The sequence below is a fragment of the Aptenodytes patagonicus genome, chromosome 9, assembly GCF_965638725.1.
Source record: "Aptenodytes patagonicus chromosome 9, bAptPat1.pri.cur, whole genome shotgun sequence".
In the NCBI taxonomy this organism is placed as follows: Eukaryota; Metazoa; Chordata; class Aves; order Sphenisciformes; family Spheniscidae; genus Aptenodytes; species Aptenodytes patagonicus.
The window spans coordinates 10,968,323-11,090,218 of record NC_134957.1 but is presented as its reverse complement, the minus strand read 5'-3'; the positions used below and the strand labels follow the sequence as shown (position 1 = coordinate 11,090,218).

The 121,896-nt window shown below is 56.8% G+C and overlaps 2 protein-coding genes across 6 annotated transcripts; one reads left to right on the top strand and one right to left on the bottom strand.

Moving 5' to 3' along the window:
* Window positions 1–401: 401 nt before the first annotated feature.
* STARD8 (StAR related lipid transfer domain containing 8) lies at window positions 402–68,510 on the top strand. 5 transcript variants are annotated; one of them, XM_076347106.1, is made up of 15 exons: window positions 402–461; window positions 5,945–5,978; window positions 53,288–53,359; window positions 55,974–56,055; window positions 58,547–58,610; window positions 59,530–60,884; window positions 62,106–62,279; window positions 62,773–62,932; window positions 63,274–63,472; window positions 63,634–63,844; window positions 64,102–64,216; window positions 64,574–64,789; window positions 65,210–65,427; window positions 65,630–65,806; window positions 66,478–68,510. In XM_076347106.1, the coding sequence occupies exons 1-15, from the start codon at window positions 417–419 to the stop codon at window positions 66,593–66,595; spliced, it is 3,240 nt and encodes a 1,079-aa protein (XP_076203221.1). In that variant the 5' UTR covers window positions 402–416; the 3' UTR covers window positions 66,596–68,510. The 5 variants fall into 5 exon arrangements, with proteins under 5 accessions (XP_076203221.1, XP_076203224.1, XP_076203220.1 ...); XM_076347109.1 differs by lacking the exons at window positions 402–461; window positions 5,945–5,978 and adding an exon at window positions 20,706–20,886; XM_076347105.1 differs by lacking the exons at window positions 402–461; window positions 5,945–5,978 and adding an exon at window positions 38,324–38,548.
* A 154-nt stretch (window positions 68,511–68,664) lies between these two features.
* On the bottom strand, window positions 68,665–88,687 carry LOC143164691 (relaxin receptor 1-like). Its single transcript, XM_076347610.1, has 18 exons — window positions 88,598–88,687; window positions 82,302–82,448; window positions 81,425–81,514; window positions 81,208–81,313; window positions 80,537–80,608; window positions 79,572–79,643; window positions 79,081–79,152; window positions 77,790–77,861; window positions 75,850–75,924; window positions 75,515–75,586; window positions 73,185–73,256; window positions 72,923–72,994; window positions 72,517–72,588; window positions 72,337–72,408; window positions 70,676–70,905; window positions 69,872–70,282; window positions 69,201–69,416; window positions 68,665–68,852 (listed from the first exon to the last, which is right to left on the bottom strand). Exons 1-18 carry the CDS (start codon window positions 88,644–88,646, stop codon window positions 68,665–68,667), a joined length of 2,160 nt encoding a protein of 719 aa, XP_076203725.1. The 5' UTR covers window positions 88,647–88,687.
* Window positions 88,688–121,896: the final 33,209 nt, after the last annotated feature.

The following is a 121,896-nucleotide window of genomic DNA, read 5'->3' as shown; positions in this document are numbered from 1 at the left end:
ATGTGCCTTTGACAGCCAAACTCCCATTTCTTTTGCTCTGGGGGTGTTTCTCTTCCCTCGCTCCTTCCCACTGCCTGGGAAGGAGAACGCTGCTCGGTGCATTTGAGGCAGGAAGGAAAGCCTGGAGCTGTTTAAAACTCGCAATCTTCAGGGAATTTCAATCGCTGTCCAAGCCTGTTCGCAACCAACTGAATAACGGTGCAGGGTTTGAATCGCTGGCCCGCCTCCGCAGGCAGCGCTGCCTCCTCCCTCCCTCCCTCCCTGCCTGTGTCGAGCTCCTGCCCGCACTGGGGCTCTGCCCAGCTCTGCGTGCCGCAGGCAGCAGCCATGGGGGTGCCAGGGTGGGCTCTCCCTGGGGCTGGGGGCAGCGCCGCGGTCTAGGGGGGCTCTGCGCCTGCCCCTCTGCCCGGCCCATCATGCCATTGCTGGATTTTTTCTGGGCTTGCTTCAAAAGAGCCAAGGTAAGGAACTGCCTAATGGTGTCCGTCTTTCGACACCCTCCTAATTTCAGGAGAAGCTGCCGGAAGGGGCAGTGGGGGAGGCGTCTCTAGTCGGGCTGGGGTTTGCGCATGGTGCCTGACGTCTGCTCCGGAGGGATGTCGTGCCCGTGCCCCGCGTGCACGTGAAAGGTTAATTTTGGATGGGCCGCATGCGGCTGCGTTGGTCGGTGTGCCCTGGGCTCACCCGCTACCCATCAGCGATGGTACCCGCGTCTCAGAGCCAGCAGCCCCGAGGGCAGGCAGGGTGCTGCGCCTGGCCGAACGCGGGCAGCGTGTGTGTGTGGATGCAGCACCGGTGGTTATAATGCAGTCGTTGATGGGCTCTGTGTGTGTGTGTGCTGCCAGCCCCCCGACGTGGTCTGCACACGCCAAGCCGGGTCCTGCCGTGCATGGCTCAGGTGGTGCAGCTGGGCTGGGGGCACCCCTGCAAACTGGGGCTCGCCTGGAGGCTCCGGTCACTCCCGGCACGGCAGCGGGACCACGTCTGGCTTCGCTGACCTGGAGGGATGGGGCGGCTGTGAGCGGGATGACAAAGGAACAGTGAGACCGGAGGCCCTGAGTTTTTAATTTCCTGCAGCAGTGGTTCTCATGGCATCTGGTATTTTTCATTCGGGTTTAATTCCTCATCTGCCGCCTTAATAATGTACAACTCTCTCTGACTGCCCCTGTTTGTTGTGTTGGATTTTTTGTATCACAGCCTGTGCAGTGTGGTGGTAGGTGTGCTGGGTAGACTTTGGAGGTACTGTGAGTATGGATTTCAGGAGCTTCAGACTGGAAAAAGCACTAAAATCCCTTTCCAACCGGTGCTGTACACCGGGCTGTGTCAAGCGAGTGGATCTGCTGTGGTGAAATGAATATGGAATGCATGCTGTTCCCCTGGGGTTTCAATGCAAAGCTTAAAATAGTTGAGGCTAAAAATGACATTTGTGAAATTCATTAATAATATTAGTAGCTGTCTTGTCCCTGCTGTCTCCAGAGAGCTTAGCAAGTCCTTGTTAACCCTCCTCGTCCCTGTGAGCTGCGTGTTGTCATTGCCATCGTGCTCACGGCGACAGGGAGACAGGGACCGGGTCCTGCATCCCCCCTTGCAGAGCTACAGCTCCCAGAGGGCTCCAGCCTGGCCCGCGCTGGGCTCCCCGGTGCCCGCGGACTTCAGCGAAGTCGAAAGCAACCAGCAGACCGCTGGTAACCTCGTGCCTGAGGAAGGGTCCGGTTGCCCAGCTGGCGTGGGTGGCGGGGAGGAGGCGGCAAGCTGCTGGGAGCCGTGAGATGGCTCCTGCCCTCGCTGTCCCCGGGCCCCCCTGGCTGCAGCTGCTCCTCTGGCTGCGGCCCCGGGCAGCGCATGGGTCTTATCCCCACCCTAGACATGTTCCCAGCCCCCCCCCCGCCCCCGAGGATACTTCCCCATCTGAACCCTCCAGTTCTACTAATTAAGCTGGTATTTTTATCTGCTTCTTGCTTAGAAAATGCTTTTGTAGTATGCCTGGAGCCGTGTAGGGACTGAGCATGGGCAAAAGTCATTCATGGGTCTGGGAGTAAATTTGTCCTTTGGTTCTGGGGCTCTTCCTCCCCACTGTCACCCCTGGGCACTGAAGTGTCATGTCCAGGCACCCGTGCAGGGGCCTGTGAATAGGGAAGCTCCAGGCAATGGGAGGCTCCAGAAGATATTTGCCATGAGATAGCTGAGCTTTACGCTCAGAAGGGACGGGCTCTGACCAAGGAGAACAAGTCCTGGAGAACAGGGGTGAGAGTCCCTTGGCTCACCACCTCCAACTACCTGCTGTGGGGAAAAAGAAAATCTGTTTCAGTAGTTGTAAGCGAAGTGGTGCTTCCCTCGGAGCAGTGGCCCAGCGGTGAAGGACAGGGGACTCTGCCTGGATGGGAGCTTCCCCGATGCTCCGAGGCGAGGGGCAAAATGATGTTTCTGCATTTTGTGCTTCCTCATTAGCTCAGCTCATGAGGTTCTTGTTGAGTTTGGCATCGCAAAACCCCAGGGCGGTGATAAGGGTCTCCCTGCTAGATACTACAGGTGCCTTGCTCCTAAGTTCAGGAGTGTTGTGCTCTTTGCATAGTTTCCTTTGCTGGTTTTAAGCTTTCCGTTGCTCTGCTTGCAGCGACACAAGGTAACCTGGTGGACACTTCGTTTCTCTTCTTCCATCGGCATACTGCCGTTCCCATATTTCCACTTCAATTCCACAGTAGCCACCCCCGCACCAGCAAACGAGACCTGGCTGATCCCCACCTGGGTCCCACAAGTGCTGGACAAGTCCTTGTGGAGTGTGAGGCTTTGGGAGAGGGGCAGCCGGGGAGCAGCTCTGCCTGGACGGAGCTGAGAGCCGCTCCCAGGGCCGAGCGGCTGGGTGGGCTTTGGGGCCAGCCAGGCCCTTCGGGAAGCCGAAGGGACAGAGGACACCGCCCTCCTGATTTCCCTCGGCGAGTACTGATGGCCTTGCGTGGGGCTGAGGCTTCTGCTTCGGTCTGGTTTCCCGTTTTCCTCCCCGTGCCGGTGCTCGCTATGACCAGTGGAGGAATTTCTTGAAGGGGGAGAAATGTGCAGGGCTCTGTCCATGGGATTAACGCCTTCCAGGTTAAATGAGGTAGAGCTGTGGCTGGTGGAAGATTTCATGGGGAAAAAGAAGGTGTTAGTGCCCAGACACAATGGCAGAGGAGAGGAGGCTCCTTAAAGCTGCCTTAGCACAGGGACCAGCTTTCCCTGCCCTTGCTATGGCCTGGGAGAGCAGCCCTACCTCATCGCACGCCAGACCTTGCCCCACTCCGTGGGTATCAACTGCATGTGCCGGCTGCAAGGCTGATGTTTGCAGAGCTTGTGATAACAGACAGGATGGAGCGATCATCTCCCTGTCCAAACATTTTCGGCTCTGATGCTCTCCAGTTGCCCGCACACTGCCAGAGCGGGGCTCGGGCGTCTGCACAGGCTCTCCTGGGGGAGCACAGAGCTGAGCATGCAGCTCTCGGGCAGGCGCTGCTGCGAGAAGCCCGGCAGTGGGGAGATGGTTAAGCCCATCTCCCCCCGGGTCATCCCCAGCCCCGCTGCCCCGGCAGGAAGAGGGCTCCCGGGTGGCCCGTGGGAAAGGCCGGCTCAGCAGCACGCTGCATTCCTGCAGCGATCCCCGCCGCCCTGCCAGCATCTCTGGCCCCGCTCGGCAGGGCTGCGGCTGTGCTGGAGGGGGCTCACCTCTGCCCAGAGAGGGGCCTGGGGAGGGTCCTAGGCTCTGCGCTCGCCTCGGGACCTGGGCAGCGCCGGGACACTCCTGCTCCTCCACCTCCGTGCAAATCGCTGCCGTCTGCCATGTGCTGGCAAGGCTCTGCCATCTGTAAATCCCATTTCCCTTGGCTTTGTCCCCAGAAGTCCAGCCCCAGGTGAGGGGCAGCCCCTGTGTGTGCTGCTGGTGGCCCCTTCCCCACCCTGGGTGCTGTGCCCGTGGAGAGGTTCGGGGAGCAAGAGCCCTGCCTGCTTTCAGCTTTTCTTTGTTTTTATTTCCTTTCTTTATTGTTGGCTTTCCGTGCTTGCAGACACCATTGTACGCTCTGCTCCCAGACCTGCTTAACGCGATTAAAACCTGGACATCTCCACTGCCATCCGTGCAGCCGCACAGGTACCGAGGGACGTGTTCGGGGGGGACCCCAGCCCAGTGCTTCCTCCGCTGGAGCAAGCGTCTGCCGCACCGAGGCTCCCCCAGTGCCGTCCAGAGCCAGATGCAGCTCCAGCGCAGGCCGGCGTGGCACTGGTTGGAGGGCACATCTGTGCCGGTTTGGGGTCGACCCTGTGCCTTGTCCATCTTGGTGACCTATCAGTGCACAACACTCTTTTCCTTCCTTGTGGGAACCGGAGGGCACGTAGAGATAGGGTGCAAAGCCAGTGAGAATAGATGCAGGGGGGAGGAGAAACTCCACGAGCTCTCGGTTAGGGCTTTGCTGGGCTGCAAGTCCCTGTGTTGAAATTCCCATGCGGAGGCTCAAAGGGAAAAGGGCTCCTTCAGTAATTCGCTCCGAGGCAGGGTCCGAGTGTCCTGGGATCTCTCTTCCTTCTGCTCCAGCTGTTTCTCATGCCGTTAGCAGAGCCCTTCTTCAGAGGAGCTGCTGCAGCCTCCCCCCCCCGGCTGATGGTCCCTTCCCCCTTCGTTCTGCTGCTGGAGAAATCACCCAAAGCAGCCGTTCCTAAAGCAGATGCTCCCCGAGCCCTGGGGATGAGACTGGATTCTTCTGAAATTTGTCTTGGAAAAGCAGTTATGCTTCGTGCACTGTGACGATGCTTTTCACCCAAAGCCCTTGGGATATTGTGGAACCCGGGTCTCGGTGTGTCCTGCGAGGTGGGAGGGGGCTGCCCGGGAGGGGAAGAGGGCGGTGGGGTCTGGCTGCAATGGCTGGGAGTGGTTTCTCCGGCTGCTGTCCCACCGCAGGTGCTCTCCCCAGGGGTTTCTCCGGTGGAAAGGCACCGGAGCCGCCAGCTCTGCCGCAGGCGGAGCAGCAGCTGTGAGGAGCTGAGGGATGCTCGGGTGAGGGACCTGAGCTGGAGAGAGGACTGTGGGACACAGCTAAGGACAGCCAAGGGGACTGGCCTGCAGGGAGCGCGCCCTTTGGCTCTGCCCGCTCCAGCCACTGGGTGTCAAACCCAGGGCGAGGAGGAGGAGGAGGAGCGGGAGGTGACCCATGGGTTTCCTGTGGCAGAGCCCCATGCGGGGGCTGCGGGACCGGGCCTGGGTGTGATGCGCAGTGCACGGTGCGTGGTGTGCAGGCGGCTCATGGGCATCACCTGCGGCACGTGGCGCAGATCTGACGGCCCTTGCCTGCCTACCTGTTCCCTCTCTGGCAATTTTGCAGTGTCCTTTCCAAGCTGCCAGGCATAAAGGTCCATCTCCAGCCCTCCCTCTCTCCCCGGCTCCCTCGCCTGCCCCAGGGATGCAGAGCCCCTGGCCCCGGCTGCTGCTGCTCCTCCGATGGCTTCCAGGAGGCAGGGAGCCGTGGTGATGGGCGTGCGCTGGGCACGTCCTTTGCTAGAGCTCTGCTTGTCCTCAGAGCCAGAGCAGGCACTGCTGGTCCCAGCTCCTCTCCAGGGAGCAGGGAAGGGAGGTGGTCCCTGGCCCATGGCCCCACGTCTCTCCTGGGGCTGCCTCTGTCCTGCGCCCGCTCTCCTCCTGCCTGCTGCCGCATCCTGGCTGCGCTCGCATTTTGTGTGTGTTTGTTGCCCTCTATAGCGAAAGCCAGACAAGGGAACCCTGCAGCACCTCCCGCGGGACCCTGCAGTTGCCTGCCCCCTCCCCGCCCCCACTTCCCAAACTCCAGCGGCACCCAGGCGTGGACCTTCAGCGGCTGAAGGGGCTGGAGTGGGGACCGAGCCCGAATGTGAGCAGTAGGAGACCGTGAATGTGAAAATCAAAATAGATAACAAAATGATTTCTGTTCTTTTTTCTTTCTTTTCACAGTGTTTCACATTGCTAGAAGATAAAAAAGATGCAGGTAAGCTGCGACAATGTTTTTCGGGGCAGGAATGCCCTCGCTGCGGGGTGGGCAGGGGTTACAAGAAGAAGAGGACCGTCCTCTTGCTGGGCTTCTGGTTTCTTCTGCCAGCAGTATGAGTTTTTCCCCAAACTGTTACTTTTCAAAGGGGCAGCAAGGGCAGCCAGTGTGAGGTAGTGCCAGCCAGGGCACCCGCCGAGCCCCAGCGGTGCAGGAGGGACCCCCAAGACGTGCCCAGCCCCTCCTTCACCACATCCCTTTCCCCACCCTGGCTGCAAACGAGGCTTGGCGGTACATTGCACTAATCACCAGTTAGCGGTGTGAAATCCCGGCCGCTGTGTGTGCGGAGGAGTCCCGCAGAGAGGAGCGGGCCCCCTCACCGGCATGCGTGCGCTGCCGTAGCTGTGCCGACACGGTGAGCCATTCAACCAGCCCGGCAGCAGCTCTGCTCCTTTCTGGTTCCTTTTCAATTCCTCTCTTCCTTGTGGTGAATGATGTTATGCTCTGCAGATAAGCTCATTAGGAGCTCCAGAGCCTTGAAACTGCCATGCCGTAGGAAGGAGGGTCTCCCCCGGCTTGGAGCCCCCTCCGCTTTGTGTGATTGAGATGTCTCACCAGCGACAGCCGGGCAGGAGGGAATCGCGTTGCAGCTCCTGGCTGATCCGTGGTTGTTGTCTGCATGTCCATGGGCTGCTTCTGCCCTAACCGTCCCTCTGCAAAGGCGGGGGGAGAGGCTGGGGGTCAGGGCCACCCTGCCGCGGGGGGCTCGTGGGTGCTGGGGAGGCCGGAGGCTGGTGGTGATCTACAGGAGGAGGAGGAGGCATGCGCCTGCGGGGCTGGGGACCAGGGATGGGGACAGGGCTTGTAGGCTCCCGGACAGGGCACAGCCAGCTCGTTTTAAGAACACTGCAGGGCCCCGCTGCCAAACGTGTCTGAAACGGCACTGACGGTCCCGGCTGCTGCTCTGCCGGGTGTGAAGAAACGCTCTGGATTTCGCTTTGCCCTTGTGTTCAACCCCAGACAAACAGCCCCATGGGCAAGCATGGCCCTGCTTGTGGGCAAGATGGGTAGGGGTCCTGCACTTTATAGTCTCACCAGTTGGTCTAATGGAGGCTCTTTGCTCAGCAGTGGCTCAGAAGTAAACCTGGCCTGGTCCTACAGTCAGCTTATGGTCACTAGCTCTCAGCAGCTCAGGAAGCGGAGGGACCCGGGAGCGCTCCTCTGCCCTGTGTGGGCTCCTCTGCCCACAGGTCCCGCAGATGATGGCTCTTGAAGAGGAGCGGTGCTGCCCGCGCTGCCGGCCGGAGCCTCCGGCGCTGTGAAACGGGAAATGCCGTCTTGCAGGGAGCCCGCGGGATGTGCCCGGTGATTTCCGAGCAGTTCCCTTAACTGGAGGGCAATGACCCGGCCTCTTGTTTTTCATGCACGTAAGGGTTAGGTGAGCTCTGAGCCTGTTCGGCACAAGAGCCCAGGAGCACAGGAGAGCTCTGGGCAACAAAAGGTGCTTTGTGAACGGAGCTCCAGAAGTAATCCTGGGTGGTCTCTCTTGCCCTTTCACGGGAGAGATTAACAACATGAATATCAAGAGCTTGTTAAAGAGCCCTGTGCAAGGGAAGGGGCAGGGAAGACTCCTACAGATCGCATCCATGGCTAGGATTTTGGGGGGAAGTATGTTTATAGGTTTTTTTTTTCCCCTTGGTTAAAACTGCCTGTAAAATCCAAGTCTCTCCTGCTAAAGGCTCAGCTACATTCACAACACTGCCAGCCCGCACCTTCCTGGCCACACGTCCACGACCCAGCCTGATGAGCTCTGCGCTGCTGGAGGGATGCTCGGCCGCCACAGCGCCACGCTTGCGTAGGGGTCTGAGGGCAGGGGGAGCAGGAGCCCTCGCGTACGTGAGCAGCTGCGCGGTTTTACACCTGTGATTCGATGCATCGGCTGGAGCCGTAGCAGGCTACTCAGCATCGCTGCAATCTGCAGCAGCACGGTGCCCAGGGGAGTGTGGTTGAAACTCTCCCTTTCATGTGAATTACGCTGGACTTGGAGCAAGCCCGCAGGCAGTTCGTACCCTCTGCTGGGGTTTTTAAAGATCTGAGAAGAGGCTGGTGCATTTGCTTGCTGTTCTCTTAGCTGATCATCCCTAGAAGATGCTCTGACAAATGGGGGTCACTTAAGGAAACATTCGGATAGTGGTCTCGGGAGACACCATTCCCTTCCCTGATGATTTTTTTAATCTCTTTGGGGTGGGTACCAAGAGGACCTCAGCTCTCGAGACAACGGTATGAGGCAGGGTTGAGTTGGTTCTGCGTTTATCCCGGTAACTGTTTGGAACGTGCCTCTCCTGGCTCTTCCATCGCTTCCTGGAGCCTGCGCCTGATTCCCCCCGCAGCACCACTCCTCTCCCACCACTCCCGGCAAACTCCCTGAGCCGCTTCCCGAGGCGCAGCCAGACCCATTCCCAGCTCCCAGGCCCCGTCCCTGCCTGCGAGCAGCCGGGAGCTGGGGCCGTGCTGCCACGGCCCCTTCCCTGAACGTCAGCTGTATGAAGTCGCTGCTGCTTCCCACTGTCGTTAAAACAGCTGGGTACGCCGTGCTCACCTCCCGCAGCAGTAACAGTGGAAAACAACTTGGATTTCATCTGCTTGCTTAGAGGTAACGTTTCAGCAGGAGCACGCGGGGACTCGGTCTCCTCCCAGCAGCGGCTGCCAGCCCGGGGGGGCATTGCCGGCGCCTGTGCCAGCAGCGAGCACCAAGGAAGCCGCTGAACAGTCATCGCTGGTAACCCGCCTCCACGGGCAGGGTCACAGCCTGTCTCTCAGACAATTTAATTGAAGGAAAAAACCCCAGAACTTCGATTTTTGAGACAAACCAGCCAAAACTGTGCAGTGTGCTACTCGGAGGGAGAGCCCTCTCCCCCGACCCTGTGGCGAGCCCTCCCTTCCCGTGGCATGAGTGGGTAGCCCTGCGTCCCCACCGTCCCACCCACCGCCCTGCCCAGCGGCAGGACCCCACCTCGCATTGCCACGGGGGGTCCCCTTCTGCGGGCACCCCCGGGCTGTGTGGGATGCAGTGCCCGCCGCGCGGCCCCGAGCCGTCCCGCTGGACCAGTCCCAGCCGGGGCCGGGTTTCCATGGATTTCCTAACCCTCCGCTTCCTCTCTGACATTCACTTCCCATGTATTGTTCTGGACAAAGCAGAAAGGAAAGGCTCGCGCACCAGCCGTGCACGCGAAACCTGCATCCTCTGAATAGATTCCTGCCGATAGCAGCATCAGGCCTCTCCAAAAGTAGGATCGGGAGCATGCTCTGCAAATGTTATTAAGCAGTGGCCTCCTCTAACTGCCGAGGGACGGGGACTGAGCTCATGGCTTCTTTCCGTGCAGCCAGGCGATGATGATATTATAGTATTTCAAAAGTGGGCTTCTGCGACTGGACATGGTGAAATAATAGCGAAAAGAAGCACGAGGGACTCTGCTGAACTTTTGCCCCTGCGTGAAATAATAAGGTTGTATTTACCCAGCATCTGGATCTCTGAAAATAACTCGCTAAATTTAGCTGTTGTTGATATGTTGTCACAGCTGAGTTGTTCTCTCTTTACATGAAAATGTCCTGCGCTGGTTCTGTTGGTTTGTAGCCCGAGCGCAAGCCCTTCGTTCCTCTCCTGGCGTGTGCTCGCATGTTTGGTGCCCTGTTTTGGGGGGGAGAAGAGGGGGATGGGGATCTGGTTTTCTGTCGTTGCTTGAATAGGCTGAAAGAGAGAGAGACCGGGGGGCTGGCAGGGTGGCTGCCGCGAGGGTGGCTGCTGCGAGGGTGTGCAGCCGTGCCGGGACAGGCAGGCGTGCAGGGACCAGCACCGCTGCCCTCGACACCGGGGCCGCACTCTGTCTGCAGTATCCATGCAAGGGAGGAGACGGGTGGCTTGAAGGCACAGGGTGGGATGCTGGATGTGGCTGCAGGGACCTGTTTCTGGGGACTTCTGAAACTCCCTGAGAAATTGCTGCCTGTTACATGGTGGAAAATGTGGGCACGGGTCTGGATCCCGAGCGAAGAGGTAGGAAGTAGAAAAGCTGAACTGAATGTGATTATTAGCGGTTTTGGTGTGACATGTGATGAAAGGGAGCCTGCGTTGCTCTTTCCTCTTCCCTGCCCTCCCACGGGGTCAGTCTCGGGCTCGGCTGGTGAATCATGCTGACACGCCGACCTCGGTCCCAAAGTAACTTCAGGTCCCTCCTTGGAGCTGCGCAGCCCCTGGGAGCCTGGGCGGGCGGCAGCCCCCGTCCCAGAGCCCCGCTGGTGCTGGCCTGGGAGCAGCAGCACCCGACCCACGCTCGGACGGGCTCTGCCACTTTTGGTTATTTTTCATGAAGGAAGAGGATTGTTCCTCAAATATTTTCATTTTCCTTCTGTTACAGGCTCCGTGGCCTTACTCCTGGGCACTCTCCTATCACTGGGAATTGTTCCCCTGCCTGGCTAGTGTAAAATGCTTTGTGATTAGCTCTAAGTAGTAAAAAGTTTAAAAAAAAGTAAAAAGGTAACGCCTAAACAAGAATTTATATACTAAAAATCACCCTGCCAGGGCAGCTTCACAGCAAACGGTTTATGCTTCTTTCCATCAGATGTTTTCTCGGGAGCTGGGGACGGCATCTCCTCAGGCTTGAGACACAATCTCCAGCGTTTCCTTTTCAGCCTTCTCAGTGAACCCTTGAGGTTATTTTTGAACCGCTGAGCTTTTTGATATGTATTTATCCATATTGGTTTAATTTCCCCTAGAAGGTAGGCTGGTGCTAAAGCCTCTGGGCAGAGCCAAGGCTGCAAGCTCTGACGTTTCCTGCCTGTCCCCCCGGGTCACTGGCTGGGGATATTTACGGCTAGGTGCCTTCTCCGCTGTTTCAATAAAACAGCTTTCTCGGTGCTGTGCTAGGCACTGCCCGTCCCCGTCGGTGCCTCCGTAACACCCAGCCGCTTTCCGGGAGCCGCTGCTTCGTGCTGCTGCTTCTCCGCAGCCCCTGCAGTCCCACGGAGAACTGGAAAGGCAGCTCCCATATAAACCCATGGAGCCATGCACATAATTACATCCTTTGTTAATTAACAGGAACCGCCATGGCAGTGGTATGGGCATGCAAAGGACTCGTGTTAACACCTTGACCTACAGAAATTTTAAACACTTTTGGTTTGTTCTCGTGTCACCTTTTTGCTCTTTCGGCAAAACCACAGAGGCTGCTGGATCGCCCCCCCCCCCCTTTTCCACCCCCCTTCCCCCCAAGAGGGACGGGCGGGCTGCTGAGCGCTCGCGCCGCCGTGACTGGCTCCTGAGAAACAAGCCGAAAACGTGAAATGAGAAAAAATACTTTAAAAGAAAATCAAAACCAACTTGGCCACACTTCAGTTTTTCCAATAAATGGCCATGGGGAAACTATTTGTCAGAGGCAAGAGGCCCCTCCAGCCCACGAAATGAAGCCATTTCTTGTCTTGTTCCCCTTCTGCCTATAAAAATTTCTGTAACTCTGAAACCCAGCGACTCCTGCAGTAACTGATTCCCATCCCCCAGCTCATCTCCTCTGTCCTTCTGGGGCTTTAATTTCAGGGTCTGGAAGTTTTTCTGTTTCCTGTAGCTAACAAAATGCAGATTCCCTGCTCTGAACAGCAGGATCCTATCACGAATTGGGTGATTTTCTTTGAAGGCCAGAAAGGAAGAGCCTTGGTTAGAGAGAGGGTTTTTCCTTGTGTCGGCTGGGCTGCGGGGCGCTTGGGAAGCGCGGAGAACGAGCTGGGAAAAGGCCCCTTTGGCCACCTTGTGCCCAGTATGTCGCCAAGTTTTTCCCATGGCAGCAAGGAGCGGTTGAGACAGACTGGAAAGAAACTGCAGGCAAGAAAGAACATTTATATCTGCATTCTCTGGGTAGTTTGCATGAGACCAAAAGGATCAAGAGGGAGGTTTCGAGTGTGGTTACTTCCTTGAAATTAAAATGAGAAAATACATTGAAAACTGACAGAAAGGTTTGGCTGTATAATGTTTTTTCTCTGGTAAGAGCTTTGACGTGTAAGCTGCATTAAAAATGCAAAGAAAGGTAATGTTTCCTGTGGCTGAAATAACCCGTCTGTACTCCTGGAGAGAACTTTGCTGTAAATGGAGGAGGCTCCGGGCTGTGCAAGCAAACACAGCCTTTATGGGCGCTTTGTAATACTCATGTGGTTCTCTTTTCAAAGCGTGAGAGGTCAGATGGGGAAAAAAAAAGGTGTGAGGTGTTTGCAGGCCAGTCTGATCATGTCAATTCCTTCTCCTCTTAATGAAGAGACTCTGAATCCTGCCTGAAATGTCCGAAGCGCTTTGAATACCAGCTCACCCTCCGGAGCAGAGGCGGGGAGCGAGGGCGTTCCCAGGTGCGCTGATGCTGTGTTGGACCAGGCCGTTGATGACTCAGTTTTAGGTGGATGCAAGATGAAATGCGGAACACGTGAATCATCATCACATTGACCTTGACACCTGGCACCGGTGCCAGGCGGCCTTTGGCGGCGGATGCCCGATGGCGGCGGGCGCTGGGCTGGTTCACAAGCGGCGCGTTCTGGCGATGGCAGCCCCCGCCGCGCTCCCTCCCGGCAAAGGGGCTGCGCGCAGGGGATGCTGCGGGAGGCGGTCCCCGGGGCGGCAGGGGGAGCGGGGCCGCCGGGCAGGACCGGGAGGCGCGGAGAGAGCAGGAGCCTTCCCCTGGGGCGAGCGGCTTCCTCTGCCAGAGAAACTGCTTGTGAGTCTCCGTCGGGGGCGGGCGGGGGGGGGGATAAGCGGAAAGGGAGCGGGCGTTCCCCCCGCCCGCCGGCCCGGGAGCGGCGGTGTGCGGCCCCGGCCCGGGGCATCCCGGCCGCCGGCGGGGGAGGAGCCGTCGCCGCTCGACCTTTCCGCCGCGGAGCGCAGCGATGGGCAGCCGCCGGGCCGGGGTCGGGGCCGGGGCCGGGTCGCCGCCGCGCCGGGGCTCCGGGCGGTCCCTGGGGCTGCGGCTCCGCCGCGTCGCGGCTCCCTCCGGGTGGGGACGGCGCGGGAGAGCAGGTGAGCGGCGGGGCCGGGCCGGGGCCGCTCTGCCCCCCGCCGCCGGCTCTGCCCCGGCTCGGTGGGCGAGGGCGGGCGGCGGGAGCCCCGCGCCGCCCTGGCAGAGCTCCGGGGCGGCCGGGAGCCGGGGCTTCCCTAGGGCAAACAGCCTCCGCGCCGCTGCAGCTCCCCCGGCTCCCCTTCCTCCTCTTCCTCGCTCCGCATCTCAGCCTGTGAGAAGCGGCGGGAGAGACCAGCCTCGCTGCCTGCTTGGGGAGGGGGGTGTCAGCCCGGCCCGGTCCGGGGGGCGCGGGGGGCCTGAGGAAATAGCGGTGGATGCAGATGGCGGTGGGAAGGGCAGGGGGCGCGGAGACGGGGCTGCCGGTGGAAGGTGGGCTTCACGGGAGTCAGCGCGGGTGGGGTGCGAAAGGCAGAGTGGGCTGAGAGGGGCCTGGGGTTTTGCTTTCTTTTCGATCTAAAATTGTGCGAACTGGGTGATGTTCTGGCCCAGCGTCTCTGCTGCCCGCTGTGTCTGAGCGGGCTGATAAGGGTGTTCCTGCTATGGCAGGAGGGACAGGTCGTGTCTGCTGATGTCCCCGAGGAAAACTGCAGTGCTGGTGAGGTTTAATGTGTTTATAATGGCTGGTAGGGATGTTTGTGTAAGGTAGAGCCTTGAGCCTTGTCACTTGAATATCGCAGGTACTAACCCTGCTCTGTTTGCCAGCTCTGTGCTAGGGACCGGTTTTCAGTGTGTTCAGGGTGTCTGAACACCCTTGAGCGGGGATGTCTCAATGCTGCTGCAGCCCACGGTCTCTCTCTTTGCTACTGAAAACACTGGGGGAGAGTGAAGATGCGGGGGGCTTCACTCCGAGCCCATCTCCTGGTGGGTGAGGACCTGGGGGTCCCAAAGCCAAGTGGTGTCTGTCCTGAGCCGACTGGTAAAGCAGACCACCCGCCCGAGGGGCCGGCCACCAGAAAAAAAGAACCCCACGCTTTTCATCAAAAAAAAAAAGGCATTATTTTGTATTTGATAGTGTTTTAATGATGCTTGTATCAGCCTCTCTTATTAAGACTGTTAAAATGCTTAAGGAATTTTTCTTCGTTTGGAACTCTGGTGCTAAAACTGGTTTGATGTGGCTTTTAAAGATGCCTGCGATAACTGTGTGTGGATAACAATCTTGAAAGCGATTTATTTTAGCTTGTGTGAAAGAGGAACTGCTGTGGCTCGGTTTCTCAGTCAGCTGCGATGCTCTGTGAAGAACTACATCTTGTACCTGCCCCAAGACTTGTGTTGGAGACTCGTTCCTCCTGCTGTTAAACGATCCCTTTGGGAATGGCCCAAAACGTGCCAGGTGGACACAGGTTATTGCTCAGGGATGGGGACGTCAAGTCAGTTTGTCATAGGTGAGGGGAAAATGGAGTTTTCTTAAGAGCTCCCACTGCCAGACCCCCTGCCGGTGACATTGCCCACCTTGGTGCTGGCATGCTGAGGTGAGTTGTAGCCAGGCCCAACGGGGCAGGGGACACAGGGGGCAGGAGGTTGTTTTGGGATGATCTGCACAAGAAGCTGGGAGCACAGCCGCAAATTCTCTCTGAGGGTCTCCCAGAGCGTCCGTAGTTGCTCCCAGGAGCCAGCCATGCCAGTAAGATTTCCAAGAGATTAATCAGCGTCTTGTCTCTTTTCACTTGTCTTGGTAAACCCTTTATGTGCTTCCTGAGGCTGGATCAGAATGGAAAACCACTTTTTTAGACTTGCAAACCACCACCATTATCTCTGGAACAACAAACCATTCTGGTTTGTTGCATACCCCTGTAGCAGACCTGCAGTAGTTAGCATAGCTTGTGACCCCCTGATGGCAAACACAGTGCCATCTCCTCTGCCAGGCTGCTCTTCTATCTGCCTGCTATGGCAAGGTCCATGTGTGGATTGGGGGGACCTGGTTCTTCACCATCCCCTTGGTGGTACTGTTTGCATGGAGGGAGGACCAGCAGCAGTAACCCCCCCTCGATGTAACAGGAGGAGGCTCTGGCATGGGTGGGCGAAGGAGAAACAGTTGGGGTAATTGAGCTGGTTGCTGCTTCTCATTGCTCGCCAACGTGTTTACCTTCCACGAGCTGGAGGCCTTTTGCTCTGGTTCAGCAGTGGCCACATAATCCAGATTCCTCAGATAAATTCCTGCTGTTTCTCTGGGATCCGTGGCTGCTGTTTTAGTTGCCTAGAGCTCTGGGCCAGACACAGGACCCTTGTTGCACAAAATCAGCTCCCATGAATGATGCTGTTGTGCGTATGTCTCCGAGTTTCTCTTTTCCTCCCTCTTGCCCTCCTCCATTGGAAGCTGGGGAATTCAGTATCGGTGAAATCCTGCCTGCCGTACTCGTGCAGCTGGCAACACCGGCTCCATCTGCCATTTTGTGTGTGCCAGTTAACTTCTTTCCCCTGATTTTCCTCTCATAAACAAGGATATTGAAGCCGTCCTCCTCTTCTCAGCCGGAGCCAGCTTGCTCGTTTCATGCTGGTGCTGACCCTGTGCCGAGACCGGTGCTGGAGCATCCCCGCGGCCCCAGAAGCCGTCCAGCGAGCGGCCAGGGCTGGCTCTTGGGGTGTGTCTCCCCTTCCTCCTTCTTGGCCTCCCGCGGTTGAGTCTGACCTCCTCGCAGGGGGGATGCAGTGGGGGTGAGCTGGGGTCAAGGTAGATGGGGCAAAGGCGGTTTCTGGGTTATCTGAAGTGGGCAGGAGGGGAGAGGCAGGCAGCTCCTCTCCCGCTTGCCGTTATTAGGGCCTTGAGTGGGATGCCGATGCCAGATAGGGTTTATGGCCGTCCTTCTTTATGAATAACGCCCCGGTACCCCGCACAGATCCGCGTGCTCTGCAGGGGCACAAACGCTCTCGCGCTGCCGTGGCGAGATGCCCAGCAGGGCTCGCGGGTGGGTTTGCCGCTTGCAGGTGTGTCGGGGATGCTCTGCTGGGCCTGGGGCTCCTTGTGGGGGTTTTACTGGGGACCTGGAGGTCTGAAGGGCTGCGGTGGCAGCGGCGTGGGTGGCTGCTTTTATAGCTGGGGATTGAGAAAAGCAAACAAGCGTTCTGCATTGGGTGGCCGGACAGAGAAATAAATCGGGCACCCCAAGGTGGGAGAGGGGGGCAAGTGCAGGCTGGGCCCAGCTCTGACATGGGGCTAGACCCAGATCGAGCTGGTTCACGTGAAAATGTCGCCGGCTTCTCCTGTTCTCCATCTGCGGCAGGGGAAAATTATGAAACATAACACTTGCGTTAGCAGAGCAAGAGTCCCCTGAGTATATGCTTGTGAATAAATTTACCCCACGACACCCACTTCTGGTGTGTTCGTTTCTGTGGTTGGTTTTTATTTATACGCCTGAAAGAAAAAGTTAACTTTGTTTTTCCCCCTGTTTGTTTTGGTTGTTGGAAAAAGAGAAGCAGATAATGACCATCTCGGGGCCGCTCAGGATGTGTTCACTGTGGGTGCGTGGGTTTTCCTTTCACGGTGGGTGTTCAGCTGGAGCAAAGATGCTTTTCCCATGGATTCGTATTATTTTTTTTTTTTTTCCTTCTTTAAGTCGTTTGCTTGTTTTGACTTTTCCGGGTTGTTTTCATTTGGCGTGGGGTGTTGCGTGCCGTGGCCAGCAGAGGGCGCCCTTTCCTGCTCTGCTGCCGTGGGGGGGGGTGTCACGCGTGGAGGATGCGCTGCCGGTGGCCGGGGCGGTGCGGAGGCTTTGAATGCTGCGGTGAAAATTGCTGCTTGCCGGGAACGCACCTGCCTGCTGCTCCCCCCCCGCGGGGCTAATCCCTCTCAGGGTTTGCAGGTCTGATGTGAGCCGATCAGATGCTGTAGCAGAGTCGAGAGGGGCTCTGAGCGCCTCTGCCTTTGCCAGCTCCTATCAGCTGTTCCTGGGTTTCCTGCTGGGGCCTGGGGAAGCTCCCCCCGGGGGTGGAAGCATCCCCTTGCCCCCCCCCCAGCTGGGCAGGATAAGCCACGTGCGTCCGTGTGCCCTTCACATCTGGAGGTGCTGTGTCCTCGCAGTGCTGAGAAGTGTTTAATCAGGGGATATGCGGATCCAGCCCAATGTCAAATAATTGGTCTTTTTCAGCATCAGTATTGTTTGAGCTTCCCAGCCCCGGCAGAGTTGTTCAGTGTGTGTCTCAGTGTAATCTGTCCCACAAAATGAGCCTTCACCTGTAGCTACGGTGTGGCCCGGCCAACTTTCCCGCTGGACCTCACCCAGAGCAGGGAAGGGCTTTTAGTGCTGGCAGGTGAGGGGGCAGCATGGGCAGCAGAAGCCAGGCTGCAGCACGGGCAGTGCGAACGGCTCACCTGAAAATGCCTTGACCTCAGGTCTGGGGCTTGGGCTGGGCTGTGTGTGTATGCTGCTCTTTACAAGTAGGGTCAGGATTCAACCCAGCTTTCCCTGGGTGTGTGCTGCTGAGGCAGCTCCGCTCGCTCAGCCCTGTCCGCCTGCCGAGCTCGGGGTGTGTTGGGGCGCACACAGCTCTTCTCAGGTCCCATTTACAGTCCCCTGTAAGGACCTGGCCAAGGTTATTCCTTCGAGCCCATTACTGGAGCTTTCCCGGGTTTAGGTCCGTGTCCTGAGCAGCTGGGTGGCACCCACGCTCCCTGCTGGGAGGAGGAGGCAGCTCCCCAACCTGTTCACTCTTTCTGATGTTTTTTCCTAGTATTCAGCCAGCCCAACAGGGCCTTTGCTGGATTTTTTCCTATCCCTTCTCAGTGACGCCCTTTGGACCACCCTAAACGGCCCCTCTCCCCTTGCTGGTGGTGGTTATCTGGGGGCTGGGCAGGACACCTCCAGCCCCCCGGGGCGTGCTCTGGCTGGCAGCCCCAGTTCCTCCCTGCCCTGCCCGGGAGGGCAGCGTGCTCCAGGCTGTTCCATCTCTAGTCTCTCTGCTTGGCAGGTCCTCCGCAGGCGAGCCGGCCGCAGGCAGCGTTAACCCCTTTGCTGGGCAGCCGGTGTGAGCACCCGCGTGTGCACCCGCGCACACTGGGTGCCTTGTGCAGGCAGCGGAGCAGCCCGAAGGCGAGCCCGTGGGCACTCCGCCATTCCTCTGCAATACACTGGGAACTATTAATATCGCCGGGCGTGAATGAGGCCCATTCATGGGGCGGCGCGGGGGGAGTGTGCAGTATGCGCGATTTCTGTTCCTCCCAGCATACACCCCGGCAGCGTGGCCTCGGCTTTCCCGGTGCAAGCTGGGCAAGCACGTGCCCGCGGGGTCCGTGTGGGACCGGCTGCTTTGGTCCTGCCCTCTTTGCCGCCTGTTTATAGCTCAGTGTCTCCAGGAGATTTCCTGCCTCTCTGCCCCCACACCCTCCCCGTTCCCGCTTTGCGTGAGGAAATGAGTGGAAAATGCTTGAAATCCTCCTCTGAACCAAATGCTTTTTCCACTGGCCATCACCGTGCCGCTGGGGCCGCCTGGGCACTGGTGCCCGGCTCTGACCCACCGTGGTGCCAGGCGAGAGGTGAGCCCCAGGCAAGCCTGTGGCAGCATAAAGTGTTGCGAGCTCTCCCCTTACCCGGCCATGCTCCCCGTGCTGGGAACAGTGCCGTGTCTTTCTGCCTCTGCCCCTTTCCCGCTTATGTGGCCAGAGTGAAATATCCATCCTGGCCATCCCCTGGGGTGCTGGCTCGGCAGTCAGCACCCCGAGGCTTTGCAGCCATCGTCTGTTTCTAGAGGCTTTGCTCCCCCTCCATCCCTTTCCGTCACCCTCCCCAGGAGCTGGGGAGCAGCGCTTTGTGGATGTTGGTACTTCTGGGGGTCAAGGCTCGGCTGGGTTCCTGATACCCTGACCCCTCGTCTGCCTGCGGCTCTGTAGCAGGGCGCTCGCAGCCTCCATCAATCCTTGTTTTAGTGACCTTCCACTGATCTCCACCAGTGCAGATCAACAGCCGCTCCCTTCGCTGTGGCTGACCGCGGGGGTGGCACCGGCTGCTTGCCCTCCAGCAGCAGGAGCCCTCATTCCCCCCCCCCCCCAGTCTCTGGCTGGCAAGAGGCTCCCTCGCACAAAGCTGTATGAAGACTTTCAAGTCAACAACAGCCTCATTGAGAGGCCTGTTGCTGAGAGCCCTTCCCTCCAGAGGCGAGGGCTGTGGTGTCCAGGCGGCTCGTTGAGGGGCTGCAGCAGGGGAGCAGAGGCAGTCGGGAGGTTGGTGGGAGGAGGGTCAGGAGCTTGGGGCTGGAGAAGGAAGGAAGGAAGGAGATGTGCATCAAAAGCCTCTCAGACTATGAAAACAATGGAAAAACCCTGCTTTTTTTTCCCCTGATCCTCACATGTTAGGGTGCCTGGGCAACCCTTCCCCCCCCCCCCCTCAGTAATTTAAAGAGAAAAGCAGGTTTGTGGCATCCCTACAACGTGCCTGGTCTCTTCTGCTTTTCTGGCCATCCCCACGCCAAATCATATCACCACCTGTCTCGCCTTGCCTTGCATCTGTGCTGTGTTCACCGCCAAGCCTGTTGCCCAGTGTCCCATCGTCTCTGTCTCACACTCTGCCTCCTCTCTGCTTCTCCTTCTCCTTCCATGCTCAGGCTGGTGCTTCCTGACCTCCAGCCCTTTTGCCTCCCCTTTCCCACAAACAAATTCCTCCTTCAAGTCCACCTTAAACACTGTTTTTTCCTCTTAGCCCCTCTATTCCAGACCCTATCCCCCATTTTCTTCTTCACCCTCTTGCAAATAGTCTGTGGCTGGTCCCATCATGCATGACATGGGTCTGGGATCCAGAAGCCAGGTCGTGAGATGTGTGTGTGCTGTGGGAAGGATCTTCCTCACCCTGTGCTGTCAGAGGAGGAACTACCAAGCAAGAAAAGCCCCTGCAGCGTGAGGGGGATTTTTGGGAAACTAGTCCCGCAGGAGCAGCCCCTCTGCTCCTCTTGGCGCCTTGCTGTGGCTCGCACCCCTGCTTTTGCCACCTGCTTGGTTTGAGGGTCAGGGAGAGCTAGGGACAGCCGGGCGTCTGTCCAGAAACTGTCCTGGGGCTCATCTTTGGGAGGGAACAGCCTGAGGGACCCTCACGGCTGCTCAGCCCGGCGGGGAGGTTGCAGCTGTTTGGTGTCCCTGTCCTGGGGCCGCCAGCCCCCAGCCTGTGGTCCGGCGTGCTCGCAGTGAAGCTGAGGCCAGGACAGCCCCTGCAGTTGCTGCTGCCGGTCTGGAAGCGGAGGGAGGGAGATGGCTGAACGTGGCGGGGGGGGGCCCACCGGGGGGCTGGGGGCAGTGCGAAGGGGCAGTGCAGGACATGGACGGGGTCTGGAATCGTGCTGGGTTTCACACGTGTCGTGGCAGCCCCTTCCCCAGGCTGCAGCCGATGTGGCTCCACGGTTTGGCTTGCCCGCGCATGCATGGCGCAGCCTCGGGACCTTCAGCCTCGCAGCCCGGAGCTGGGGGACCAGCACTTCGGTTCCTCTCGGCTCTGGAGCACTGGTGGATGCTGCTAGCCGGGTTGTCCCTCGCGGGGTGCGGGTCCGCCTGTCGGTTCTGCGGGGCCGGGGGCAGCGGGCGGCGGTGCCGGAGCTGGGTGCCGGCACGGACGGGGGCTGCCGGGCGGGACCGGGGCGCAGCTCCGCAGGGGCGGGCGCGGCGGGGCGGGCGGCGGGAGGATCCCGGGGGCAGCGGCCGGCGCTGGGCGGGCGGAGCCGGCGGGGCCCCGGGCCGCAGCCCCGCACCTGCCGCGGCCGCGCTCACACCGACAACAGCCGGAGCCGCGGCTGGCACCAGCCCGAGCCCGCCCGCTGCCCGCGGCGGCGCCGGGACCGAGGGGTCTTCCCCCCCCCCAATCCTCCTCCTCCTCCTCTTCCTCCGCTCGCCGGGACTTGGCAGTTCCCCCCCAGGGAGCGCGGTTTTGACAGAGGCGCGGCACAGCCTGAAGGTAAATCAGAAACCTGCGGGTCCTCTGGGCGCCTGCGGGGGTGTGTGCGGGGGTGTGTAGGGGGGGGGGGTGAGGGGAGAAGACAGGGCGGATTTCGGAAGATAGTGTCCGGCAATCTGCTACGCGTGGCTCTGGAGGATGCTGCTCAGGCCGCGCTGCCTGGTGGAGCTGCTTCCAGCAGCAGCAAAATGCTGTCAGGTGGGTTATCTGTGTTCGGCAGCAGGTATCTGTGTGTGCAGATAGACACGGTGCCGGTGCGAGGTGGCTGTTGTTATAGCTGTGGAGGAGGAGAAGCTCGGAGCTGGTACATGTTTCCTGACATACTTGAGCTGTTACTGGGTCCCTGTCATTCCCGGTCTGAGTCACCGCAGCGCGTGGGGTGAGAGGCTGCAGGCTGTGCTTCCATTGGAGTCGGTGGGTTCGGCGTGTGAGGCTGCCTGACTCCCTCTGTGGCCGACCCGTCTGCTGCCAGCAGACCCGTCGCTAAACTGACGGAGGGATGCAAATGGGCTGGCTGTGGGTTTTGGACTGCTCAGAATCTCTCGGGGCTCCTCTTCACCCCTCCTCTAGCTGGGATTACTGACAAATTGGTGGCTGGAAAAGCACAGATTTGCTGTCTGATCCAGAGAGCCAGTGAGTTCATGGAAAAACTGTGCTGACGTCACGAGGCTTCGGATCAGGCCCTTGTGCTATAGCGGGGGGAGGCTGGACTCCACGTTCTGGCTTTCGGCACCATGGGCACGTGTTTCCAGTCCATCGTCTCTTTTGGAGACCTTTGTCTTTGGTAGAAACGGATGGGTTTGCCGTGCGTGCGTAGTTTGTCACGTTGTGAACTAGCAGTAATCTGTCAGAGCACGCTGCCAAGGTGAGAGGCTGTTTTTTCAGGGGTTGTTTGATCGTGGCTAACTTAAACACCAGCTCTTTGTGCGTTTGGTTTTGTGGTTTGTGTTTTAGAACGGTTCCTTGGTGCAGAGGAGCCTTGTCTTTTAAAGAGCCTCGTACAGTCCCAGGATGTCAGAGCACGTACTGTGATGTTATTGGCAGAATTCTGTGTTCTTTTGCATGTGCATACTTCAATTCTTATCAATGAATGTGCTTTTTTTTGTTTACATTTTAACTGAAACACAGTTAAGAGAGGTAGCAGTGCTGCTGGAGCAGGCGCAGCAGCCCCTCGCTGCTCTCTGCACACGTGTGCCAGCGGGGTTTGCTCCTCGCAGTGAGCCGGGCAGGGAGCACGGCTCAGCTCAAACCCCGTCAGCCTCTCTCCCTTCTTGTAGGGAAAAAATCAGCTCTGACCCTTATGCCAAAAGCTCGTCAGTAATTTCCTTGTGCGACAAAACATCAAGTCCCAGTGCAGAGCAGATATCAAACCTGGCTTCTGAGGAGGTGCTCACATTCACTTCATGTACTTGCGCTTCCTCTGAGAAATACTTTTCTAATAAAAGACTGACTGAATAAATCCAGTCGTGCTTCTGTTAAGCGTTGCTTGTCTGCATTGCCTCAAATGTCCAAACCTGAGCGTATGTGTGGGACAGGCTGCCAGCAATTTAGTTTTGTAACAGAACAAAATATGGTTATGCCTTAGGGCACCTCAGTACTTCCCCTTTGTTTCTGTACTAATTTCAAAAAGATTTGAAGGTTCTCAAAGTCCATTGGAGTAGAGTAGGGGAAAGAAAGGTTGCCCTTTCCCTGAGGGCATAGCAGAGGTTGCTGCGTGAGGTTGCTGCATGACTTTGCAGTGAAGGAACAAGCTGACAAGGGGGCCGGCATCGAGCCCTGCAGGCGCTGCGGGTGGTGCTGAGGGCAGGTTGCCTGGCCCCTCTGTGCCGCAGCGGAGCCTGGCAGCAGCGGCGGGGAGGCAGGAGGGGAGCTGCTGAAAGCCAGGTGCTGCCCCAGCTTCGCTCTCCTGGGGAACAGGGTAAATCGTCCCCCAGTAGAGAGGAGAACCGAGTCTTCTTCCTTACACTGTTCGTTCCTTGAGGAGCCCGAGACAGTCTGCCTGTTGCAGGGGTTTGCAGACTTGAATTCGCACTTCGCATGGTTTTGGAAGGGCTTTTGCATTCAGATGTATGTGGGAGTTTAATCCTCCAAATATAGGCAGCGTGCCGGCAGCGAGGCTGCGGAGGCAGGAAATGCCTCCCGGCGCAGTCGCTGCGTCCCCGGCTGCGTGGGACGCAGCCCTGCTCCAGGGCTTATCTCGCCGGCCCAGCGGTGCATCAGATAACATGGGCATCTCCTTCCAGCTCCGCCAGCCTGATAACAGAGACGTTCCATCCCTCTGCCCACCAGATTTGGTAAAACGTATTGCCAGAGCCCAGGGATGAAAGCTGAGCTGGTTTTGTGGGTGTGAAAGGCTTTCAGGGGCAGCATGTGGGCTGCAAAGGCTGGGATGCCGTTGCTCTTGCCAGGACTCCTGTCCCACGCCATGCCTGTGTTGGTTCTGCGGCAGCAGCGGCGCTCTGAGGTGAGAGGAGCCACCTGGAGTAGCAACACCCCAAACCGTGGGTGCTGTCAGTATTGCCCGGGGCGAGCTGAGGTGGGAGCTGAGGCACGTGTGGCGGAGGGGATGTCTGCATGGAATTCGGGTCTTCTCGTTTCTCAACTTCCCTTCATCCGCATGCTCTTCCAGCCCCGCCAGGAAGCGTGAAGGAGTGTTCGGTTGGATTTAGTGATGAAAGAAGGGCCGTGCTGGAAAGCAGCTGGAGCCTCCCCGAGGCCAGTGACCAGGGCTGGCGTGGAGGAGCTGTTCGTTAACCTTTGTGCCGAGCTCCCGCACACTCCGGAGAGGACCGGCAGCGGCGGCGGCAGCGCGCGGCCACATTCCAGCAAGGCCGGGGGTCTCCCTCCTGGTTAATGATTGAGCCACAATAACCCTTCTTGTGCGAGCCTTTCTGAAAGTCACCTCTGGATAATTATATTAACTTTTCCAGGCTGCTGGGGCTGGGCGCAGAAATTTAAAGAGACAGGGTCTTTTCCTACATTTCCGACAAGAAATTCGTTTTAGGTGCAGGAAGCGATGGCTTGCTGGTTTTCATTGTCTTGCTTTGCTTTCTGATTGATTTGGCACGTTATTTGCGCGGTTCTGCACTAGGGACTGTTGGAGGTGCAGAACCGTGCTGGCCTCACGCTGCCCCGCTCCGTGCTCGTCCCTCCTCCGCCCGGTGCTCCCCAGGGGTGACCCTGGATGCCAACCCTGGGCCCGTGGGACGTGGCTCCCGCTGGGTCCCAGGGTGTCCAGCCCCTGTCTCTGGTTGCTCAGCTGTGACGCCCGCGGGCGGGTGTCTCACCAGCCCGCTGCTCTTCCCTCCGCTGCTCAGTTAATAATCGACAGGGTCCCCGTGCCACGTGGGCACGCTTGCCCAGCACGCAGCAGCAGAGCTGTTTGTCGGGCCAGTTGAAGGATCCCTTATCAGAAAAGGGCAGTCGTCACCCGGTGCCAGTTACAGGCAGAGTAAATGTTAATGGCTGGCGCTGGGAACAAGCGCAGCAGCTTGGGGGACCTTCCCCAGGGTGCTCAGCCGTTTCGTATCCCACTGCACGGAGGCACGTTGCCAGCTTGAGTTCCTTGCGCTGTCCCATGTCCCGTCCCCTTCTGTGGCTTCCCCAGTGTCCATCTCACAGGTGCCACTGAGATGTCCTGATCTGTGTCACGGATTGCTGCTACTGGTCAGGGGGAGCTCGGGGCTACCAAAACCAGCTGGCCAGGCAGGGCCAGGCTGAGGTTTGGTGTCACACCTCGTGTACATGAGATGCAGCCACTGAGGTGCAAGCTGGTCCCTAGCAGAGTCTCCTTTGATCTGGGTCTGGCAGTCGTGTGGGGTTTGGTAGCTAAGCCAGCAGGAAAATGCTCGCTGCTGCAAACTGCGATTGCTGTGCTCGGTGCAGGGAAGGCAGCGGGAGCTTGGGGCAGTCACTGGGATGGATGTAATGTCAACCTCGGGTCCGCTGACCTGTGTGTGGGGCGAGAGCAGGAGTGGAGGTGGCAGCTGGAGGCCAAGCCCCGCAGCAGCAGAATGGGGGGGACCTGCTCAGCCTCGTCCAATATCGGCTCTGCCCCTGCCGAGCTGCTTGCCTTGGGGGGACCCAGGCAGAGATGCGCAGTGTCACAGCCTGGGGTGCTGCAGGAGGGGATGAGCCTTCAGTGGGGTGTGCTCCTGCTCTGCCATTTCTTTGCCCCCCATCTGTCCGATGTGACGAGAGCGCTCAGGCCGACGGGGTGGTCGGGATAACTCCCGGGAAGGCAGCGCAATCCCGGGGTGAACATCTGGATTTCCGTGGACCCTGCGGCCAAGGCTTGGGCCTCCTGTTGCTTAATTGGGAGCAGGAGCTCGGTGGCTCCTCCCGGGATGGCATGCCGCTGAACCCAAGGGGCCCAGCGCGCCGGAGCCCGGGTGTGCCTGGGGATTTCCTGCCCTTTATCTGGGAGTGAAAAGCATCTGACTGCAACATGTGCACGCGGGGCCTGCGGAGAGCCTGCGCCTTCTGGGCCGGCCACAGGCTCGCTGCGCCCTTCGGGAGCAGGCTTTGATGCCTGTGTTCAAAGCTCGCCGGGGCACAAGTGATTAACACCACTATTTAAGGAAAGTGGCTGCGCTCGCGGGAGCGTGTGCTGGGCTCCACGCTGCCAGCGCTGCCCGCGCAGGCGTGTGCGGGTGGCAGCGGGAGAGGGTGCTTCTGACCCGCAAATGTGTCACTGCTCAACTACAATTTATTTGCAAAGGTACATGATGGGGTTTCTATTCTCCCTCTCTTCCCGCCCCGCCCCATGAATTTTACAAGAATGTTTTTGCTGCTGTCAAAGGCACAAGTTCAGTTTCTGAACGCCCTTTTGTCTGGTGCAGCACAGAGGAGTCACGCTCTCTCCCCGTTCCTTCTAGGAATGGCAACAAAATGCTTCTGCTGCACTCCTCGCCGGGTGCTCCAGCCGCTGTGCTGCTGCGTGTTTTGGGGGGACGAGGTGAAACCGACAGCCCCACAGCAGGCTGCCAGCTGGAAACCGGGGCAGTAAATCTGCAGGCATGGAGGGATCCGTTCCTGAGCTGCGAGCCTCCCATGCGACGGCATGCTGTGCAGGGGCGAAGCAGAGGGGCTGGGGGACTTGTCCCCCTTCCTCCTGCCCCTCCTGCCTCCCCACCAGGGACCTGTGTCTGCAGGGTGGGGTGGCTGGCAGCCACCTGGGGGAGGTGGCTCAGGGAGAGCGGCCAAGAAAGAGCATTTAAAGAAAAAAGGAATTAAAAAAAAAAAAAAGGACTGAAGAGGATGAGGCTTTGCTGCAAGCACTGGGCTAAAGGCTGGGCTTGGGGGCAGTGGGTCAGGCTGGGGAGGGAGGTGGAGCGGTTCCTGGGGCTGCAGGCGGAGGTTTGCTCAGGGGGGGCTAGCGAGGGGCGGCTGGGGGTCGATTCCCTGTGCCGCTCCCAGCGAAACTGGAAATGACCATGGGCAGTGGCAGGCAGAGGTGTCACGAGGCCGCGGGACAGTGACGCTCAGCGGTGACTCAGAGCGCGCTTGACCTTGTTTCATCAGTGTTATTGGGCAAGAGCAGGACGTCTGGGCAGTCAGGGCTGGCGTTTCAGCTTTGTTTTCCCGGGCAGAGAATTGCCCCATGGCTGCTGTACGCCTTCCTGAGCAAACCTCCCGCGGAGGCTGTCCCCTGGTGAGAGCCACTGGCGTGAGCCTCCTGGCCACGGGCATGCACAGGCCTTAATGGCTGGGGCTGGACACGAACTGTGTCTGTGTGATTTCTCCTGGGATGAAGTCCTGGGAGCTATGGTGGTGTCTCAGGAGCAGCAAGAATTTAGGAAGCAGTGGTTCTCCCACCGTTAAAAATAATGGGCTTCTAAAAAAAAAAAACCAAACAACAGTTTGAAGGACTTAAGCGTGCCTGAGGTTGTACATGAGAAGACGGGTCGTCAGCACCTGCCATGTGCTGGGGTGCCCATTGCCCTGCACGGGTCCCCTCGTCCCCCTCCCATTCCCCTCCAGCCCAGGGAGCCTTCCCCTGCCGATGGGAGACTGAGCGTTGGCCGATGGGCCATGGCAAAGCCAGCGTGTCCCTAGCAGCAGTTTATCTCCTCCTTTTTGTTTCATTCAGCATCCTTGCGCCCATCTCCAAATCTTTTTATCTTCCATTACAAATGTTTCTGATTCTGATCTTTTGTTGCTAATTTGGAGCAGGGAACATTTCTTGCCGGACAGTTATATGGCCTCATTAGTTTCTGTGGTGCATAAATCTTCTCTGCCTACAGGCCAGCTCGGCAGCGGCTGTCTGGTAGTTGCAGAGGAAGGTACTAGTGCGTCTGCTGTTTGTCTTCCCAGGGCCTCATCCTGTCAGGAGGACGGATGAGTGCTGTGCTGTGGCCATCCTGTAACGTGGCTGGTAGTGTGGCAAGCGGGCTGCAGAAATTAAGCTGAAATCCACATAAATGATTTACAAGTGCTGCTGTAGGACATCGCAGCGTTTCCTCCCCAGCTGCTTGCACTGTCTGGCGGGAGTTACTGTCCCGTGGCAGAGGCACCTGAGCACGGCACGGAGTCCACGGCTGGCAAGGGTGCCTGCTGTTGAGATGCTGGAGCTGCTCAGCCGAGGTGCAGGGTGTACCCTGCCAGCCTGGCAGCACGGGTACTGGGATTCCGGGGACGTGGGGCCAAGCGGGTGGGGATGGGGTGGCAGCACCAGCATCCCAAATCCCCTTGGCCGCCTGCTTGGGCAGCAGTCGGGACTCTCAGCCGACACCACAGCTCCCCATCCCCGAAGGCTGGGGGAGGTGAAACCCCAGTTACCCTGTTGCTGCTGGCAGCAGTGACAAGCGCACGCAGCGGTTTTGCTGTGAAGACTGTTTGAGTTTAGAGGTGCTTTTATTGTCCCAGTAAAATGTATACCAGGCGCAGTGCAGCAGTGGGGGTGCTCGGGGCTCCCCCAGTTCAGCCGGCCGGGGCTGTGCTTTCAGCACATGCCTCTATGCACTTCACATTGCTGCAGACTGCAGCTGCTGGCGACATCCATCCTCAAAAACTGCCAACGTCATCCGGACAGGATGTCTGCTGGATCTGCTGGATGATTTGCTTTTCCTTAACACCTTCCATGTGGGCATCTCCAGAGGCTTTAGATACCAAAATGCTTACTTGATCACTGGATTTCCTTGTACAGCTTGTCTCAGCAGAGCCAGAGGAACAACCCTGCTTTCTTGGAGGACGCAGAAGCGTCCTTCTCCTACAGAGCTCTCCAAAGCACTTGTTACTGCTCTCCAGGATAACTGCCAGCTCGTGCAGGCTCTCCTCCTGCAGGCATCAGGGCTGTTCATGCTGGATACCTCAATACATGAGGCAAAAAATCACAGACTGAGCAGAAATTGTCTCTCTTCTCGGGAGGCAGGCGTGATCTCCTGCTGAACCCTTGACTTGTGCTCCGGACAGACACTTGTTTTCCAGCCAAGTGGAAGCTGACCCCGCTGCTTTCCTTTCCCACGCCCAGGGCCTGCACACACCTCTGCAGCACGACTTTTCCAGTGCTGCTGCTGTTCAAAAAAAAAAAAAAGGGCAACAAGTATTTTAGGCATTTTGCAGCAGCAGCTGAATTGTATCAAACTACTTTGTGCATCTGAGACTTAAAGCCCTGAGTATACATTTTTTAAGGGGCACGTTTAGGGAGGCGTTGCGGTCCGGTGACAAGGGAAGCGCTTTTGTGAATGCAGGGAGCTGGGCTGTGCTCTTGGCTTTGCTCCTGACTCTGCTTCAGGAGAGGCTTTGCCTCAGCTTTCTCCTCTGTAGAAGAGAGATAACAGAGTTGCCTTCTCTCTAGATTGTGACCTGTGAATGCATGGGGACACTACCGAATCCTGCCACCAAGTTTTATTTGTTGGTCCTGCCCCATTACCGTTCCTCTCCGTCAGCCCTGGCAGTGCCCGTGCCCACGGCAGTGCCCACGCCACCGCGTTGGTCAGAGGGCTCTCCTGGGATGCCAGATGCTCCGTCTGCCACGGCACTGCCTCGGGTCCCCAGGAGGGACCGGCGAGGGTCAGCTCTCCTCTCCCCGTGCTGGGCTGTTTGCTTTGGAGCCTCCTTGACCAACTGTTTTGGGACAGCTGCCTCTCTCTGTCCTGGATTTCCTGGATTTCTTCTCTTTTTTCTTTCTTGTATTTTGTGTAGGGATGTTGGTATGAAAACAGCGTTTGTAATTCCTAAGCCTCCATATGGCGCTTTGCTCCTCAGCCCAGCTGGAGCAGATGCAGTGCTGTGCCTGCACAGGGCAGGAGCTGCTGGTTTTGGGGGCTGGTATTGCCGGGGGTTTGTGGGCTGGCCCGGGACACGCCGCTTTGCCTTTCTCATTGCTGCTTTCCAATGGCGGTTTCCATGCGGGAACCCCGTCCCTGCCCTCTGCGGGAAGCTCGGGAACCACATTTGTAGCTGCAGAACGGCACAGCACACCTCCTTAGGGAGCCTTGTAGGTGACCTGTGACTAACGCACCCCACGGGAGGGCTCTTGGAGAAGGGGTCGGGGTGGGGAGGGGGAGGCGCAGGTGCAGCCCCCGTCCCCGGCCTCCCCAGCTGCGTGGGGCAATGCAGGACTGTGAGTAATGCAAACAACTGTGCGAGTTCCTCTTCTGCCCGGTGGCTTTGGGAATGGAGCCTGCCCAGGCTATGAGCCTGTTTTGAGGGTCCAGTGCTTTCCTTATCAGAAAGAGAGTTTGCATTTGGATTACGGATTTTGGACCATTTTTGCTGAAGACCTGTTGATGGTGCAAGGACACAGGGACCTCTGGCAAGGAGGCTCCTCTTGCATCGCCAGTCTGAGCACAGACACCTCGAAACAGCCTGAGGGCCTGAGGCATGTGGGTGACTGAGATTGCAGCAGGGACTGAAAGGGTTAAACCTGCTTTGCAGTGTGATTTTAAAAAAAAAAAAAAAAAAAAAGCCATTTCCTTCATGTCCAGAGACAGTTTATTTTCTGGGCATTCTTCGGGACTCAGGGAGGTGCCTTTTCTTTAAGGCATTTCCTGTAAGCAAGTTTATATTTGGACTGGGGAGGGTGGGGAGAGGCGGTGGGTGCTGGGGAGGGGTCCGGTGTCCCGAGCCGAGTGACCTCAGCTTTTGGCTCCTTGTCCTAAATTGTTGGAGGTGGCAGCCGCAGGAGCAGCGGCTGCGGGACTGGCCAGCTGTCGGAGCGGGGGGGGGAGCGGGGTCCTGCACGTCCCGGCCCCCGGCAGCGCTGCCGCCTGCGGTGGGGCTGAGCTGGCGTGCGTGGGGCGTCAGGGACCCGAAACACCCCTTTGCACAGATGGGTCGGAGCAAACAGGACGGCGTGAAGCTGTCGGTGGAGCAGCCAGCCCTGATTTACATTAAAGCCTCAGTGTTTAAAAATAGGAACAAAATCCCATTACCAAGCCCTGCCTTTGCAATCCCCCTGCCTTGTTCTCGTGGCTGGTTTGCCCCCTCATCATGTTTCGAAGCATGGGCCAGCACCGGGGGGGGGCCATGCAGAGCAGGTGGCTGAGCGGGTGCACTGTGGTCCTCTGCAAAATGGAGTTACCGTGCAGGGGGATTATCTGCTCCAGGCTGTCCTCGCGGGTGCCGTGCCGTGCCGCACTGGCCGCTGTGGTGCAGCTGAACCACGGGGTGATCTACCCAGCGTGGGCTGGCTGCTCCCCTGCACCTCGTGGGGTGACGGAGAGTGAGGGCTGTTTATTCCTTCATCTGCACAAACCATCAGAGAGGAACTGCGTGCTCTGGAAAACGAAGCTGTCCCTAGCCAGGGAGCATGATTTGGGGTAGCGATTCGAGTCCAGCTTGCTGCTCGGGCAGTAGCTCTGTTGGGAATTCCCGTTGTGCAGGGTCAGAGAGCAGCGCCTTGGGCTTGGAGCTGAGGAGCTGTTGTGTTTGTCTTCCCTCTCATTGCTTCTCCCTGCTAAGCAGTGACCTGCTAAGGCACCGTTAAGTCCTTCACTAATATCTGTAGGGTTTTTAGGTTAGCATTAGGAATTTATGAAGCAGGCTGGTTTATCTTCACCATAATTCACCACTGCTAACACCAGAAGATAGCTGTCTGTCTTTGCCCGAGAAGTGGTCAATGCCAAGAAAATGTGACCTGTCATCCCCTTCCACCCTTTAAGACCATCCCTTCCATCACCTTTAAGATGGTGAAGATAAGTCCTGCCGGACCCCAAATTCTGAGGCTCATTGTTGACTACCTCTAATTCTGTTCCCTCCCCCAAGATGGCTTTGATTTCCATTAAAAGCAAAAAAATCAAGCAGACAAGCACAGTAATACAGAAGATCATCAAAATTTACTGTGCTCTTGATGTCTGTAGTGCAGAGTTAGCTCTTTTCCCATTGATATTTGATCAGACCTTTATTCTTACTCTTGTGCAAGGTCCTTGGAGCCTGCACCAGAGCCCTGCTGCCCTGGGGTGAGACGCAGCAGGCTGGGCTCACCTCTGTGAGTTCAAGTAATTCTCCCATTGTTCCCCATGCCAAGTTTCTTCTCCCCCATTTTGTTTTCTTTTTATTACTGTGATTTCCTAACATCGGAAGAGGCGAGTTATGAAACTGGAGTTATCCAAACATGTCTTGTTTGAAGATAGCGTTTCATCCAGCAGATGCAGCTTCCTGCTCTGTAAATGGTTTCCATTGTTTCGTGTTGGCTCCTGGCCCCGTGTCTGCTGGGGCCACTGGTAGCGTCGCTCAGCTCTGGCAACCCGAGGAGCGGTGGTCCCAGCCACGAAACGCTGCTGGCCATGAGGCAGCATGAAAAGGCTGAACTGGGAGCACTGGTATTCTGTAGATATCCTCAGAAAACATTTGGGAGGCTCACTGGAGGCTGCCTCTTTGCAGGGGTTAACAAGGCAGGGTGCCTGCTGTGAGGCTGCTGCTGGGGTGCTGGCTTGGCTGGCCACTGCTCCAGCAAGGGATGCTCAGATTTTCCAGTACGTGTCCACTCTTCCAACAAGACTTTGTCTGGAGGGGCCAGTTGGTGCCACTTCTGCTTGAACACACCCCAAGCCGAAATGCTCCAGATATCCACCTTGCTGATACTTGCTCGTGGGACCCCGTATGTTTGAATGGGATTCAGACCGTGGGGCCCGTGACCAGATGCCCGCTGTTGAAATGGAGATGAGACACAGTGCAGAGAGCAGTTACAAAATACGGCACTGGTATCGGCACTGCTCTTTCAAATTTCGGTTGCAAACTGGGATCTTCTTGTGCTGGGCCATGTACAAAGATAGCTGCTGGTCTAATGGTTGATAACCAGATTGCAGAAGAGGAAGGAACCAGGGGAAGAGAGGGTAAATAAAATAAAGTGGTGCTGGTCGGTGCGATGGGTATTATTCCCAGCACAAAAGAAGCTGCATAATTTTTAAATCTTTCGTAGATACTGCAGAGGGAGAGGGTTTGGAGGGGCATCCTCGGGTGCCTGCCGGCAGCTGCTGCTGAGGGACAGTCCTCCGGCTGGGGCTGCGGTGTATTGGATGGAGACCCCCGGCCAGGGCAGCCACGGGCGTTCCTTGCACTGGTGCGGGATACTTCTGCCAAACGTGACATGGAAAGCATTGGAAAGAATTGAATTGATTTTGTTTAAGGATGTTTTGTTATCACTGGGAATCAGAGACCTGTGGTTGTGTTTGCTGGAAAGCCAGCGAGCCCTCTGTCCGAGTTACCTGCCATAAAGGAGCAGGAGTAAGAAAAGCCTTCAGCAGTGCGTGCTGCACTGTGTTTGCTCAGCGTGTCCCGGTCATCCAGCAGAACTCCTTCATCTGGGGCAGCATGAGTAATGCCAAAACCTTCCCTGTGTCAGAGTCAAAAGGATTTGGCTTTGGCCGTGTTTGTGCCCTGGCCTCCTTTCCCCTTGGGTTTTGCATCTGTTAAATTTCTCTGGCTAAAAAACCTGCAGATGGCTCCCAGTCAGATTTGTAGCTGTGCAAGCTACAAAAAGACACCAAAACTCCCTTCGGTAACTAGAAAAATGCCAGCTGACTGTTAGCTCTGGTTTTAAACTTTTGATCCAAAAAGCAAAAAAGCATGCATTGATTTTCTCATAGGATGGTTAAATAGGAAATGTGTCTGAAGAAAACAGTGATCTGCTTCTTGAATAGGTGCTACAAATAAAACAAATGTGTTTATTGGTGAAACAGGAGGCTGGTCTTACTTCTTGTTACTGTCTGCTAAGACGGGTGGTGGGTGGAATCTGTGTTTTGATGGTGAAAAGCTGGAAATTCCACTTTGCAGCACAGATGCGGGTGCTGGGGGAGAGGGGGCAGCCTTGCCCCCTCCTCCCTGCTGGTATGGCCACAATGTTTGCTGTCCTCCGAGACCCCCATTGTGAAAACAAACCTGCACTGTTGGGTTTATTAATTCTCTAAAGCACGCTTTTAGTTCTGCTTTTCAGAGAATAATAGAATCATTAAGGTTGGAAAAGACCTCTAAGATCGAGTCCAACCGTCGACCCAACACCACCATGCCCACTAAACCATGTCCCTAAGCGCCTCATCTACACGTCTTTTAAATACTTCCAGGGATGGGGACTCAACCACTTCCCTGGGCAGCCTGTTCCAATGTTTAACCACTCCTTCAGTAAAGAAATTTTTCCTCATGTCCAATCTAAACCTCCCCTGGTGCAACTTGAGGCCATTTCCTCTCGTCCTATCGCTTGTTACTTGGGAGAAGAGACCGACCCCACCTCGCTACAACCTCCTTTCAGGTGGTTGTAGAGAATAGAATCATAGAAAGAAGATGCGAGATGTGGTCCCCAGAGCGAGGACACCTGCCATGAGAGGCACGTGCCTTTTCATCCTTCCCTTTTTAGAGTCCCTGGTTGTGGGGTGGCACGGTGGTGTGCATGCCAGGTGGCTGAGGTGTCTCCCCAGACTGTCTGGTTTCTCTGTGGGCTGCCGGGGCCCTGGGAGCTCCGCACGGCAGAGTCCCGGGAGAGCTTTTGAGGAGGAAGAGCTGCAGGTCCTGGTCTGGTGCTCCTCCCTGGCTGTCTGCTCTTGGCCACAGGTGGGAGTGAATCCTGGCCTGCATGGTCCTCTGTTCTTCTGCTGCTCTCCCCTGGGTGCCTCACCACCATGAGTGACAGGGAGATGAAGCTGGGTAGTGCTGGGGGGGGTCGGGGTCCTCTTGCAGCTGAAGGGCTTGGGTGAGGACGTGTTCATGCCTGGTTGGAAAGCACGCTCCTGCTCTGGCACGCGGGCTGAAAGAGGTGGGTGAGGTGCCCACATCATTCCCAGTCCTGTCCTCCCCGGTTGGTCCCCAGACACTGGGAGAGGTCCCTGTGGTGGTGGCAGGACGTGTAGCATGTGATTGAAGAAGTGGTCAAGAAAGAGGAAAGTCAGAGCTTGCTGGTAAGCCGAAGCTTTTGTGCCTCACGTGCCATTCCCTGTGCACACGGATGCTGTTAGCCGTGGCCTTGGACTTGCAAGAAAGTGGTACATAGCCAGCAACTCGAGCCGGCTGCGAGTGGCTGAAGGGTTCTGGGCAGCAGGGAGGTGGAGGCAGGCTGGGACTTGGCTGAAGGCAAATTTTCGGTGGATCGCCCTTCTCTGTCGGTAGAGCCTGTTCTGAGAGGAGCTGGGTGTGCCCAGACCTCTTCCTCCAGCGCTGGGCTGCGCAGGAAGCTGTGGCGGGGGTCACGCTGTCCCTGGGGCTGGGGCACAGCCGTCCTCCTGCTGCTGCAGCCCGCGCCGGCGGTGCCTGCCTCTCCCGCTCTTGTTCTCCACAGCTTTCCCACCTGCTTAAGCAGCAGTGATTTTTTTTTTAATTTCCCTCCCCCCCATGAATGGAGCATGTTTTTGTGAATGTTCTTAACGGGATGTGAAGCCGCAGATGTTTGCTCATTAATTAAGTTTTGCAAAACTGCTGCCGGAAGCAGCGCCAAGCACTTGGCAGAGCTCCGTGGTTTGACGTTTTTCCTTCCTGCCCCCTTCTCCGCTAAGCAAACCTTGAGCGAGCCCTTCACTCTGCGATGGCAGCCCCTACCTCTGCCCCTTCTCCCCTCCTCTGTCCGCGCCGTGCTTTGGGCTGGCACCTCTCGTTTTGAGGTGGTGGGCTGAGGTCCCCCAGGCAGGGTCCTGTGAAAGAAGCCCATGTCTCGCGCCTCTATTTCCTTGGCCACAGCCGTCAGAGAAGGCAGAGGATAATGAGGTCAGAAGTCTCAACGATTAGTATTTGGTAAGGTTCACTGACGTTTTATCTTTTGTCTCCATAGAGAGGAGGAAAACATGGTGAATTAAGAACATCTGTCTTGTCAGGGCCAGCCCTCCCCGACTGCCCGGCCCTGGGTTGGGATGGGGTCCTGCCTCATGGGACCTGAAGCCTCTGTCATCCCAATCTCCTTACTGCAAATGAACACAGATCTCGGGTGTCCTTGGGCTTCTCTCTGGCTGCGCTGGCAGAGCCGGTCACCTGCCCAGCTGCTTCACCTGGGGAAGTTACCTGCTCTCTGGTGGTACGTACCACGCCTCGAACAGGAGCTGTGCTTGTAAATGGCTCCTGGCAGCATGGAGATAGCACGGATAAATATAACTCGACATTGCGTAAGTCTGTGTTTTGCGGATTATTGAGGCACTCGCCTTTCTTGGCCAGGCTCCTAAGCCCATCAGCGTATCGAATGATGCACTAGCGGCTTTGACAGTGCTTTCCCCGTTTTCTAACGCGAGCTGCTCCCCTTCGCCCATCTCCAGCTTTGCCTGGGCACAGTGGCGGGCAGGGCTTTGCTGGCTGCGGGCAGGAGGAACCACGGGCTGCCAGCGAGCTCCTGCCTGCGCAGCCGCTGCAGCCACTGCCCTGCCCGGCCGGGGCGCTGGGTCCGTACCACGGACCTACCGTGGTGCAGAGCTGCCGGCAGCTGGTGCGGGATGTCCTGCCTGCTGCGGGGCGGCTGCGAACACCTCCTAATTACTGCCTTGTTATCTCTCTGGCCCAGCCGGTTGGCATGTGTAATCTATCCAGTAATGGCTCCTTGTCCAGAGGGGAAAACAGTAACGGCAGGCAGAGCTTGGAAAGAGGGAGAGCAAGTAAGGGAAAATGAGCACAGCTAACTTCAGCTTGACCTGTCTGATGATGCTGGTGGAGTAAATCAGCAGTTAAGGTTGTGTCAGAGGGCGGGAGACCATGCGCTGGTCCTACCCTCTTGCTTTGGGATGGCATCCTCTGGCAGGGTGGGCCGGTGGCTGCACTGAGACCTGGGGCAACCCCACCTTTCAGCAGGGCTGTTTTGATGGACAGCCTGAACCAGTATTTGGTATGCCTTAGACCTTCTTCAGGGCAAAAAAAGTGAGGGGGGAAAAGTTGTAGGCTGTGTGGAGGAAAATGGAAGGACAGAAAGGGGTTGTGCTGAGCTCCAGCCCGCTCCGTCTCGGCAGGCGCAGCAGAGGGGAATGGTGTGTGCCGCTTCCCAGGAGTGCAGGCGGGGACTGCCGAGGAAGCCCCGTCCACCCACACCAAGCGGTCCTGTGTGTCTCTCTCCAGTGCCAGCCCGCAGGTCCCGGCGTGGGGATGGGCACAGGTGAGTTTTGGAGTGGAAGTGGGATGAGATGCCGCATCCCACGCCTCTCTCTGGGAACGCTCTAGAAAGCTGGGGAGAGCAAAGATCAGCTCCTCCGGTCCAGCTTGGTGACCTTAGCCAGGAGGCACCTCGTGACCCTCTGCAGTTCTGCAGGCGGGTTGTTGGCAGGTAGGAACGAAACGCTCGGTGAGCAGCCGGCAGGCAAGAGCAGCGAGTCCTTCAGTGCAGCGGTCATGGGTCGGTATCACCATGTGCATGTGTGCGTCTGCGCGTGTGAGCCTGCGTGCCGGGCAGGGTGTGGGAGCGTGCCCGTCCGTGTGCACGCGGCCGTAGCTCACTCAGCCGAGCATCAGGCGAGCAGCCGTGCATCCAGGCACTGCAACTTGCATTTTTTTCGGACAAAAGCAAGGTACAGGCTGTCTCAGATGGGGCTGGATAGCGAGCGGCCGCAGCGGTTGGTGCTGCTCACCTCCTGAAGATGCCGAGGCTGACCAGGACTGCAGGCGTGCCGGGCCAGCCCTTCACAGAGGGACGGGAACAGAGGCTTTCACAGCCTGCCATTTCAAAGCAGCTCAGCACTTGATTTTCTAACCACTTGTGAATGCCAAGTGTTAATTAAGGGCTTTGAGTCCCTTCAGAAAACATGCATGTGTGAGTCAAAAATTAGCGACTCACAAAAATAGACATGGGTGAGTTTTAGAAGGATGTGAGCTGATTGATTTACCACAAATGACGTTAGCCTGCAGCTCTAAGGTAGAAGTTTTCTGAGGCAAAGGTTTCCTCAGAAACGTCAACGGGAGAATTGCCGCGTGCTAATGAGACTGAGAAGTAGCGCTTGCTTGAGAAGGTATAAACATTTTAAAGCATTGTTCTGAAAGATGCAAAGATGACTGCTGGGGAAGTTTACACATGTAAAATACTGCCGTGCAAAGCAAAGTATGGGACTGAGGCGGCCCTGGGGAGCTCCGAGGGTGGGCAGCCCCTCTGAGGTGCGGGGAGGGGGGATGATGCTGCTGAGGTCCCTCACCCTGCAACACACGGTCATACGGGCTTCGAGCCCTGCAGAGGGCTCTTTCTGGCTGGTTTCCCACAAGCCAAGGAGACCTGGGCCGTGACAGCCTTTGCTTTGGTCCTCCTGCCCCAAAACGATGGGGAGAGCAGGGCTTCCCCGCCGTGTGTGGCCACTGCAGCAGACGTTTTGTTGGAGAGTTTCCTCCATGTGTGATCGCAGGTGGATATTCCAGTATGACTGTCTTTAGGACAAAGTTTTCCTAGTATAACCCCTGGAAAACATCGGACACGGTCTGGAGCCTTCATCAGCCCTGTGCATAAGCCCGTCATCAGGAGGGGAATTTGTCTGCCATTAGCAGCAGGCTCCTCCTCACTGTGTCCGGCTGCGAGCACAAGCGAGACCATTGTGCTGTCGGGGCAATACTCAGCCGGGCAAGAAAACCCCGAGTAGGTCTTGCTGTGACAAATCTTCTTTTACTTACACAGGGGCTTTCACATGGAAGGGAAGCTGGAAAAAAACATGCCTGTTCCTGCCAAAAGGCGCTGCTTTGCCAGTAACTGGCCTCTGTTTTCTAGTGCTGCTACTGCAAACGGTTGGTGCGTTGAATTAGGGCTTCCTGCTGCCTTCTAACCCATGGGCTTCTCCTTGGCCTGACCCCGGGGAGGTCTTCCTCTGCTTCTGACCTTGCTGTCTGCAGCCACAGCACCGACTCCGATGCGTTCGGCGTCATAACTTCCCTTGAGCTGGAATAGCTGTGCAAGGGGGTGTGAGCTCATGTGCCTGTAAATCCCTTGGAAGGCCGGGAAGTACTTGGTTAATTAACAAAAACTGAAGGAGAGAGTCATTTTAACCATCTCTGAGAAGCGTTTTCTATTGCTTACAGCAACAGTCTGGGATTCAGGACTATCCTTTGGCTACAGACCAGTCCAGTTCACTCCCTGCATCCTCAGATCCTCCCTCTGCCGTAACGTGAACAGGCTCTTCGTCCGTGTCCCACAAAGCTTTGTTTTCTTCAGCTCCTCAGAAAATGCCATGTTATACATAAAGGGCCACGTTTTAGATGGTGTCTGGGTTGTGGTATGTCTGTGGACTGGCCAGCAGAGGTGGCTGTGCTGGCTTCTCTGGTGGGAGACAGACGGATGGGACCAAGCCAGGTAAGCCAACTCTGCCATTCCCATGGTTCGTCTTCCATCGGGATTCAGCGTCTTGACTGTCAGGCCAGCATATGAGTCTATAACATCGCTTGAGGCCAGTTTTTGCATCCTGTTTTGTAATATTCCCTGACATTCCCCACATTCCTGGCAAGGAGATTTCTGTATTTTTTTGAAATGTTCCTTTGTCTCTTTGCAAAACTGTGACATCCTTTAAAACTACTTCTCAAAAAGTCCGTTGGCCTGCTCTCTCCAGCAGCTCCTGTTAGCTTCATAAAGAAAAGGAAGCCTTGAGCTTCGACTCCAGCCCCAACACTGTCTCCTTCCAGTGGGGAGAGGGGAAAAAAAAAAAAAAAGAGTGAGTCGTGGACTCCTGTTTGGCTCAGGTGACCTCCATAAACCTCAGGTCTGTGCTATCTGGTTCCACCCTTGTCCTAAGGCTTCACTCTGACCTCCATGTTCTTGTGATGATTATGGGCTCATTAGCTGTGCTTTCATTGCCGCTGCAGCCTGTCTGGACAGCGCGGTCTGGAGGGTCCTGGGTTTGGAGGAGAACTTTGGAGAAGGCAGAAGCCACCGCAGTGGTCCTTGGGTTGGTGTCTGCCTCTAGTGCTGGCCTCTTCTGTCTTACCTACCAGGGTGTAAGGAAGCAAGCTGAGGGGTGGGTGGGATGGTTTACAATGCTGTATCCCTTGATAGGGGATGAGAGACCTATCGTGTTTCCCACCAGCAATCAGAAACAAGGCAAGAAAGAAATAACCTGGTGTTGAAGCCCACGGTGTGACCTAGTGGAGAGTTTGACTTGAATCAATACAGTTTGTTGTCGGCTGCATCAGGATATATCTGGTAAACACGTCAGCCCTCCTTCGGTCACCCTACGGCCAGAATTCAGAGAGACCAGGAGAAGACCAACTGGAGAAGAAGTGTGAACTAACAAGCCAACCCGCAGGTCCCCATGCCAGGTATTCTCCCTGTGCTGGGGCCCTTCCCTCGCTTCTCCGGGCAGCAGCTCCCCAGGACATGCAGGGAGCCCCTTGGATGGGCTGTGCCAGCTCCCCCTTTCTCCCATGGGTGAGGGGCACAGTGGCACTGGGACCTTCTCTGTGCCCCAGAAGGAGCTGTTGGTTCAGGGACCCTCTCAGCCTCCTCTCCTGCGCAGCATTTCAGTTTGTTCCAGATGAGGGGATGCCTGTCTGCCTCTCCCATCACTTTGGAGCCGGCAAAGGCTCTCTCCTCCCTTCTCTCCCACCTACAGATGTTGGCTGACTGGAGACCTGGGAGGCAGCTGCTGCTCTTTTGCTGCAGCTGGAAATTACCGTCTGGTTTCCTTCTGTGGCGCCACAGTAGCATTAATGACAGGAAGGTCCGGCCAGGGATAGTGGTGGAAGAGGCTTTTCCTGAGGAGAACTGGACCAAAATCCCCTTGTCGAGGGGGAGGGCGTTGCAGCGGGCAGGATGTGTGCGTGGCACCCGTGGGTGCCTCCCCGCACACCTCGCCCCGGCTGGGACCCTGTCCCACTGCCGGCGTGAGTGTGGGTGGCGTGTGTCCCTGCAGAGAGCCAACCTTGGTCAGCACCGTCCTGCATCTCCAGTGTGCACCTGCAGTGTCAGCTGGGTTTGGTGTCTTTGCTGTCATGCGTGCACAGAAAGGCCTTTTTCATGCTAAAATATGGTTACTAGTTGTTATCTGTTGGCTAAGTCCACTGCTGGCTTGTTTTTAGCAATAATCTCTTTGCAAGGGAAGTGCTTGCTTTCAGCCCCAAGAGGATCAAGACCTCTCGGTTCAGGGATTTCATTAACCTGCTATGTCAAAAGAGCTTTGTGGGATCCCTGAGCAGCTTTAGTGGAGTGTGTGCTGTGAGCTGGACCGGGCAGCAGCCAAGGCACCCTCTGTTAAAGCACGCTGAAGGGCAGCAGCACGGCCGTCTCTGAGGCCTGGTACTTCCCTGCATCGCTGGGACGTGAGATCACATTTGGAAGCAGCTTTTGACTCCTCCCGTGTTGGTGGAAATTTTGCACATGGCCGCTGGTAACTTGGATGGCCACTGAGATGCCTCCCCATCTGCGAGGCGATCGCTGTTGTCAGCTGGACACCCTTGCTGTCACGTGTGCAGGTGTTTTCATCCCGCTCCTTTCCAAGGTTTGCTCACAGATGTATTTACCAGCCTGCTCCTCTCAACTGTCTCCTCCTGCACTTTGGACCTAGGATCTCCCCTGCCAGGTCCTGCTCAACCAAGGGGATCTCACAGCTCATTCTGTAAACTATTTATGCCAAAAGCACTGACTTGAGGAAGTGCAGTTGCAGAGAATGTGCTTTTCATTACGGAGGCTAATCCCATGTCAACCAGAGCTTCTCACTTGGACCGTGCTGTTTCCTTCAGCTTCAGTCTGCCTGAAAAGGTTAGGCAAGTCCTGCCTGCACGGAGGGAAGGAGCACTCCCAGGGCAAGGCGAAGCACCGATGGGTTGAACGCAGACCATGAATCTGTAGAAAATTAGGCAATTAAGTCCATGTATCTTGGATAGCAGGTGCTCTTGGTCTTGTCCCTGAACCATCTTTTTCCAGAGCTTTTAGTCCTCTTTGGTATCTTGAGGGACTGGGAAATTTTTGATGGATCGGTCTTTTGCTTTCAGTTTTCCCAGCCCTCCCATCTCCTGCACACGGCAAAGGCTGCATTCGCAGGCGCTGCCCTGCCTGGCTGCGAGCGGCTGGCAGCTCCCGCGATTTGCAAACAGCCGACCAAGAGAAGCCACTCAGCTGAGGTTTAAGGTCAGTAGTTTGACTAACCAACGTCTGTTGGGATGGGAAAGGGGGTTTTGGTGGTCTCCATCGCTCTCCTCCCTCCCGGCTTACTGCAGGGCAGTACCGCACGCTCCCGGTCGGTCCCACTGCCAGAGCCTGGTGCTCGCAAAATGTAGCCCTGTGGGAAGTTTCATGCTTGAGCATCTCCGTACCTAATTTTTCCAGTTGCAATTGAAAGCTGCGACCCACCTGGCTGGAACAGGCATCCCGTGCCCGGCCGGCCGCGGCCAGGACAGGCCACCTCGGTGTCCCTGCTCCGGGGCGCCTCGTCCCCCCTCGCTGCAGGGGACGGCAACGCCCCCGGCTGCAGGAACGGCTTCGCTGGGGGAAGTGAGCCTGTCCCGCCGCTCGGGCAGGGCTTACGGAGAGCTGGAAACAGTTAAGCAGCGTGCCTGCGTGCATGTGTGCTCTTGCTCTGGCTTTCTCGCGCGCTCCCCGCCTGCTCCCACCCCCGCTGTTTGAACAGTTCAGCCCTTGCACGGCCGGGGATGTCCTGTTTGCTTCTAACAAGAAATTAGATGGCTGGGTCAATGAGGGCAGATTTTATTAGCTCGGTACAGTCGGCCTGCATGGAAAAATCGGAGATCTCCAGCTGACTGCCTGCGGGAAGGTCTTTGGCTGGGAGTCCTCTCGCCTCCAGTGGATGGTGCTGGGGTGGCTGAGGTGGGGGATCAAGGAGGCCAGTGGTCATGCTGATATTTTTTTCTGCATTTAATCCACGGTTTCCAATGAACAAAGCCAGGATTAACAGCTTCTGCCATGGTGAGTCTGGTCGTGTCCCAGCTTTGTATTTGTGTTAGGAGGTTTCAGCCAGCAAACACGTTTTCGGGGGGAGATAGGAAAGTCTGTAAAATGACCTTTTTTCTTGTCGGAGATTTCTTGAAAACAGTGCTCCTCCTTTGCAGCGAGCCAATTTGCTTTGGCTTTTATGCAGCAGGGTGAGGGAAGGGTTAGGAGGTATAATTTGTTTTGTTGTTAAGCTTTTTTTTTTTTCTTCTTTTCTTGAAAAACAGACCAGATTTTCCTTAACCTTTTTTTTTTTTTTCCTTGAAATGATCTGTAGCTTCTGCCCAGACAGGAGCGTGCCCCCTTGGAGAGGGGCTGCAGTTAGTTGTGTTGTGAGCCCTGCACCCCTGATGAAATAGGGCACTAGTACTGAGGGTGCGGCTGTGCGTGATAGGAAGGAGAGGGGAAATGAATGCGACAAAGTACAGGCTGGTTTCAGTCACATTGTGTGTGGCTTTTCTTTCAACCCCTCTGCTCCCCGCTTAAGATGCAGTAGGCATAATAGATCTGCAGCCTTTTTAATATTTGGGCTTATTTCTCACAGAGTCAGCCAAGCTGGTGAAAGCGCAGTGGCTGCGCGGCATGCCAGCTCCTCCTAACCTTCGGTTGTTTCCTGAGCCCGAGCCAAAATGCCTTTCCGTGAGCCTGACCCCCGCCTCCTGCCAGGCAGCGAGAGTGGCCGGGGCGGCAGCCGGTGTTGGCCGGGAGCCCCGGGAGCGCGGCAGTGCCGGTGCCAGCCATGCCGCGGGATGTGGCATCGCCTGCCGACGCTGATTTACTTAAAAGCAGTTTTAAGCGGGAGGAAAGGAGGGCATGGGGAGGGGGGGAGAGGGCTTCAGGGCTGCGAAGAGCAAGCTGCGGGGTGGGGAGGGAAATGCCCACCCAGCAGCCGCTGGCAGCTGCACTGTGAGCAGTGCCCGAGCCATGGTGGTGGGCGCTGGGCACAGCCGAAGGGGCTGTGGCTTCTTACTGAGCCCTTAACGCTCCAGATGGGAGAGACCCCATGGGCAGGGTGAAAGTCCTGCCCCAGTGTACGCAGACCTGCGTTCGCATGAGAAATGTTACTTGGCTCCCTTTTGAAACTTGGGTTTTGGGTTTTTTTTGGTTTTACACCTTGATTTGTAGTTTCCTCCGGAAGGACTGCAGGGAGATGTCCCTGTCGGGGAGGAGACTGCCGTGCAGACCAGGAGGGCCATTCTGTGAATGAACCTCAAGCGTGCCGTTTGCAGGCTGAGGGGTGGTACTGTGGTCCTCTGCACATGCAGGGCTTCGTGGTGTTAAAAACCTGAATTTTGCAGAGATCTTTCTGACGTGGGATGGGATTTTCACAAGTTCAATGATTAGCATGCGCAGGCGTCTGTGCAGAAGTGCCGAGCGCCTTTGCTCACACAGCTCCCCGCGGACCAGCTGCAGCAGCAGATCCAGGGACCAGTTGATAGACAGAGTCTGACTAAAGCAAACGCCGGTGGGCTGCTGGTCGAGGGCACGCTGCAGGCAGGAGGGGAGATGACTTTGGAGTCAGGCTTTGGAGTCTGCAATAGGGGATTGGTGAGGCAGAAAAAGGAGGCAGATTATTGCACAGAGCTGGAGAAATATTTGGTTCTGGCTTATTCTTGTATTCCAGCCTTTAAAAAGGGAAGAAAAGAGCCCTAAAGCAACCCTTTGTGCCTCTGCCGGGAAATTGGTGCCCATTTCTTCCTGCGAGGATGCATTTCTGTACCGGGGCTGTGGCAGTGCCTGGCCATTGGCTCGGGTGGCCACCGGACTGGCTGTGACAGCTCTGGCTCTGGGCTCACCATCCCCAGGGGCTCGCAGAACCCCCACCGAAGGCCAGAGGAGCCTTTGCATTCCTCAGCTGGGAACTGGATGGGTTTATAATTCTGTACAACATGGAAGAACCTGCAGAAAGACCACGAGGGAATGCTGCTCTGTGGAGTTCCTCTGGTAGCACACACTGGTGTTTCTTCTAAATAAATGCATAAAAGTAGGGGGAAATTCCCTCATGAATTAAACAAGTAATTATTCTTCAATGCCTGGATTTAAAAGTAGAAGGAGCCAAGGACAGCTCCTAAGCAGGTAGTGCAGGAGAGAAACTGCAGCAGGTTGCATTGATTGGAGATGCAAATGTGCATCAGCTGCAGATGCTGTGTTAAGGAGTTGAGAGCGCTCTGCAAAGGCTAGAGCTGCTGCTGATTCTGGCTTTTTAGCAAAACTATTGTCATTTTCCTTTGTCTTGACCTTCCTTGGCCTTCAGTGATGGCTAGTGTTGGGTCTCGCACTGCACGCAGTGTAAGCGCTGTGGAGAAAGCAGCAGCGGGATGCAGGTCTCTGGACTTTAACCTCAGAGCGTGCTGGAGGCGGGAGTAGGCTATGGGTGCGTCGTTTTGTTGGTGCTGGGTCCAACGCTCTTCCAAGCAGCGGAAAAATGGACTCTTGTTGTTGTCAATGTAAAAAGAACTGCATGACGCGATCCCTCCTCGTCGGGGAGGTGCGGTCTCGGCCAGTACCTGCAGCGTCCAACGAATGCCGTGCCCCGGCGCTACCAAAGCGGTCAGGTGGGGAGCTCCGGCACCGCTGGCTGCCCTCGGAGGGACGGCGTCCGTTAGTCCAAACAAAGTGCGTGTGAGACCCGTGGGATGATCAACAGGAAAATGACAGTGCAGTTTTAGAAAGGGTGGGATGTAGGATGGGCAAGATGGATTAATTTTCTTCAGCATCTGAGTAGCTGTTTTCATCTTGCTTCTCTTCTGGGTTTCCAATAACAGCAATGAGAGCACTCAGCCATCACAGCCACTTCAACAGTAGAAATGCATATATGTATGACAACATATATTCAATAAATTAATGGTTGGATCATTAGGAAGCTTAAATAGGAGGAGGCACAACTCTGCTCTCTTATTGGCGTAGTGCACAGGCTGCTGCAAAAAATGCTTACGTGCTTAGGTACCTTTTGAAAAGAAACCACAATATCTGATACAACCTTCAGTCTTTGGGAAGGCTGTGCAAGCAGCACCAGGCTCTTTGTGAGCACAGTAATTGCATTTGGACAGGGCAGGCTGCCCTTTTCCCTGTGGGCAGTTGCTCGCTGGCTACAGGCACAGGGCTGTTGGAGCACGAGTGTGTGGAAGGGGGAACGCAGGTGGACCTGCGGAGCTCCACCTTTTCATTCCAGCCAGCGGGGTGCCATCTTTTTCTTTCAGCTGTTCGGGGTTGTGCTGGGGCATCTCGGAGTTCTTTGCTCGGTAAAGGGTAGTGACCTGCAGACGGATCCTGCTGCTGCAGTGTGGTCACTCTTACTAGCATCACTTGTTCCTGCTGGGTGCTTCATCCACGCCAGCACCTTCTTTCTAACTCCTGTTTTCACTGGAAAGCTTCTCCCTGTCCCATGCACGCAGCCGTGCATTCGTAGAGATACCGGCAGCTCAGCAGAGTGAATACCAGCCTGAAACCCAGGAAGGGAGTAACATAACTGGTGCCAAAGAGAAGGCAGTAACCTTTCACCCCAAGTCTAGATCCGGGCAGAGGCAAGCTGTCGGCTGTGCCGACGCTGACGGACCTTCTCGGGGTGGTGCACGGGGTGGGCTGGAGCCGGAGGCTGGCTCTCCCCTGAGCTTGCTTTGCCGTTGCCTTCTTCAGACATGGAAACCGAGGTTCCTGCTGGGCTCCCTCCTCCCGCACGAGGGGGGCTTGCTGCTGCGCTCCCCGGGGTGCAGGAGGGGACGGGTTCCTGCCCTGTCTGTTGTTCCTCTGGGGTGAGAGCAGCTGCAAAACTGCAGGTGGGGGAGGCAAGGAGGACGGATCAGGGTCTTCACCTTCCTGGCCCTTTGTTTCTGTTCCTATCGGTGCCCTTTCCATCCCCTTGTTCCCATCAGACATCTGCTCTGCAGCTGCATCGCTCAAACACAGGACGTTTAACCCCTGAGCTACCGCAGCGCTTATGCTCCCAGGGGCAGTCTGAAGCAGAGGGCCAGGAGGAGGTGTCCTGAGGTGGCCAAAGGTGCTACAAGACTCTGAGGAGTGGAGATGCCTGTGGGGAGCAGGCATCTATAATGTCCTGTGGGACACCCCGTAGGGAATGCCTCACCGGGCTTACACGCAGATCTGCCTTTGTCCAGTCTGTCGTGCTGTGTGTGACCTAAAACCACGGAGAGGAGCAGCCACCAGCTCCAGGGGACTGGCCGCATCCTCCTTCCTCTGGCTTGCTTAGCAAGAGGCAGGAGCAGCGCTGCCTTGCAAAGGAAAGCCGTCAGGGAGGTGCCGGCTGGTCCTCGGCTCAGTCTGTCTCTGCCACCCCACCGTGTCCTGCAGCCACGTCCAGCGGACGGCGTGTCCAGCAGCCCAGCTGGTTTCTTTCCTCCAGCAGCTGGTGCACCTCATGCCTCTTGAGCATGGATGTTGGCTGTTCAACCGTTGCGTCTAAAATAACACCCCAAGAAAGGAAGAGACGCTCTGCTGCTGCTGCAGATGAACATTGGCTTCTCTGGAGGTGAACGTTAGGCTTTGTTGTCCCAGAGGAGTGAATGTTGAAAGGGGAGAAGAAGTTTTCTCCCCTTCTTAAAGTAAAGAAGGTAACAAACGTGTTTGCGTTTTGCAAAGGTAGGATGGAGCCTCATTCGTTTGGGGCTGATGTGGCTGCTTCAGTGCTGTCTTGCCATCTTTATCAAAGACAGCAAAGGCTGCAAACGTGAATTGAAATTGCTCAGAGTGATGTTTCTGGAAGTGGTGGTGTTCCCTGTGCAGATCAGATGCAGCTCCTGTCTCAGGTGCCAGCCTGCAAGGGGAGAAGCTGCTTTTTGGCTGGGCGTGGTGCAGAGCCGAGCTCTGGCATTGCCCTGGACTTCCTCATGGCTGTGGTCTTACAGTTGCGTTTCTGCAGTGCAAACCACAAGGTTATACTCGCTTTGGGTACAAAGAGCCATGTTTTGACTTCCTTTAGAACAGAAGAAAACAGACTCGAGACTACTGTTAGGCTCGTTGGCAGGAGAGGAAACCAAAGCTGTCACATCCAGTTGATAACCGTGGTTACGTGCAGCCCTGGAGCTGAGCCGAGATGCGAGCGGGGCAGAGATAAGGCGGGGGGGAGCGCTCCCCGGGGTGGCTGCTGCAGTGCTGCCTGGAGCAGGCTCCGTGCACACCCCGCATGGAGCCGCCTCTGCCCCGGGCTGGGGAGCACCCAGAGCGGAGCCTCTTTTGTTACCTGGAAACTTTGCTTGGACAGTAGAGCAGCAATTTGTCCGGCGGCCGAGGTCCCTTCCTTCCTCTCCGCTGCCCTAACTGAGGAGTCGCTGCCCAGCTGGGGTTTCCAGCCTTGCTGCCAGCCGGGGCACAGGGTGCTGGGCAGGACGTTCCGTGAGCATCTGCCGAAGCCTGGTACTGCCCAGGGGCGATGGGGAAGGAAGGGAGGGCACCTGGCCAGCGGCTGGAGGGCAGCTGGGAGCGGAGGAGCTTGGGGTGATGTCTGAGGGTGGTGCACGAGGTGATCCAGAAGCCCAGTGGCTTCAGTCTCCCTGCCCCATGGGCGGCCAGAGGGCTTCTTGCCCAGGTTGTACCGGCCAGTGCGCGGGTACCGACACCCACGCAGACACTGGCCAGCAATTTCTGTGCTACCTCTAGGATCGTTTTTACTCCCAGATTTCCCTCGTGTTCATCTGCACCACGCAGCGGCTGTCTGGGACATGAACGGGGCGGCGGTGGGCTCCGGTACCAGCCGGGGCTGGCAGTGCCACCGCAGTGCCATCACCCCCCTGCTTGGTGCTGTCCCCAGGGGAGCGATGCCCTTGGGAGCAGACAGGACATTTTGGGGCTGGAGGTGGTGGAGGCATTTGAACAATTCCTTGTTGGCGACGTAGCAAGGAGCAGTTCCCAAAAATTGTGAGACCTATTTACTGCATGAAGGTTAATTATGGAAACCCGCTGCATCTGGGAGAGCATCCAACTGCGTTTCTCATTCCTATCTGTGTGCCCTGTCCGTGCTGGCGGCTTTGAAATCTCTGCGGTTTGCTGGCTGGTGCTGGGAGCTGGCCAGGCTGGGAAACAGATAACGGTTATTTATTGGTGCTGAGTGCCAGACTGCGTGTGGACGGGGGATGCCTGTGGCTGTGTAAAACTCAGCGTGCCTCTCCTGCTCCGAAAGCCCAGGTCGGCGTGGGCAGCGAGCCCCGGCTGCGAGTCCAGCGCCGTGAGCGCAGCCCCGGCACAGCGTGGGAGGCAGCGCGGGGGCTTCCTCTGGGCGCCTCTTCTAAGCATGCTGGAAGGGGAGAGGAGAGGTGCCTTCAGTCAGCACGGAGGGGTCCAGAGTTGGCCCTCGAATGGGTTTGAGCGATGCTCGGTTCAGAGAGGCGACACTGATTTCTGTGGCCACAGCGCTGGGCGTCGCAGCCAGAGTTAATTCATCTTTAACTTCACGTATACTGGCAATGCCCCAGCACCGGTACCTTCAGCAGCAGTAGGATACGCGTTTCCCATGGGAAACTGTTGTTTCAGCTCCTCACTTTCTCAAGCAGTGAAGGCACAAACCCCTGCTTTGGGAGATGTGTCAGGATTTTCTGTCATTTCTGTAAAAAGTAGGCAAATACTTCTGTTTACAGACTGGGAAGGGAAGCTGAGCTCCCTTCTGCATAGTCACTGTTGTAGGCAAGTTTATTTTAAGGCAGGATGGAAAGAAAACACACCAAAAAGAAAAGAGAGTTCCCCGCGCTAGCGCTGGAGCGTGACAGCCGGAGGCTCAGAGCTCCCGCCCGCATCTGCCGGGCAGCTGGTTTCACGGCTTTCCATTAGGTAACGTATGGGCAATTTTATGATGTGGGTTTCTTTTCACACAGTAATTGGCTGTGTGGGACTTTTTGTGGGGAATTTGGAAACTTGCTGTGAGAAGCTAGGATCATGGGGTGTGACTTCTCGTTTTTTATTTTTGATTTTTAAAGCGAAAGTGCAGAGCCGGGGTTCTGGGAAGTGGCTTTCCTGCCCGTAATTACATTGGCCTCCGGTGTTCCAGCTCGCTCGTGTTAGAGCTTTTATTGCATCTCCCGGGCTTTTCCCCATCCATGCCTGTGCCAGGTCAGGGGTGGGGTAGCTGTAGCACCAAAAGCACTCGAGGGAGAGGTGTCAGGCTCCAAACACCATGGACCCGGCGCGGGTCTCGGTGCTCCCCCGCCGGTGGGTTACATCCAGGGAAATGCCACGGTGCAGTGACTGTGCAGGAAGGTGATTAGGGGAATTTTGTCCTTTTTTTCCCACTTTCATGTTGGTTTTCATCCTTTTCTTTTACTTTCAGTAGCAAAATGAGACTCTTCTCTTTCTCTGTTTTTGCTTTCCGCCCCTCGCCCCGGCGTGCTGGGAGGGTCCTGGTTCCCAGTCTGTTTGGGCAGACGCGGGCCAGCAGTGCCCTCCGTCGCCAGGTCACTTTGCAGCAGCCAGCGCCAGCCTTGCGCAGCCGAGCTGGTGGAGCTGCCCCCACCGGACCCCGGTGGCACGTGGGCCGCGGCGTGTGCCCCTTGTTGGGTACAAGAGATGGGGGGAGCGGCTGTGGATGCCTTTTCCTTGGGAAACACCATCCAGGCTCAGCAGCTGCTGGAAAAGGGCAGAGGCTTTGCCTGAAGGGGATTCTCTGGTGGCTCGTAAGGGTTGTGCACTGTCAGGAGCTTTTTCCAGCAAGTGCGTTGGTGCTGGTTCCCTCCCCCCCGCCACCGGGACATCCAGGCGTTTACCGAGGGCTCATTTCACACAGAGAACTTCCTCTGAAGCGGGAGCTGTAATGGGGCCTCTCATCTACCTGTCCAGCTGCTTTCATGAAACTGGTTAGCAGCTTTGTACATGTGTGTCTTCGCTCCTCTGTCAGATGTGGGTGAAGGTGGCCAGCAGGTTGGTGGTGGTACTGACAGCCGGGGTAATGCAGACATGTGGACAGAGAAGGCTTGCGCAAGTCGTCTTAGGAAACCCAGCAGGAATTACCAGGAACCCACCAGCCCCTCTTCCCCTGCTGCAGCCATCTGTGCAAGCCCGGGTGGAAGCGCTGCCATCTTGTTGTGTCCCGTTTTCATCTGCTCCTTGTTCCTCGGTTAGGACCCACAAAAGGCTGGCACGCGCGACTCGCGCCGTCGCAGACCAGCTCTGTGGCAGTGGGTGCCCCGGGCGTGGGGGGGCGTTTGGGCTCCTCCAAGGTTGGGTTCGGTGTGTGGTGGGAAGGCGGCTTTGTGGGATTTATCCTCTCGTTTCGTAGGGAAGCGTGGGCTCTCTGCGTGTTTATGTGCCTGTCTGCCGGTGTCGGCGTGCCTGCTCCTCCTGCAATACAATTCGAATGGGATCATTTCCGTCACATTTAAACTACAGATCGCAAAGATATTAAGTTAGTACAAGCTCATGAAAATAATTTGCTGGCCAGAGAAGGCAATGAGACTCTCTTCCCGGCTCTGCTGAGGGGTGGGTGTAGTGTGTGATGAGCCTTTATTAGACATCAGAGAATCCGCACATCTGGAGACACAGCCCTGTTGGAAATCCATCTCCATTGCTGCTGCTCGTGGCTTCCCTGCCCAGCTTGAGGCAGCGGAGGGTCTCCAGGCAGCGTCCCCCGGGGGCTCGGGCTGGATTTCCAGCAGAGGCTGCAGACAGGCGCTTGTGCTGCCGGCTGGTGCGGGGTTTGGGTCCCCCGTCACCTTGCCCTGGCAGCGAAGCTCTCGGGGAGGTTGCGGGGAGGGCTGGGGACATGGCTTGCAATGGTTGACCCTGTGCACAGTGTCTGCTGTGGCCCTGGTGCTGCCGCCGCAGCCGTGCCCCCCGCGGGTGGTTCACCCCCCGCTTGTGTGCTCGGCAGGAGTGTTTGCCTGCCCGTCCTTTCCTGCACTTCCCTGGGAAAGCACGTCTGTGGGAAGGGCGGGCGGGAGGAGGAAGCTGGCCGCCGGCTCCGTCTGGGACAGGGACACTTGGAAACCTTTTCTGTGCCAGTGCTTCGATGTAGGGAGGGCTCCCGCCTGGGATGGGCAGAGCCCCCCTGCCCTTGGTGGGCTTGCTCCCGCTACGTGGGGCTCCGGGGGGGGATGCAGGACTCGCCGCAGTGGGCAAAGCCTGGGACCCGGCTCCAAAACGGGGCGAGGAGAGATATGCACCCTCTCACCCCCCCCCGCCAGCCCCTGAGCCGGGAGGAGGCGACGGAGGGGAAGGAAATGTCGTGCTTTGACTCCTCGTTTCCACCGGGGCGATGGGCGGCTGAGCTCAGTCCTGCGCGGGAGCATCCTGCTGCAGACTGCAGCCCTGGCCTCCGGCTGCTCCCCAGCCCTGCGGCACGGCCGCAGCCACGCTGGGTGCCACACGGCTCCTGCATGTCCTCTGACCGCCTGGCCGGCTGAGCGGTGCCGATCGGCACTCCGGCCATGCTCTTCTACCAGTTCAGCCCCTCCGCCATCAGGGGTAAGCTCGGCATGCGGCTCTGCTTCTGGCTGCCCTTCCTTCTGCTGTCCTCTCTGGGGGGGACGCCAGACCCATCCCTCCCTGGGGGCAGTGGGCAGAGGGGGGGTCAAGACATCACGGGGCAGTAGCGGGTTGGGAGATTGGTGTTTCTGTTCTTGGCTGGGGGTACCTGAGCTGCAGCCTCTGGCTGTGATGGCCCCATGGCCAGCGACTCCGTTGTAGTGAAGGAGGAGCAGAGCAGAGCAGGAGGGGGGTCTGGCAGGTCCATTGGCCGGGGGGCTGTGGGAAGTGCCCATCCTTGGACCCTACCTGCCCTGCGGATTCGGGAGGGATCTGCTCTCCGGAGCTGTCATGACCAAAGACCATTCACATGGACCAGGAGTCTTGGTGCCCTCCCAGCTGGACAGTCACAGCTGCAGGGCGCCTTCCCCTGCGGAGGTGCTGGGGTATGCGGGAGGGATGCGGTGCTCCACGGGGACCGGGCTGACCTGGTCGGGCTCCAGGGTTGAGGTCTCTGCTGGGGTTACTGGGTTTGAGCCCTGTCGAGGGCAGGAGGGGTCAGCCACGGACTTTGGCTGGGTTCACGGCACGGCTAAGGACAGCTGCACAGTTTGGACCGGGATGCAGATGCTTATTCCAAACCTTCTTCCCAAAACTTCTGAAGTATTTGGGTCCAGGGTTTTGGCTTGGTCCTGTCCTTAACTGAACTGCTTGTTTAGGGCTATTTTTTTTCCCCCCTGCTGTAGCTTTGTAATTGTAAATGCAGCCAGAGCTCTCGGCTGAGGCTGTTGGTGGATGGTGATGAAATTGGGGTGTTTCACTGCAATCCGCTCTGGGTGGATCCGGCCTCAGTCCAGTCTGTGCTGGGTGGTGCCTCCGAGAGGGACAGGCAAGACCCTGAAACTGCCATCCCATTTTCTATGCTTGAGGTCAAATGTTTGTTACCATCAGAAGTATAAATCTCTGTAGACCGATGGACTGCCGACACCAGGCAGCAGCTTGCTTTGGCTGCGTGAGCTTTGGGCTGTTTTCCCTCAAGTTCTGTAGATTTGAGAAATTTGCCAAAAAATAGTGCTGGCCGTTGGATGGGCTCATCCAGGTGATAGCTGAACCACGTGTGAGGGATGGGAACCGGCCAGGCAGGGGGTGTAGAAAACCATCAGGGTTTTGGTGCCTGCCAGGATGAACGCCAGCTTGAAAGAAGAGGTGGGGTGGTCTGGGGTGGTGGGAAGGACAAGGGAGAAGGAAAGGTTTCTTTGGCAGGCTTTTCTGGAGGATGTTTGCAAAAGACTCATGAAGTGACTGGCCCTAAACTTTGATGAGCTCTGAACTAATCGTTAAAAATAAAGATCTTCCTCTCTTGCCTGGCAAAGTACTGTATTTGGTTTGGTGGGTTCAGAAACGAAATGTTTCATTGGGAGGTTAAAATTGTGTCATGTGGCCCTATCACTCCTGTGTTACCTCCTCCTCTTTGCCTTGTGCTAGTGGAGAGGCTAAAGCTGAGCAGTTTCTGCTCCTTTAGGCAGAGACCCCCCTCCACACATGGGCATCGCTGCCCACCAGCGCATCCCCAGGCTCCCCGGTTCCCGTTTTTGCAGTCGATCATTTCCTTCGCTTTGTGCACATGAAACACAGGCTCGGGCACTGCTGGAGCACTCCCGCAGCGGGAGCTGGGGGGGAAGACGCTGCCGCTGCGGGGAGCATGGCTGCTGCCGGCCGGGATGCTCAGGCTGGTTCTTTGCTTTCTTTCAGAAATCGAAGCCAAGAAAGCTTGTGACTGGCTGCGAGCGGCGGGATTCCCTCAGTATGCCCAGCTTTACGAAGGTGAGAGCTGCCTCCTGCTGATCCCAGTCCCTGCCCTGTACCTGGTCTCATATCCTGTGTCTCAACCAAATGCCAATGGTGGCTGCAAGGAGAGCTCACAAAGTGCTGGGGAGAGGGGAGGACGGAGAGGACTGTTTACTAATTATATGATCATGTGTTAAAACTTCAAGCCTTTGGACTTGGCCGTGGCCTGGAGAGCCAGCCATGCTGTTAACTTTTCTGCGTTCCTGAACTTTTCCCCTTCAGGCAGGGCTGTGAGGAGTCCCCGGGGCGGCTGCTCAGGCCAAGGGCAGGCAGGCTTTGGAGAGCCATCGGCTCTTCAGTAGTTCAGTGAGTGTTTGCAGTGGGTGGGAGCGCAGAGGCAGCCAATGTAGGTAATGCGGAGAGCGAGCGTTTCCTCCCTCCCTCCCTGCTGACGCATCCTGCAGGATCCTGCCCTGCCCCGATATGCTATTTGGCAGCAAGGTCTGCACTTTCCAAGTACGCAGCAAGCTGTGCCCGGAGCAGACCGGGTCCCCGTGCCACGCAGCTCCCAGGGCGCAGGGGATGGGCAGACCCCCCCAACAGACCCGCTCCCACCTCCTCTGCCACGTGCACCCACGGGCAGTTTGCAGGGTGACTCTGGTGGTGGGTCTCGCCTCCGGCTCAGCTGTGTTTACTTCAAACCCATGGCGGGACCGCTGGTCCCTGCCGGGGGGGGTCAGTGCTGAGGAGCGGTGGCTGCAGCCGGCCCCGGCTGGCCGGGACAATAGCGGGAAGCCTGGTCTCCGGCGGGCTGCAGTGATGGCTATTGTTCGGCCGGGCACTTCCACCGCCCCCCGCAACACGTGCACAGGAGCCACGCTCTTGCCCCTGGGTGATGGCTTTACAGGCTGCCTGTTTGCCTCTGGTTTCTATTTTAGGGGGCAGGCTCCTAGCACGGCCACGTGCAAGGACTGGCCGGATTCCTGCAGGTGAGACCCAGCCCCAGGTGTCAGCCCCAAATAGTGCTTACAGCCCGGGGCGGCGAGGAGCGGCTGCTGGGTGCTGGAGTCTATGAATAAACTAACCCTTTTTCCAGCCGCTCTGAGCAAAACTTTCCACATCCTCTGAGTGTTTCATTCTGTTTTTCTCCCCAGCTGGCAGGGCTCAGCATCCCCTTGGTAATTGCACTCGATAGCTTCATTAACAGCCGGGCTTAGACACTTGTGGTTAATGGTCCAGATCCTACGTAGCTGGTCCCAGCAGAGCTGTCTCTGAGTGCACAGAGATGTGCAGGGAACTGGATGGAGGCCCTTGGGCACCTCGCCACCCTCACCTAACTTACCTGGAAAGAGCACTGCCCAAAGACCCTGGGCATGTGCTGCCGCTGGGTGGTCCTCCAGCTACTGCCCTGAGGCCAGCGAGCCTGTGGAGACCTGACCCATGGCTTTTGAGGCGTGTGGGGGGATTGAATGATATGCTAGATCTACCATACCACCATAGCGGTATGGCTTTCTTGCCCCTGGGCAACCTCTTAGCAGCTCCCAGTTCTCCCCAGGGGAGCTGAAAGGCTTTCTTGACCCTGGGGGATCAGTGGGAGAAGGGAGTTGTTGATGAGAGATGAATCATGGGTAATGTGTTGCCTTATGGGGCACCAAGATGTCTCTTGGGCAGTGTTAGGGAGGTGGCCACTCTCCAAAAACCACTATGAGATGCTGAGGGGAGAAGCCGAGGGGGTCCCTATCCCCCCTGCAGTACGCCCAGCCGGCACCCCCGAGGAGGGGCAGCCCGGGCTCCAGATGTGCTCAGCTGGGAGCAGAGCTGCGCAGGGTACCTGCGTGGGTGTGTGAAAGCACTGCCAAGGGCTGGTGTTTATTTCTGAATCAGCTCATCTCGCCGAGTGCTAAAGCCAGGCTAGCACCCCAGCCCAGCAGGAGCCTTTCCCATGGGCTTTAACTGTCCTGGGCTTGCCAAGGTCCCCGGCGCAGTGACCGGGTTGTTTGTCCTGCAAGGGGGAAGCGGTCTGAGCAGGAGGTGATGCGAGGGGTATCTGCTGCATGACACTGATCCCCTCCCAGCATCAGGGCTGCTGCAAGCCCTCCCGTTCCCGGCCCGGTGGGGCTTATTTCCACCTCTCTCCTCTGCCTGGCTCATCCCTCCCACCTCTGCACTTGACTTGCGCTCACCACCACGGCACCAGGGCATCCCCGGCCCCTCCACGCCAGCCCCTGTCTGTGTCTTGCTCTTGCTCTTTGCTGGCTGGCTCCTGGAGCTGCGAGGAAGAAGTGATCCCTTGGGAGGAGCTGCTGCCAGGAGCCCGGGTCGAATCCTGCCTGCAGAGAGCTGCCTCCCAGCCAGCTCGGTAGGACCATCCCTCTCTGTAGGTTCCGCTCCCGCAGCCACGGCTGTCACGGGTGGCAGCTCCCAGTGGCAATGCAATGCCCCAGCCTTCCTGGCTTCTTCCGACTGGTACTTATGGCCCAGGAGACTCCCACGCCTTTCCCCTCCGCTGCTCTCCCGCTTCCCTCGGTGTCTCTCCTCCTCTTGCTCCTTGCAGCATCTCCCTCCTCCCACACTCACTGCTGGCCCTTGTGCCTGATGGAGCGGCTGGCTCGGAAACGGCTGCTGATTTTCCTCTTGCTTTCCTCCCCAGACTCGTCGTTCCCTCTCGACATCAGCGCTGTGAAGAAGGACCACAGCTTCCTGGACCAGGACTCCCTCAAATCCCTGTGCAGGTAACGCTCCCTTGCACCCCTTCACCGCCGCAGGCAGCAGAGCCAGCGCAAGGACTCGCCCCAGGCGAGGGCTCAGGGCAGGTGCCCGGGCTGCCTGCGGTCCCCGGGGCTGACGGGGCGGTGGGTGCTGTGGGGTGACTGCCTTGCACCCCGGCTGCGGCTCAGAGCCCGCTCAGGCGCTGTGGCTCCCTCTGCAACGAGGAGTTTGGATTCGTTAGTCTTTCAAGTCAGAAAGCATTGCTGGCTGTTGGGTGGTGCCAGGGAAACGACAGCAGTTTTGGTTTGAACATACAGAGCTCCTGGAGAACAGAAACATTTCCCAGGAATAATTCTCCTCTTCGTGTGACTTTCGGGCTGTGTTTTAATTTCGACCACCGCAGTGGCGGTTTGGGAGCTGGTGGTTTGCATGGTGATTTGCTTTGCGCAGGTGAAGTCTGTGCTGGTGGGTCCCCCCTCTTCCCTGGAACAACTGCTCTGTCGGCTGCTCTGACCAAGGATTTTTGCGTTCACAAGTGCTCGCTGGCTTCGTGTGACGTTAGTCATCCCGGCGCCTGGCAACGCAGCGCTGCCGTACATTTTCCACCAGGACACGCTACTCCTTGCAGCAGCAGGGCTGAAAATAGCTCTGGGAGATGCTGCTGGGCGTGTTGCTGCAGGGAGGCAGCGTGTGTTTCGGGGGGAAACTCTCCCAGCGCTGCCAGTGTGAGCAAGAGCAAACGCCGAAAAGGAGGGACCCCCCTGCTCCTGTCCCAGTGTCTGTCTGTCCAGATGGTCTGTCTGTCCAGACGGGCTGTGTGTCACCCAGCACTGCGGGTGACTCAGCCCTGCCTTGGCTTTCGGGCCACATCATCGTGCCCGTGCCCCCGCGCTGACTCCACGCCGAGAAATGAGCGCTGCCTCTCACCGTCCCTCCCACACACACTGCTGCCAAACAGAACAGGGAAGGGATGGGAAAATGGTCTGTTGCTTATTTGTTTTCCCAACAGAGAGGCTGCTGCGCCAGGCAGGAGGGGATCCCCTGCGCTGCTTCCCGGGTGCCTGGCGAGCTCCTGGTTTTCCCTCCCGGTGGTGGCAGTGAGGCGGGAGGTGACGAGAGGTCTCTGGCCGTTCCGCCCTGTCTGAGCTTTTGGGTCCTTTTGTCGTTGCCTGGCTGGCCGCAGGAGCTTCTGAGATTGTTTTGCTCTAATAACCTGGAGCAGGTCATCCCTGTGCGGCTGGGTGGGCCATGCAGGGCAGAAATGTCCCCGGCCCCCCAAGCTGTCTCTAGAATCCCTGAGGTAGCCCCTTGCAGCATTTGGCTAACAGAAAGGTCTAGAAGGACACTGGAAAATGCAGCTCTTCCAAGAAAATGAATCCCCTGGACGTGTTCTCTTAACCCCTAGCACACGCGTGCTCCCATCTCGCTCCCTCTGCCAGACTTCATGCATTTAATCCTGCCGCAGGATGCACTGCAGGACCATGCTGTTGGTCAGGGGGCTTCAGTGGGATCGCAAGAGGGGCATTAGTCACATTTTTGGTAAAATGTCCATGAGGTTTGTTTTTGGCTGTGTAGACTGGTATTTGCACGCTGGAACAAAAGTGCTTGTAGTAGTGTTCTTGAAGGTGCTGATTAAAGTGAATTAGTTGGAGATGCATTCACTTGTGTAAAGAAAAAAAAAAAACCAGGACTTGAAGCTGTAGGCTAGAGAAAGGTGAAAGGCCCAGCTGGGGGCCTGGCAGCCTTGCTTGAGGGAACGGGTCTCCCCAAGCCCGCTGTGGGTTTGCTCTCAGAAATAGCAGAAGTGCCCCCGGCAGCCCTCGTGCCGGGCTGCTCCTCCACGGGCAGCAGAGGGGGGGTCACAGCTGCTCCCCGCAGCCATCCGTGGGGCCAGCTCACGGCCAAGGCAAACCCTCAGCATGCAGAAGGAACCAGGACACCCGGCAAATGCTGCCTGAGAGGTGGCCGGCACCCGTGTGACCCCGGCAGCGCGGTGGTGGCAGGAGCGGTGGGAGATGAGCGTCCTTTGATGCTGCGGCTGCAGGAGAGCAAACGCCGGGCGCTGGGGTGGCTGCAGGCATTTAGGCACGGCCAGGACGTCCAGGTGCCTGCGCGGAAGAAGTGGGGTGCCGCTCCGATGGCTGTGCTTGCAAAATCCCCGCTGGCGCACAACCAAGGGCTTGTGCCACTCGTGCGCTTGGGCAGCTTCACCCCTTGGCTGCGATGCCCGAGGCGCATGCGGCTGGGTGCCTGGGCGGGTGGCGGAGGCGCGGGGTGCCTGCAGAGCTCTGCGGGCAGGGGTGCAGCTTGGGGTGCTGCGCTCCCCTGGGAGCAGGCGTGGAGCTGTGCCGGGCTCCGCATGTCCCTCTGATCCCTGGAGCCGCAGCTGCTGGGTGACAGGTGACAATGAACAACAAGGGCTCTAAGACAGAAACAGAAAAAAAAAGAAGCAGCAAGCACCGCGGCCCCAGCAGGGGCCAGGACCAGGGTAAAGCCTCTCTTGGTTTCTTGCAGGAGGCTGATGACCCTGAACACATGTGCCTCCATGAAGCTGGAAGTCCACTTTCAACGTAAACAGGTACGTCCTGGGCGTTCAAGGGCAGGCAAGGGGCTGAGGGGCACGGGGGAATGTGTGCGCACTGGTGGGGCAGCAATCCTGTGTTCAGTAATAACACTGGTGTGCTCCAGGACTGCCCCTGGGCACAGAGCAGCACCCAGCGCTGCTGGTTTATCTGTTTCATTACGTCCCAGGACAGACACGGCCCCGGAGGTGCCTGGCTGAATTAGCTGGCGCCTGTGTTTGTCCCGTGCCCCTGCACCTCTCCGAGCCTCTGGCAGCGGCAGTCAAACCGCAGGTGGTCTGCGCAGGGCTGTGTGCCTGCAACCTGCAGCATCGCCCTCGGGGTCTCTGCTGAGCCGGGCTCTGAGACCCCCTGGCCGCACATCTCCAGGAGGAAGCCTGACCCCAGAGGGACGGGTGAAACCAGTCCGTGTGTCACAAACAACAATTAATATTGGCATATTAATAACAAAACCTTTTATATTTCCCTTAATGAATAATACATTTAAAATGCAAGCCAGCTTGGTGTTTAGCATATGGAAGTCATTACATGGGTGTATCCCTGCTTGTTCTGACTGCCCTTATTTTGGCTTGGGAAGGGATTCTGCCCTGCATCCTTCTCTGTGCTGCCGTGCGTGGCCGGGGGTTTGTGGGGAGGCTCTGCAGGGACATCCCAACTGCCTGTGAGCTCTCCAGAGGTAGCTTGGAAACAGCACCTTCCCTTGCCCAGGCAGTATGGCCCTTGGGCGTGGGCAAAATGATGCCTGGCGGCTCCTGGAGCCCTCTGTTGTTAAAGGGACCAGAGTGGGTTTAAGGGGCCATGCTGTGGACTGTGCCCTCCGCTGGGGTGCTTGTCCCAGGAGAGCGGGGCAGGGGGACGTGCCGACCCCCTGTGACTCTGACTGATTGATTGTCCCCTGTTCTCAACCGCCTGCAGAATGAAGACTCCGAGGAGGAAGACCTGTGCGCCATCAGTGACCGGTGGGCTTTTCAGAGGGACAGCAAGAGGTGGTCCCGGGTGGGGTCCGTCGATGTCCTCTCCCAGGGCTCTGAGGTCCTGAGCTCCACCATGCGGCTGGCGTCCAGCCACGAGAGCGTCCTCACAGACCTCAGCACCAACCCGGAGGCTGTGTCCCTGCACAGCAGTGGCAGCACGCTGGGCGTTGGAGCCACGCCGCCCGACCCCCCGTCCCCCATCCTCACTGCCGCCGCCATCACCACCTCCAGCCGCAGCGTGAGTGAGCGCTCCTTGCCGGAGCAGCCCTCGAGCCACAGCGAGGGCTCCAAGGAGAAGCTGAAGAAGCGACGGTCTCGCAGCTTCCTAAAGAGGATTGAGTCCCTCCGAAGGAAGGACAAAGAGAAAGCTGGCCCAGACGAGAAGGCGGCCCCACATGGCAGCATCACAGCCACATCAGGATGGGGGTCCCTGAAGGCTAATGGGGACCTTGCAGCCAACAAGGGCAACTCCCCTAAAAGAGGAATATCTGCCTCTTTCCGTGGCAAAAAACACTTCTTCTCGGTATCGTACAGGACTAACCGCTTGCTAGGTTCAGGCGGGAGCAAGGTGAGTTCTGACTCGAAACGCAGTGGAGTCTACCTGGAGGACTACGAAACAGCCGTGACAGCCAGCGGCGACTGGGCTGCTGGAGAGTGCCAGCACCGGCAGGCATGCCGGGGGGATTGCTTGGTCTATATCCCCCGGGACCACAAGCCGGGCACCTTCCCCAAATCCCTCTCCATTGAGAGCTTGTGTCCCTTGGGCGGCAGCTCCCTGACCCACTGGAAATCGGGGAATGCGCCTGTTGGGCTGGTGGGAGGTGGCAGGGGCGGCAGCAGCAGCAGCGTGGAGGGCTCGTGCTCCCCGCGGGGCTTCGCCTGCCGCCGGCGGCGGGGCTCCTGCAGCTCCCTGGGCAGCCGGGTCAGCGTGTATGACAACGTGCCAGAGTTCGGCAGCAGCGAGGATTTCTGCAAGGAGGACGGGGAGGTGACCTACGAGAACCTCGATGACATACTGCAGCACATGTGGGGGCTGCAGCAGAAGGTGGAGCTCTGGTATAAAGCCATCTCCCCCGACCTGGCTGGGGAGGAAGGGGGCGAGGAGGATGAGGATGAAGAGTCGGACTCGGGAGGGGAACCCTCCAACCTGCACTTTGAAGAGCGGTCCATGTCGGATGTCGGCACCTCTGCCAGCGACTTTGACAGCACGGGCAACTCCCTCAACGAGGCTGAAGAGATCGAGATGCGGGAGCGCCGGGACTCGGGGGTGGGAGCATCGCTCACCAGGCCCTGCAGGTAAGCACGGGCTGGGGCTGCGTCCTCCTCCTCTCCGCCGTGCCTGGGAAGGGCTCGGTCCTGGAGCTGCCGGCGTGCTGCCGGCCGGGGGCCGCTGCAAGCCCGTCCCCCATCCCACGGGTGCTTCTGCAGCAGGGGCGCGCAGCCCACGGCTCAGGGGGAGCAGCACCGGAGCCGTTCCTCGAGGGCTGCCGGCCGGTGCCCTGCAAGCCCTGGCTCGACATTGTCGCCCTTTCCCTCGTGGCAGAAGGGGGGTGGAGGGAGGGAGATGCTGCCGGACCAGCCCCCTGGTGCGGTGCGGGCAGGGGGAGCGCAGCGCGGGTCGCTGGTGCGCTCTGGCGGCTGCAGGCCACCACTGCCAGCCCTGCTGCTGCTGCTGCTGCTGCCGCTGCCTGTTGTGTACAGGCTGCGACTTCTCTGCCTGCATAGACCCGTAATTAAATGGTTTTTCATTTGCTAATAACAGGTCTAAATGAAGGAGGCACTTGCTTCCAGTGTGCTAGTGCTCCCTTGGGCTCTCCCTAAGAAAACTCCAGCCGTTGCTGAATTCTGTGAATTTTCTAGCCCCTGCTAGGGTGATGTGCCTCCAGGCAGGCATGGAGGGATATAGAGGGGTGTCTTTTTACATGAGCCGGGAATGTCCCTTGTGCCTTTCTGGGCTTGGGGATGCACCGGAGCAGCTGGGCAGGAGCCTTCCCAGAGCAGCACGAACTTGGGAAGGGTTTTAGCAGGCTCCCAAGAGAGCACTACCTCGTTGGGGTGTCTTTCCTTCTTGAGAAAGCAGGTGTTGGAGATGTCCCCTTTGCATTGCTCTGCGTGGTGGTCCTGCAGGCATGTGTCACCCTGAGCATCTGAGCTCTCCCCAGGTCTCCTGGCAGGGCTGTAGCCCAGCACAGCCCCTGGCTGCTGGGGCAGGTGCAGTGAGCCTGAGGTGCAAGTGGAGAGGATGCTGGTTGTTTCAGGGGAACCTGGGGGAGGGAGCAGTCCTTAGAAGCAAGGGAAAGCATCTCTCGTGCTCTCCCGGGCACCCTTTTGCACTGGGTTTGTGAGCGCCCAGGGGGAGGAAGCAGCACTCGTGGCACTAGGGCTGGCGTTGGGATCCCTGGGCTCAGCCCGGCTGCCGCTGTGCCCGCACCTTCCCCCAAAGCAGCGGGTGCTGCGGGGAGGGAAGGGCCCTTCCCTGGGGTCTCCAGCTCTGCCACCGCCGGCCTTTCCCCGCAGAAAGCTGCGCTGGCACAGTTTCCAGAACTCGCACCGGCCCAGCCTGAACTCTGCCTCCCTGGAGATCAACCGCCAGTCCTCTGCCCAGCTCAACCTGCTCCAGAAGTGCTCCCTGCTCCGTCTCACGGCCATCATGGAGAAGTACTCTGTGCCCCACAAGCAAGCCTGGACGTGGTGAGCTGGTGGGGAGGGGGACCGGGACGGTGCCCACATGGCGGCTGCAGCTCTGTGCTGCCTCCCAGCCCGGGGCCCACAGCCTGGGGTAGCTTCGGTGTGCGAAGATGGTGGAGAGGGAGTGGAAAAAGCTGAAACAAAAGCTGGCTTTGGTTTGCATGGCTGTGGGCATCCTTGCAAGCGTGAGCTGGGGACTGACGCCTGGGCTTCTGGCATCGTCTGCATCCAGGAGGGCTGCAGGCTTTTGTGGGGCATTAAAAATGCTGCAGCAACGTCAGAGAAGCGGGACAGTGGTTTCCTATTGTAGCCAAGTATTAAAGCATTTTGGCTTAATAAAAGGTGCTGGAGTTCCTGCTCGAAAGCTGCCTGGCTTATATTCAAAACATGGCAGAAGCACATGTATGTGTGTGTCACCGGGGGTCCTGCTCCCCTCTGCGAGGTGATGCTGAGGGAGCCGTTCATTGCACTGACGTCTGTCTGTCTCACCCCGCAGGACTGTGCCCAAGTTCATGAAGCGGAGTAAAGTCCCCGACTACAGGGACAAGATGGTCTTCGGGGTGCCGCCCATCATCAATGTGCAGCGGACGGGGCAGCCCCTGCCGCAGAGCATCCAGCAGGCAATGCGCTACATCCGCAGCCAGTGCCTGGACCAGGTGATGCCGCGACCACCAGCCGTGGCTGCGGGGCGGCTCCGAGCCTGCCGCTGTGCAGCAGTGCTGTGATTTGGGGAAAAAAGCTGGCTTGCAGGGGTGCTTTTTGTTCACTTCTTGTGATGCTTGGCCGTGGTGAAGCGGGAGGGTGAGATTCTCTGTGGGAACACAACACCCACCGGTGTCTCCTTGGCCATCCCTCACTCGGGCTTCTCCTCTGGGTTGGAGGGGTGTGAGGCCTTTGGGGAAGGGGCTTCCTTGCCTGTCCCACGGGAGTCCACCTGGGCGCCTGTCGGGTCGGTGCCCGCTCTATGCTTGAGCACCAACCCGCTCTTCCCCGGCAGGTTGGCATTTTCCGAAAGTCAGGGGTGAAGTCCCGGATTCAGGCGCTCCGGCACATGAATGAAACCAGCCCTGACAATGTCAACTACGACGGGCAGTCGGCGTACGACGTGGCTGACCTGCTGAAGCAGTATTTCCGCGACCTGCCGGAGCCCATCTTCACCAGCAAGCTGACGGACACCTTCCTGCAGATCTACCAGTGTAAGTGCTGGGCTGGGGCCGGTTGCCTCTGGGCTGGGGATGAAAGTCGGGGTCTCCCAGGGGGGAGGCATCTCTCTGTTCATTCGGACAGAGGCGGTGGAGGCAGATGGTGGTCTGTGGGGATGGACCTGCTGACTGTCAGCTTTGCCCTGTGCTCGCAGTCGTGTCGAAGGAGCAGCGGCTGCAGGCGGTGCAGGCAGCCATTATCCTCATGCCGGACGAGAACCGGGAGGTGCTGCAGACCCTGCTCTACTTCCTGAGCGACATCGCTTCTGCGGAGGAGAACCAGATGACCGCTGGGAACCTGGCCGTGTGCCTGGCCCCCTCCATCTTCCACCTCAACGTGTCCAAGAAGGAAAGCACCTCGCCGAGGTAAGGGTTGGACTAGCTCTGGCCTCCCCAGCCTTCCTGCAGTCCCCGTCTCCCCATCACCCCTTCCCTGTCCATCCTGGGAGGAGGCCACTGAACCGGGGTAAGGCATGGTGGGAAGGCGCGTGCTCTCACACAGCCCCCCATTGCTCTGCTTTGTGTCGCAGTGTGGGGGACCCCCACATTGCAAAGCAGAGCAATGGGGGGCTAGAGGCGGGCAGGATGCCCAGCCGGTCCCAGCAATACCTGCTCCCCCGCAGGGTGATACATAAGAGGGGCACCATGGGGAAGCCTGACCAGAAGGACCTCAATGAGAACATGGCTGCGACGCAGGGGCTCTCCCACATGATCACTGACTGCAAGAAGCTCTTCCAGGTGGGTGGCTGCAGCGTGTCCAGCCTGGCATTGCCCTCCCTGGGCGCTGCCAGTGGGAGATGCGACCCCGCTGGCGGGGTGCTGGTCCTGTGGAGTCAGTGTGGGGCGAGATAAGGGCACCCATCCTTCAAGGGGCAGCTGCCGCCGGTCAGTCAGCCCCAGGAGCGAAGCCCAGCTGCATCTTCTCGTGGTGCAGGTCACAAGCTGCAGGACCTATGTCCAGGAAGGCTGTGTCCATTCTTCTCCCCCTCCTTGGTGGGATGAGGAGTTGTGGTTTTCTGGCTGCTCAGGGCTGCTCACAAAGTCCACATAGGGTTCCTCTGGCTTTCTGAAGATCTCTATGCTCTTGGCTTGTAGGTATCCCACGACATCTTGCTCCAGCTGAGCAGCTCGTATATGGCAGCAGATGCTTACCCCCATCCTCTGGCTGACTTCGTGTGTCAGGGGGAAAGCAAGGATTTACACTCCTACTTCGAGCAGAGCGTCCAGAGCCTGCTCAAAGAATCGTCAGAGAAATTCAAGGGGTGGCTGAGCACCCCAGGGCCCCTGAACACGGAGCTCTCCTGCAAAAAGGTAAATGCCACTGTGTGGAGGGGGCCTTGGGGGCACGTGGGGAAATGTGACGGGGTGACCACTGGGAGCCACGGGTCCTGCGGGCACCTGCCAACCGGCTAACGACCCCTTGGCGTTTGTTCCCTTCGGCGAGGAGGGATCAGCAACCCCTGCCTTGGCCAGAGGAGGGGCTGAGAGTTGAACAGCTCTGGGATGGAGGATGCTCTGTGCCCAGCAGTCCCGGCGGAGAGCCCACCCCATTGTTGTTAGCAGAGGAGCTGGCTGCCTGTGCCCATCCCATCCTACCCCATCCCCTCTCTCGCCAGCAGATGTGACGGTGCTGCTTCACAGTGGTGGGAGCCACTGGTAAAGCCGCTCGGGGGGTTAGCACTGTGGGGGTCCTGCAGGACAACCTGCCTGACCCTTCCCTTGGCCCATCAGGTTGGGGATGGGCACCCTCTGCGCTTGTGGAAGGTCTCCACAGAGGTCGAGGCCCCTCCCGCCACCGTGCTGCACCGGGTGCTTCGGGAGCGTCACCTCTGGGATGAGGACCTGCTGCAGAGCAAAGTGGTGGAGGCCCTGGACAAGAACATGGAGGTCTACCACTACGTCACGGACAGCATGGCACCCCACCCACGCAGGGACTGCGTGGTGCTCCGGTGAGGGCAGGGAAAGACCTGAGCGGGAGGGTTTGGTCTTGGTTTGGTGGATCCCATCTGGCCCCAGCCCTGGCTGCTCTTCCTTGGGCTGTACAGGCTCCCCCACCTCCTGCTCCCGATGCGGACCCCGAGGTCTGGGCAGGGGCTGCCCGCAGGTGGGCACGCAGGGACAGGAGCTGAGCAGGGCTGCTCTGTCCCGCAGGCGCTGGCGCACGGACCTGCCACGGGGAGCCTGCCTGCTCATCTCCATCTCGGTGGAGCACGACAAGCTGCCGGTGGAGGGAGGCGTCAAAGCTGTCGTGCTGATGTCCCAGTACCTCATCGAGCCCAGCGCCATGGGACGCTCCAAAGTGACCCACATCTGCAGAGCTGACCTCAGGTAACGGGGGCCCTTGCTGCCGCTGCATCAGTGGCTGCATCAGCCATGGGGGAGGTTGATGGAGCAGCAGGTAGTGGTGGGGCGCAGGAGCTGCTCGTCCCTTTGCTTGCCTGGCCTGGCAGCACGGGCAGGGTTGCAGCTCACGCAGTATGGTGCCTGCCTGCCCGGAGGGAAGGGGGTGCTGGTCTGGGGCCAGGTTTTAGCTGCCAGATGGTTACTGGGAAAGGAGCCACCAGCTCGGTCTTGCAGTGCTGGCAGTTCCTCCAGTGGCTCCGAGTGCGGCAGCAAGTCCCTTAAAGCTTCTGCAGAAACCACGGGGTCCCCCGTGGGTCTGAAGCATGGCATTGGTGCTCTCCTCTGTGGCGAGCCATGCTGGGGTGTAGTGTTGTAAGGATGGGCTGATGCAAGGGGCAGTCTGGTTGTCATTCTGGGCTGGTGCAATCCCGGCTGGGTCACAGATATTCCCCTGTTTTGCCACAAGTCTGCGGTGGGGAGTAGGGGAGGCACGTTCCCTTCTCTGTCATGTAGTGCTCGTTCAGCGTCTCATAGTCCATTGCAGCTGGATCTATGCCGAGTGCCTGTCCCGGAGCAAGAAGTGACGTGCTGCTCCTTGGCGCCTGCCAGGGTCTCTTCTGCCTGCTTACCCTCCTCCTGCCTGTTCCCTTCTCCAGGGGCCGGTCTCCCGAGTGGTACAACAAGGTCTTTGGCCACCTCTGCGCCATGGAGCTGGCGAGGATCCGAGACTCTTTCCCAGCCCTGAGTCCCAATGGTCCCGAGACGAAGATCTGAGGCGCCAGGAAGATGCTCTGTCCTGTCTGACATGGACTTGCTGGTGGATCCGGGCTGGGGCTCTCAGAGGGGAGCACGGTGCAGGCAGCCGGCCGTGGAGGGGGAGGCAGAGGCTGGTGCGCTCGCAGGCACATATTTATAAGCATCCTTTTACCCTGGGCTGGGCATTCCCCATCCCACCGTCCCTGCTTCTGCTTCAGCCGCCCCTTGCTCAAGCGCGCTGCTGCGCAGCAGGTTGGCCGCAGAGGGCGAAGCCGTGCAGCCCGTGGTCTCGGCAGGAGGGGTTGGTGAGCAGAGGGAAAGAGAGGGGCTGTGGGGGTGACCCCCCAGGAAGGCAGCCTGCGGGCAGGGCTGGGAAGCAGCTGGCCCAGGCTGACCTGGGTCCCCCCATGCGAGCCGGGAGCAGCCGCGGGGGCGAAGGTGTGTGGAGCGAAGCAGGAGGGCGCAGAGGCGCGGATGAAGCGAGTGGGGAGGACGGTGCTGCGCCTGTAGGTCGCAGCGCTGTGTTGGGAAGTGAAGGATGGGCAGCAAGGCGTGGATCGTGTGCGGTGTCACCCAGCGGGGACAGCCAGGGAGTCACTGTGAGAACCTGCTTGGTAGTGGAAGAGGCTGCTGTTCTGGGAGGAGGGAGGCTACATCTAGATATCTAGGTATGCCTTGAGTGCCAGCCCTCGTCGAGTGGCAGAAGGAACCTATTGCCATTACCTCTGGTGCTGAATTTCGTAGGAGAAGAAGAAAAAGCCCTCTAGTCCTGTGCCTTGCTCTTACTCGGCTAAAAGCCCTCTCTTGTGCACTAGGTTTCAGTGGGGGCTGGATGGATGATGTTCCAAGGCAAGCCTGTCCCTCGAAACCAGCCCACCCGTCATCTGGAGGGGGCAGGACATGTCTAGAGCCCCAGAGCAGCTGCCCTTGTGGTTAGCTACAAGCTGGGAAGGGGCAGTGCCCCACCGGGCTGGTTACAAGGAGGCACCGTGGGAGGGAGGGACACGGCCAGTGCTGCAGCTCCCAATTCCTTGCTGCTGTTGGGGTTCACATTGCACTGTCCCGGAGAGGGGAGGAGCGCAGAGCAGCCTTGCCAGCACCGGCTGCACCGCGGCAGAGCTCTGGGCTGAAAGCTTTGGCCAAGGCAGCCTGAGCACACCGAAGGGCTGCGCTCGTCCCAGCTAACGAGGGGACAATGCAAGCAAAGCATGGTAGCCCAAGCTGGGCCAAGTACGTGCCAGCTGCTCAGGCCGGGCTCAGTCCTGTCCTGGCCCCTGCAGTAAGGTAGTGTGGCAGGGAGGTGGAGTTGTCCTGGATTCACCCCTCTTTGGGCAGCTACAGGTGGCAGAGCCCGTGCCCCTCCTGGGTGCAGAGCTACTCCCTGCAGAGACGTCCATTCCCCTTCCCATCCCTCCCTTTTCCTCCGCAGAGAAACCGTCTGCCGTAGCTAACAGCACCCGGGACCCGACCTGGTTTCTCCGTTCAGGCAGGGACCCAAGTTACCAGACATCATTCCAACTGGAAGGCAACATGACCCACACGCGGGAGTGATTCCCGGTGTCAGTTTTGCCGTAACACATCCCATCTGTCTCTCTTTTGGTGGAAAAAAAAAAGCAACCCAGCCTGTATTCTGTGTTTTTATATATATATATTTTATATATATATAAAAATATAACTAACATTTGGGGGAGTGATTTTTCTCCTAATATTTTTTTAAAATGTTTCTTTTTTTCTATCTATAAATACTTGTACAGTTGGAATATTAATATATAACTCTGGCGGTAGAGCTCAGCACCAGGTGATGTTCACTTAAAAGACGTGTATTTTGTAATTAAGGGACTTTTGTTTTGTATCATATGCAACTGCAACAGATTGTTTGACTTGGATCGGGGCTGCTCTTCCCATCCGTGTAATTAATAAAGTACTAACGATATCTGCTGGCTGATGAGGAAACCTTCATGCTTAGCGGTTCTCCAACACAGGAGCATCCCAGAGCTGAGCCATGCGCTTTCCTGTGGGGCTGCGGAGCTGGAGGTAGTGCCTGGCAGGCTGGGGAGCCACGGGCACCCTTGTGCTGCCGGGGAGGGTCAGGCGCTGCTGCCCTGCAGTGTCACCAGGGCAAAGCTCTTGTGGGACTCGTGCAGCTCCAGCTGCTTGGTCTGCAAACAGCCCTTCACCTTCTCCTGGAAGGAGGCGGTGGTGATGGTGTAGAGGATGGGATTCAGGGCGCTGTTGATGGGCAGAATGAAGATGACCACCCAAGAGGTGATGGTGCCTGTGCCAACAAGGACACGACATTAGGCAGCGGAGGGGGGGCTGTCCCCTGCCCAGGGGGAACCCACCTGCTCCAGCCCACGCAACAAAGAGGGGTGATGCCATTTGTGGGCTCATGGCTGGAAGGGCAGCCCCCCATGGGGGGGTCAAGACTTCTGCTCCCTGGGGAGAGGTAGGGGCCCAGGGAAACCAGTAACGCTGCCTGTCTCCCCTTGCAGCCCGTGCGTGGGTGAAGAGAGCACCAAACTCAGCAGCACCTACATGGAGGGGTCCCCGACCCAGGGACTCATGGCGAGCAGCAGCCAGCGGTGGGCTCCGCTTCAGGGCCTTGCGGGGAATGGGGGTTCACCTGGTATTTCCACCTGCAGCAGGGAGAGCAGCTTGAGGAGGAAGATGGGTATCCAGCAGAGAGCATCAGTGAAGACGATGAAGAAGAACCGCTTTGCGATGGTGACTTCCCGGGAGCAGACGCCTCTCTCCGCTGTTTTGGACGCAGTGATGTGGATGGAGTAAAACATGCCAGAGTAAGCAAAGACGATGGTGATGAAGGCTGCGAGATTCAAGCCTGGAGAAGAAGAAATCTCACTTTGAGCGTAGCCAAAGTGCAAACCTCGTGAGCTGGGATCGGCGGCGTGACTGGCGGCAGCAGGACGACTCCTGCTTTTATCACTAGAGGGGGCAGAGACATCTCAGCAGCCCCGGCTAGTCCTGAATCCGGCCTTAGCCCAGCAATGCCCATGGCCTTGGCCAGCTCTGGGGTGAAGCTGGGCACAGCACCAGGCTGGAGCAGGGACCCTCCCCACCCCGGGACAGAGGGCAGAGCTGGCACCCCCGTCTTACAGGGTCCCAGCAGGATGGCAGTGCCCCATAAAGTCAGACATCCCGCTAACAGAGGCAGTGCAGGCTCTCATGGCGCCCCGGAGGGGCCAGCTGGGCTGAGCAGCCCCACTCCCACCAGGGAAGCCCGTCCTGCCCCACATCGTCCCCATCCCCGGGTCCCAAGTCCCAAGGTGGCCTTACCCAGGTAGATGGTGGCGGAGTAGCCCCGGGCACTGGGCCGCTCACCCAGGTCGGACTGCAACGGGAAGCACACCCCGTTCCTCCCGTAGTAGTTCCCAAAGGACTCCTTACACCATAGGGGGATGATGCTGAGGGAGAAGCCCAGAAGCCAGATGGCTGCTAGCACCGAGATGGTCTGCTTCTTGCCGGCTCTGTGGTGGCTGAACGGGAAAGCAATAGAGAAGTATTTCTCCAGGGTCATGTAGGTCAGCAGCAGGACTGACACCTCAGAGGACAGCATGGCCAGGCTGCCCACCAGCTGGCACTGGAGGCTGCCCATCCAGCCCTGGGCGTGCTTGTTGAATTCGCCCGAGTACTTGAGGTCAAAGGCTCCGATGACGAAGAGGTAGATGCCCATCAGGCCATCTGCACCTGGGAGGGGAGACAAGGTACAGTGAGAAAAAAGCACCAGTGGGCAAATGTAGCCCTTTGCACTAATGCCACGGCCATAAAGCCATCATAGAGCTGGGCAGCCTTTGGATTTATGCATATATATATATATATAAAAAAGAGCTGCCTGCTGCTGCCTGTGAGCACAGACCTGAGGGCAGGGGCTGAGATGCCCCAGGCACAGAGGAATGCCCAGAAACCCATCTGCCGTCAGCACAAAGGGAAAAATGGGCAGCGAAGGGGCCCTGGCTGCACTGGGGAGGGCTGGCATCAGCTAGACAGCTCCTCCCTCGGTAGATGCTGGTGGCAGCTCATCCGCCCCAGGTTTCCTCTGCGCCCCCCCACCGGTCCCTGCCCCTCTGCCACCCAGCTCACAGCACAGGGACTTGATGGCCATGGTGTGCTGGCTGTTCTCCGTGACGATGAAGGACCGCATGCAGATGACGAAGAGGTTGCCGAAGCAGGTGAGGCAGGCGATGACCCAGACGAAGACGCGCAGGATGACGTTGGCCAGGAGGTTCTCAAAGGAGGAGATGCCGTCGGTGTTGGGCTTGCAGCTGCGCACGTGGGGTGCATAGCGGCAGTACTGGAACTTCTTGAAGTAGCTGTCAGGGCGGGGAGGGGGGAGGAAGGTTTCCTGGCTGCCACTAGGACTAGGAGCAAACATGGTCCGGCATGCACAGTCCCCCCTGCCCCGCACCCTGCACTCTGCCTGCCCCCACCAGCTCCCTCCAGCCCCTCGTCCACATTTTTCCCCTGTCTGGGTGGAGAAGAGCCCCCCCACCTCACTAGCCAAGAGTCTGGGGACTTACACAGACCAGGGGAAGGGAGATGGGGAGGTTAGGGGGAGGAAGGAGGCAGTAGCAACGCGGGGTGGGAGCAGGGACAGGACGATGCTCCCTGCAACAGCACCCGGGGCTGGGATCTGCAGGGGACAGAGTGTGACGGAGCTGAGCGAGGGGGCTCCCCATTTGCACAGCACTGCAGCTGGTTTTGGACACCAAATAAGCAACACCCCGAAGCCTTTGCAAAACCGGCTAAAAGCACCCCAGTGCTTTTTGGATCATGTAACCCAGGCACGCTCTTAAATCTGCCACTATTCAGCACTGTCAACTGATAAATACAAGAGTGTTTTCCTCCAACCCACGATTCTCACAAACTAACATTTAAAAATCAATCCCTTATTAAAATCCTTCAAGTTCCATTACAGGGATTCACATTTTTTCCCCTGCATATTATTTCCGATTAATCTTTTCAAGCCTTATAAAAGCCAACCCATATAAGCTTAGCAAAACTCTACATTAGAAAATGACTACAAAACTGCAATGCGAGGCTTATTTCTGCTTAATTATAGCTAAAAGGAGAGAAAATGATTGCTTATTAGCAAGTCAGGTAGAAAAATGTACCATATTTATAGTGCAAACAGACCAATTACAGAAAGGAAGATGTACAGTTGTCTTTCATTACAGGTACTTTAAAATGTGCATCTGGAGAAAATTAATGATTTTTTTTTTCTCCTTCCAAAGAGAAGCTGAAGCACTCACAGCTGGCTGCGCACTCCTGTTTCCACCCTGTGTGCGATGCCTGTCCAGCCTGTCTATCTGCACGTCTCTGGAGTTCTTGGGTCATTATCTCAGACCCAAGCAAAAGGACCTCTGATGGCATTACTCAACCACAGCTCTCAGCACACAGCCTAGCATGCCTTGGCCTGACAGAGTCTACCTTGCCCACGTCACCTGCGTGATGTGCACCTTCAGAAATGCAGATCGCTCTGGGGCACCCGTGGCTCTGCAAACTGCTCCCTTCGCATGGGCAAAATGCTCCCCTTGCCCTAAGTAAGGCCCAGCTAGGACAGACCCTCTTGCCCCAGGGGGATTTAAACAGTATCATCATGCTCGGGGGCTTCCAGTGGGCTGAAATAACTTGCTCATGGGTGTGGGAGTGAACCGGTTTCCCTCCCCGCACCCAGCACCCCCAGGCACAGGTGCTGGGGCAGCAGCACCCACCCACTCCCCCCCCACCCCCCCCCAACTCACATGTGGGAGAGGTTGGTCAGCTTCTGGAAGGTCAGGTTGTGGATGTTGGGGATCTCCAGCCCTTCCAAGCTCCTGCAAAAGGAAACCAGTGCAGGGGATGCTGTGGGCGGCCCCGGGCTGGGTTTGGGGCCGCCGCAGGCGGAGGCAGTGCTGTAGGGTTGGGGATGTTGCAGGACTCACAGAGACCGTAGCTGGGGCAGGCTCTCAAACTGGCCGGGGAAGATCTCTTTCAAGGGATTGTAGGAAATATTCCTGAACAAGAGACAAGCCTTTGGTGTTTTTCTCACCTGGAAGCTACTGGAGTAGCTGGAAGCAAGGGCAAAGGGGTGTCTTTCTATGGCTTTTTCCAGCACTCCCCATTCCCCCGGGACAGGTCCACAGCCCCGAAACAGGGGGTCTGTGATGGCACCATGCTGCAGGCAGACCTGCCAGGAGGGAGCCTGTCCTGTTGGGGCCACCGTGGCTCTGGTGAGCGAACAGACCGTGCAGCAAAGACATCCACCCAACATGATGCAGGGGGTGCAGGGGTCCTGCAGGGCCCCCCCATCACTCATGGGGGGGGGGCAGGTGCAGCCCCAGTACTCACAGCTGCTGGAGCTGAGCCAGGCCATTAAATAGAGAGGAGGGGAGCTGGTCTAGTCTGTTGGACGACAGGTCGCTGTGCGAAGGAGAGCCGTGTTTGAGAAGTGGTTGAGGGCACCAAGCCTTGCACCTGGGGTTGCTGAGCAGCGAGGTGCCCTGGGCAGGGGGCAGAGCGGGGTGCCAAGCAAGGCCCCCACCCCTGCCCCCAGCACAGCCCCTGCCTGCGGGAGAGAGGGGGTCAGGGCAGGCGATGGCTGGAAACTTACAGCTCCACCAGCCTGTTCAGCCGGGAAAATGTCCCATCTTGGATCCACCTGAGTTTGTTTCTGCGCAGGATCCTGGAGGAGAAGGAAGGGGAGAGAGAGTGTGGGTACGGCACAGCCCCACACACCCTTCGGGAGCATCGTCCGACCTCCAGACTGGCTGCGAGGGGTGCTGGTGCTGCACGGGGCTCACCCACAGGGTGCACCCAGCCCTGCCGCGTCCCTCCCAAACGCACTGAGCCACAACCATCACCTCCAGCAATGCTCTGCCACTGTGAGGAAGGTCTAAGCCAGAGCCCAGCTCTCAGGTGCAAGGCTCCATCTCACACAAGCCCACAGCTCACAGATGAGCCCATCAGAAGCGTGGAAGATGAGCAGAGGTGGTTAAAGGGCTCAGAAGTAAAAACCCAGAATGGTGCACCAAGAAACACAAACGGTTTCAGAGGTCATATATCCTCCTCTGCAGCAGGAGCAGAGCCCTGCGGGATGGTACATGCTTGAAGGTGCTGGGACACCCTGTGACTGCCATGGCCCGGGGACGGTGGTCCTTGGCAGAGGTTCACATCATGCAGCCGGGCTCTGCCGAGCTCAGACCCTGACCAGGGCAGCCCGCTCTAGCATGGCTCATGGTGTGGCTGGACGGGATGGGGGAGATGGGGGAGACCGGCCAGGATGGCTCATCCCACAGAGCCTGAACACAAGCCCCTGTCTCATCTGCTGCCTCTGCTCGCAAAGCTGTCTCCTGCGCTGGTGCCACCAGCTGGGCGTGTTTACGCCGTCTGTCTTGCCCGTACGGATGTTTCCATGGCACTGCCATAACAGCCCCGGGAAACACGCTGCTGATCAAAGCCAACTGGCTTGGCTGTGGGAGGAAGGGTGGATGGCAGGGCGGCTCACCCACCCGGCACAGGAGTCTGCGGGCAGCTCTCGCTGGAGGAAAAAAATGTAGTGGTGTACATTTTGGTGATTTAATGCCTGTTGGGGCTTCTCCAAGAAAGGCAGGAGGGGGGCCAGCATCTTTATGCAGCAACCTTTGGCTGGAAAGTCACAGCAGAGCTTTCCAAAGCGCTCATCCTCAGCGACATCATTGTGTGGGGGCAGTCGTCAGAGGAGGACCAAGATCGGTCCTCAGGGACTGCCAGGTAAACTGCAAAGGGGATCTTCACCCCATCTGCATCTCCACCTCTCCATGGGCCAGCCTGGGACAGCTGCTCTTCACTGCCCGGCCAGGGACCACGAGGTGGGCACGGGGTGCGACACTGCCCTGCCGGAGCGGCCTTTCAAATGCGCTGCTCGGCATCTCTATTACCTGCTGGGACCTCCGTTGGGAGCTGCAGGGAGTTGAAGAGCATTTTGCAGAACATGCGAGAGGAGGGAGCTGCTGTGAGACCGGAGCACTCAATGCCTCCACTCTGCTGCTACCTGCTGCGTAGCCTGCTCCTGCATGGGGCTGCTGCCGCATTCAGGGCAGAGGCATACTCTGCTGTGCCTTGCAGGAAAATGAAGTCTGGGGAAGGAGAGGGGAGAGCAGCTCCTGCTGGAGATGATCCCACCCCAGCCCCATATCAGCTACTGTCCAGAAAAGCCCTGGATTTATTTGCTTACTCTGATCCGGCAGCACTGGCACAGGGTCCTGCAATGCATGCCCAGTGCTCCCGGTAACCATGATTGCCAATCCTCTAGGAGGGTGGTTTGGCTCCCCTTCCCACTTCTGCTCTCCTGCTACCACCCTGTGGCCACTGGTAGCTTTGTGCTCGTAGATAACATCTGCACAGTGCACAACTCTCCTGTCCTTATCTCCTGGGGCTCCTGGGGCCGTATATATCTCTTTGGGAGATATATGACCGTCATGTGCAGGAAAACTAGATTTGGACGCCAGTGGAAGGGTCTGGGCTGGCTGCAAGCTCTGGTATCCACACCCCATAGGAAGCTTTTTCCATGCCGTGTCCTGCCACTATCTCCCAGCTGAAGAAGGTCCCCATTTGATTTGATCAGCCCCCACGGGCTGGTGACAGGGTGCTGGGACAAGCCCACCAGCTCCCTAACCCAGGGTTAGCCATCCTCCAGCACAGAGCCCCTGGAAAAGGCTCTAGGGCCCCTGATCAAGTCCCTACAAAATTAATGAAGCTGACTGCACTGCTGATGCACTGTATAGAGATGTGGGCTGAAACCACTAAATGCGAGACAGCAGCCCCTTACCTAGCTGAGATCAGTGGGAAACAGGGGGCCCAGCCAAGTGCTGGCTATCCCCGCCTCCTCCCTCCATGCACCCACAAAGAGACAGGGTCTCCACCAGCAAGTGGGGGCCACGGCTGAGCCCCTGAGGTACTCACAGCACCGTGAAGTGGTGGCACTCCTGGAAGACAGCCCTGTGCACCGCCCGGATCCTGTTCCCTTCCAGCTCCCTGCAGAAAGGCAATTGTGGCTGCTGCTTCCCTGGGCTCTCCCCACCCCATACCCGCCGTGCTTGGGGGCTGCCCAGCACGATCTGCTCCTTCTCCACCAGCTGCCTTAGCTCCTGCTTGCCCCACCTCACCCCCATCCCCTGTGGGATGCTCCCAGCCCTTTCCACCCCTTCTCTGCTCCAGGAGCCTGGCTGGGGAGCGGGAGCAGCCCCTGCCCACCCCGCAGGCAGCCCGGCCTCGCTGCCGGCAGGCAGGGTACTCACAGCCAGCTGAGCTTCGGCATTTCTGTGCAGAGGGAGGCGTTGGGTATTTGAGTCAAAGAGTTGTTCAGCATGTACCTGGCCGGGAGGCAATAAGGACAAACGGGGTCACAGCACCATATATCTGCCTGGGAACACAACCCTTTGCACGGATACGGTCCTGCTGCTGCTCCTGGACCATGCAGTGTGTTGTGAGGGCTTTCTGCTGGTCCACGGCCTCACCTGGGGGGACTGCGTGGGCTGCTCGCGCAGATACCCGGGGACGAGCTCAGGGCCGGTGGTGCCTCCAGCAGCCAGCCCAGAGCAGCATGGCTGCGGCTGCACCGGCTTCCACATACCCCGGCAGAGCAGCCACAGCCACACAAAACCACAGAGCAAGTTCAGCTGCCACCGCCCCGGGCAAAGGCCTGGCACACGCAGCTGTTAATGGCAGTGCCCAGCTTCATTCACCTTCTTTGGGAAAGATGTAAAGGTGACGATAGAGGGCACGTTTAGTGGATGCGGGAGATGCTCTCCCGTGCTGTGATGGGCACGTCACCAGGAGAGCAGTGCATGAAAGCAGCAGCAAGTGACCCCAGAGTGACAGCGAGTAAAGGCAAATTTATAGCCTGAACTCCTGCTGGTGTTTTTCCCAGCACTTTTGCAGATGCCTATGTGCACACTGTTCCTCACTGCACATTCCGTGACTGCAGTTTTAGTTTATTTGATTTTCTAACAAAAATGCAGAAGGATAAGCAGAGTACGTCACCGAGCGGAGCGGCGCTACTGCCTGCAATGTGGGAACGCATGGCTGAGGGGAGCTCCGTCCCCCCAGGGCTGTCCCCCACAGCCCACATGGATCCTCCTCCTGGGACACAGCGGGGACAGGTCTCTGGACGCCAAGTGCTACCCAGGTTTTGCAGAGGAGCAAAATCCCGGAGTCACAGCCCCTCTTCCCCAAGCGTGCTGCCAGCCCCAGCTGCCCTCAGTCCTCCCCGTGCTGATGGCTCCCCCCGTCCTCAGGTACAGCCGTTACCCGAGTCCTGCACACCCCCAAAACCAGCTTTCAGGCTTTTACAGCAAACTCCAGTGGTTACATCTCCAGCAGAGATGGTGTGAGCCCGGATCAGCAGCCGTGGCTGAAGCACTCTCCTTGCAGGTGTACACCCAGGGAACACAGCTTAAAACATGGTCAGATGTACGTGAATACGTATGTGCGCCTGCGCACTCACACACACACACGTGTTTTTTCCACTGTAGCAGCCAAAACTTCTCCCCTAACGCTGACTTCAGGCTGCTGCCAGGGTTTCCGATCTGTATTCTGGACTACGGAGAAGGTGTTAAAGTCATCTTACAGCGATTGCAAAATTGTTTTTATGGTGGTTAAAGCAAATTTGTTATCCTGTACGTCCATCTTGGAAATGGCTGGACCTTAAAAACCCCCTGGCTCGAGATGACCTGGTCTGAAAACACCCAGCAGAGGGGCAGTAGTTTGGGAAAGCATCGGATCCTGTTTGCAGTCGCTGACTCAAGGAAAACAATCAGCGACCCAAACCACAGGCACTGCTACCCATCCCGCTCATCAGTAAGTGCTGAGGCTCTGCTCAGGCCAGACTCCCCAGGGACATGTCTGTCCCTGTCCCAAGCAAAAGCAATAACCCTGATTTTAAGTAGAGTGTGCTGAGAGCAGGAGATGGCACAGAGAAGCAGCAGCACCAGCAAAGTGGTTCCCCCTGCCAAGTCAGGCATCCCCTGCAGCTCCTGGAAATGGGAGCGAGACAGACATCTCCCTTGTACTGTCACCCCTCGTGCCCCAGGGAGGGCGAGGAAGCCACAGTGTCCTTGACTTGCCCCAAAAAAGGCTAGAAGCTGCCTGGAGAAGGGGTGCAGGAGGTACCAGACAGACACCCACAGGAGCAGGGTCCCCCCAAACCCCGCGGAGGGCTGCCCCCCCCACTACTTACAGGAAATACAGAGACTTCAGCTCTGCAAATGTTGCGGGGACGATCGTGGCAATCCTGTTGTTGTCCAGCATCCTGGAAGGAGAAGGGGAGAAGTGAGACGAGGGGACCCGGAGAGGGTGAGGAGGCAGTGGGACTCTCCTGGCAGGGGGAAGCCCCCACATTTAGCACTCATGCTGCCCTGGCTGGAGGGGGCTCTGTGCCTTCTCCCCTGCAAGCTTCCATGGACACCCGCCCCCAGGTGGGGGGCTGCCTCCCTCCGAAGCCCTTTCCCCCCCTTTCAATCCTGCCCTGGCAACCCTGGCTGAAGCATTAGATCCAGCTGCAGGGTCTGGATTCCTTCACAGTCAGGGTCTGTTGGATTTTTCCTCTCTTCTGCTGTGAAGTAAAGATAAATTAGAAACCATTTGGGGAATTCAGGGCTGTGCTTGGCTTCTCAAAAGTCCTCTGGCTTATTTGTACCACAGACCACCCTCCGTGAGCTGCTCATCCTTCTGTTTTTCCCTTTTTGATTTAAGGAATAACTGCGCTGGTCCCACAGCAAGTAAGAGGAGGGTAGCCTGGGCGGGTGGCAGACCTGCCCGAGCTGCTTTTGCAAACGCAGAACAGGAATGAACCGTCTTGTAAAGTGGCCTTTATGGTTTCTTATCTGTAGCAAAACCTTTATAAGCTCCGTGTGTAAAACCACACACCGCATGGGCCCAGATCAAAGAGAGCCTTTGAGAATAAACAGACGGGAAGGATATTAGCTGTACTTTCAATTTAGGTGTGTATTTTTCAAGGTGATGGAGCTGCAAATCTCCGTGTTTAACAGTGTGCTTAAAGCCTTTTATACACAAGCCTCCGATGCTCCAGCCCAGGAGCTGAGGCTGTCTCTGCACGAAGCCCATCACCGTGCCCTGCCGCTGCTGCTCTGGACCATCAAGGGGAGCACAGCACAACGATGGGGACCAGCCAGCCATAACGAGATTTCGGACAAGACCACGTCCAGTCTGTGCTAAATCTGACCCCAGTAACAGGGGAGGGAAACTCAAACAGGAGTTTCATAAAAGAGCCGCAGCAGAGGCCAAGTGTGCCCTGGCCCCCAGGGCTGGTGGGGAAGGCAGGGAGGTGGAGACCCAGCCGGGCATGGCACCCATCGCCACCACGGCCCCCAGCATGGGCACGTTACCGCAGAGAGCCTGAAGCCATCATGCCCACTTCCCCGCTCCCCCAGGAAGTGAAATGACGGTAAATGCAAGAGCCGGGATCAGTCACATATTCTGATGCTGTTGGGACTGGCAGAGGAACTCACAGCCACTCGAGGCGATGCAGGTCCTCAAAAACCCGGGGCTTCAGCTGCGTGATCCTGTTGTGGCTGAGGAACCTGGAACCAGTGCAGAGGAGGAGAGCGAACCTCAGACACCGCTGCCGATTAAACCCCCTTTTGCTAAAGCTGTTCTTCCTGAGCTGCCCGTGGCCCCTGGCTTTGGGTGCCCGTGGCACCATCTCCCTTAGCAGCAGCTCAAACGCAGGATCCCAGCTCAGGCCGGATAACGTGGAGATGGGAACAGCCATGTTTGTAGGAGGGGAAATGCCTCTGCTCTGCTCCACTTTCACCCAAAATACACGCAACTCCAGCTTAAAGCATGCTCGATACTGGCTCTTGCAGGAGCAAGAAAAAGGGCTCAGAACCTGGCCTCGAGCCGGCTGTGCTGTGAGCCTTCATGCCAAGAGGAGCCGAGGACTGTGTCCGTCCCAGGGCTCCCCTCCCCAGGGCCCCGTAACGCTGACACCTTTACTCACAACATTTTAAGCTGAGAAAGTCCAGCAAAGGCTTTGGGTGAGATCAACCGGATCTTGTTGTTTTGCAAAAACCTATTTAAAAAAAAAAACACAGAACAGCAAAGAGATTGAAGAAGTATGTTTTCTAAGGGATTCTCAGGGTCTGTGGTCCCTAGGGAAGAGAGGGATGTGCCCACATCTGCAGGACACCAGCCACACGGCTCGCAGGACTGGCTGCTGCCTGCCCAGCATCACGGGCCGGCTGTCCCCGGTAGTGCTTGGGGATGGAGGTCCAGGCTGCAGCCCCTGCTCTGCCAGGGGCTCCTTGTCTCAGGCGACCCTAGAGAGGCTGTTTTCCCTCTCTGCCTCATTTACTCCATGCAAAGGGAAGGAAGCTGAAAGTACAGGTGCCTGACAGTCACAAGCGGCTGCTGTGAGCTGTTTCACATGGTTATTGCCATACGAAGCTGCCGTCCCACCCACGAGAGCAAACACCCCTCTCCCCGTCACCCCTGGGGAGTGACCCGCTGGGTCCCTCCCTGAACTCTCCGGTGCAGCAGCCTAGAAAGGTGATGGGCTGAGCGACCAAAGGGTCCGAGCTCTCCAGAGCAGGACAGCTCGCTCATGAGGCATTTCACGCCGCCGTGCACACGGGGCGGTTATCAGCCAACACGGGCGCTGCTCCGCGACCTGCTCGCCCACCCGTCGGGAGCGGCACGGTGCCGGCAGCGTGTCAGGAGCTTGCAATGCCTGCAGCAGGCGCCTGCTGACTTCAGTGGGCACCACGGGCCCCAGGAGATGAAAAAGCTGCTGTCTGGACAAACGTAGTGTCCCGTCAGAGTGCGCTGTCCCGGACAAAGCTATCCCAACAAGTGCACACACTTATCCCTCTACACATGGCCTCACCGCTGCCGACCTGCGCATCCACTGCTCTCCCCTTTTATACAAGCCAGCCAGAGAGCAGGATGAAGAAAGGCGATACTCACAGCTTCTTCAGACTCCTGTACCTGCCAAACTCATTGTCCAGCAGAGAAGGGATTTTATTTTTCTTCAGGTCCCTAGCAGGAAAACAGAAGGACGAAAATCAAGCCCAGGGCCAGCAGACTAGGACAGAGGACAGGCCTTTAGCAAAGGAGAACAGTGAAGACTAGACCCTCTTCTTCCTGAGCAATACAAACAAAATGCAAGGCAGCTGCTGTTCATTAACACCACATTGCTAATTGCCCTCTCACTCTGCAGGCCTTATTTGCTGCAGAGGAGTTTTTTCACACTCTCCTCCCTCCCTAGCCCTTGCTTTTTGTGTGCAAAGGGCACCCCAGGCCTAGACCTTGCCGACAGTCTCCAACCCTGTGCATCTCGGTTGGAGGCTTGGCAGTGAAGGCAGGCTCCCCAGTCCTCACCCCCGGCAGGATCCGGCCGTTCCCTGCTCCCAGCTCAATGTGGCTTGTGGGAGGGTTGCAGTGAGCAGCTGAAGCTCAGCAAAGAGGAGTCTGTTGGCACGGAAAGGCCTCTTTGCTTTTTTGGATCCAGGGAGAACAAGTAAAAGCCAGGGATTGTATTTCCTTCCTTCTAAGCTTGTTCTCCTGCCGGGTGGCAGTGCACGCGCTGCTCGTGCCTCTCCCGGGGGAGAGGGGTGCATGCACCCACTGCTACTCACATCCTGGTCACATTGGAGGAGACCCAGGGGACAGTGGCGAGGTCCCGCTCGGTGCAGTCTACAGCCCTTCCCCAGCACCGGCACTGCTCTGGGAAGACCTCCAGCCCTGCGGGCAAGCAGAGGGGACGCGCTGAAGGGAGGGCACAGGGGGCCCGTGCGGGGCGGGGGAGACCCGCAGGGTGGGGAAGGATGCCCGGCCCCGGGGAAGACGGCTTACAGCAGGCGTCACCCTCGTCTTCCACCGCCACCCGGCTGCTCCTCGCAGCCAGCATGTCACCCAAGATCTGCAGCCAGCCGCTGTCATCCACTGCAGGGCAGAGAGCGGGGATCACCGTCAGAGGCACCGGCTGCCGCGCACGGACATCGGTGTGGAGCAAAACCCTGGCAGCCTCGGGAGAGGGTGCTGGATCGCACGAAGCCTGAGGCCTGGCTCCAGCCCCACAGCTGTACCGGGGCAGAACAGGGGTTCATCCAGCCCCGTGGCATGTCTCCGAGTGCAGTCACAATAAAATTTTCTTTCCTCTATTTCTAGCATCCCACCTAGCCCGCTTTAAGGATTTCCTGAGCCAGATGCTGCATCCAAGCCACTCAGTTAACCAGCTCCCAGAGGGTATGAATTTGTCCAGTCTCCAACTCATTTACACTCTTAGACTCAGCATCCCTGAGCAAGGAGCTCCACAACGGCACTGTGTATTGTGCAAAAAAAGGAACTAATTTTGTGTCTTTAAATCTGCTGAACCCACGTGTCCTGACTGATAGTGCAGAGCCCCTCGGCTCCTCTGCCTTTCCACCACGGCCCAGAAATAACTGCCCCAGCCTTGTAGCAATGAGGGTTTTCCTGCACCCCAGCCCGGGAGAATCCCTGACAGATGAGCTCCTCCCCGGGGCACACGTGGCCACTGTGCCAGGATGGCGTGCAAATGCAAGAGCTGGGGAAGTGGCTGGATAATGGAGCAAATCCAGGATTCCTCACGGTTCCCGGGGGAAAAGCAAGCTCTGCTCTAATGCACTCGTGGTCCCAGGTCCTGGTGTTCCCAGGTCCGGTGGTTATTCACTCTGAGGGCATCCCTCTTTGTGAGGGGCTTGCTGCCTACCGCAGTTCTCCTCGTCGGCTCCGTTGTCGCAGTCGTCCTCCCCGTTGCAGTGCAGGGCCTGGGGCAGGCAGACGGAGAGGTTGCCGCAGGGAAACTGCCCCAAGGGACACGCGTGCCCGTACTGCTGGGAGTGGATCAGAGGAGGCTCTGCCGAAAGAAGAGGAGATGCTCAAGCGCTGGGGCAGCACCTCCTGCCCCCGGACCCCTCGCAGATGCTGCGCTGTTGCCTTCGAGGTGCTGAGCTCCTGGGGCCACATCCTGCTTTATGCCCAGCTCCCGTGACTTTTGGGGCAGAGCGAGGCTGGAGGGCTGAAGGGTGCCTGCGCTGCTGCTGAGGACCAGCATCACCACACGGGTGCCCTGCAAGACCGCGCTCCGGCCGGAGCAAGCGTGAGCTGACGGGGTGCTGGAGACCACTGAGGAGGCACAAGTGTGCCCCAGGGGAAAAGAAGGACCCAAACCCTCGCTTTCAGAGGACTTTTAGCTGGCAAAATGCTGCCCTGAAGCCAGGAGACCTGGGCAGAGGCAGTTCTGCTGAGGAGTGCATGGAAATGGAGAGCCCCAACAAACCAGCCACCCCATCCCTCCTCCCCATGCCTCCTTCCCAGCCCCCCCGCCACCCCCGTCCCCAAGGCAGAGCCCTGTCCCCGGGTGCAAAGCTGTCTTGGCAGCTCCGGCTCCCCTTTTGCTGAGCCCTTTCCCTCAGAGCCATCAAAGATAGCCAGCTGCAGGGCCCTGTTCGTTAATATCGTGCAATTATCCATGGCAGAGGCATGCTTCAGATCCAGCTAAACGCTTCCACAGCCCGCTTTGATCAGGGCCCTGGGAAGTGGCAGCCGTCAGGCAGCGGGGGAACACGGCCTGGGGGGGTCCAGCTTGTCGCTCAGGATTTTCTCCAACTGCCAGGCTATTAATTGCTAATGTTCATGCTATAATTAAAAGCACTTTGCCTCACTCACCCCCCCCCCCCCCCGTTAACCATCCCATCAGCAAGCATTGCGGCGTGATGCGGGAATGGATAGGATGCAGGGGTGACCGGTGGGGATCCGCAATGCCCCGGTGGGCAGCATCGCGCGGACACGGTCCCCTCCGACCGGCCCGGCAGCCGAACCACGGGTGCCCCGTCCACATTGGTGGGGTTTTCCTGCAGACAGGTCGTGCCTGGACCTGAGGAAGTTTTCCATTACACTAGAAATATCCCCGCTTTCTGCAAGAGCTGGCTGAGCTAGACATAAACAGCGTGCACTGCCTGAATCCCTGCCTGGACATCTCTGACCGGCCAGGGGTCCTGCAAGCCTTCCCCGGGGTTTACTGACGCATCTGGGGTGTTTGTTCTGGGGAAAGCAAGGACTCCAAATCCACACAAACCTTGATGGATTTAACCAACATGATTCAGTGTTTTAAGATTTGGAACAGAGTCTATTGTGGCTCCATAAAACTTCCCTGAAAACTGGAGCCATCCCAAACACCTCTGGAAGGGATCTCTGTCCCCTTGAAGCCATAAAGCGGGTCCAAGTGACATTTTTAACAGACCCATGCTATTGCTCCTCTTCGTGTCCCACCTTGAATCAGCCGGGACCCCATGCCCCAGCCACGGGGCAGCCTGCGGCACGAAGGGAAACTCCATTTCTGTAAGGTTTTGAAGGCTGAGCTGTTTCTCTGCCCGGGAGGAGGCTGTGCCCCCCGCCAGCGCATGGGAGCTGGCAGGGGGCAGCTCTCCCTCCCTGGCCGGGGACCCCTTGGGCTGACCCGAGCCTGCAAGGCAGCTCCTGTGCCAGGGGCTCCGTGCTGTCAGAAAGGGCCATGTCCCCTTTACCCCAAAGGAAAAAATCTGGGTTGTAGCCTTGGTACAGCTTGTATAGTACATCGGACTTCCAGAGAGCTCTGTTTTGGAAGTGCCTGCCTTTGACTAGTCTTTTCGCAAACCAAGAGGTAATTTTAGATTTTTATAAATGCTTGTGGCTATACTTTTGTATTAGATGTGTCTAAACCCACAGGGGTATCAGATGTGCTACTGCAGAACACTGAAACGCGTAACAACTGTCAAACGAATTACTGCCTGCCTGGGACATAAAACAGCATATCCGCTATTAAATGTTGCAAAAATTTATCACTGAAAATTCATTTACACATGATCTTTTGTTCCTTTAGCTGGGAGCAAGAACATCTATTTTCTTCTGCTAACACAACAGACACGAGTCGAGGCTGTGACAGACAGGCCACCGGGGATGCGGGTGAGGGCTGCTGCGTGTGCCTGGAGGTCTTCCCCTCCCAGCCTGCAAACGCCACGACGATGTTACGTGTGTCTGAAAGAAGGAAGACATGAGCTGGCACGTGGCCGTTTCTCTCCGGTGAGTGGTACAGGCAGCGCGGGCAGCTCCTGCTCCTGCTCCAGTGGCATTTCCCGGGGAATTTGCCCAGGGGCGGCTCGTTACTGGACAGCCTCGTCCAAGACCTCTCGTTAAGCACAGAGTCTCAGTGACTTTAAATACTTCTAGGCGTGATTCTGCTTTATGAAGCCAAAACCTCTCCAAGAGGATAGACACAGACAGAGATCTCCTGCATGACGATGGGCAAGTTGCTTAGCACTGCGGTTTCTTACTCGTAAAGAACAAATTTTGGTCCACCCAAAGCTCAGGGGGGTGTGGTTAGGGCTGGTGCTCTCCAGATTACATCAGCTTTGGAACAGGGTGGGGGGTGTTATGGAAATACAACAGGGAGAGTGAGAAAAGGGTAGGCAGTGCCCTTGGATGGAGCCAGCCAACGTTGCTCCCTGGCACGGGCTCCTGGAGGCGCGTGGTGCAAGGCTCTACCAGCTGTGCATGACACTGTGCGTGGCCTTCCCTGCTTGCATTGCTCCAAAATGAATAGGGCTTCCCAGGTGCCAACCTCCATCCTGCTGGGAAGCAGCAGAAGTGTCACCATCAGCATGAAACGATTCACCTGGAATGAAGCCGGTGCCTGGAATAACACCTCGCTCGGAGGCGTCTCCTCCAGCAGCGACGTGACTCACGCCACCTCTTCCTGGGCGGTCAGACTGAACAGGGCTGGGCTGCTGCCGAAAACTGGGGGGGGATGTGGGGAAAAAGAGAAAATCCATCTTTTACTTCTACCTGTTAGTTATACCTGAGCTGGAAGGGGAATTGATTTTGCAAGATTTGGTTTTATACACTAAAACCAGCACCGCAGCAGTGTACAAAAAAAGGCTTTACAAGGAGTGGGGCTGGTGCCCGTGGAGTCGCTCTCTGCCAGCAGGTCGAGATCGGTCACCGGAGGCTCGGGCGGGTGTGAATCAGCAACTGAGCAAGGACACCCATCCAAGGAGGGCATAAAGACCAGTGGAAAGCTCTGGTACGTGAATATCTCGTAGAGGGCATGCACAACAAGCAATCGCTCTAACAAATTCATGCATTGCAAGATGGACAAATGCAAACTCATCATGTGTGACTGCTCCTTTTGATTTTCCTAAGCACCTGTTTCTCCGAGGCAGTGAATACAATAAAAATTTGAGCCAAGTTTAAGTGTAAGTTTATTTCTAATAGAACCGTTGAGTGTTAATGCTTCCGTAAAAGAGTTTTACCATGTTTATTAAAAATACCTCATGCTGGCAGATCACACCCAATAATAAAAGCATGTGCGAAAAACTGGATAAAAAGACGTTTGTGTCAAAACAGCTCAAGTCTGTGCTGTATATCAGTGTGGAGTACCTGCGGGAAGCTGGAAGCTGCTCCTCAACACGAGACCTCCCCGTGGGTGCTCACAGCGAGTGCTGCTGAGCACTGCACGGGAGCTGCACAGGACCCTGCCACAGCCCATGGGTGCAACACCGGGAGGGCTCCGGCTAGTGCAGGAGAGCTGGTATTTGCTCATGACCCCCGTGAGCATGTGTGTGGGGACCAGCTAACTCCCTCGCAGCATCCCGCATGCAAAATGCACTGGGAAATGTTGGTGTTCAGTGCAGGGGCAGCTCCTGCCGTGCTGCAGCCAGTGCAAAGAGATTCCCAAGCACTCCTGGAGACAGCCTTCAGTCTGCCTGGAGGACCATGCACTGGGGTCGAGCCAACCTGCCAAGAAGCAAGTTTGCTGACCTATTTAATGTGCTTTCATGCGTGTGTGTTTTAAGCACACCCACGGTGGCCCTGCTGCTCCCTCGGTTGCTATCTCCGCCGGCCTGTCCCCGCTGATGCTGGCTGGGAGCTGTGCTTTCGCACAGCTCTGGAGGATCCCTGCAAGATAAACACCTAACCAGTGAATTGAAACATGGACAAAGATTAAGGGCAATTAAGGGTGTCCCACTGCAAATCGTCCAAATGGGAAACCTCTTAAAAGAGGTCGGAATGGTGGCAGGAGAAATGAGATTTTGGAGGTGCCGTTGGGTCCTGCCCTTGAAGGCAGCAGAGGCGGCAGCTGGCGAGGGGCTGGGCTTGTAAGGAAAAATGTGTCTCCTTAAGCCAGTGTTTTGGGTGATAAAAGAGTAAGAAAACACAAACCGGGGGGGGGGGGGGGGGGCGGGGATAATACAAGACCCCTGGCTCTTGCCCTCTTGCAGCCCCGCGGAAGGAAGCGCGTCCCTTACCCTCTCCAAGTCCTGCGAATGGAAACGGGTCTCACCCCAGCCCTCAGACCTGAGCTCAAGTCCCTCCAGAGGGATTTTTCCCTGTTCCGGTTCCCTTTCTAGTTACCCAGGGAGGCTCTCTGTTGCATGCTGTCATGCCATGCAGGTTTCTGGCTGTTTTCTTAGTCTGAATTTATGTAGGACCCACAGAAGGCAACAGGAACCTTTCCAGGGCCTCCAGATCCCTATTGCAGAGAGCATATCCGCATATGGAGCTATGTAAATACTAAGGGAGAAGAGTTTATACAGATATATATTTATATATATAAACACAGATAGCTTCTTTTTTTTTCAGGAATGACGCTCAAGCCCCAGATTCCCAGCCAAACCGATGCTTTCCACAGGACCTCATTCTGCATTAACCCCCTCTCAGGGCTAGAGAAACCAGGGATTGTGCAGGACAGAAATCAGAGAACAACCTGAGACCAGAGAGGAGAGGGTGAAATAAAAAAAATACCCACAAAAAACCAGAGGAAAAGTGTGTGTTTCAGGCAAGGCAAAACTCTGAGAAAACCGGTGATTTTCGGACAATGCAGCCTATTAGATAAACGGACGTTCCCTGGCAGATGTGGGACAGGGTGGGCACGGGCACTGTGCTGCCGTGGGGACCTTCCTGCCCCGGCTTTGCAGGGCCACAGAAGGAAGCACAGCCAGAGGAGGCGGCCAAATGTAGCCGGGTTTAACCTCAGCATCTGCCTCGACTTTTCACGAGGGCCACCCAGGATTGTAAACGAAGCCCACGCACCGCCAAGAAAACAGCCGTGACCAAATTCTCTAAAAACTAACGGGCTGAATGAAACATGCCTTCGGTCCGCATTGCCTCTGTCTGCAAAGAAACCGTGTAAGTTCTGCCAGCAAAGTCCTGGAGCTGCAGGACGTGGCCGGGGGGGATGCATTGCCCGTCCCGTTTGTCTCTAGTGCCCAGGTTCTCTGCACCACGATGCATCCCCGCTGCCCCCCGCCCAGGACTGCAACCCCCTTCTCACGGCACACCGCACACAATTCCCCTTACATTTCCCATACCAAGGTGGGTTGAGCTGCACCTAAAGCAAACCGCTCTAAAGGAGACACAAACAATTAACTGTTTGACTGGAGAGAGAGGTTTAACCCCCCCGCTCTCCCACAGGGCAGGCAGGGAGGGAACAGCTTGCATTGCCATCCACAAAAGTAAACCACAACAAATCAGAGTAAAATGGAAATAGCGCAGAGCTACTGCCACCCACCCCACCCCCCTTCCTAACTTCCAGCAAAAAGTGTCACTTTTCAATCTGGTTTCTGTCCACCGCTCCCTCGCCTTTCAGACGGTAACATCGGCGTGGCGGCTGCATCTGCTCCCCCTCCACTCCCGTGCTCGCGCTCTCTTCTCTTGAATAAAAGGCAGAATCACAATTTGCAGCTACCTCTGGTTTTACAGGTAACGCAGGTGCCCGGAAAAGCGAACAGCAAGCAGCGCAGAGAGCTGTGTTACCAGGCACACAAACTCTCTTCACAGGACAGCACTTTCTCGGCGGAGCACGGCTGTTTTCAGGCAGCCAGCTTCCCTGTGCCACGTGCCAGGATCTGTATCGACATTCCACTATAAAATTCTCCGCAACGCGCCCCCCCCCCCCCAACATCCCAGTCAAATGGCCTGATTTCCTCCCCACTTTGGATGATGTGACCTGCGAAGACAGCCACTTACTTGTAGCAGCGTAGAAAAGAGATGGCAGAATGATCAGGAGCAGCCTCATGTCGGTAGCCGCTGGCAGGGCAGTCCCCGTCCCCAAAAGGCTTAGAAACGGTCTGGGCTGCTGGGTGGCAGAGGGAGGAGGGAAGGGCAATGTGGAGATGCTGCGCGTCCTCTCCTGCTAATGTACACGAAGGCACCGATGTCTCCCGGGAGCGCACACACCAGGGATGCTACAGGTTGTCACTGGTCCCCGGGAAGCCAGGCGCCGTGCCTCCATCGCCGTCCCGGGAAAGGCGCCGGTGCAGGAGCAGTTGGGCACATCCGCAGCACCTCGCAGCCTGCGTGGGACTCCGCACGTAAAACGCAGCGAGGGGATGTGTGTGGTGAGGGAAGAAGAAGAGAAGGAAATGAATCCAGTCCTTCGCCAGGAGGGTGCAGCCCTTTGCCCGCGCTCCCCACCTCGGGGGCAGTGTGGTGCACCCTGGGGTGCACGCCCCAGGGGAGCCCAGGGCCAGCCTGGGGAGGAGAAGGAGGAGGAGAAAGAGGAGGAGAAGAAGGAGGAGGAGGAGGAAGGATGCTTCCTCCCTGAGAGGGCCCTCTGCTGGACTTGCAGTCAGTACCTGCACCCGCCTGTGTCTGGTGGCCAGATGGACACGACCCAGCGGTGGCATCCACAGGGATCTCCGTCCCATCCCTGCACTACGTGCCCCGGTCAACCATCCCAGCGCAGGGACACAGCCCCAACAGGGACAAGGCAGACACCACCCCTGAGCCTTCATCTGAGCACGCATCTGGGTACTCAGACTTTGTGGGCTGGGGTCCGGGCGGGCTGCAGGTAGGGGCAGGGGCCTCCCTCTCTCCCCACTGGTGCTGTGGTCTCCCTGTCCCCATCCCCACGCTGCCTGGGACTCCCTCCCTGTCCCTTTGCCTCACCCGCCCCTCCCAGACCCCACCGTGCACACCCTGGAGCACTCCGGGGATGAGCAGAGAGGAGGAGAAGAGGGGTGTTGTGCAGCCCACCCTGGGCACACGTCCTCCCGCTGCGCGGGCTGTCCCCAGCAGCCTGGCTGTGCCCATCGGTGACTGCGAAGCGGCCAGGGACGAGTGGTGGCACAGCCGCCCCTTTTGCAGGCTGCCGGACGCGGGGGCAGCCCTTCCTCAGCTCCTCGTGCTTCATGGAAACCCCACAGACCAGGACGGTGGTAAGCACGGGAGGGGGAGCCTCATCAATGAAACAGCTTCTCAGGCTCAAATTGGCCCAAGCCCGGAGGAGGGAGAGGAATCAGTGTTTCACAGCTGGGGAGCAGGAGGGAGGAGAGGTGGTCCCAGCCAGAGAGCAAACCCCTACCACGGCTTTGCTGTCCGTGCTTGGCTCCCAGACCATCTGCACAGTGAGTATGGGTCTCCTTGGAGTCTCCTTTCCCCAGCATTTCCAAAGGCTTGTCACAAGTCCAGAAAATCTGTAAAAATTTAACCCCTCCCCTGCTGCTGGAAAGCAAATCTTTACTCAGGTCACAGGACCTACTGTCCCACCTCTCCTCGACCTGAAGACATAAGTATGTGGGATTAAATGACATACATATCCCCCCTTTTATTTGCACATTCCCACTAACACATTTAAAGCTTATCAATAAACTTGATGTTTCTAAAACAACCCAACAACTGTTTCTATCCCTATTCCTGGTTGTCATCGGTACCGATGCCCCTTTCCTCCACGTTGAAGGAAACAGGGTTCTAGAAATGCAGCCTTCCCTCCCGCCGCCACCTCCCTCCATCCCCCCCATCCTGTCTTATATACACCCCACACTTCATTGCTCTTCATCCAACTTGCTGTTCTTGCACCGCTCTGGGGCATCTCCACGGCCCGTTCTACGCTCTGGCCCTTGACCAACCTTGTGTGCTCTCAGAGCCTTTCAGCTTTCTTCCCCCACGTTCCTGCAGGCTGTCAGCATCTTTACACCAAGTTTGTATTTCTTAACGTGAGCTTTGTTAATGGGCCAAAAAATTTCCGCCCTTTGGCAGCAATGTTCTTCCAGCTCTCGGGGACATGCCTCCCACCAACTACCCAGATGATGTACGGGCGTTGGACGCTTCCCCGCATGCATTAAATCTCCAGGCTGTGAAGCCCAGCAATACATTATGATACAGAGCCCCAAGGGACTCGGAGAGGACTTGTGCAATTGCGTGGCATAAATTTATATCCCGGGATTTTAAAAGCATAACTGCTCCACAGAGCTCTGCAGTCATCTGCCGGGCAGTCTTCGCTTCGGCACAGCCACGCACAGCGCCTTCCCCGCCGGAGCTGTCTTTGCCATCTCCCTGGATAACGTTACTTCTGAAGCAAACCAGGCCAGCTTTTCCCTTTTACTTTGTTTTCCACTGGGATAATTCCTCGTGCCAAATCCCTTGGTTCTCACTCAGGCCTGACTTCTCTGGTGCTTCCCCCCCCCCCCTCCGTTTGAGGTGAGTCTCTGCCTGTGTCTGAAGCCACGAGCTGCACGTCACGGACCAGCTCCGTTCTCCCATGGGCATTGGGCAGGTTGATGTCAGCTGGGTGTGCAACGCCCCGCACACCCGGCTCTGCTCTCGGCCAGGCACGGGCAGCGCCTGCCTTCGTCAAGGCAGTCGATCTGGCTGCTGTGGGACTCGATCGTTCGGATGAAATTGTTAGTCTGGGGCCATTACTGGGTTTGTTCATCCATCTAACAACAGTCACAGCCTGCTGCCTTGCTCCCAGCCTGGGAAGCGGGATGCTGAGCTCAGCAGAACAGCCATGGTTCAGTGTTATAATACAGAAATATGCTCATCAGCTGGAGAAATTGCCTCTGGAGGTGCGGGCTGAGGCAGAGGCGGCAGATGTAAAGCTGATCCATCCTTACCTAAGTCAGCAGCCTCTTCCCACCCATCTTCCCATCCTCACCCCCCTGATGAAGGGGCAGGCAGTTTCCCCTCCCGTCCAAACATGAGTATACCAGAGCCAGCGGCAGCGTTGTGCCTGAACTGCAAGTGGTTCCAGGCAAAGCTCTGAATCCTCAGAGCTAAACTCAGAGCAGCCTTTGAAACATGCCTGGCTTGTGGGTGTAGTCTCTGGTGCTGCCCAGCATCTCTCTCCCTCTCCTACCGATGCCTCACCAGCCAGGCACAGGCTCCGCTCCTGTCTTTGGAGGAGGTGGTGGAGGGACCCTCCGCAGCGGCATCCTGTGCCAACAGCCCTTCTGCACAACTGACTTCAGACGGACCAAAAAACCTGCAGGACTGGGGCAGTGCTGGTGAGACATGAAGGATTAACCAGACCCGGATGACGTCTGCAGCCAGGCAAGATGCTGGAAGCATGCATTTCAGTCCTGATTAAATCTTCTCTGCAGTTCTCCGTGCAAAGCCTGTGCCGCCCACCTGGTGCAGCAGTCGCATCAACAGGCACGATGGTTTCAGCATCCCTGCTGAACAGGCATCATCTGGTTCAAGGACAAGAAAGAAATTAATGCATCTTTACCGCCTGACCCTGGTGGCAGGACGTTTTTGGCAAACGTGTTCATTTACGAATAAGAGAAAACGCTGCAAGCTTGTGCAGTGCTCCCTGTCCCGCCAGCGCTGGATTGACACCCCTTGACGGGCACGGCTCCCCTCGGGCCGGGCTCCCTGCACCCAGCCTGGAGAAGGGCTTGCCACACGTGCCGCAGGGCAATGAGTGGTCCCAGCAGGCAGCAGGACTCCCGAGGGATCAGCCCACTTAAAACCACAGATTATCCTTCTGCAGCTCCCAGTGGGGTGGCACCTCGGCAGGTCTCTGCATTCCTCTTCTGTCTTTGGATCTAACCCTCCAGGCAGAAAGGAGATGGAGAAGAGGGCAAATCAGAGAAAATACAACTTTAACTGGTACTTTGAAAGGTAAAAATGGAACCTGGGCAAAGTTCAATCCCATTATCAACCATATTAACAGCGAAGAAGAGCTAGAGGCAGTGAACTTGAAAACACCTTCCTCCAAAAAATTCATTTATTAGCTGGCAGAAGAGGACAGGGAAGAAGAAGGTCACAGGTTTGAGAGCCTGCCAAGTAACAGGCAAATGGGCAGGAGAATCCTTTCCCTGCTGAACTATAAGAAAACACAGTAATAATTAACCATGCACACATTTGTACACGATCTTCCCCCTGGACACTCCATCTACACACACATCGCCCTGTCCGCTTCTCTAATATGGACCAGTTAACAGCTCCCAGAAACAACTTTGTGTCAGATAAGCGGAAATTAATGACTTCATGTGAAACTGCAAAGGGAGAATTAGAGGCAGCATCCGATACTCCCTGGGAACAGGGGCAGCAGGTAGAGCACCACTCCTTTCTCTGCAAAGCTGGTCTGTGATGAAATACTGCAACCTGCAGTTGCTCTGATTCACCTGTAAATAATCCCGGCTCCCTCCTGCCCTAAAAAGATGCCGTGCCCTGGACTTTCCTTCCTGCACGTGGCCTGTCCTCCAGCAGGCACGTCTGGATTTGTCTTGCCTGGCTACCGCCAGCAGCTGCTGCTGCAGTCCCTGTTCCCCAAACTTGGAGGCTGCACTGCTTTGAAAAAACTGTCATGAAAATAAAAAAATACCAAGAGGAGTAGAAAGTGGGTTTTGTGGTGATATTTAGATTATTTTTCGTTTTCTTCTTCCTTATAATCTTTGAAAGCACAGATAGGAAATGGGAGCGGAGCAGCAGATCCACGCACAGAGATGCGAAGCTGCCCTTCCCTTCCTTGCCAGAGCTGCCTGGAGCAAAGCGGGGCCTTATCCAGCCCAGCAGCCCGGGCTCCGGCAGCAGCCTCACCTTAACCTGCCAAGTCCTCCCCGGGCTGAGCAGCAGCGCTTTTGCCCCCATTGCTGCTCCACACAGCTATAGGAAAAATGGACTCAGTCTCTGCTGCATCTCTCCTGGTGAGGTCCTCTGCACATCTGGGCAGATGTCCCACAGGTGTTTGGGCAGCTCGCACCACTTCAGCTCTGTCCCCTTTCCTATCAACAATGGATAATATTCCTGGAGGTGCCAAGGGAGGTGTGCACTTATGCTGAGCAGGGGTGTCCTCCCTGGACAAGCAAGACGACAATTTCTGCCAGTCCTTGCTGGAGTGACTGAAAGCTGCAGCACTGCCGGAGAGCATCCCCTGTAAGCCGGAGCCCGGGGCATCGCTGCCTGCTGCTGCGTGACTGGGAATTACAGCACCTTTCCCATCAGCAGCCCTCTCTGGCTGGGGCCAAGGAGCAATAACGAAGGCTCATTTGAACCTAATTTTTCCATGGCTGTGTAAGAAGCAATTGCTGTCCCTGACTTTGCAGGTGGGGAGACTGAAGTCCAGAGGAGAAAGGCTCAGAGATGACACTGTGACAGAGCAGGTCTCCAAACCTAGCAAACAGTTCCCAAGCCCACCCAGGAGCTGAAGCTGGGCTCCTGGAGAGGGCTGGCTTTATCCCAGACCTGCGAGGAATGCCCCAAAGGCTCTCAAGGAGAGAGACAGGGCTGCATTTTGGAAAGGAGGGCTCTGCTACGAACAGCAGCGTTGAACTTTGTGCTGCTGCTGAGGCTGCTCTTGCTCCCGCACAGCCCTGGGGTGCGTGTGGGTGTTTCTCTCCAAAGCTGTGATGCTGCAGAGCTGGGTGGCCTGGTCCCGACTCCCACAGCACAGGGGCTGGTGGAGCTAAGCCCAGACCTTGCGATGGCTCACTGTTGGCACCAGGGTTGTGTTTTGCCCTGCTTTCCACATCAGAAGTGCTTTTCCCTACCACACTACTTCACAGGTAAGGGACAGAAATATCTCATTAGCAAACAACACAAGGACTATACCAATGCCGCAGCGCTTGCAGAAAAATCAGTCTGGACCGAGTGAAAACGCGCCAAGCCACAGCATGAGCCAGAGCTCGCTCACACCGTCCTTACCCAGCTTTCCCCGCTGCCACAGCGGAGCCATGTCCTGGCATTACTGGGGATGCAACAGGGCCAGCAGGAAGCTGCTGCCCTCCACCTGTGAATCCCCACGGAGTTTCATGTTGTTCTGCACTTCTCCTGTGCATTATCACTTTTTATCATGCTGGAAAAAGGGATTGCACAAATCTGACCAAAACCTGGAGGTAAGTGAAGTCAGACAGGTCCCTGCTGAAAAGGGAAGGACCTGGGAACTGGAAGAAGTAGGAGACAAAGTCTTCCTTAAGAGCAAGGGCATGTTAGTGCTCTACTGCTTAATGAGATTCATACTCTAGGTTTGGCTGACTCATGGTCTTTAATAAACTCCAACCTTGGTGGCATAAAGAGACTAGTGGGGGTGTCAGCTCCAGCTGGGGAGAAATGCTCTGCCTGCTTGTTCTCCTCTGCAGTCTCAGCTGAGCACTTCTTCCCTCCGCAGTTTGTGTGCTTGCTCCAGATGTGGCTGTGCTTCACTGCTGCTAATTTCATTCTGTGGGCTGCAAAGCCATTTGAGGTTGAAAACCCCCAACATTGATAGAAATTTTAGCTAGTACCACTACAAAACGGGACCAAAGAACATTTGCTTGCTGCGCAAAGGCTGCTGTCTACACATGCTCTGTGAAATAGGGTAAATGCTGGCTCATGGTAGTCCAATGTGCCTCTTACCATGCTGTTCTCATTGTAATGCATGCTGACACACCATCCCAGCAGAGGGATCTGTGCACGTGCAGTCACACACCCCTGAGGGGATGCTGCACTGCTCCGTGCAGAGTCTGCCAGTGAGGGTGGCATCCAGGTCGAGGTCTTTGTGCTGAAATTCCAACCCCTTGGTGAAACTGGCCTCCTCTGCCACAGAGATTGCCTCTGCCGTGGGGCAGTCCCCATGAAAGCGTAACATTACCTTAGCAGGACAGCCACTGAGAGGGAATTGGTAAGTAGAAAACAGAACCATTATAGAAGCTGGACGCCCAAAAGAATTCAGAAAGGGAAACGCTTGGTTGAAACTAAAGAGAAACATTGGCTTTACTTGAATTAGCATTTGCATTGTAAAGCAGCTCTGACGCCTGATCTCCTATGAGCTTTTACCAGCATTACCATCCACCGTGCTCAGGCTGTAAGAGCCGCGGAGGAAGCACATGAACCCACCGCCATCGGACCAGCGCTCACAGTTCCCAGAGCTGGTCAGAAACATACTTGCAGGCAACAAAGCTATAAATATTGAAGTGAGATAATTACTCCACTCATTTATGGTTTAAACTCCAAGAGAGGAACAGAACCAGTTTCACCAGAGACCAACTGGGGCAGAGATGGAGCAGCCTGTAACTGCTCTGGGCTGTGCAACAGTTGGGAGGAAGAAGTGGAACAAATTGCTAAAGCTGTCTAAGCTGGCACACTCGGCAGTTTCTTACATATTCTGCAAACCTACGTGCTTCTTACTTCTGCAGATCACTGCAGAATTAAATCACAGGAAAATATTTGGGCCTTTGCTTTCCAGTCATCATACTGAATCATGTGAAATTGCCAACCTTAAAACAGACAAGAAGTTTGATCATAACACCTCGTTCTGATGATGGATTTCAAACATAAATACTGAGCTGTGCCGCTTTTTAGGGTTCATACCCTCCATTCCTTTAAGCATCTTGCGAGATACAGCCTGCTAAGTACCTTGGAGGAGGATGTTTGGGAGCCACTACAGCAGGGAAATCCATATTTTCAGGCCCAGGAAAAGAACTGGCTCCCTGAAGGCCACCAGGTCTGGACAAGGATTAAGCCAGTTCTGGGCTTTACTGGGGAACCAGCATGACTTTCCTCTTGCTACTGGCTGGTCCTTTAGACACTATTAGGTAGTTTTTACCCCCGCGGATCTGGACTCACCTTGCGAAGGCTAAGCATTTCTCTTGAAATTCCTGGGGCTCTGATGCATACTGTTTTAAAGAGCTTCCTTGGACCTCTGTGCCCACGGCTGCTTGGGCAGCCTGAGACTCCTGAACTTTGCATGCATAAGGACAGATCATTACGTGTGAATGTCACAGCAGAGAGGGTCTGAGACCAGGGAGAAAGCAGACAACTGGGCTGCCTTCAGTTGAAAGATTTAAAGTGCCGTGCAAATCCCGCTTGCCCATCCCGTGCGTATCACGCCTGTTTTGCAGCACTGCAAGGAGATGTCAGTGCTTTGGTGGCTCACCATGGGAAGACGCCACTGGAGGAGGGCAGGAAACAGCTTGGTAGGAGCCCCATAACTGTGCGATCAAAGGAGAGCGGCAAGATGCACAAGAGAAGCTAAACAACCCCACATATAAGCTGAATATTGAGGGGACGGGGGAAAAGCAACAGCAATGACTTGGATGATGCCCATTTTTCTCCAGCCATGTTGCAAATACTTCATGCTTCAGCCACGTGGCAGTAGAGAAAGCAACAGCAGGCGGGCTGGGGAAAAGGTGCTCAGAGGACGCTCCAGCTCTCCTTTCAGTGGCAGCTAACGTGTCATTAGTCCCAAGTTTTTTTTAACTAGGAGGGTAAAGTCTTGCAGATCCTGTGCTATCGTTGCAGAAGGCATAAGAGAGGATCACATCCACCCAGTGTCCTCGGCCAGTCCCTACTCAGCGTGCAGGACTGCTGCAGTCGTAGCTGGGACTGTTTCCGAGGGAGCTCCCGAGGCACATCCATAGTAATGACAGATGTTACCCTGCTCGCAAGTCCAATTCATTTTCATGACACCCTATTTTTGCTGGGGCCCATGATAAATGCAATCCATTCCTTTTTTTAAGACGGGAACACCACCACGTCACCTCATAAAGGTAATGTGTGCTGCCGTAACAACTGTCAGATGACGAGCTCCTAACGTGCTGCTGGTGCGAGCCCCATCTTTTACCTCTGGCACTGGCAGCTTTATTGCGCTGGAGGAAGAGGCCCCGTTTCCACAGTGCTACTAGAAGAGGCAATTCCTCCTCAGGTGCTCTCCAGAGGGGTGCTGCTGCCTCTGGAGACCAGCTGGGAGCAGGTGGCATTTCAGCTTCCTTCTATTCTTGCACATGCTGCACAGCACAGTCATGATGCCCCTCCATCACATCCTTTACAACCTCTGCAGCCGGTGCAGGCTCATTCAAACTGTCCTCAGCTGCTAAAAGCCTCCTACACTTTGCCCACATCACTTTCTTTCTTCCCCTCCACCGCTCCTGTAATAGCTCAACCTCTTTATCCGTCTCTGTCTCTTAGTCCTCTTTTTTTGTATAGTATTTGTATTGCAAGAGCCAATTCTGCCCCGCCAGCACCTGGACTGGTACTGATAAGCCCTTGACTTTCCCAGCACTTAGGAGCTCCATCTCTGCATTGTTTCTCTCCTTCCTTCATTCTAAGGTTTTACTTCCAGCAAGTTTGCAGGGAAGGGGCAATGCAGAGTGATGCAAAGGTGGGCTCTATCTCCCAGCCAAATAAGAGCTGATGCCGCTTGGGTAGCTACGTACCTCTAAGCGATGTTTTCTCCTTCCCTGTGAGCCCACCTGGAGGCTGAAATGAAGCTTCTCTCCAGTTTTCTCTGCATTATTCTCAGCAAATGCCTGGGCGTTTTGCACTCTACCCTACTCTGCTATTTCTCCTGGGCTCTTCTTGCCACCACGGCTCCTGCAGTGAGAGGGAGCAATGTGAGAAAAGCTTGTGTACCTTTAGACAGCTGAGAGCAATGGGCAAATCCTCTGTGGGGAAGCACTGCGTGCCGTAGGGACGATCCCTCTCCTCTGATGCCCTGAGGCTCTTGATACAAGGCCCCGATTACAGAAAATCCTCCAGAAAGGCCTTTAATAGCATTTCTCAAGCACTGCATAATGGTCTCCAGGGCTTGAAAAGGGATGGCTGTGGTGGGAGGTGCATCAATCGGTTCCAAGAAACATCTAGAACTGCCGACTTCGGCAGCAGGGGCTGCTCTGAGCTGCTCCACATGAGACCCCAGTGTCTGGGCCAGGCAAGCCGGGGTCCTGCTGAGCCAGCTCTCCTGGCTGCTGTGGTCTCCTGTGAGTCTCATGATCGTCTCCTCTTCCTGGGCTTGACGGAGGGATGTGCTCTGCAAGGGGCCGGCCAGGCTGGCAGGAGCTTGGCTGGGGAGCAGCAGCCCTCAGCAGGCACTGGGTGCTTGCAGAGGCTGGCTCCAGAGCATCGCCCTGGCTTGTGTCCTACATCTGCTACCTGGCACCCACCACTGATAGGTCTGGGGGGACAGGGGCAGATACTCCTGCTTTAAACAGCCAGAGCATTTTGTTGGGCTGTAAATGCCCATCCCAGGGACAGACAGGAGACGTTCCTCCTTGCCTCTCCTCCACCACTGATAGGTCTGGGGGGACAGGGGCAGATACTCCTGCTTTAAACAGCCAGAGCATTTTGTTGGGCTGTAAATGCCCATCCCAGGGACAGACAGGAGACGTTCCTCCTTGCCTCTCCTCCCCCAACACCCCTATTCCCTCTTCATCTCTGTGTTTCTTCCCAAATTGTCCAGGATTTTTACTGTCTAATTCTATCAATCATCAAACCCCTGTTTGTCACCTGGTGTAAGCTTATCGCCTTAATTATTTTATCTATATAGCTAGAAAAACCTAACAGCATCACAAACTCTAGCTCTGACTACGATCTCTCTATAAAACAAAGCACCTACCTGTGAAACCTACTTCTCCCAGAAACCATCTCTAGAAATCGCAGCCCTCACTCCACATGCAAAAGCGGTGTTTGCAATAACAATCAAATGTTTAGCAAACATCATTAGAACTAACTTGCCAATGAGCAGAAATAATTATCAGATAATTGCTTTATGGACAGCCAAGCGGGGAAATTAGGAATAGTATTTTCTCCATGTTAAACAGGGAAACACAAGCAGGGAAACAGAGGCATCAAAGGACAAAAGGAGCTGTTTAAGGCCACACAAAGGGAGGGCTGAGGAGAGAAATGCCCAGTCTGATCTTACACCCACCTGCCGCTTAGTTGTCCTTGGGCTGGGGACTGAAACCCCAGCTCTGGGAGCCTCGGCATTCCCAAGGCCAGCCATCCGGAGCCACAGCCAGCTGTGTTTGCCTTGCTGGCAAGCCCCCCAGCCTTGTTGCTCTGCCCCTTTTACCCGGTGTCTTGCCCGCAGCACGACCTGCCGCCGCGCTGCTCCTCGGCCAGGGCTCAGGCATCCACGCCGGGCCGCTCCTGAGCGCTCCAGGAGAGCTTTGGAGCACTTGCCTTCAGCAAGCCCCAGGCTCCAGAAGAGGAACAACCCAGGTGGTGATATTTTAACCACTCCACCCAGGTGTTGGTATTTTAACCACTTCACCTGCAGGTGTCCCTCCCCCCCCCCCCCCTTCCCCGCCAACTTGCTAAAAGGAAGCCAGGATTTTTTTTGGGTTTTTTTTTTTTTCCCTCCCCACTGACCCACCTCCCCTCTCCCCTGCACGTCCCCGTCCTCCCCCAGCCCAGCCCAGCCCCGCCCCGGGCTCCGCGGGGCTCCGCGCAGGCTTCCGCGGGCGGGCAGTGCCACCTAGGGGCGGCGGGACCGCGTCTTCTTGGGCGGGGGCGGAACCAGCCAAAATAAGCTGGTGGAAGTTTTGGGCGCTGCGGGTAGCGGATTATGCAAATGAGGACATCAGCTTTTATGGCATTCCAAGATTTTTAGTCAAATTTAATTACCTTCTTTCTTCCCCCCTCTCTTTGCCTGTCCCTGATCAAATTAAAACAAACAACCCCCAGCAGAGTGTTTGTGACAGGAATCGTGTTTGAGACTAATTAAAACCTGATGATCGTCACCGAGATGAGCCTGGCAGACGTCTGTGTCAGGCGGTGCGGAGGACATGCGGCACACTTGGCGTTGGATGCTCCCAACGGCATTCAGCGGCAGCTAATTAGCTCCACGCTACTGATCCTTTGTAATGCTGCGTCTTCCTGCCCAAGCTGCCGGCCGGTGGGGAGGGAGCTGGAGGGGGAACATGTGGGTCTCAATTAGCTTCAGCAATAATTTAATGGACTAATTAATAAACCCATGCGGCATCTTCTCCAGGATGCTGCTGAGCCTGGCAGGGCAAGGTCTGCAGCAGGGTGAGGTGCTGGCAGGGCCTGCCATCTGCCTTTGAACAGGGAAAGCTGGGGAGCGGGGAGGCAGCCTGCTTGAACACCCTGACTGCATGTCTGTGAGCAGAAGCCGGTCTGTCCCTTTTAGCTACGTGGTCTTCAGCACACGGCTACTTAGGTACTTAGCTACTTAGCTCTCCCTGCCCCAGCCCAGCATGGGCTCCTCAGTCCTGCCCCTGCTTCCCCTCACCTGGAAACCTCCAGGCTTGACCTTGGTGAGGAACAACCCCAGCTGTCTCCTCTCAGGGTGAAGTTATGCCCCCCACCCCAGCAAAGCCCCGCCACCCTGGCTGCAGCATCCCCTGCGGTCCCCTGGTCCCCAGCCCGCTGCAGCCCCACTGTCCCCAGCAGCTGGGCACAGCCTCCCACGGGAGCGACAGCTCAGCAACTCCTGTCCCCAGGTACAAATCGCTGCGGGTCTGTGCACAGAGCTGCTCAGAGCAGGTTTTAAGCCTTGGATCGTGATGTCTCAGCAACCTGCCTGGTAAGCAGTGGCCTGGGGGAGCTCTTAACATCGACCTGTCATTGCATTTGCTAATGGAGAATTAGGGCAGAAGATTCAGGGGCAGCTTTTGGAAAGGCTGCTCGTGAGCCTCTGCAGGTCAGGTGTCTGTCAGCGAGAAAGTGCAAGGCCAGAACCCTCCCTGCACCCGTTTCCTCATCCTGCCCACTGCCCGCCGCCTGCCTCTCTCCATGGAGCCCAGGGGCTGGGCAGGAGGCTGCCTCATCACTCTGACTGCAGGCAGCGCCCTCGCCTCAAACCCCACTGTCCTTGAAACTAGTGCTGCCTCCGCCTGAATTGCACCTCTGTGCGGTGCTTGTCTCTGGGTTTTCTGCTCACGCTGGGGCCACGGGTCTTCAGGTCTGATGTCTGGGGCACCATCCGTCTTCCCTGCCTGCTGCCTGGAAAGCGGTTATCCTCCGAGCTCTGCGGGCAGATACCAGGGAGTGGTGTTGAACCCCACCAGGCTGGGCTTTCCGCTTTGAGGAAGGTCTTCCTCCATGGTGTACAAGGGCGCACACACATGTGCCGTGGGAGGAGAGAGCTCTGTGCTGGACCAGCTGAAGTCCCTGTTGCCACCCCACTGCCCCAGTGCCGTCCCTGCAGCGGGGCTGGGTCTGCCCCGTGGTTCCCCTTCCCCTCGGTTCCCGGGCACCTTCACGCTGCTTCATGAAGCGCACGCGGCTCAGCGGGTCCCTCCTGGCACACCCTGCTTTGCACAACCGCAGAGGACTCCAGCACCGCTGCATTCAGCTGGGCACGCCAGCCAGCCCTGGCTCAGCCGCGCCGCGCCGCCTTAATCTTTTAGGAAACAAGTTAAAATGATTCTGATGGTGACCCCACGCTGAAGTCTTTCCTCTATGCCTTTTCCCGTGCTAGTTTTGGATGGGCTGCGAACCTTCCTCCCCAGCATGTCTCCCCTGGCTTCCAGCAATGTCTCTGTACTTCTTTCATACAGTATCCCTGCCCTGCCTCTTCCCCTGAACCGCTATTTATTGACCTGAGCAAAGGAGTAAGCACCTTCTGAACTGCAGCAGATCATTTTTTCCCTTGGAGAACAATTGCTCTTTCCCCGTTGTTTCCAGTACCCGTGTGCCCTCGATGCACGTTGGGAGCAAGCCGGCAGCACTGGCTCCCCAGCACCCGGTCCCTCCAGCCACGAGGGTACAGCTGGCGAGGGGAGGACAGACAGCCACCACCACCAGAAATAAAGATGTTCACAGGCGTTGCGTGGCCGAGCGGTGAGGGGGAGCAAGCCACATGTGAACCGCTTGTGACCCAGCCCCTCGGCAGCCTTTCCCCATCCTTGGGGATGTCCTCGTTACGGCATCAAGGAAGTTACTAAATTATCCTCTTTCATATTGCTGCAAATCAATGGGTCCTGGCGGTGTCATACACAAAGGGCTGGTTTCAGTATTTTAGTTGGAAGAGTCCTCAAGGGGAGCTGGGCTCATTAATTAAATACATTTAATCAATCTGGCCTACAAGGGCACTGGTTATTTATTCACCAGAGGCTGCACAGTGCAAACCCGGTGATCTGAAAGGCAGTAAATAAACATGTAAATGAAAAGCTGAGACAGCAGAGCTTACTTGTGCCTGGGAGATTTCAGAGCTGGGTCAGATAATGCAGGATCATATGTTTAATTTAACAAAATCCAATAAAAAGTGTACCTGCAGTGAACAACCCCCCGGGGATGGGGGAGCAGCGGCAGCCGGTGCAGCCAAGGGCCCTGGCTGGGGCTGCCAGGAGCACGAACCCCCCGGGCTCTGGGGTCCAGGCAGGTGCCTCGGGGGCTGCAGCTGCGATGGGCCCAGCTCCATGCAAGCAGGGTACATTGGGGAGAAGGGAGCAGCAGCATTGCTCCGTGCCCGGGCTCGTGCCAGGCAGACGAGAGCCGTGAGGACGGGTATTACTAAAGCGCAGTCTCGGCTTCCTGTGGATTTATCTCCTTGGCTGCCTCCGCTGCTGAGGAACTTGCAGCATCATGTTGCTCGCATGTTCATGCGAAGTTAATTACAACGAGAGCCTTTCAGGAATTAGAGAAGAGGAAGATTTCAGCTGATGGAAGTGAAAACAAAGGAGGGCAAATATGTGACTTCTCAGCTCATTCTTTGCAGAATTGTTCTCTGCTCTTCTGAGAAATGCCACGGGAGCCAAGCTGGCGGGGAAGCAGACGAGCTTCCTCCAGGTCTGCGTAAGCCCTGGTTTTACCATTGTTGGAAACTAGAGTAATTTCAATATCATCTCGAATGCAAAGACTTGCAAATTAGCGCTGAATAAAACATCGATGGTCAGAGTGGGGCATTTCTGAGTGCTTGATCCAATGGGTTTGCTGTGTCTCAGTTTGGAAGAGCTTATATATTTCTTCTCCTGTTTCAGTTTTCACCCCCAAGAAGATGGATTAACCTCCACTGCTCTGGGATCACCAGAGAGAATTTCTAGAGCAAAGACAGGGGGTTCCTAAGGTCTGAGGGCAGTGGGGCAATGCCCTTCCAGCAACCTTTGTGAACTTTAACCAGCCCCGTGGGATGCTCCTGGCTGCAGGCTTCTGCTGGGTCTGGGCAGTGCCCGTGTCATTCGTGGCTGTCACTGATGGCACAGCTAAATACATGGGGGGGGGTGGGGGGGTGTGCTGGTATGTGACCACCTGAGGGAAAGCGTATTCAGACCCCTTTGGGTGTGGATAGAGGTCTGCTGGGGGAGGGCAAGCCGCTGTTTGAAGTGAGCCAAGCAGTTGGTATTTTAGAGCACGTGGCAATGCTGGCATGGGGAGCAGAGCCGCCGGGATCAGGATCGGTGCAGGAGAAGGTCAGGGACCTGCACTCGCCCTCAGGAGGAGCAGGGCTTGATGCGGGGCAAGGGGCGGCTCCCCTGCAGGGAGGACGGGAGGAAGATGAGGTGCCACCTTGCCTGGCATGCCCGTGCGAACAGATCACACGTCTGTGGGCGCTGAGGAAGAGCGGTCCAGGGTGGCTGGACGAGGAAGATGAGGAAAACCTGTCAGAAATGGAGCATGGGAAGAAGAGCTGAGGAAGAGTGCAGCAGGGGCACAACTGTGTGGAGGCTAAGAAGCAGAGAGAAACTCAGGCTGGATTGTCTGGATTTGGGGATGAGCTCCCACAAAGCACAGGAGTGTTTGGAGCTGGGGTTTTGCTCCCGGCCAAATTTGGCACCCCAGGGTGATGCGCGAAGGGAGGGAGCTCCCTGGCAGGCAGTAAGGGCAGGGGGATAAAGAGGAGTTGTTGGCAATACTGTGGGTGGTCTGAAGAGCCAGACTTTGCAGGGGAAAAAGGTAATTCAAAGCGCAGATGGGTATTGAGGTTGTCAGAGTATAGGGAGGGGCACTGGATTAGCCTGTTAATCATAATAAATGAATATGCAAAGCTGGGGAGAAGGGTTTTTCCCACCACAGCTCCCTTTCTCCGTGAGAACTTGTCTGACTCAGATGTCACCCTGCCACTGAGCTATTTCCCCAAAGTCGCCAGACACCCGTAGCCTGGAAAACTTTTGCAAATGGGTGTTTTTCCCACATTTTGTGGGTGCCCTGCCCACAGAGTGCCCCTCGAGGAACAAAAAGCCTTCGGGAACTGCTGCTGTAGAGGTGAGCAGCTGGGGAGAACGGGAAGGTGGCCCCAGCCCCAGCCTCCTCCTCCTCCTGGTGTCCAAGAGCAGATCAATATCAGGCAGGATGGCAGAGCTCACAACCCTGCCTCCCTCCCCAGCCCAGGTCCTCCGGCACAGCAGCATCACCCACAGCCCTGTCCGTGGGCGATTCGGGGACAGGTCCCTGCAGAGCTGGGGCAGGGCGCTGCCCCCCTCCCCCTTGGGGGGCTTTGCCTGGAGGTGCAGAGGCCAGACCTGTCCGAGCCCCCCCCGCCGCTGCCAGCTCCTGCATCCCCCCTGGGCCAGGATGGTTTCTGCGGTACCTGGGGTTTCCCCTCCTATTTTCTTGGAAGCGTGAAATGGAAAACTAATGTGAAGAATATAAACTGTAAAATAGTTTCGACCATAAAGAAAGAAAAAGGGTTCAGTTCCAGGTTTTGGCCTAATCTAGTATTTTTCCAAGCTGGTTTCTACCCCCGCATCCCAGACACCCAGTGATTCACGACGACCTCATTACTTTTGAGTTAACACAACACACTTGGCTGCTAGTTGATGGTTTATTAATACCGGACTCGTTCCCATGAAGATGTGTCCTATCTAGAAAGAAAATGCTTTTATCATATGTCCCAAGTTTCCGGCCAACCCATTCAGCCTCCGAGCTTGCCTGCTGTAAGTGCGAGAGCGCGAGGAACAATAAATATAATCTTTCACACATTTTTTCCTCCGAGGATCTCAAAGCACAAACACACCTCCCTGAAAGATACCCTGGGCAGGGGGTGTGGAGGAGTCGGTCCAGCCATCCGTGACATGCAGTAAAGCATGGGCACAGTGCAACACCTGTTACTACAGCAAAGTGCAGCAGCTACGTCCCATTAGTGAGACGAACAAAACACATTCCCCTAATGCAGCGCATTCCTGAAATACCTGAACAGAAAATCCATACGCTTGGAAATGAAAGCATTTGTCCTTTTGCTGTCTTCACTGTTAGCTGAAGGAGCGTGCATCTTCTCCAGGGGCTGCATGCGGGAAGACAGATGGTGAGAGTAACTCTAGTTGTCAGTCCCTGGGGATGTGCAGAGGAATCAGTATTTGGCATCTGATTTAGCTCTGCTGCCTCCTTGAGTCACCACTGTCCCAGGCACTGAAAGACGTACGGGCTTCTGAGACAGTTAAATTAAACCTTACTAAACAGAGGGGTATGCGATCACCCCTTCCAAAATGTCAGCTGGCAGCTCGTAATGAAGATCCGATGAATCTGTGCTCGCTACCTTGAATTTGAATGTCTTCCTCCTTCCCCCCTGCAGGTCAAATTAAACTGGTCCAGAAGAGGAGGACAGCTCTGAAACCGGCAGGAGAACCCACGCGGGCAGAGCTGGGGCCAGCAGGCAGGAACGGGCATGGACAGGCCTCTTTGGCTTCTGAAGAAGAGGGAGCTTTTTGGGAGCATGCTCCTTCCAAACGGTTGGGCTGCTTTGTCAAAGCAGAAATGACTGTGGTGGGTGCTCACTGGCCTGCAGGGAGGGTTAGTTTGGGTGCTCGCTGCCGGGAGGGTTAGTTTGGGTGCTCGCTGCTGGGAGGGTTAGTTTGGGTGCTCGCTGCTGGGAGGGTTAGTTTGGGTGCTTGCTGCCGGGAGGGTTAGTTTGGGTGCTCGCTGCCGGGAGGGTTAGTTTGGGTGCTCGCTGCCGGGAGGGTTAGTTTCCTGCTCACCTCCAGATGGGACCGCAGGTGGTCCCTCATCTCTCATGTACCTGAGCATACCTGGTGGCAAAAATTCTCTCTCCTTTCATGCATATGATGACTAAGGCTTGTCACATCCCAGACTGTCTCCTGGCTGCTTCTCAGTCTTGCCAGGGTGGTTTGGCTTCCCACTCCAGCTCTGCTGTTCATGGGACGAACGCCCACTTCCAGGTACAGCCACGACCCCTCTCCTTGCAGGAGCAGCCTCCAGGAGGTCTGACAGTGTGTCCCAGCCTGCTCCCACCCGCCTTTCCCCCCCCACAGGGGGGGACCGAGCTCACGCCCAGGCGAGCTCACGCCTGGGGAGTCCCCCCGAGGAAACGTCCAGGGAAGGGACGCAATGCCCGCAGCCCGGGCGGCAGCCATCAGCAGAGCCAGCGCTGGCTCCGGGGCACGTGTTACGAGGGGCTCCCGGGAGCTGGGCACAAGCCAAGGGGAGCCCTGCTTAGGGGACTGCATATCGTTAGCTGGGGAGGGGGACACCTGAGAAGCAGAAGTACTAGCGAGGAGGAGGCAGGCATTCCAGGAGAATCCACATCTGTAAGGGAACAGAGTGGGGTCCAAGGCAGTAATACATCCCAGATGAGGCTGGGGAAAGTGCTCTAGCAGAGCATGAGTCATTGCAAGTGGAGGGGAGAGCAACAGCTCTTTGATAAGAGGCAAAGCAACTTTACTTGGCTATTTAATCTTCATTTGCTGACTGTGCCAGCTGAGAGCCTTGCACAAGGGTCCCCTGGGGATCCCGGCATTCAAACCCCTCCCTTGGCTGCTGGGCCAGACTTTGTGTCCTTCCTGGGCACGTGGCAGTGGGGCTCTGCTGCCCACAGGCTTCTCAGAGTGTGGGGCAGGGGGAGATGACAATTGCCTGCAGGGCCAGGCTTGGCTGAGGCCAGATCTGGAGGCCTACAGAAGGCCCCGTTCTCAATGCAGGTAGGACCCATCTCATCCTCACTGGCACGAGTGGCTGAAGTTAAAGGAGCTGCGCTGACGTTAGGTTGGTATAAGCCCCAAAGCTTATGTCTTTGAAGATGATTATGTCCCCTCTCCAGTCTTCTCTCTCGAGTAAATCTCCCCCAGCGGTTCAGCATTTCCTTCTGATCCTTCTCATCCTTCTTCTCTGGCGTCCTCCCACATCCTTCTTGAATTGCTATGCCCCAAACTGCTCTTCCTGATGCACCTCCAGGGCAAAGAGGAGGAGAGCCTGTACTCCACGTGTCTCAAAAATGCTGCTGCCGTCTAGGCAGCCCAGGCAACATTTGACTTTCTTTCTCAGGGTGGCATGGTGGACTCATGTTCAGCTTGAGGTCCACTGCCATTCTCAGAGCCTGACTTGCTAGTCAGTCCCCCTCCTGCTTCTGTGCACTTGATTATTCCTAAGTGCAGAACTTCATCTACTCCTGTTGAACTGTGCTTCACTTTTCCCCCAAGACTGTTTCTCCTATTTCTCAAGATCATTTCAAATTCAAATCCTATTCCTGTGTCCTTCTTGCTCCATCACATATGCAAAATAAATAGGCAGACTCTCATTCTGTCAACCAAGCCATTAATGAATGCATGAGCCCAGAGCCAACCCTTCTGAAATCCTGCTCCGTGCATGCTTGCAGCCTGACAGGAGCACTGGATAACTTCTCCATTAGCGCAGGTTTTGGGCAGGGAGCACCCAGTTCATAATCATTTCAGTTTTTCTCCCCCTTGCTTATGAGTGTGCCGTGAGAGACAACATCAAAAGGCACTAAAGAAAATATAGGACAACTCCTGCTTCTCTCTATCTATAAGGCTGTTGCTCTGTCATAAAAAGAAATACCAGATTGGTTTGACATGATTTTTTCTTGAGAAATCCATGTTGACTGCTCTCCTTGCCTTGTTATCTTCTCACTGCTTACAAGCGGTTGGGAGAACGCGTCCCGGTATTTTCCCCTTAACGGAGTTAAGCTGGCCGGTGCGTACCCGCCCGGCTCCTCGCCCCACCTTTCTGAGGCAGACACCTTGTTTTGCCCCTGTACAGTGACAAAATCTTCAGGAAGCCCTCCAGGAGAGCTAGCCGGAGCACTGAAACCGCCTGCACACCTGAGGGTTAATGTCATTACAACGAGCCGATGCACAGCGATCGAAAGGAGCTAATGAGTCCTGCCCTTTCCTTGCCTGTCCCGGTCCCCGTTAGGGTCCCCGCAGCCGCCGGGGCAGCGTGGGAATCAGGGGTTATACCCCAGCGCTGCGTGGGATGCTGCAGTGGCAGAGGGCACCGGCCCTCCGGGCGCACATGGGTCCGGGCATGGGTCCGGGCGTGGGGCGGGCGCCCGTGGGTCCGGGCGTGGGTCCAGGCGTGCGTAGGTCCGGGCGTGGGGTGGGGGCCCGTGGGTCCGGGCGTGGGTCTGGGCGTGGGTCCGGGCGTGGGGCGGGTGCCCGTGGGTGCGGGCGTGCGTGGGTCCGGGCGTGGGGCGGGCACCCGTGGGTCCGGGCGTGGGTTCGGGCGTGGGGCGGGCGCCCGTGGGTCCGGGCGTGCGTGGGTCCGGGCGTGGGTCCGGGCGTGGGGCGGGCGCTCGTGGGTCGGGCGTGCGTGGGTCCGGGCGTGGGGCGGGCGCCCGTGGGTGCGGGCGTGCGTGGGTCCGGGCGTGGGGCGGGCACCCGTGGGTCCGGGCGTGGGTTCGGGCGTGGGGCGGGCGCCCGTGGGTCCGGGCGTGCGTGGGTCCGGGCGTGGGTCCGGGCGTGGGGCGGGCGCCCGTGGGTCCGGGCGTGCGTGGGTCCGGGCGTGCGTGGGTCCGGGCGTGGGGCGGGCACCCGTGGGTCCGGGCGTGGGTCCGGGCGTGGGGCGGGCGCGCGTGCCGGCTGCTGCCGCGGGGGGGCAGGCGGAGACCGCGGGAGGCCCGGCCGGGCGCTGCGCCGGGCTGTCCTGCGGGGAATCTGGTATTTGCAGAGATCCAGGCTCCTTTGCAATTCAGCAGAAGAGGATGGAGAAGGGAGAGATCCGCGGGCTGTGCCGCTCCGCTTACCAGGAGGGTTTTGGGGGCTCACAGAGAGTAATGACCTCATTTGTAAAGTGAGTTCTGAAATCAAATCGATGCAGGGTTAAAAGGGGAAAAAATCCACTGAAGATGGACTCTTGGCTGTGGTTTCTAAGGGATGAACTCAGTCCTTGGCGGGGCAGGGGGGAGGCACAGAGAGAGGAGCGAGCAAGGCGGGAGAGCAGGATCGGGTGCAGAAATGAGCCCGCGCCAGGACCAGGTCACCGAACTGCACCCAAACTCCCTCCCTTCTGAGCTGGGTTCTCTGTTTGGCTCCTTCCCGGAGCTGGAGCTAGGCTGTGGGGATGTCCATGACTGCAGGTTTGCCAGGGCAGACACCCCCAAAGCTCAAGCTTGTAGGTGCTGCCTGGGGTCAGTGCCTGCCGCTGCCAAGAGCATCCTCTTCAGAAGCTGTTTTGCTCCCATCTCGCGTTTGTTTCCCAGCCTCCCTCCCTCCTTCCCTCCCCGTCTGTGCCACTGGAGACACTCATGTGAAAGTGGGATCTTTGTTTCGAGGGCGCGGAGCCGGTGCTCGCCCCACCTGCAGCCAGCATCCCCGCCTGGGACGCGCTGCGGTTGCCGGGGCGATGGTTATAATGTGATAAACAGAGGGAAATGGTGATGACGCCAGCTGGGAAAGGGCAGAATGAATTTTATTTCACGTTTATTGAAGCACAAATTACCATAAGAAACAGCTTCCTTGCGTGCAAACAAGGGAAACTGAGACCCTTTGGGCTGCGTGGGTTCTCTCTGGGCTCAGAAACCAAGCTTTCAGCAAACATCCCTGACCTACTGTTTGAGCTGAGCTGTGGGTTTTCCATGGAAATGTCTGTTTACATTTGGAGACAGATATCAGGGTGTTTGGGAAGGCTCTTTTGGCAAGCGTGGTGTGGAGATGGTCATGGCAGGGTGCTCTGGCTTTGCAGAGAGCTGGCTCCCCTCTGCGGGATGCACGCACCAGAGCAGCGCGGGAGGTGGGGAAGGAGGCAGTGACCCCACGGTGGGACAGGAAAGGTCTGTCTCCTCTGACCAAACTGGGAGGAGGGTCCCAGCAGAGGTTATGACCGATCTTACAGCAGATAAGGAAAAACAAATCCTAGACTTTGCAGCTAGTGCTATGCTTGTACAAGCTCCAGTTGTTGATGGATTTTCATCTTTTTCTCCCACCTTCACGGGTTGCAGTATGTAGGGCTGGAGAGACAGGAGACCCCATTCTGCTCCTGCTCTGATGAATCGTTGCCAAGCTCGCAGGAGCATCTGGCCTGGCTTCAGAGGTGGCTCAGAGGAGCTGCTGGACCCGCTCAGCATGAGCTGATGAGCTGACTGAGCACGAGCCTCTAACCTCAGCGCCAGTCCCGGGGACGGAGTCAAACATGGGAGAGAGCAGCAGCCAGCTCTGAAGGGGATGGCCTGTGTTAGCATGTGGCTGGCGGGGAGCACGCTGGGGCCCAGGGCAGCGGCAGCTCCAGGGGAGCCTGCTCCTGTGCCAGAGGAGGAGCAGCTTGCTGGCATCTCCCCAAGGCGCTGTGTGCGGGGCTTGCGCAAGAGAGATGGGTGTTGTGTGACGGGCTGACATCAGCTCCGGACAATCTCCCAACACAGGAGTTTAAATACATCTTAAAAGTTTTGCTAATGTCTGAGGACCCAAGTCCATGGCTGCTCCTCAAGGCGCTGAAAGCAGAAGGCATGTGTTTTACAGCAGATCCCGGCTGGACTCAGGCTCCTCTGCCTTCGTATCCCAGCTGTTGCAACGCCAGTCTCCAAAACGGGCTTTGGCATCTGTCAGACATCTGGTTTCACCCTGGCATCATCCCTTCCCCTCCTCACCACCAGCGCCTGGCAGAGAGGGTGCACGTTGGCTGCCCGGCCTGTACTGCCTGGCCTTTGGGGGATGCTGCTGGCCGGGTTAGGGTGCTCTGTGGCCAGGCTGCCCTACGCTCCGGCTTGGGGCCCCTGTGGGAGCGGAGAGCAGTTTGTGTGCTCCTGTGGGGCAGGAGCAGATTAGGGTAAAACAATGTGTGTGTGTGTGGGGGGTTTCTCCCACCTCTTCTCTGTTTTGCTGCAAAGGCAAACCACAGCAACCCGCTCCAGGTCCTCTGGAGGAGTTATGGCAAATGAGTTTACGGAAGAGCAAGTACCTCAGAGATGAATTTCCATCTATAGCTAAAAGTATCCACCACGGGCTCATTCTCTCTATATGTTCCAATGAAGCCCCAGCGGCAGCTGCCGCGGTACGGACAGTCTCTGGCAGGAGCTGCATCTAGCAGTGGGGAAGATCTGACAGCGGTAATATTAGACTCGCTCGCAGATGGAATTGCATTCACTGATTTTCAAAACCAGGAGGGACCATATATAATTATCTAGTCTGATCTGCAAGGAGGGGAGGGCTGCTCAGAGTGGAAAGGCCAGTGGAAAAATTAGCCAAGAAATGCTGATTAGTACAAAGCCTTCTCGTGTACCCCATTCTGCACGACTCCTACTGTCCTGCTTTCAGGCCATCCCATTGAGGATGAAATGAAGAAACCCTCAAGGAAATTTAAAGTGGCTACAGGAAATACCTGAAAATTTCTGCAGCAGGAAATGAAAGCAGAGAAGGTTGAGTGGCAGCGAGGGGCCAGCACACTCACCCAGGGAGCATCCTCAGTCTGCAGAGGCTGTGTAGTTGAGGACATGAAGAGAAGGTGGTCATCCACAGCTGGTGGAAGAAGGGAAAAAGATTTCCTTCTAAGAGAAGGGGAAAGATCCTCTACACTCACTCACAAAATCCCTGTTCAGATAATTCCCTGATGAGAGGAGAAATTGCTGCTGGCTGCCAGTGTGAATCATTTACAGCTGAAATTAGCAGTCCTTTGTGTTTCCGTTCAGCTGGAAAAGAGCAGACATCCATCGAGAAACTGAGGCAGAGTCCAGAAGACATGACTATGCACTTTTTCCCCATGCCCCACTTTGCAAGCCTTTCCCCCCAGTATTCCCAACTCAGCTGCTCTCTCCTCCCCCCGCCTCCTGCCATCCCAATGGATGGACGAGCTTCGAAGTGGCTCCAGCCTACCCCAGGGCATGCCCCGCAGGCGGGACGGCCAGGGACCCGCCTCCGGACATGTCCAGCTCTTCTGGCCCCTCTGACCCACCAGAGACCCTCTAGGGAGAAGAGACGGGGGGTGTCCTGGCAGGTTCCTCGGGGGGAGGAGGAGGGCAGCCGCCTGCCTGCCCGCTGGGCTGGGTGAGGACATGGCATCTGCTGTCGGGAGCCTGTTAGGAGCTGAGCGTCACCCACTCTCCCCTCTGGTCTCCTCATCAGTGGTGAACACATGCACAAAGGGCCACTGCAATGAAATATATATTTATAACAATCATAATTATTATTCTTTCACCAATTTTCTCTTCCGTGGATGGAGCCTGGCAGAGACTACAGAGCAGGCAAAACTGCTAAAGCAGAAAGTAATGGTGCCCCCAGGACGAATAAAAAGCGTACTTCAAACCAGCAGATGCTGCTGAAAGCCCCAGCGCAGGAAATATCTGCAGAATGAATCGGGAGTTTTATGGAGCTTGGTTTGCAGATTTTATAAGAAAGTTTCACCAGCCCAGGAGGGAAGGGAAACAAGGACCAGGGGCTGGCACCTTGGGGCGTGAGGCTGGCACCCTGGGGCGTGGGTGCCGGTGCTGGATGGCATCCCTCAGTGATTTATGGGTCTGGCACAAGCCCTGATAAGAAACATGGACGGTTCCCTGCTCACCGGTTCCCCAAAGTGGCCGCGCAGGAGCCAGCACCTCAGCGAAACCCTAGGAAGAGCCGAGGGTTGCATTGCACCGAGGGGCTCTGCGCCGCCAGCTCTCGGTGGGCGCAGGGAGGCTCAGCCCCGGGGAAGGAGGGAGAGGGCTCTTACAGGAGGAAGGGACAAGATCTAAGGAGCAATAAACAAGACAGCATCCTCGGTGAGAAATGGGAGGTCCCTGCCCCACGCCCCTCCTCACGCTTTCAGGCTCAGTCTGTACCCACACTTCAAACTCCACGTGTGCCTCCGATTTGGGGAGTCCTGGGCGGCAGTTCAGGAGATGGGACACAGGCAGGCTGTACGTAAAGGACCGATGGTATCGCTGACTATGTGCAGCCCCAACCGCTGCTGCCGCCCCATGCCAGGAAAAAAAAAAAAATCAAGAAAACAAGGTTCCTGTCCCGAAAAGCCTTCAAACTATGCTGGGAAGAGCTCAGGCGATCGAGCAACAGCTGGAACAAAGGCGTTCCTGCATGTGCTGCTGAGGTTTGGCACGTGTCTTGTAGTTCCAGGATTTTTTTTTTTATAGTACATCATAAAATAATGTTCTATATTCTATATATTTTTATGGCCGGCAGGAGAGCAGTAGAGGGCAGGGAACGGCAGAAGGCTGGCCAGCAGAAGGAAGGCTGTAGGAAAGGAGTCTCCAGAGGAGCAGCCGAAGGTGGGCAGATACCCTGGGACTGGGGTCTGGTCCAGCACGGAGTGGGGCAGGAGTGGGCGAGCGGTGGGGTGAAGCGCCCAGACGTCTGCAAGAGGGATGAGTCAGGGTGCAGTATGCCAAAAGCAGACTGATGCGGGAGGGAGGGGTGGATGAAGTGGAGGTGCCGCCCCGGTTAGCTTTGCCCAGGGGGGACGCGCAAGGGAAAGCCCCACACTGCAGGTTGGGAAAAGGCTGTCGCCTGCTGCTGCAAGACCAGGTACATCCGAGGTCTTTTTTGTCCACTTGCTGGATGCTGCGTTGTTAATAGCAAGAAAAGCGTGGTGGTATGAAGTGTTTTAACAAATTGCCTTCAGCCTGGCTCTCGGGTCCCCTCCGAGCTGCCTGCAGGTTTCACTGCTGCTGCGTTTGTGAAAGGGGCCGGCCTGGCTCTGCTGCAGCGAGGATGCACGACACGAAGGTGTTTGCAACACGGACAAGCCCTTAGCTTTAGCCTGAGGGCGCAGGTGAATGAACTTCCCCAGAGACCTACCCCTTTTCGCAAGTGATGGGGTGAGGGAACATAAGCCATCAATAGCACAAGACCTGAAAATGGATATTCAGGGAGTAAAATGTTTCTGGGAGTCAAAGAGCAAGGGGCTCTGCTGAGATAATCCAGAGCATGAGGACTCAGGTGACATCTTCCCCATTTCCCCCCAGTGTCCTCATGCCTTCGTTTGCCACCTAACTGGTGGCAGTGTCCGGGACCTGCTCCCTCTTTCACAGCCCCGCTCCCCCAGAGAAGGCACCGAGAGGCCGCCATGGAATTCAGCAGAGAAGCCAAGCAGGAGCCGTCTGCCGTTACGGGAAGGGCACGGTATGGAGCCGGTGCCAAACTGGAACCAAACCCTTGGCTTCAGGATGGGGCTCATTAGATGCTTAATTTTTAAGATGTTCACTAACTTTATGGATTCTTTTCTGGCCAAGCGTGGAAACTTGCCTGTGGTCTCTGATGGCGTCTGTGGGCTCGGGCTGCCGGGGTGGGGATGGAGCGCGGCGTGTCAGGACCTGCGCCACCGTGGGTGGCTGGGTGGGAAGGCGGGCGGTAGCTGCGGGTTGCATGGATGGGAGCCCACCCGCCCGCGCCAGGCATGTTCCTGCAGCCCTTCCCGGGCGATCCCGCCGGGAGCCCAGGTGATGGTTTCTCTTTGGTCCCTGCCCCTGGGGCAGCTCCAAGCCTTTGATTTCAGAGGCTTGTCAGGACACTTTAACAGCCTCCAGAAGGTGCATGTAAACACAGTGATTAAAAGAAAAGGTTCCAGGGGCTGTGCTGAGGCTAAAAATGGCACTGAGGTAGCCTGAGAGAGAGAGAGAGGTGCCACATCAGCAAATATTTTTCTTTTTAAGCCACTAACAGCAATGGGAGAGGGGTCAGAGCTCGGGAAGTGGGAGAAGGTGAAGCCGGGGGAGGACCTCACCCCCAGAAGAAGGCTGGAGAGGAGAATGCATCACTGTAGGCTCGGTGGAAGAGGCTTTGACTGTTCAGCAGGGAAGGAAGGAGCAATTTTTAGATAAAACGATAGGACTGCCTAGACAACCACATTGTTTATTAGTGGTAAAGTTGGAGAATGTTAGAGGGAAGGTGTTATGAAGGTCATTTATTATGGCTAGTTCTGCAGAACAGCACCTACAGGTCTCCACAGCACACAGCCGCAGCCGGAGCAGTACCAGGGCTCGCTCTCTTCAATTCCTGGCAGGTCGTGTAACAGCTCATGGATTTTCTCCCAGTAAAATGCAGCTGGACAAGAAAGGTCACTTCTTCTTTCCTCCTTTCTTTCCTGTTTCTCACCTTTTTCTCTCCACATCAGACGTGCCTTTCATTTTGTAACATATTGACAGGTGCTAATGTTGAGCCACAACCAGGTGAATTTGGCAGGGGCCGTCAGGGAGAGGAAAGTGATTTTGGCTGCTGAGCCGAGCTGGGTCCAGCGAGGACGCTGAGCCGGCCCCTTCACTGCGCAGCACCACCCGCAGCAGCTGCCCAGAGGTGATGCTGTATCGGCCACTCCTCGGTTGTCCTGCAGCAGAGGGTCCCACCAAAGCTGCTCAGTAAAGCTCTGGTTAACGCACTCCTTGCTCCAGACTAGGGCTCATCAGACCTGCGTGAATAATGTGCATCTTCAGACCCTGCTCTGGCCCCTCCTCAGACTCAGTCTTCCCCACTTGTCTCCCTTTCTGGGACTGTATTTATCTTTCAGACTTTGAGGAGGAGCAGGGAGCGGTGGCTCTTGGTTTGCCAAGCACACGGCAGCAGCACAAAGCAAGCAGAAGCCCTTTCAAAGCCGGCTGGAGGAGAAAGAGCTCTTTCTCTGAGCACTCAGGGTATTCCTCTCCGTTCCCTGAACAGATAGGCTGTGGCCAGAAGTTAATATTCCTCTGGCGTGGTGCCCTGCCCGGGGAGGGTGGCGGGCTCTTGCATTTAATAACTTATTTATCTTTCCTTATTGCAGGAATGATGACAGTTTTCATTATTAAGCTGCTAGGTAATAGTCTAGCCTTTGGTGGGAGCTGAATCATCATCCCCTCTTTGCTGACAATTTGGTTCAATTACCCGGGAGAGGTGTGACAGGGAGGAGGACGAGCGAGTGCCCCATCGCTGCCGCAGCGGCCGCCCTCCAAGCCAGGGCAGCAGCGGTGCTCGGTGCCGGGGGTACAAGGGGCAGGCAGAGGTGGCTGTGCACGTGCCATGCAAGGCTTGGGCTCTCCATCGATGGCCGGGGTGGTGGCTGTCCCCCAGCGATGCTCTTTGCTGTCTGCCCGTGCTCCCCCTTTTTCCTGCAGCAGGACAGGCTCCCACCCCAAGGAGCCCACGTGTCCCTTGCCATGGGGCTTGCAGGAGGAGGGGACAGTGCGGGGCACCAAGCACAGGGTGATGGGAAGTGCAGGCAGCTGCTGGCCAGAGAGCCACAGCCCCGACCCAGTCCCAGCGCCCTGCTCAGCACAGATGCAGTGGTGGTAGGGACACGGGAGAGGGCTCTCCAGCTTCTCCCTTGCCTTGAAAACGTCCTTCTCCTCCCCAGCCCCAAGGGATTTGGAAACCACCAGCCCAGAGTGGTATTTTGTGTGTGCACTCTTGTGCTGGAGGGAAGCCACAGAGGGCCTGGCGAAGTGCTTCCCTCCCCGCTCTGCCCAGATGCTCCCCCAGACAGCGGCTGCAGCAGCGCGGCCGTCGCAGCAGCAGGGCGGTGGGAGCTCCAAGAAGGAGGCAACACCAGACAGTTTGTGGATATTGCTAACAAAACGAGGGCAAAGCAGTGAGAAATTGGCTGGGACCTATCAGTGTTTCTGTGTCTGCGCCGCGGCGCGGGGAGGCAGCTCTGTGACGGCTGCTGGAGCATGCTCGTGGATGCAATGATATATACAATCAATTAAATATGACCAATTTTTAATTAGATGTATAAACACGCCTAAAGTTAAATGAGGTCTCTTTATAGATAAAGAATGCAGCATGGTACCATATTAAATGAGAAACTCATGACGTTCCCAAATGGGAGCTTCCCAGATTCACACATGGAGATGCCTTTGGAGACCGGCCCCTCGCCTTCCGCCCTGCCTCTTCGCAGAAGCACCTTCCAGCAGTCAGTGGTGTCTGGGTGCGGGGACCGGGGCTCGCAGCGACACGGCCGCTGGCAGGGCTGAAAGCGGGGAGAGGGGCCGTATCCCACTCCCCCGAGAGCCTCAGAGCAGCTGGGATGAGTCCCGGCCCTTGCCCAGCTCCCTGCTCAGCCCAGGTCCCACTTCAAACCGCGCTTTGCAGCACCTCTCCGTCCTCCTCTGCGCCAGCCTCACAGCCGGCCCCCCCAGGGGTGCTTTACCTCCCCTCCCAGATGCACACCTTATTATAATGCTGCCGTTACAGAGGAAAAGAAACAGAAGAAAAAAAGTGAACTGGTTTCTAATTATGCCTTGTTTGCTTTCATTTAGAGCTAATTCAGCCCACACAAAAATTATTCTCCATATTAAAAGAAATATATATTTAAAAAAACACAGATGCATGGCTTCATTAAAAAATTAAAATGTAGAAACTAAGTAGTGTCTATTTCCACCTTTCCCCTCTGATTAAAAACTATTTGCATTTCAAAACAAACCATCATTAATTTGGACCAAATGTTAGTAGGGCTCTTCTTTCTAGTCAGGATAATTAAGCATGTGGCACAGCGGTGAATGACTCTGTCTTCGTACAAAGACTCAGATTAGCTTCTTCCTCTGGGCTGAGGTGGTGACTCAGAGGGACGCAGAGCCCAGGTTTTGCAGCAGGTCATTGCACTGATACCTCGTGGACCAGACATCTGCGGCCCAGACACTGAAAGCACCCCCTCTTGCATGCCGGGACAAGGGCTCGCTGCTGTTACGGGGTACCCAGAGAAAATGCTTCCTGAAGGTGAAGCCAACGCTGAGCGTGCGCGTCAAAAATTAAGGGCAAGCAATCCCCCAAGGAAACTTTTAGACCCAAACCTGTAATGATTCCTGCACAGACTTGGAGATCTGGCTGACAGCAGTGGTATTTTTTGCAGGCACAAGGATCTGCCAGCACAAGCTGGAGGCCACGGTAGTTTGAGAAGAATAAAGAAGCCCCAGGAAATCCAGAGCTTATTATTAGGAAACCCAAACACTTGAAAGAATGGAAAGTCACCGCCGAAGGTGAGCGATCTGCCTTCCACCCGCCCCTGCCTGCGCACCACTCCCTCCTCCTCTGTGTTTTGCCAAAGCCTTGGAGGATGGGACCCGGGGAGCGCTGGTCGCCTTCATACCTGCCCCTAGAGCAGAGCACAGCCCCTGGCCCCAGCTCGGCTTTTGCTCTTTCCCTGCATCGCTCTGGTTTTGCGGTGCACCCCACCGGGGGCTGTGCTGGACGGGGCCCTGCCTGCGGAGGCGGCTGGCTCTGAGCATCCCGCATCCCGCAGCCCCCCAGCCCTGGGCCAGGGTGATGGGTGGGCACGTCTGAGAAGCAACGGTCCACCAAGAGTGCATTCAGTATGAGTGAAAATGATTCACCAAGACTTTTCCTTCATTGCAGTTGCCTACCGTGTGTGTTTGCTACTGGTTTTAAGCCCTGGCCAGGATCTGCGGGCACCCACCAACCCCGAGGTGCACGGGACTGCCCTGCTCCCGTCCCCTGCAGCAATTCCAGCATCTGTTTTCTGGGTGATATTGGCCAACATCCCTCTCAAATAACATTCCAGAGATATTTACAAGATATGTACAGAAAATAAATACACGAAAAGAGAATTTATTAAAAATAATAAAACCGAGGAGCTGAAGAACGCCTCGCCTGCCCCGCTGACACTGCGCAGCCGCCCACGAGTGCTGCCCACGGACCGACGCCGGGCCGGAGCAGGAGCAGCCCTGGGAGCAGAATGGAGCCATTGGCTTCTACCACTCCTCATGCATCGGCAGGGCTTTGGCATCGTCTCTCTGGAGCAGGGCACGGAGCTCGGAGAAGTCATCCTCCCCGGGGTCGTACCAATGCAGCTCGATCCCTTGTTGCAGCTCAGGCCTGTCTGGATCACCCATCCCCGGCGCCCGCTGCTGCTGTACCTATCAAAGATGCTGTGCTCACAGCGGGGCGTGAACCAGCTCGGAAGTGCTGTGCCGAAGAGGAGGAAAAAAAGTAGACTATTAATTAACAGCAAATGTACAGTTAATGGGGCTTTTTTCCCTTCCTAAACAATTCATCAAAATGATTTCATTGAAATTTAGCTGATGGGGCACTAAATGCAGCTGGTCTGTCCTGCTCTGGTTTTTTTCTGTCCTGGCTAGAACAGAAAGCTGATATTGCAGCCTTGGATTTGGGATTAACTGCACACTTTGGGGATGGAGACAGTGGGAGTGAATAAATTAGTGCTTCTGCCCCTGCCAGAATTTAGAAGATATAGGGGCTGTAAGTAAAGGGGTTACAATACACAAAACTGACATAATACTCACCCCTTTCTTTATACACGCTCCTTTACTGCCTGCAAGTTCATTTAAATACAGAGCAGAAATTCCTATTGGGCCAGTTTAGGGACTATAATAAAGCCAAGCTAGGGACGAAGGCCAAGCTGGTTATTGGTGATGCCGTTACTGGATATGTCATGCTGTTACCGAGTACGCTTGACAGACCCCTGAAATGGCCTTGCTTCACAAAAAAAACTTTAAAAAAAAATAAGGTTGTTAAATTTTTTAGTGTTTTTTAAGATTGCTCTTATATAGAAAGAGGGAAAACAGCTGTTTACTGCTTTAAAGGCTTGTTTTTTTTCCTTAGAAGTCACATTGCTTTTGGAATTTAAAGGTACAGAGAAAGGCTAAATGTAACCTAGAAAACTGCCCAATATTTCAAAGGGCTCAGCTGCCTCCGTCTGAACTAACTCCGTGTCCCTGGCTGAGCAGCGCCTTGGAGCGCGGGCTCAGCTTTAAGCATACATTTAATGTCCCCGTCAAAGCTGCACACTGAAGTGCTTTGCCGCGTCGGAGCCAGGGGATGCTCCCGTATCTCTGCCTCCTGTACGCCACAAACACCCTGAGCTCGGGGGCAGCTATGCTTTTTGGAGACGTCAGCGGAGTTTATCCCGAGGTCCAGCCCTCTCCACCGTTGGTAACTCCAGTGCTGGCGCGAGGTGCCCTCCTCGGAAGCAGGCAGGGGCAGAGGACTTGCCAGCGCTCTTGCTGAGTCAGCTGGGTGCCCCGAGAGGGTGATGCACCATGAGCCGGAGGCTGCCCAGCACTTGGCTCCGCAGGGACTGTGCTGGGCAGCCCAAGAAGCCCAGTTCTCCCTGGAAACCCTCTCATCCATCCAACCTGCCTGTGTTGCCAAAGACTTAGAAAGCTGCTAATCAGCAGAAGCATTCATCTCTCAGACCAGACTATCATTTTCTGCTTTACACTCTTGTCTTTTGTCCCCAGGGGAGGTTGGTGCCACGGGCGCGCTGGGTCCCGCAGCAGGCGCCGTGCTCCAACCAGCACAACAAACAGAATAGAATAGAATAGAATAGAATAGAATGAATAGAAATTTTCAGTTGGAAGGGACCTACAACAATCATCTAGTCCAACTGCCTGACCACTTTCAGGGCTGACCAAAAGTTAAAGCATGTTATTAAGGGCATTGTCCAAATGCCTCTTAAACACCCACAGGCTTGGGGCACCGACCAGCTCTCCAGGAAGCCTGTTCCAGAGAGGTGGGGTGTGAGCTGCAGTCCAGGGAGACGGCGATGGACAAACAGGATCCAGCTGCCAGAGGAGCAAATCCTGGAGCCTCACAACTTTCCCATCCAGCCATGAAACAATCTGCTGATTTTATTGAAACCAGATCGCCGGCTTCATCCCGCGGCCGCTGCTTCAGCTGGTTCGTCACGTCCAGCGGCCCTCGGGAGCTGCCCGGCACTGTGAGGGGAGCAGGAGAAGATGACAGAAAAGATGCAGGCTGGCCGGGTTCCCCATCACAGCCTTGCCCACGCTCACAACATGTACACATATGTTTCCAAAAAAGGTGGATCAAGGCATTGCCAAGATCTGCAGGGGCTGGCTTAGAGCCCGCACGGCTCCCATGAAGTCCTGCCCACCACACTTTTACCCTTTGGCTTGTCCTTTTCCCCGTAATATTCCAGCTGGTCCTTTCCTCTCATACCTCTCCGGATGCCGTATTTGCAGAGAACAGGGCTGGCACCTCCTCTCGCTGGTGGTGCGGTGTGCAGGGAAATGCCAGCATGCCCAGGGCTCAGCCCCAGCCCGATGCCCACGTGCTGGCAGGTACTAGTCCAGCTCCCCCGACCCGGCGGGGAGGAAAGGCTTCAGCCTGAAAGTCCTGATCTGCCCCAGCCGCCTGCAGCAAGTCCAGGCTTGGCTGGCAGCTGTGGTTCCTGTGATCAGGAAGGGCTGAGGGTCACAGCAAATCAGCCAAAATTGTCACTGTCACACTGCAGCCGCAGCCCGTGTCCTCCATGGAAGCCCAAGTTTATCCCAAAGGTCACAACTGAAACGGGTTCTCAAT

Bases quoted from the DNA above. Each gene is read 5' to 3' on its own strand.
- LOC143164691 (XM_076347610.1), bottom strand. From the start codon at position 88,646: ATGAGGCTGCTCCTGATCATTCTGCCATCTCTTTTCTACGCTGCTACA. The intron at 79,153-79,571 runs GTGAGTAAAGGT...CACTGGTTCCAG, and splicing joins CTTTCTCAGCTTAAAATGTT to GTTCCTCAGCCACAACAGGA. The intron at 72,409-72,516 runs GTGAGTCCTGCA...TTCCTTTTGCAG, and splicing joins CTGCCCCAGCTACGGTCTCT to GAGCTTGGAAGGGCTGGAGA.
- STARD8 (XM_076347105.1), top strand. From the start codon at position 38,455: ATGGTGTCTGGGTTGTGGTATGTCTGTGGACTGGCCAGCAGAGGTGGC. The intron at 58,611-59,529 runs GTACGTCCTGGG...AACCGCCTGCAG, and splicing joins TCCACTTTCAACGTAAACAG to AATGAAGACTCCGAGGAGGA. The intron at 65,807-66,477 runs GTAACGGGGGCC...TCCCTTCTCCAG, and splicing joins ATCTGCAGAGCTGACCTCAG to GGGCCGGTCTCCCGAGTGGT.